At 53.5% G+C, this 139,049-nt stretch overlaps 7 protein-coding genes across 13 annotated transcripts; 5 read left to right on the forward strand and 2 right to left on the reverse strand.

The window, feature by feature from the left end:
- The first annotated feature begins 44,694 nt into the window (after positions 1 to 44,694).
- Positions 44,695 to 46,450, forward strand: LY6D (lymphocyte antigen 6 family member D). Its single transcript, XM_010385476.2, has 3 exons — positions 44,695 to 44,863; positions 45,651 to 45,749; positions 45,882 to 46,450. The coding sequence occupies exons 1-3, from the start codon at positions 44,716 to 44,718 to the stop codon at positions 46,115 to 46,117; spliced, it is 483 nt and encodes a 160-aa protein (XP_010383778.2). The 5' UTR covers positions 44,695 to 44,715; the 3' UTR covers positions 46,118 to 46,450.
- Positions 46,451 to 53,421: 6,971 nt separating this feature from the next.
- Positions 53,422 to 58,634, forward strand: LYNX1 (Ly6/neurotoxin 1). Of its 5 annotated transcripts, none has more exons than XM_030921595.1 (4): positions 53,422 to 53,452; positions 55,173 to 55,388; positions 55,600 to 55,701; positions 55,931 to 58,634. In XM_030921595.1, the coding sequence occupies exons 2-4, from the start codon at positions 55,337 to 55,339 to the stop codon at positions 56,125 to 56,127; spliced, it is 351 nt and encodes a 116-aa protein (XP_030777455.1). In that variant the 5' UTR covers positions 53,422 to 53,452; positions 55,173 to 55,336; the 3' UTR covers positions 56,128 to 58,634. The 5 variants fall into 5 exon arrangements, with proteins under 5 accessions (XP_030777455.1, XP_030777454.1, XP_010383775.1 ...); XM_030921594.1 differs by lacking the exon at positions 53,422 to 53,452 and adding an exon at positions 53,558 to 53,822; XM_010385473.2 differs by lacking the exon at positions 53,422 to 53,452 and adding an exon at positions 54,173 to 54,394.
- A 2,842-nt stretch (positions 58,635 to 61,476) lies between these two features.
- On the forward strand, positions 61,477 to 65,614 carry SLURP2 (secreted LY6/PLAUR domain containing 2). Its single transcript, XM_010385472.2, has 3 exons — positions 61,477 to 61,599; positions 64,805 to 64,909; positions 65,207 to 65,614. The coding sequence occupies exons 1-3, from the start codon at positions 61,548 to 61,550 to the stop codon at positions 65,341 to 65,343; spliced, it is 294 nt and encodes a 97-aa protein (XP_010383774.1). The 5' UTR covers positions 61,477 to 61,547; the 3' UTR covers positions 65,344 to 65,614.
- A 10,398-nt stretch (positions 65,615 to 76,012) lies between these two features.
- On the forward strand, positions 76,013 to 78,276 carry LYPD2 (LY6/PLAUR domain containing 2). Its single transcript, XM_010385471.2, has 3 exons — positions 76,013 to 76,144; positions 77,362 to 77,481; positions 77,983 to 78,276. Exons 1-3 carry the CDS (start codon positions 76,087 to 76,089, stop codon positions 78,180 to 78,182), a joined length of 378 nt encoding a protein of 125 aa, XP_010383773.2. The 5' UTR covers positions 76,013 to 76,086; the 3' UTR covers positions 78,183 to 78,276.
- Positions 78,277 to 85,527: 7,251 nt separating this feature from the next.
- On the forward strand, positions 85,528 to 87,015 carry SLURP1 (secreted LY6/PLAUR domain containing 1). Its single transcript, XM_010385470.2, has 3 exons — positions 85,528 to 85,635; positions 86,041 to 86,160; positions 86,683 to 87,015. Exons 1-3 carry the CDS (start codon positions 85,578 to 85,580, stop codon positions 86,814 to 86,816), a joined length of 312 nt encoding a protein of 103 aa, XP_010383772.1. The 5' UTR covers positions 85,528 to 85,577; the 3' UTR covers positions 86,817 to 87,015.
- Positions 87,016 to 91,167: 4,152 nt separating this feature from the next.
- THEM6 (thioesterase superfamily member 6) lies at positions 91,168 to 100,341 on the reverse strand. Of its 2 annotated transcripts, none has more exons than XM_030921429.1 (2): positions 99,678 to 100,341; positions 91,168 to 92,753 (listed from the first exon to the last, which is right to left on the reverse strand). In XM_030921429.1, exons 1-2 carry the CDS (start codon positions 100,029 to 100,031, stop codon positions 92,640 to 92,642), a joined length of 468 nt encoding a protein of 155 aa, XP_030777289.1. In that variant the 5' UTR covers positions 100,032 to 100,341; the 3' UTR covers positions 91,168 to 92,639. The 2 variants fall into 2 exon arrangements, with proteins under 2 accessions (XP_030777289.1, XP_010383771.1); XM_010385469.2 differs by having other exon boundaries at positions 99,519 to 100,341.
- Positions 100,342 to 131,448: 31,107 nt separating this feature from the next.
- LY6K (lymphocyte antigen 6 family member K) lies at positions 131,449 to 135,540 on the reverse strand. 2 transcript variants are annotated; one of them, XM_030921370.1, is made up of 4 exons: positions 135,099 to 135,540; positions 134,273 to 134,505; positions 133,230 to 133,343; positions 131,449 to 131,821 (listed from the first exon to the last, which is right to left on the reverse strand). In XM_030921370.1, exons 2-4 carry the CDS (start codon positions 134,373 to 134,375, stop codon positions 131,541 to 131,543), a joined length of 498 nt encoding a protein of 165 aa, XP_030777230.1. In that variant the 5' UTR covers positions 134,376 to 134,505; positions 135,099 to 135,540; the 3' UTR covers positions 131,449 to 131,540. The 2 variants fall into 2 exon arrangements, with proteins under 2 accessions (XP_030777230.1, XP_030777231.1); XM_030921371.1 differs by having other exon boundaries at positions 131,449 to 132,068; positions 135,099 to 135,403.
- Positions 135,541 to 139,049: the final 3,509 nt, after the last annotated feature.

Raw genomic sequence — 139,049 nt, forward strand, 5'->3', positions numbered from 1 at the left:
AGCCGTGCACATCTGCCACCATCTGGAACAATGGACCTGACTTGGTCATCATAAACCCGGCCTTGGATTCCCATAATTGGGGCATGACCAGTGATTCTGGGGTTGTTCCATTCAGTGGTGAGCAGGGTATGGTGCAGGGCCAGCCGGTGGGCCCCTTGCCTTTACTCCAGGCAATAGGCAGTCATCATGTCATCCTGAAGGGTCACTCCAAATAGTTGGCAACTGATGCCAGTGAACCCCCACATTGGGACTTAGCTTGGAAGGGTTCTTGTCTTCACCCAGGAAAGAATTCAAGAGTGAGCTGACAGTGGAAGAAAGTTTCCTAAAGCAACAGTGTACAGTGAAATGGATAGTAAAACTTATAAATTATAAATCCCTACAAAGACTGATCATGACTAAGACAGAAGACACAAATTATCAATAGCAGGAATTAAAAAGAGGACATCTCTAAATTTAAAAACATAAAAAGATAACATCTAAGGCTAGGCAAAAAGTTCTTAAAGTTACACCAAAAACCAAATCCATAAACGGAGCAATTGATAAACTGGACTTCACCAAAGTTGAAAGTTTTGCTTTGCTATTGACTGTTATTAGGATGAAAAGAACAGCTACAGACTAGGAGAAAATATTTACAAGCCACAATCTGACAAAGAAGGTTTATCTAAAACATATAAAGAACTCTTAAAACTCCACAGTAAAAAAAAAAAAAAAAAAAAAAAAAAAATCAATGAAAATATGGGCCAGCCATGTAAACAGACATTTCATCAGCAAGCAGATATGGGTGGCAAATAAGCACGTTAAAAAATATTCAACATCCTTGTCCTTCATAAAATGCAAATTTAAGCCACAATGAGATATCACCACATACCTATGAGAATGGCTAGAATAATAAATAGTGACCACACCAAATCCTGAAAAGGATGCAGAGTAACTGGATCACTCATGCACAGCTGGTGAAAGTTTAAAATGCTACAGCCACTGTGGAAAACAGTTTGAAGGTTTCTTATAAAAATGAATATGCAACTACCATACATTTCATAACCCAAGCTGCACCAGACACTTGGAGAAAGCAGAAACTAGAATCTTACCCCAAGACGCCTCAGGTGACATGGATAGTGGAGGTCTTTAAGGTTTTCAACAGTAAGGACCAGGCAGAGGAGGAAAAAAATGATGAGAGGATGAAAAAGAAGGCAAAAATTTTGGCTGCCGTAATTACAGGTCTGCCTCAAGGTGACCCTAGGCAACAGAAACACTCCAGACAAGGGATGACCAGACCTCAACTAGCAGCAATAGGACTGAGGCACAACCAATGTGCTTATTATAAGAAGGAGGGGAACCAGGAAAGGGACTGTTCATTCCATCCTGTGAAATCATGACAGAATGAATCTCCCCAACCCACTCCTCTTGATGCTAGAGTCTTGCATGAAAAGGCCACCCTCTCTGCTGGATGTAGCCCAAGTGCTCTCCCAGTTGCAGTCTTGAAGCGTTCTGTCGGCATCACCACTGCAAAGCCTCAGGTCACTCTCAATGTGGCAGGCAGGAAACTTAAATAACTATTGGATACTGGGACCATCTACTCTGTCCTAACCTAACTTGTGGGACCTCTGCAATGCCAACTGTACGGTGATGGGAATAGATGGCCAGGAGAAGGTAAAATGATTTGCCTTTCCTTTGACTTGTGAAATTGGATTTAAGGGTATTACTAATTCTTTCCTATATGTCCCTGAGTGTCCCCTTCCTTTAATAGCTCATGATTTATTATCCAACCTGGGAGCCTCAGTTTCCTTCCAGGGGAATGCAATATAAATCTCAGTATCTCTGAGAAGAGAATCCATTTACTGGCCCTTCTGGCTCCCAAAGGTCAGAAGTTGCCTCCTGTCTTGGGAGAGATATTATCTCAAGTGGCAAATTTTATATGGGATGCCAGTACTCTGAGACAAGCCATCACTGCAGAGCCTATTAAGATAAAACTTAAGCCAAGCATACCCTACCCATGCAAGCCCCAATACCCTTTGAGGACAGAAGACCTACAGGGAATACAGCTCCTCCTGGGAAAATTCCTACAGCATAGGCCTATTCAGCCCTGCCAATTACCTTGTAATATCCCAATGCTGCCTGTGGAGAAATCGAAAGGGGAGTACTGGTTTATTCAAGACCTTAGGGCAGTGAATGACTCAGTTGTCCCCAGTCATCCTATAGTTCCCAATCTATCCACACTCCTCTCTCAGATCCCTGGGCACACTCAGTTCTACATGGTGCTGGATCTACAGGACACTTTCTTTTGTATCCCATTGAATCCCAAATTCTCCTACATTTTTGCCTTTGAATGGAAGTATCCAGAGACCCAGTAAACTTCCCAATATACCTGGACAGTGCTACCCCAGGGGTTTCAGGATAGCTCCTACCTCTCTGGGCAGGCCCTGGCAAAAGACCTCAGAGATCTTACACTTACGAGTAGAACCTTACTGCAATATGTGGATGATTTGCTTATTGCTAGTGAAGGCTTCCATAGTTTTCAAGAACATACTATTAAAACCTTAAATTTCTTGGCTGAATGGGAATATAAGGTCTTCTCCTTAAAGGCCCAGATCTCCCAGACACAGGTTTGATACCCAGGGTACATACATACCCCAGAAGCCAGGATGCTTGCCCCAGACTGAAAGCAGGCCATCACTTCACTACTAGTCCCTGGTAGTAGAAGACAGCTGCATGGATTTCTGCAGATGGCTGGCTTCTGCTGGGTTTAGATCCTAAACTTTGGCCTCATACTTAAACCCACTCAAGTGCGGAGAAAACCAACCATCCCACTGGGTGGAAGCCTGTCAGCAAGCGTATGAAACCCTAAAATCTGAGTTAGGAAGGCCTCTGCCCTAGGACTCCCAGATTTGTAGAAGCCTTTCTTCCTATCTGTATATTAAACGTTCAGGCCAGCCCTGGATGTCCTAATTCAGAATCTGGAGTCCATCCAATGGCCAGTGGTTACTTTTCAAAGCAATGAGACCCAGTAGCCCAGGGAAGGCCCAGCCGACTTAAGGCAGTGGTGGCCACCAGCCTCCTGGTCAGAGAGGCCTCCCAACTCACATGAGGCCAACCCCTTCAGGCTGACACTCCTCACCAGGTCCGGAATGTGTTAGAAATAAAAGAGCCCCACTGGCTGGGGAAGCCCAACTTTATAGCAGGCCCTGCTGCTAGACACCCTCGACTGAACCTTAAAGGTGTGTTAGACCTTGAATCCTGCCGCCCCAGTTCCCTCACCCACTTCAGAGACACAAACACACTTGTGTAGACACTTTAGACCAGACCTATTCTAGCCAAATGGACCTGCAGGACTCCCCGTTAGAAAATACAGACAAAGAATTGTTTACATCTGGGAGTGGCTTTGTAGAAAATGGAGTCTGGAAGGCAAGCTATGCTGCTATTGGCCTGAACCATGTTGTAGAAGCAAAAGCCCTTGCCCCAAGCACTTCCACTCGGGAAGCAGAGCTCAGATCCCTAGTCAGGGCTCTTTAACTCAGGGAAGGAAAAAGACTTAATGTATATCTTGCCTCTGAGTATGGATTCCTAGTGTGTGGAACGAGGAGATTGTGGAGTGCTAGGAGCTCCCCCACAAAACATAAAAAAGTGATTCTGTCCCTTCTTGAGGCAGTTCAGCTCCCTGCCCCCAGCAGGCAATTCTTTAACCAGCCAAGGAGACAGCTGAGCTGGTGAAGCTGCCAAACAGGCGGCTCAGACAGAGTGGCTTGGCCCCTTGGCTCCTGTAACCCATGTTCCCACTATAGGAAGGAGGGGCACTGGGAAAGGGACTGCTCATTCCATCCTGGGAAGCCGGGACAGAACAAATCTACCCAACCCGCTCCTCTTGTTACTAGCCTCTTCCTAGCCATTTTCTTCTAGACAAAGACTTAAATCAGGCTGTAAAATACATCATTAACTTGGGACAAGTTCAGCAGGCAATCTCCCGATATGATCATAAGATGTGACCTCAGCCAGGTCATGGAGTTTCAGGTCATTTCCCTGCTAGCCCAAGTGCACAGGTCCTACTCAAGACGTGGCGAGAAGGAAGCCCAGAGGCTCAGTTCACTGAGAGATGAAAGAGTCCATACCAGGTTTCCTTGGCCACTGCAACAGCTGTACAGTTGGAAGGACTTGTCTCTAGAATAAAATCTTTTGCTTCCAATGGACAACAAGCCTGCTTGGAGAAAACAGTCTACTCCTGTAAACCTGTAGAGGACCCCAAGTATTTGTTCAAGAAGCTGCCTCTGGAAGACAGCAATGGTTAAGTAACATCCTTATATACATGATATATACCATATATAAATGATATATACCAGGGGATACGCAGACTATCATCAGGACCCTGGCTTGCTGCCCACCAACTGCACAATTCATAACCTGAACCTCACCATTCTCAATGACACCAGGGGACATTCGAATTTGTGCTCCTCTTGGAATTGTTTTCCCTTGAGGCCACCCTAATAACCTCCTGTGGTCCACTGCCTGCTTTCCCTATACTTTTCCTCTGTTGGCTCAGGCCTATTCTTGCAGAGACAATGTATGATTCACAGATGAATGTGCCTTGGGATTGATAGGGATAAATGGAGTAACCACAACTGCACTCCCCAACATCAGGCCTCTGTCTAAACAAGGCAAGGCCTTGGCATGGTGCTAGCAGGAATAGGCCTGACTATTGGCCTAGCAGCCCCTTGGAGAGACCTGACATGACAGATTGGTCATGTAGTGGACCAGGCTGGGCAGGCTCTAGAAGGCGTGAAGCCCTCCCTCAATTCTCTCAATAACGCGGTGTTGGATAACCATTGGCCCTGGGTTACCTACCGGCAGAACAAGGAGATGTATGCATAGTCACGAACACCTCCTGCTGTGCTTAGATAAATACTACAGGGTAAGCAGAGGTGAACAGCCAAGCAATCTACAATCAGACAACGGGGCCCAGCAGAGGAGTCAGTTCCAACTGCTGCCTCAGCACCTCTCTCTCTACAAGCTGGTTTCTTCCTTCCTTAGGACCATCGGCAGTTATCCTTCTTTTGATTTTTGGACCATGCTTGTTTAACTTCCTGGGAAACCTTTTGTGTTCTAGATTGCAACAACTTTACTGACCGTGCATGCTTCCAGTGTGTTCCAGAAGCCCTCAGCCCTAGCACATCAGCCCCTTAAGCTGCAGGAGAGTTCTATTCCTCTCAGATAAAGGTAAAGGTGTAGGAATGACACTTGCCTTCAGCAGGAAGTAGCTCCAGAAGAAGAGACGTTTGCCCAAAATCCCTTAAGATGAAGATGAAATGTCTCAGGGGGAATGAAGCAGGTTGGTTGACTTCCTGTGGTGACCTGGTCTAAGGGAGAAGAACAAAGCCCCTTACTCAAGCTCTAGCTTACCTGACTTTCAGTCAATCAGCCCCCTGAAGTAGGGGGCTAGGGACTTACCTGAAGCCCTGCGTATGTAGTTAGACTTAAATTCCAACCTGGAGTTACCCCTTCCTCATTTTAATGCTAAAAATCACACCCGGAGGTGGAGATTTAAATTGCTGATGCCACATGCCATGTATGAAGAAGCATGCCAGCCACTGCATCAGTGCTAGAAAAACACCCCCTCTGCACACCCTGACGCCCACCTACCTTGCTGGGAGAAAATGGAATCCAGGCCGAGAGCAAACCCCAGCCAAAGATGTGCAGCCTCCAACCAGGCACCGGCATGAGGTGGCCAGGCAGGGGCACGGAGGGTGTCTGCTGGCATGGTTTTATTAGATCTGCATGAGTATTGCCAAGGTTGGCTGCCCAGGGCCCCTGTTGTAAGGAGGATGACAGTGACCTGGACGGCAACCAAAGACCTCACACTGGGAGAGCACAGCCAGGCTTAGGAGCAGGATTCTGTTCCAGCGCTCCTCAGTAGGCCTTCTACGCTACCTGGGACTACAGGAAGCACGTTTTCTGTGCAGGAGCCATTTCCCACCATCTCAGGCCTACATTCTTATCACCCCCATGGCCCCCAAGCTGTGTGCCCTTCCTGTGAAAGCTGCTGGCCCTCTGGATGCCAGTCAAGGCTACTGTGGCGAATACCCAGCACAGTGTCCAGCATGTAGGAAGTAAATAAATACTTGCAGAACAAATGAATAAATGAATGCTTTACCTTATATGACCTCATACAGGCTGTAGTGTAGGAGCCTTACCTGCTTCCTGCTTGCAATCCCAGAGACCTGCCAGGGTCCCAGTGTTAGGACAAGCCCCAGCCCACATGCCAGCCCAGCCTCTGCAGCAGAACCAGCACGGTGGTGCTTCCCCCGGGCATTCCAGCCTCCGGAGGCAGCTGCAGGCCCCCTGGGCCCACATGGTCCCAGAGCCCTCCAAGCACCAGGCTCTGGGCGGAGTCCTGCAGGCTCAGGGAAAGTGCTTCCTTTCTGCCGAGTGGACTCAGCACATTGGGAGTGGCCTTCCACTGCGAGAGGTGGAGCAGTGGGACCCGAGGCCACCGGCGTGTGTCCACTGAAAAGCAGCCTGCCTGCTCCCTCGCTGACTGGGATGGGTACCTGAGCTCACAGATGCAGACCTCTGGAAATGGAGACCCTCAGAGCCATGCTGGTGATGCCACCTGAGGGCCTCCTCAACTCCGGCCCCTGCTGGCATCCTCCAAGCTGGGAGGATCCTTCCTCCAGGAGGAAGAGATCCAAGGGAAATCCCACACCTGCTGGACCCACTCTGTCCCCAGCCTACGCCCTCTCCCAACCTGGCAAAGGGGTGTGAACTCAAGGTCTAGGCCCAACAGAGGAGCCCCACACCGCCCGCAAGCGTGACCTTGCCTGTCCCTTTGCTCTCCCAGGTCCCAGTGAGGCTCTGCACCTGGACTGGGCAGGAACGGCCTTCTGCAGGCTGACTTTGCTCGATGGCCCCGCACCCTCCCTCTGGGCTCCTGCACCCTATGCTGCTGCCCCCACCTGGGCTGTAAGCCCCACCCCTTGTGCCTCAGCCATCCCTTCTGACTGACCTTGCTGTGGGCAGGCTTTCATGGGGTCCTTCTGCACATGCAGGATTTGGCCCAGCCCCGGCACAGAGCCCAGCCAGCCTGTCTGTGACATGGGGCCGTGGGGAGGGGAGGGAATGAATGAATGACTGAACCAAGGACCCACCATGGGCAGGACTAAGCTGTAGAGAGGCAGCACTGACCTGCTTTGAGGGATCTTAGGCTCCAGAGCCAGGTGCAGAGCCTGCAGGGCATCTTGGTTTCTGACCCTAAGGGTTGCAGGCGTGGCTTCCCTTCATGGGTGAGGTTGTATCTGGAAGATACAGCAGAGGTTTGCAGGGTGGACCCTAGGAAGGCCATTGGGGAGGCTGGGCACTGGCCCAGCTTGCACCTAAGGTCACGACAACTCCGCACCTACTTATCCTCAAAGCCAAAAGAACCCCAGGAATTCAGGGACAAGAGGGCTCTGGGTGGTGTCATGGGAGGCTTCCTGGAGGAGGCAGAGGAGAGAATCTGAGGAGAGGGTAGAATGAGGGAGACCTGCAGGCAGGGCACAGTCAGTGGCAGTGGCAGGCGCCTGAGCTTGGCCAGCATCCAGGTATGGGTGTTGTGGGACTCACTGTAATAGGAGTGTGCTCTGGCTACTACCTGTGAGCCAGGCTTTCCTGGGAGTGGGCTGTGGGAGTGCCCGGAGGGTTCCCAAGGCCCATGAGAGCTGGAGGCTGGGGTAGGCAGGCTTTGTGGCATGAGCTGGTGAAGAGGCACCCCTGCCAAGCTACTCACCGCTCCACACTACCTCCTGCCTCAGTTTCCCCAAGGTGCTCAGGACAAGAAGCACCTTGTGCAGAAGAAAGCCCTCCTGAGGGGGTCCCTCTGTGAGCAGACGTGCTGTCAGGCAGACCACCTCCTGCCCTCAGGGCCCTCAGCAGACAGGGCCGGCTCTCAGCCTGCAGACCCAGCCCAGGTACCCACTTGCCTGCCCTGGGTCACACCCTTGATCCAAGGGGTGTGCACCTGGCCTCCCCTAGATGTTTTGGCCTTGTCTACAGAAGTCATAGTCCCTTCGGGAAACTCCTGAATTTGTCTCAACTGGGTAGAGTCCATCTCCGTACTCTCCTCCCACCAGTGCGCAGCATCCCCCCTCTGCCCCTCCTGTGAGTTGTACCTCTGGCCTTCGGTGAGGTGTGGCCATGATCCAGCTGCCGGTGTGGCCAGGGACATTCATTCAGCAACGGTGACAGCTGTGTCTGAGGGTCCCACAGAAGTGCGAGGTGGGATGCCACTCCAGGGGTCCCCAACAGGCAGCAAGAGTGGGTGGCCTCACAAAGCCGGTTCAGTTTGGGGACTTCTCTCGGGAATACTCCTGGAGAGGCCACAGCCCCCACCCCATCTCTTAGCCACGTCCTCCTCCTGCCCACCTCCCCCAGGGCGTCCCCCAGCCAACCTGGAAACAAGGACTGCGACTCCTGTCTCCTGGCCCAGAAGGCAGCTGGGGTCTCTGGGGACAGCCTGCTGGGCTGCGCCTTACCCTCCCCAGGCCTGTGAGGGGCACGGCGACTGTCCTGGCCCGCCCGGGCTGTGCCTCAGGCCCCAAGCCTTTGCAGCCTCTGCGGCTGCCTGCCGCCCTCAAGGGTCTTTCTTAGCTGGGCTAGGGGGAACAGGACACTTAGCCGTTTGCTTCCCGGAAGCCCAGCAGAGGCTTTGGGGCCCAGCGCTATTGGCAGCCTCCCCCTCAGTACAACTTCCCCTTGGCACTCAGGCCCTCTCTCTTCTCCCACCCCCTCTCGCTCCCAAACTGCACAGCTCTTGGCACCCCCTTCTTACCACCCCCAGCACTTGGCAAACACATCCAGAGGAGGCCTTTGCTAAAAGGAGTCTGGGCCATGGGTCGGCACGGCCCTGTGGCGTCCACCAGAGGAACCCTGGCTGCAGGCTCCTCTCCCTCTTGCTGCAGGGTCACTGACTTCTAGGCATCTGGAGTGAGGGTCTTCAGGGAGGTCATGCAGGCCAGAAATTGGGAGCCTTATGAAGGACTCTGAGAGGGTTCAGTGGTTCGCTCAGGCCCCACATCCACAGGGGTGGACTTAGACTTGAATCCACTGCCCTGGGCTTCACCAGCCAGTTCCCCTTCCGGGAGCGAGAGCCCCACCCCGAGGCTGAACCAGTGAACTCAGGATCTGAGTGGACTTTGGGACCTGCCCTCCAGACTTGGGCCTTCAAAAGTTTCAAACACTTTCCAGCCTATGGGCTCTCATTTCACCAACAGAACCCCCCGGCTGGCCAGTAGAGCAGGCAGCATTAGCCTATTTTTCAGGCAAGGTGAGTCTGTGGAGAAGAGTGGAAGATGGGAGACTGGGGCCAGATCTGAAGCCTGTGGGCCCCAGAACCACCGAGACCGAGAACCACCAGTCAGGTCCTCAGGAGGACGGAGCATGGCCAGGTTGCAGATTACTCTCGGATGATGCTCATGGTTCCCACGGTCTGCTGGGCCCCAGCACAGCCCCCACAGCCTGCCAGGGCCCGTGAGCTGCGCTACTCTTCTAGATGTGTTTTCTGGGTGCTGGGAGTGGTACAAAGCGGGTGCCGAGAGCCGCCAGTTTGGGAACGAGAGGGAGAGACCAGCAGAGGCAGGTGGGATGGTCCCATCCTGCAGGTGAGGAAACTCGAGGTCCTGCACAGTATCGGGGAGCAGCGGGCGGGCAGCAGAGGAGGCTCTGTGGGGTGCCCAGTGAAGCCGGCCAGCCACAAACCTCCTCCTCACCATCTTCCCCGGCTCCACGGCTCCCTGGGCCCAGGTCCCTCTTGCCCCCTGTTGTCCTAGGTGACTTGGATCAGGCCCCCACAGCCAACACTTCCTCTTCACAGCACTGTTCCTCTGTTTCTCTGGGGTTTTCCTTGGTCCCAGGACTCTGCCAGACACACACATGCCCTTTTAATTCTGGGGACAACTTGGGGCTGAAGGGATCATGATCCCCACTTCATGGATGAAGAGTGCTAGGAGAGGAAGGAGACGGCCACGCAGCCCACACTGCAAAAACCTGGTCTGCCAGAGCCCAGAGCCAGGCATCTCAGCACACAGTGTGGCCATGGCAGGGGAGCCGCAGGCCCTACCCTCCTCCTGCCTGGTCCATTGAATCTGACCCCCCAAAGCCGCTGGGCCTCCCTGGCCCTGCTCTATATGAGATGCAGCGGGGTGGCTAAGCTCTGGAATGGCCCTCATCTTCCCTCTGGGGGCAGGACAGCTTCCTCCCTCCCTCCCACACTAGCCTTGGTCAGTCGTGGGGGAAGCACTCGGGGGCTGGACCAAGCCTGGTGTGCTCTGGGGTTGGTGTGTGAGTGCAGTCCGAATAGTGTGCAGGTGCGTGCACAAGTGTATATGTGCTTACAGGTGTATTCACATGCAAATGTGTGAATGTGAGTGTATGTGAGTAAATGCAAATGTGTGCGTGTGTGTGTGTAAATGTTTGAGTGTCAGTGTGTGAAAGAGGATGTGTTATGTGTGAGTGCACATGTGAGCCAGTGTGTGTCACTGTGATGTGTGAGTGTGCTTGTGTGTGTACGTGTGTGAGTAGATGTACGTGTGAATATGCTTGTGTGAGTGCTTCTCTGTGTGTGAGTGTACTGTATGAATGCATTGTGTGTGTGAGTGTGCATGTGCGGGAATGTGTGTACCTGTGTGTGTGTATGTCTGTATTGCGAATGTGTCTGTGAGTGTGCACGTGAGTGCAGTCTGTGTTTTTGTGTGAGTGCGTGCGTGTGTGTCTGTGTGTGTATTTTGTGTGAGTGCACATCTGTAAGTGTGCATATGTGTGCATGTGTATGCATATGCTTGTGAGTGCATGCCTGTGTGTGTGTGCATGTGTAGGAGTGTGTGTACATGTGCGCATGTGCTTGTGTAAGTAACGTCTATGTGTGTGAATGCGCGTCTGTGTGTGTATTTTGTGTGAATGCGTGCATGTGTGCATGTGTGGGTATATGTGTATGTGTGTGCCTGTGCTTGTGTGTGAGTACATGTCTGTGTGTCTGGATTGTGTATGTGAGTGTGTGTGTATGTATTGTATATGCGTGTGAGACAGGAAGAGGAGGAAGAGGTGCAGGGCTGAAGCCAGGGGCGTCTGCAGAGCAGATGGGGCTGTGGTGTAGAGGGGTTTTGGGTGTACTGGATGCTGTGGTTCACGCCAGATGCCAAAGCAGGATTCCATGTGCAGGAACATTTTGCCAGAAACGCCTGTGAAGGATGAGAGGGAACAGGAGTGGGAGGCGAGAGCTGTGGGACACTGCGTAGCTCTGACAGTCACAGAAGGAGGGGGGCCTCCTGGATGGCGGGGCCATTCTGAGATGTCAGCCAGCCTGAGACGTCCCAGCCAAAGCTGCCCTAAGAGGAGGCCACAGAGGAGCAGCCCCCGCCATGCCCCATCATCAGCTGGGAGCACCCTAGGGCTGGCAGGTGGGGCCAGCTCCTCCTCTCGGCTGAAGGACCCCGAGGGTGCACTGCCAGGGCTGCCCAGCGGGGGTGCTGGTGGTTCAGTTATGAGTTTGGCTCCATTCCCACCCTCTGTACTTGGTTTCAGAGGCAACTCTGCAAGCCACATTTGCACTTTGCCAGCGGGGGCTCCAAGAGGCAGCCTGAGTGATGGTGAGCTGGAGGCTGTCCCTGGGCACCACCTTAAACAGGGTAACTCATCTATCTCCCTGCCAGGCTGTGGTCAGGGGGGTGCTGAATTTTCATCCCACATCGTGGGCAGAGAACTTCAAGACAGTGTGCTCGGAGACAGAAGCCCTTGCGGATGTTCCCTGCCTGGCTGGTGAGCTCCTAATACCCTTCCGGGGCCACCTCCAGTGCCCCCAGTTGTAGGCCCTGCAGGAGCAAGCCGTGGCTCAGCCCCAGTCTGCAGGGAAGGCAAGCCGAGCTGTCCCAGGTGAGCCCTGAAGCCTGCTGGGAGCTGAGAGGGAAGCCTAGACACCCTTGTTTATCTAGTTTGCCACCTCCTTGCTCCTGGAAAATACCAGCCGCACCCCACACTGAGGAACAAACGTATCCCTGCCTCCTGGCTCCCGGCTGACTAGATCAGGTAGAAACATGTGCACCTGCCTGCCTGGGAACCCAGTGTGAATCATCTTTGTCCTCCACCTCCCCACCCCAGTCTCTGCTCCCAAAGGAGCCAGCACAGCTCAGGGAGGGGCCGGCCTGGACATGCCTGGGCAAGCATTCATGGTGCAGCTGTGTACCACACTCAGTGAGCCTGGAGCCCAGAGGCTGGGATCCTTCAAAATGGGTTTCCGAAAGCTGGTGTACTCCCTGCTCCAGGAGGCCAGAGGCAGCAGGGAGAAAGGGGTTGCAGGGACAAGGTTCTTGGTGAGAAGGAAAGAGGGGAAGAAGCAGGGTGGCCAAGAGCAGGTGCTGGGACCACCTTGCAATGCCCAACTTTTTCCTGGTGGCTCCCCGGCTCATGCCCCTTTAAGAGCCCCGTAAGCCTGAGCCCCCAGCTGCTCTCTGATCCCTTTGTGAAGTGTTCTGTGTCTCTGAGCAAACTGGCATTCCTTTGCTTCCCCCAAACTCTGTTGCTAGATCTGAATACATCCTCCAATCATGATGACCAGGGCCAGGGCTCAGAATGTGAGCAGTGGCGGCCCGAAATAATGGAAAGGATCAGAATCCAGTCTAAATTTATTCAAGTGCAAAGCTGAGAATGACCATCTAGGTAACACAGACCCCAAAAGAATGAGGCCAGTGCTCCGAAGCTGAAAAGTTAAGGTCTTGCTTTTATATACAGATAAAACAAAGGCATTTAACAGGCTTCCCATTTTTTTTTTTTTTTTTTTTTTTTGGTCCAAGGCCAGTTTATGAGATACAGCAATTTGATTACAACTTGTTTTCCTTTTCCAGTTTAAAAGTATATTTAACATTCCATCTTAGACAATGTGATAGTCATGAAGTCTTTGTCTAGGAGAAGTAAAAGAAAAGTCAGTCTATAATGAGATCAACAGTGAAGAAGGAAGTGGTCCTCTCTGGTACCCTGTTGTCTTTTACAACATACTGCAAAATGATGTAGGTAAAGGAGAGGCTAATATAATGAGAAGCACAGAGGTTACTGCTGCCTGTTTACATGATTCAGGTCCTATAGTCACACTCCTTTAAGTCTCAAAATAATTTGAAGTTTCAACAGGTTTGATTTTGAATTACTTAATGTTTACAGCAGGATCAGCATTAATGTATGTCCAGAGTCAGGCCACAGTGTGGGGTCACACTCCAGACTCAGCCTGTGACCACAGTCAGAGATCAAAGTGTGTCCAGAGTCATGCATAGTGTGAGAGCATGACCCAAAGTGTGGGAACAGGTCTCAGTATGTGATCAGAATCAGGGCTCAGTGTCAGATCAGGGCTCAGTGTGTGACCAGGATTGGGGCTCAATATGTATCCAGGATCAGGGCTCGATATGTGTCCAGAGTCAAAACAGAATGGAAGCATGATCAGGGCTCAGCGTACAGCCAGGGTCAGAGCTAAGTGTGTGTCCAGGGTCAGGGCTCAGGGTGTGACCAGGGTCTAGGTTCAAGCCATGCCTGTGAGAACATCTACTGTGGAACGATGATTGAAGGGCATGAACTGTGGCCTTAGCTTCATTATCTTGGCATTTTATCTCCTGAGACAAGCCATTCCCAGGTCTTCTTCAAGCTACCAAAGACAGAACGGTACTGCCTGCATGGCAAAACAAGACCCAAGATGTGGTCTTCTGGGGACCAGGACAACAGCTGCTCTAAGCAAGACCAGCCCATGTGGCCTCGGAAGTGTGGCGATTGCCCTGAAGAGCTCTGCCAGCCACACAAACCTCACCATCGAGCCCCTCACTTCTATAGGCATTGCCACATTTTTGATAGAAACTTACTACTTTTATAATTGTTTTAGATTTACAGAAAAGTTGTCAAAGGCATGCATCCCCATGCCTGGTTAATTTGCTGTTTTTTTTGTTTGTTTGTTTGTTTTTTTTTTTTGGTAGAGATGGGATCTCACTATGTTGCCCAGGCTTGTCTCAAACTCCCGGGCTCAAGTAATCTTCCCACCTCAGCCACCCAAAGTGCTGGGATAATGGACATGAGCTACCTCATCCAACCGAAATCTCTATTTCTTTCTTTCTTTCTTTTTTCTTTTCTGTCTTTCTTTCTTTTTCTTTTTCTTTTCTTTTTTTTTTTTTTTTTTGAGTGCCCTAAACCCTGGAATGCTGCAACTCTTACAGACTCCTAGATACAAAACTTTGGTAGATTTGGGGGAAATAAAGGAGAATTCCCTGGGTTACCAGGTAAAAAGTCTCTCTCTTCCTTCTCTTTCTGGCAGAGGAAGTCTCTGCAGCAGGTTGCCTGAGTTGGGGGAGGGATAAGGTGGTCACTCTAATGGCCATGACAGCTGGCACTGCACAGGGTCACATGTCAAGCCTTGCAGCCCAGCACAGTACTGGGGCTCACCCCACGCCTGTAGTCGCTACTGCCTGGCTGTTGCTGAAGTTTATTCCAGGCCAAAGACACTTTATTCAGCAGAACAGAGTTTGTCCCGTCAGGACAGTGGAGTCCCTGCTGGTCCAGGGTGGGTCTAGAAACACTGTCCAGAAACAAAGGCATGGAATCCGGGGGTTCAGGAGTCTCCCTGGTGCTTTATTTTAGTGTGGCTGAGCTGACACCCAAGTTACATGACAAAGCCCTCTGTATTCTTCCTTCTCCTTTCTCCAAGTAGAACGAGTCCCTGAGCTGCACTGCCTGGAATTGGGGGGGTGAGTGACACAGGCACACCCTTGGCCACCACAGCTGCTGTCACACCTGAAGTCTACACCTCTGTGTTAGTCAGGGTTCTCTGGAGGAACAGAACTAATAGGATAGATGTATATATAAAAGGGAGTCTGTTCGGAGAATTGATTGACACAATCACAAGGTAAAGTCCCACAATTAAGCCGTCTGCAAGCTGAGGAGCCAGGAAGCCAGTCCGAATCCCAAAACCTCAAAAGTAGGAAAGCCGATAGTGCAGCCTTCAGTCTGTGGCCAAAGGTCTGAGAGCCCCTGGCAAATCCCTGGTGTAGGTCCAAGAGTCCAAAAGATGAAGAACTTGGGGTCGGATGTTTGAGGGCAGGAAGCATCCAGCACGGGAGAAAGAGGGAGGCCGGAAGACGCAGCCAGTCTAGTCCTTCCATGTTCTGCCTGCTTTTATTCTGACCTTGCTGGCAGTTGATTAGATGGTGCCCATTCAGATTGAGGACGGGTCTGCCTTTCCCAGTCCATTGACTCAAATGTTAATCTCCTTTGGCAACACCCTCACAGACCACCCGGGAACAATACTTTACATCCTTCAATCCAACCAAATTGACTTTCAATATTAACTCTCACAACCTCCAAGACCAGTGTGGCACGAGGGCTTACCCGAGGACTACAGTCCGTGTGTCCTGACTGCTACCTAAATTTATTCTGAGCCCCAAGCCACACTAGTCAGCCAATGGTGAGGCTGGTTGGGACTCAGTTTCCTCTTGCTGGGGCGGAGGATTCCCCTCCAGCCCAGCACTGTCCTAAATGCTCCTTCCATGGGCACTGGCAGAATTCTGTCCCGTGCTGTGTTCCACTGTGACAGGGCAGTGCTGAGCTCCGATGCAACGTTGCACACTCATTTTGCTCTCTCTTTCCCAAGCCCACAGACTGTTTCTCTATGCTGTGCTGCCTGGGGCTGGGGGAGGGGTGATGTAGATAATGCAAGACTGTCTTTCCTAGCTTTTCTTTCTTTCTTTTTTTTTTTTAATTATTATACTTTAAGTTCTAGAGTACATGTGCACAACATGCAGATTTGTTACATGTGTATACATGTGCCATGTTGGTGTGCTGCACCCATTAATTCATCATTTACATTAGGTATATCTCCTAGTGCTATCCCTCCTCCCTCCCCCCACCCCACGACAGGCCCCGGTGTGTAATGTTACCCACCCTGTGTCCAAGGGTTCTCATTGTTCAATTCCCACCTATGAGTGAGAACATACGGTGTTTGGTTTTCTGTCTTTGCGATAGTTTGCTCAGAATGATGGTTTCCAGCTTCATCCATGTCCCTGCAAAGGACATGAACTCATCCTTTTTTATGGCTGCATAGTATTCCATGGTGTATATGTGCTACATTTTCTTAATCCAGTCTATCATTGATGGACATTTGAGTTGGTTCCAAGTCTTTGCTATTGTGAATAGTGCTGCAATAAACATATGTGTGCATGTGTCTTGATAGCAGCATGATTTATAATCCTTTGGGTATATGTCTAGTAACAGGATGGCTGGGCCAAATGGTATTTCTAGTTCTAGATCCTTGAGGAATTGCCACACTGTCTTCCACAATGATTGAACTAGTTTATAGTCCCACCAACAGTATAAAAGTGTTCCTATTTCTCCACATCCTCTCCAGCACCTGTTGTTTCCTGACTTTTTAATGATCACCATTCTAACTGGTGTGAGATGGTATCTCATTGTGGTTTTGATTTGCATTTCTCTGATGGCCAGTGATGTTGAGCATTTTTTCATGTGTCTGTTGGCTGCATAAATGTCTTCCTTTGAGAAGTGTCTGTTCATATCCTTTGCCCACTTTTTGATAGGGTTGTTTGATTTTTTTTTTTTTAATTTGTTTAAGTTCTTTGTAGATTCTGAATACTAGCCCTTTGTCAGCTGGGTAGATTGTAAAAATTTTCTCCCATTCTGTAGGTTGCGTGTTCACTCTGATGGTAGTTTCTTTTGCTATGCAGAAGCTCTTCAGTTTAATTAGATTCCATTTGTCTATTTTGGCTTTTGTTGTCATTGCTTTTGGTGTTTTAGTCATGAAGTCTTTGCCCATGCCTATGTCCTGAATGGTATTGCCTAGGTTTTCTTCTATGGTTTTTACAGTTTTAGGTCTAACATTTAAGTCTTTCATCCATCTTGAATTAATTTTTGTATAAGGGGTAAGGAAGCATTCCAGTTTCAGCTTTCTACATATGGCTAGCCAGTTTTCCCAGCACCATTTATTAAATAGGGAATCCTTTCCCCATTTCTTGTTTTTGTCAGGTTTGTCAAAGATCAGATGGTTGTAGATGTGTGATGTTATTTCTGAGGGCTCTGTTCTATTCCATTGGTCTATATCTCTGTTTTGGAACCAGTATCATGCTGTTTTGGTTACTGTAGGCTTGTAGTATAGTTTGAAGTCAGGTAGCGTGACGCCTCCAGCTTTGTCCTTTTGACTTAGGATTGTCTTGGCAATGCGGGCTCTTTTTTGGTTCCATATGAACTTTAAAGTAGTTTTTTCCAATTCTGTGAAGAAAGTCATTGGTAGCTTGATGGGGATGGCATTGAATCTATAAATTACCTTGGGCAGTATGGCCATTTTCACGATATTGATTCTTCCTATCCATGAGCATGGAATGTTCTTCCATTTGTTTGTGTCCTCTTTTATTTTGTTGAGCATTGGTTTGTAGTTCTCCTTGAAGAGGTCCTTCATATCCCTTGAAAGTTGGATTCCTAGGTATTTTATTCTCTTTGAAGCAATTGTGAATGGGAGTTCACTTATGATTTGGCTCTCTGTTTGTGTGTTATTGGTGTATAGGAATGCTTATGATTTTTGCACGTTGCAAAATCCCTATTTCAACATCTTATATTCCTGTGGTCCATTTGTCACAATTAACGAACCAATATTGACCCATTATTATGAGCTGAATCCACACTTAATTCAGATTGGCTTCATTCTCCCCTACTGTCTTTTTCTCATCCATTACACCCTCCAAGAGCCTGTGTGACACATACTCATCGTGTTTCCTGAGGCTCCTGTGGGTGGTGACAGTTTCTCAGACTTGCCTTGTTTTTCGTGACCTTGACAGTTTTCAGAGGTACTGGTTGACTATTTTATGGAGTGTCTCTCAATTTTCCTGGTGTTTTCCTCGTGGTTAGACTGGGATGGTCATTTTGAGAAGACTGAAGCAGAAATAAATCACTGTTTCTGTCACCACATCAACGGTGCGCACTGACATTGGGATTCACCACTGTTGATGCTGACCTTGACTACTTCCATGGTGTTGTATCTGCCAGGTTTCTTTCCTGGTAATGTTTCTTCCCTGATATGGTTTGACTGTGTCCCCGCCCATATCTCATCTTGAATTCCCACGTGTTGTGGGAGGGGCCTAGTGGGAGGTGATTGAATCATGAAGGCAGGTCTTTCCCATGCTGCTCTCATGATAGTGAGTTAAGTCTCATGAAATCTGGTGGTTTTAAAAATGGGAGTTTCCCTGCACAAGGTCTCTCTCTTTGTCTGCTGCCATCCACGTAAGACCTGACTTGCTCCTCCTTGCCTTCCACCTTGATTGTGAGCCCTTCCCAGCCATGTGGAATTGTAAGTCCATTAAACTTCTTTCTTTTGTAAATTTGGCAGTCTCTGGTATGCCTTTCTAGCAGCGTGAAAACAAACTCATACATCTCCCACCCCATTTCCATGCTGTCATGGTTGGAAGGAAGTCACCAAGTGCAGCCACATCTGAGGCGTGGTGATTTAAGCTCCACCTTTTCAAGCAAAGTATCTATGTAAATTATTTGGAATTCTTATGCAGAAGATGGGTGTTTTCTCTCCAATATCTTTCTTTCTTCAATCCTTTATTGATATCATTATGAGCTTTTAAACATGTATTTTATGCACAGGATTATAATCCAATACTGTTATTTATGTTGCTGCTCAAATTGTTCCAGCTCTGGCCATTAGAATGGTTTTCAGCTGCCTGATCTATTCCTTCCACAATCCACACCATTCGGGGTCTTATTTTTTTAGGATTTTCTTCTTTTCTGGCCCCACATGGTCTTCCACAACCCAAATGTCCTTCAACTGATGAACTGGTTGACAAATGTGCTCTATTCACATGAAGTACATTCCGTGGAATCAAGCACTGACATAGGTGACAACAAGGTGAACCTTGAGAACTTGGTGCTCAGGGAGAGAAGACAGACACAGAGGCCACGTAGCGTATGATCCCCATGATCCCCTTTGCATGAAAAGTGCAGAACAGACAAATTCACGTGGAGAGAAATTGGAGCAGGGGTTATCAGGGGCTGGGAGCAGGGAAGCTGGCACTGACTGCTGATGGGCACATGTTTCTTTTTGGAGTAAAAACATCCCAAAATTAGATTGTGGTGATGGTTGCACAATCCTGCAACTATGCTGTACTAAAACCACTGAACTGTTCACTTTAAATGGGTGAATTTCATGACATGAATTATATCTCAATAAAGAAGTTTGGTTTTGGTTTTGGTTTTGTTCTGTTTTGTTTTTAAAGGTACCTCGGCCGGGCGTGGTGGCTCACGCCTGTAATCCCAGCACTTTGGGAGGCTGAGGTGGGCGGATCACGAGGTCAGGAGATCAAGACCATCCTGGTTAACACGGTGAAACCCCATCTCTACTAAAAATACAAAAAATTAGCCAGGCATGTTGGCGGGCGCCTGTAGTCCCAGCTACTCAGGAGGCTGAGGCAGGAGAATGGTGTGAACCTGGGAGGCGGAGCTTGTAGTGAGTTGAGATCACACTACTGCACTCCAGCCTGGGCGACAGAGGGAGACTCTGTCTCCAAAAAAAAAAAAAAAAAAAAAAAGTACTTCAGGCTCATACTGTGTTCCCCATCCCACCCCTAGAATCAGTCCTTTCTCCAGGTAGTGCTCGTTCCTGTGAGTGGAGGAGGATGTCAGGAGTCAAGATACAGGGGCTGGGTGGGCACTGCTGGTTGCTGGCTGGGTTTTGGGCCTTCCCATCCACTGCTGAGCCCAACCCAGAGCAGCCTTCAGTGCTGGTCAGCATTGCTGTCAATCTTTTTCTTCAGACAGCCAATTGCAGGCTTGGAGAGACTGGGGGGCTGGTCCAACACCCCACAGCATGGGCATGAGTGGGCTGAGACCTGAACCGGATCTGGTGGCTGTAGATACCTTTCAAGATGTCCGTCTCTCCCTGCAGAAGGAACTGGGATTCCTTGTGTCCTCTCTCTGGTTCGAGCCCAGGCCATGAACTCCTGAGAGTGACCCTGCATTCCCCTGGCACAGGGGTCCTCCTGGAGCACATGGGCATGGGAGCCCCATGCCAGCATCCAAGTCCCCAGCACGGCTCCTTTCCTGTACTGGCTGCCGGCCGAGGGGTCTTAGCTGAAATCCTGACTCCTCCACTGGCACCCGGACCCAGTTTTCCCTGTGTGAATTGGGCAGGGAGGTGGCACTGGCTACACTCCCAGGATCCTCCTCTACTCGGACAAGCTCATGCCACTAGGGTACCACTTGGGCCTCACCCATTCTGGGCCAGGGACTGGAGGGCCCCAGAGGGTGTAATTGGCCCTGGGCAGTCTCAAGGGGGTGTTGTGGGGCTCAGCAGGCATCAGGTGGAGGAGCAGTGGCCCGAGTGGGCCTTGAGCTGTGATTTATGAAGTGCTTCCTCACTGTGAGGCCAGGACAAGGATGCCCTCCACCCACTGGCTAGAGGCTGCCATGAGGTGAATGCAGGTTTCCAACTACCAAACTGGGCGCGAAGAGAACAAGGTCCTGAGAATCTCTAGAGACTCAGTGTGGCTGGCATTTGCCCACTGCAATTCTGGGGCTTGGGTCTAATGCCCCTCCAGCCCCTGCCCCCAGCACTGGCTAGCAAGAGGCAAGGCTGAGAGAAAGGGAAGGATGGAAGGAGGGAAAAAGGGAGGGATGGAGGGAAAGAAAGAGGGAGGAAAAGAGAGAGGGATGGAGAGAGCAAAAGAGAGAGAGAAAGAGGGAGGGGTGGAGGGAGGGGTGAAGGGAGGGAAAGAAAAATGGGAGGTTGGAGGGGTGAAGGGAGGGAAATAGGGAGAGGGTGGAGGAAGGGAAGGAGGAAGGAGGTCAGAGAAAACTGGAGGGTGGGAAAGAGGGAGGGGTGGAGGGAGGGAAGGAGGGAGGGGTGAAGGGAGGGAAGGAGGAAGGGCTGGATGGAGCGAAGGGCTTTCAGAGGGAGGGAGCAGGAGCAGGACTCATCCACCGGTTCACTCAGAGATCTGGGGCTCCTCAGTGGGGTCCCAGGTCCTTTCCTGGAGGTGGGATCGAGCTTCTCTGGGCCAGCAGGTTCCTTGCTGGGATATTGCTCCTGCAGAACCTCACCCCTGCCCTTGTTCCTCACCTGCCCTGCTCATCCCTGAGTCCCCTCTCAGCCACCCTAGGGAGTTGAGTCTAATGCCAGGCTGGGGAGGCCCCATTAATTATGGCCCTGAGAGAAAGTCTGGGCTGTATTTGGAGAACACACAGCTTATAAAAGACTCGGACTCAGCTTGTAAAATGCCTGATTAGCTTAAAGAGGAATGGCCCAAGCCTTCCCGCAGGCAGAGGAAGCCAGGGCAGCTGGCAGTAGGGCAGCTGGCAGTGGGCGGCCAGGCTTCATTCCAACGCCCACCCCCAGCCCGGTCCAGGGCAGCCCCTGCCCTCAGCTCTTCCCTCAGAGCCTTGCCTAAGAGCCCAGAAGGATGTCCCCTCTCCCATACACCCACCCTGTGGGGGCTGCAGAATCTTGGCTCCTAAAAGGCCTTTTGAGAAATCATTGAGTTGAGCATTTCTCAGAGCCTTCTGCTGAAGGAAAAACAGCTTTCACAGACTCCCAAGAATATAGACGACAGTTTGAGAACTGTGGTGTGCACGGGGTAAAATCCAGCTGATGACCATACTGAGTTTCCAGGATTCACTACGCCCTGGTGCACCGTCTACACAAGCTAGTCCTCTACCCTCAAGATCCCGCCTCTCCACTCTAGTACTTCAAAATGCAGCCCAGTACACCTGGCCTTCTCCAAGAAGGGGCGGATGGCCCCGGCACAGCCAGACTGCAAACTGCTAATGCGGGTCCCACCACACACACACTCAGACTCATACACTCACACACTCTCTCACACACACTCATACACTCTCTCACACACAGTTTCTCACATTTATACACACACACTCACATACTCTCACACTTAGTCACACACTGTCACACACATACATTCAGTCTCACTCTCACATTCTCACACTTACACACACTCATACACTCACTGACACACTTTCACACTCACATTCACTCTCATAAACACTCATACGCATGAAATCAACTCACACTCATGCTATACTAACACACACATTCTTACACTCACTGTCACTTATACACACACATTCACTCACATCCACACTCATATACATGCACTCACACACTCGCATCCTCACACTCACACTTGCACACTCACACTCATACACACACTATACTAACATATACACTCATACACACACTCATATACTCATTCACACACTCATTCACAGTCTCACACTTACACACACTCATACACTCTGACACACACTTTCCCACTCACATACACTCTCACACACACTCATACACATGCACTCACACTCACACTTGCACACTCATACACTCACACTATACTAACACACTCATACACACACATTCATACACTCACATTATACTAACACACCCTCATACACTCACATTATACTAGCACACCCTCATACACTCACATTATACTAACACACTCATACACACACATTCATACACTCACATTATAGTAACACACTCACACACACACATTCATACACTCACATTATACTAACACACCCTCATACACTCACATTATACTAACACACTCACACTCATACACTCACACTATACTAACACACTCACAATTTACACTCATACACACACTATACTAACACACTCACAATTTACACTCATGCACACACTATACTAACACACATACACACACTCATACACTCACACTCATACACTCACACTATACTAACACACACTCACATGCTTATACTCATACACACACTCACACTATACTAACACACTCAAACACACAAACTTACACTCATACAGATGCTCACACTCACTGATTCACACACACACATTAGCACACATCCACACACACTTATGCACTAACACACTCACACATAGCATCATGTACACTCTTAGTCTTAAAACACTCAGTCTCACATTCACTCACATACACACACTTATACACACGCATTCACTCACATGCATACACATACACTCACACTATACTAAGATACACACTTACATTCACACTCACAAACGTTCTTACACTCACACACACACTCATACACTCACTGTCATTCACACACATACACTCACATCCCCATATATTCACACACACTCATGCTCATACACTAACACATTCTCACACGCATTCACTCACATACACTTCTACACATGCACCACACTGTACTAACACACACACATTCACACACACATTCTCACACGAACATACACTCACTGTCATTCACACACTCATACACTCATACACACACACGCTCATACAGTAACACACACAGTCTCACACTCTCATACACTCACATGTCACTCACAGTCTTACACTCACACACAGCCTCACACACAGTCACACTCACACATGCATCCATCCACCCCAGCCCCTGTCCTGCCCCTGCAGTGAGAAGGGGCCCAACTTTGTGCGGATTGGTTACTACTCAGGGCAGGGGGAGCCCAGTGCCAGGGTTCCCTCCCCAGACCACTGTTGCTGCTGTACCCTGCCCCTTCTTTGCTTTCACAGACTCAGAGCCCTGAGGCACTGGGATGGGGGGAGGAAGGGCATATCACAGTCTGCACCATCCACGGTGGCACTGGCAGCTCACCATGCCTTTCCTCCTGGGGCAGGGCCCTGCAGAGAAGCTGGAGAAATGCTCCCTGCCTCAAGGTACCCATATGGGGCCTCCTGGCAGGTGTGCGTGGAGCCCCTCTCCCACCAGAGGCTGTGTCAGGGCCTGCAACACCTAGCCGTCCTGTCACACCACGGATCTCAGTGCCTCCCAACAGCCCTGACCCTCAACCCCACTGAGGGGTGGGTGAGGAAACCTTCCCAGGGCTGGGCTGAGGACTGAGGTTGTGTCTGCAAAGGTGCCTGCCCCAGAGTCCAGTCCCTGTCCCACCGCAGCTTTGCAGCTCACACGCTGCCAAGACCCACAGCCTGGAAGCTGCTAAGCCCAGGGGTGAGCTGGAGTGAGCGGAGCAAGAGGAGCTGAAAGGAACGGATCCTTCCTTTTCACTGGGGCCAAGGCAATGGGAGCCCACATGCCATGTGTCCCCAATATGTAAGTTTTCAAAGAGCAAAAAAACAGTCAATAAAATACTGTTGACAAGTATATCATCAACACCACAGGGAAAGCCTGGTGTTCATTCAAATTCCAGACTCCTTGGCCTTCATGCTGGGAGATGGCTGCAGAGAGAGCCAGTCCTAACCCTGGAGCTTGCCTACCCACGACCACCTTCCAGCCTTGGGGTGGGTGCCCAGCAGCTTGGCCTGACTTCCGAGGGTGGATGGAGAAGAGGGCCCTTGGGCTCTCGGGTCTGTGGAGAGGTCGGGAAAGGGATTCAGGCCCTCAGGGGCACCTCTAGGGCACAGGTGTCTCGACAGACGGAGGGGATCCAGAGTGCTCCAAACAAGGTGATCTTGCTGAGGGGACGGCAGGGGAGAAGCGTGTTCAGGGTAGAAGGCAAGGCCTGGGAAAGGCTGAAGGTGAGCGTCAGTGTCTCACGCAAGGGGTGGAGAGGACTGGAGCCAATCCCAGTGTGGAGGGCAGACAAGGTGAGGAGGGGGAGGTGGAAAGAGACCAGAAGGGGAGCCATCCTGAAGCAGGGAGCCGTCGGGGGTTGGAGGAGAGACTCCCAGGGGATGTGAGCTTGTGAGCTGCTGCCCCTCAGCCTCCAGAACCCCAGAGAGACCCTAAGGATAGAAATGGGGCCAGCCTCACTGTAAACAGGCCATGTCCCGTGCCCCCAGAATATCCCTGTCACCCCACAGTCCCCCAGGCCTGGCCTGGGGTTGGATGGGTAGTGATTCAGACATGGCTGGGCTGCCCTGTGCACCCGGGCTCTGCCACTGGCCCAAGCTAAGCCTACCCTAGACAGGCAACACCATCCCCAGGAGCTTGCCAGGAATGCACCATTCCAGGCCTCACCCAGGCTACCACAGCCAGCATTTCGACCGGATCCCAGGGGATCTGTGTGCACACTAAAGCTTAAGCAGCACTGGCTCAGAGCGTCCAGCCTCCAGTGCCTCAGTTTCCCCATTAGAATGGGTTTGGTGACCCCTCCCTGCCCTGGTGCAAGGGAGAGTGCAGAGGAGAGGGGGCCATATATACTCAGAAGCAGCGGGGAGGGGCTGTGCATAATCAGAAGCGTTCTGGGCAGTCCCTCCAGGCTGCAGAGGCAGAGCCATGGCCCTCTGAGAACTCCTAGGACAGGGCCCAAGCTGCAGGGAGTAGGCGCCCAGAGACTCAGGACCAAGGGACAGCAGAGAGTGGGGCACAGGTGTCTTCTGAGAGTCCTGGAGGTGGGGCAAGTGAGGCCTAGTGGCGTGAGTCAGGCCAGCCCTGCTCTCCCCAGTACACCTTCCAGGTAAATTACCAGGTCTGGCTCACTCAGCAGCCACCATATAAAGGCACCTTCGCACTGTGGCTCCCAGTCCCTGGCGGAAAACGCCGCAATGAGGCTCCTCCTGGTGCTGCTGCTTCTGGCTGCTCTGTGTGCTGCCCTGGGTAAGATGCTGACCACACCCGGGGAAGGATGGGGACAGGCTGGGCACCGCGGGGCCAGGGACTGGCAGGGTAGGCTTTGCCAAGGATCACCAGCCTGGGTTGGGGGCTGCAGGGAGTTGGGGGAGGCCTCTTCCTATGGGCACAGCTTCTGGTATCTCTATGGCTTGTGTGGGGAAAGCCCCAATGCTGGTCCTGGGCTCCAGCCTGGGTTCCGTCCCCCTTTTCCCAAGACAGAGGGGAATTCTTGGGATGTTGGACTCTCAGTGCTAAAAAAGGGAAGTTCTAAGAAAACCAGGGCTAGTTCGTCACCGCCCTTTTAGCCCCGCTTTACCCAGACCTTAATGACCTGGCTTTGGGGCCGGAAATGGGGCCAGGAGGCAGGGGCTGTGGGTGGGAGGTGACGGAGTGTGTGATTATCAGCTGAATAATTATCTAGGGATAATTAGCCCCATCAGCTTCTCCCGAGCGTGGGGTGAGGGTAGGGGGGAAGGGGGGAGGGCTGGGGACTTAGGGGAGCAGCCCTAGCTTGAGGAGGGGCCCGCAGTGGGAAGGCTGGAAAGACAGATGGAGGGGCATCAGGAAAGTGCAGGAGTCAAGGACGGGCTGCCCAAGCTGGGGTGCCCCATTCAGATCCCTTCAGCCCTGTATGGAAGGGTACAACACCTCCATATATCAGGGCACAACCATGGGAGAGAAGGGGCCAAGGGTGCTGAGTCAGGACATGGGGACACTGGCCTGGGACACCTGTGCTCTCTGGGGCTCACTTAGGTTTTCTGGGAGGTTGGCCCATATAATGCTGATGGTCAGACAGCGCCTGCTGGGAGCTGGTCACTGCTCGCAGGATCTAATGAGGGTGACCCCTTCATTCCCACCACAGCCCGAGGGCGTAGGGACTACCAGGATCCCTGCAGAGAAGTGACGGTAATGTAAGGTCCTTGTTCAGAGGAACCTAGGAGTGTTTCCCAGCCCCACCAGCACCAGGAACCCAGCTGCAGGCAGGGAGAGCAAGGATGGTCAGGGTCGGACCCCAAGAACATGGATATCAGCTGCACAGGTACAGAAGATGCCATCACCCTATGCAGCAGGCACCTGCTCTGAGGTCAGAGCAGGTGTGCTTTGCCCAGGGAACTGCTACAGGACACCCCCATCAAGACCACCCTACAGGAAGCCTACAGGGCACACCCTACAGAAAACCCCTACAGAACATACCTAAAAGACACCCCTACAGAACACCCCCTAAACAACATCCCCTACAGAATACCCCATAAAGGACGCCTTTACAGGACATTCCCTCCAGAGCACTCCCTACAGGACACCTATACAGAATATCTCTACAGGACACCCCTACAGGACCCCTGTAAAGGGCACTGCTATGGGACACTCCCAAAGGACACCCCTTACAGGAAGGCCCTACAGGACACCCCTGCAGAACACCCCTAGAGGACACCCCTACAGAACACCCCCTACAGGAAACCCCTTCAGGACACCCCTACAGGACCCCTGCACGTGGCACGCTTCAGGACACTCCCTACAGGACACCCCTTACAGGAAGCCCCCACAGGACACCCCTTATGGGAAACCCCTAAAGGACACCCCTACGATACACGTCCTGCAGGAAACTCCTACAGGATACTCCCTACAGGACACCCCTACAGGATACTCCCTACAGGACACTCCCTACAAGACATCCCCTACAGGACACTTGTACAGGACACCACCTACAGGACACCCTACAGGACTCACCTACAGGACACCCCTACAAGATACCCCCTATAGGGCACCTTTCTCACTGCCTCCACCCCTAAGTCTTGGTACAAAAGGCTCAAAGATGCCTTTCTGGGCAGCACAGCCTCCAAACCAGGATATGGTGTTTCTGGCTTCTCCACCCACTGTCACGCCCTGTCACAGCTCCTGGGGCCTCACACCCTGAACAATCTGGCCTTCCCTCTTCCCTGCTGCACTTTCTGTTCAAGTGTCTCTCCTCTAACTACAAATAGAAATCCATCCACCCATGTCCTTACAGGGCCACCCACTTCAGGAAGCCTTCCCAGATCTCCCTGCCCTCTATCAAAACTGTTCCCTCTTGGCCAAGTGTCCCCCCAGGGCATCCATTGTACCTTGCCCTTCTTCCATTCAGGGCCCTGTGACTGTACATCTCTCAGCCTTGCCCATGGAGCCTGTGGACCCAGTCCTCAATGTCATCGGAAGCTGGGGGCAACCACACAGCACACAGGTGCCAGCCAGGAACACAGACCACCCATGTTCCTCCCACTTGCAGCCTGGACTAGGGCCTGGCTGCAGACCCCTACATGGCTGGGGTATGGGCATCACCAGCAGGCTTCAGGCAGATAACCCTCTCAACAGCCCTTAAGCACCTGTATGTGAAGTCCCCAGAGCCACACCTGCCTTAGGTAAGGCGACCCAGCTGCTTCTGGCTTCCCTGTCTGGAGCTCCCTGCAATCTTTTCCCAGCAAAGAAGTATGGGCCAGGGGCCAATGTTTTGTGCATTTCATCATTTCATCCTCCAAAAAGGCCACAGCATGGGCTGTTACTACTCCCATTTGGTAGGTGAGGACACTTTGATTCAGACAGAAGATGGGGACAGTAAGAAGTATAACACCTCTGAAGACACCCCTCCTTGTATGCATCATGATGCCCCATCCCTTCTTCTGTCCACCATTTGCCACTCTACCCATGCATCCTTCCACCCACCCACTCACCCATCCACCCACCCGCCCAACCGCCCTTCCATCCATCCATCCAACCATCCACCCTTCCTCCCACCCACCCACCCATCCAGCCTTCCATCCATCCATCCACTCTTCCATCCACCCACCGACCCACCCATCCACTCACCCACTCACCCTTCCATCCATCCACCCACCCATTCACCCTTCCAGCCATCCACTCCCACATTTATCCACCATCCACTCTTCCACTCATCCACTCACCATCTACCCACCCATCCACCCAGCCATTCACCCTTCCATCCACCCACCCCCCATCCACCATTCCACTTGTCCACCTGTCCATCCACCCACTCACCCATCCATCCACACACTCAACCACCTTCCATCCATCCATCCAACCATACACCCTTTCATCAACCCACCCATCCATCCACCCTTCCATCCATCCACCCACCCATTCATCCACCATCCACTCTTCCACTCATCCACCCACCCATCTACCCACCCATCCACCCACCTATTCACCCTTCCATCCATCCACCCACCCATACATCCTTCCATCCATCCATCCACTCTTCCATCCACCCACTCACCCACCCACCCACCCATTCACACTTCCATCCATCCACCCACCCATTCATCCACCATCCACTCTTCCACTCATCCACCAACCCGTCTACCCTCCCATCCACCCACCCACCCATTCATCCATCCATCCACCCACCCCTCCACCCTTCCACTCATCCACCTGCCCATCCACCCACTCACCCACCCACCCACCTATCCACCCTTCCATCCATCTTTTCACTCTTTCATACACCCACACACCCACCCATCCACCCATCCATTCACCCTTCCATCCATCCACCCACCCATCCACCCTTCCACTTGTTCACCTACCCATCCACCCACCCATCCACCCACCCTTTCACTCATCCACCCGCCCATCCACCCACTCTTTCACCCGTCCACCTTGCCATGCACTCACTCACCCATCCACCCTTCCATCCACTCACCCACCCATCCACCCTTCCATTCATCCACCTACCATCCACTTTTCCGCTTATCCAGCCACCCATCTACCCACACATCTGACCATCCATCCATCCACCCACCCACCCATTCACCCTTCCATCCACTCACTCACCCACTCACCCTTCCATTCATCCACCCACCATCCACTCTTCCACTTATCCACCCACCCATGCTTCCGACCATCCATCGATCCACCCACCCACCCACCTTTTTATCCACCCACCCACCCATTCACACTTCCATTCATCCACCCACCATCCACTCTTCCACTTATCCACCCCCCATGCTTCTGATCATCCATCCATCCATACATCTACCCACCCTTTTATCCACCCACCCACCCATCCACCCACCTATTCACCCTTCCATCCATCCACGCACCCATCCACCCTTCCACTCGTTCACCTACCCATCCACCCACCCATCCACCCACCCTTTCACTCATCCACCCACCTTTCCCCCTCCACCCTTCCATCCACTCACCCACTCATTCACCCTTCCATTCATCCACCCACCATCCACTCTTCCACTTATCCACCCACCTATCCACCTATGCTTCTGACCATCCATCCATCCACCCACCCATCCACCCACCCATATACTCTTCCACTCATCCACCCACTCTTCCACTCATCCACCCACTCATCCACCCATCCACCCATTCACCCACCCATCCACCCACTCATTCACCCAGTCTCCCGGCCATCCACCCTCCCTTCCACTCTTCCACTTGTCCACCTGCCCATCCGCCCACTCACCCATCCACCCACCCTTCACCCATCCACCTTTCCATCCACTCACCCACTCATTCACCCTTCCATTCATCCACTCACCATCCACTCTTCCACTTATCCACCCACACTTCTGACCATACATGCATCCACCCACCCACCAACCCATCCACCCACCCATTCAGCTTTCCATCCATCCACCCACCCATACACTCTTCCACTCATCCACCCATTCATCTACCCACTCATCCACCCACTCATCCACCCAACCACCCACCCACCCATTCACCCACCCATCCAGCCACTCATCCACCCACTCTTCCAGCCATCCACCCTTCCATCCACCACCCACCCATCCAGCCTTCCATCCATCCATCCATCCATCCATCCATCCATCCATCCACCCATCCACTCTTCCATCCACCCTTCCATCCATCCACCCACTCACCCATCCACCCATCTAACCAGCCACCCCTTCATCCATCCATCTTATCTCCTGATTTAGCTGATGTGGCTCCACTACATTCTCTAGCATCCCCAGTCCTCTTCCCAGTGGCAGCTTCAGAGGGCAGGGAGGCAGATGTGTGCATGAGTTTACAGGTGCTAAGGAAGCCATGGGAAGAAAAGGGACTGGGAAAACCCTTCGTGAGACCTGGGGCAGCCTACACCTGCCCCACACATACCCCTCCCTCATGCTGACAGCCTGACATTCACACACACAGGACAAGAAGGGACAGAGGGAGGGGTCACCATCACGAGGTCCCTAGCCCTTTGGCCCATCCCAGGGAACCGAGGCTCCCCTGGAGGGAGGGCGGAGGAGGCAGCTCTGAGGGGCAAAGCTGGGTGGGTTGGGAGCCTGGTGCTCAGCCCCAGCCCCAGGCTCACACTGATGGGTAGCACACATGGCAGCCCCAGTCCAGGCCCTGCACTGCCACGTGTGCTGCGGCCACGAGCACTACGAGTCCCTGGTGAAGTGCACCCTGACCAACAAGTACTGTGTGATCACACGGTGAGTACCTGGGCCAGGCCTACCCACCCAGCCCTGCCCCACCGGGCACCTCCCAACCTGGGTGCCCCTGCCCTGCCCTGGTCCAGACCCTGGGACACCACTGCCCTCCCAAAAGGATCCCGCAGCGTCCACACCCTGCAGGCTGTCAGTGGCAGCGGCTAATGCACCTATGTTCATCATCATATCTTTCTGCGGATGTTAGAGGAAGCCCCACAGCTCCCCAGCAGTATCGTCAGAATAGGGCCAAGAAGGGGCTTTACAGTTTAAACCAGAGGACACCCTTTAAAATACTAGGGCAGGAGAGAGCAGGTGGTGTGCATGCAGAAGCCTGGAAAATGCAGCCCTTCTGGAAGGTGCCCCTATGTCCATCTCTGCCAGCCTCTGCCTTGGGTGCCTCTAGCTGAGCCTGGAGCTCTGCCCTCCTGCCAACACACCCTTTCTTTCCTCTAGCCTCCTGTGGATGCTTCTTCATTTAGATCTGGTTCTTCTGAGCTGCAGGCTGAGCGGAGTCCCAGAGCTCACATGTAGGGCAGTAGCAGTGACAGGCAGGGTCAGCCTTCAAAGGCTGGAGGGGCTTGGGGGTCATATCTGAATCCTGAGGACCTGGGGAGGGCAGGAGGGAGGAAGCTCTCTGCAGAGGCGGTGGAGACCCTGAGAGTGTAAAGCCTGGGAAAGGGCAGTGGGGCCAGAGACGGGGGGAACCCTGAACTGAGGAAGGTCCTGCCCCTGAGAAGGAAAGAGGCCTGGGATATGGTTGGAGGGGGAAGACTGATGGGCTCACACCCAGGACGGTCACATATGACCTGTGAGACCCTGGAGACGGAGTCACCTCTGAGCCTCAGTGTCCATGTCTGGGAAGGGGATGAGGGATCTCTCTCCTGGTGGGTCTCTGTCACCATTGGGATCATGTCTGTGGGGGCCTGTAGCCCCATAAATCACAGCTGTTGTGGTTCTGGGGCAGCCCTCCCAGGCTCCCTGTTCTGTGCAGGGGCAGGGGTGTTAGGCAGCCTCCCTGTGTGGTCCTGGGGACCCATCCTCTGGCCTGGTTTCCTACAAATCCCAATGACCACAAAGTCCCCTCCAGCTTGGACACAGAGCCACCCCATTTTACGGGGAGACACAGCATCCTTCCTAGGGTGCCAAGGTGCCTGGCCCTGCCCAGAGATACCAGCTGTTGCTCTCAAGGGCTAGGGGACACTCCTACCCCACTCTGGTGCACACCTGATGCAGGGGGTGGCATGGTGAGAAGCTGCTCTTGCCTGCATCCCCCAACAGCTGCCCGCCGAGTGCATAAAATGGGCCCCACACTGCAGTGGGCACTAGGCAGGAACAGGAAGGCCCGAAGCCCTGCCCTGTGGAGGACCTGCTGCAGGTGGTGGTCAGAAAACAACCCCCCAAGCTGCAAGCAAAGCCAGTTAGAGAGGGGCCAGGGGCACTCTTCTCCCCAGGCGCCCCTTGCTGGAAGCCTTGGCGCTCCTCCCATACCCGCAAGGGCTGCTGTCCGCCCCCCGCCTCTCCTCCAGCTGGCCCCTAACTGTGCCTGCTTCTGTCTGTCCATCTGTCTGTCTGGCCAGGCAGCATTTCCTGACAGAGATCCCCAGGGCCCATCCCCCAGGCACCTCAGGCGTTACAGCCAAGCCTGACATGGGGTAATAGGGTGGCAGAACTGACACTGGGGTGGGTAGCCGAGAGGACAGAGTGGACAGAAGGCGTCCTGAGCACGCACCAGGGTCCGAAAGCCTCTGGCAGGCGCACGTCCGGGCATGGGTGGGTAGAGGAAATCTACCAGGTGCCCTTGTACCCACCGGCAGTGACTTCAGGCGGTGACTCCGGGCCCTCGATCTGCTGGAGTCACTCCATGTGGGTGGAGGAGCAGGGGCTACCCGGCCCCCTGAGGGTCCGGGGGCGAAGGGGGAAGGGCCCCTGGGTTCAACACCAACGTGTGCCAGTATCGACCCCGCAGAGCGCCAGGCCCCGAGTGGTTCTGTCTGACTTCTGATTCGCTCCCTGGCAGCCCAGCTGAATGTCCCCATTTCACAGGCGAGGAAACAAGGGCCTAGGACCCACGCTCTGACATGGCCTCACTCTCCCTGCAGCTCGGGGCCTTCTCTCTCCAAACCTTCTGGCCAGTGACTGGTGTCTGGGCCCGGCCCAGGTCTCCCCAGCGATTACTCAGAGACGGGGTCAGCTAACGCTGCCTCTACTCCATTTTACCGAAAGCTCCTTACTTAAGAACAGAGTGTAGGTTCACTAACCATGGGACTTACGTAAAAAACCGCACACTGGGCAAGAGGTAAGGGGTCCCTCCGGGGGACACCTGCTGGCTCTGATGTCTCTTCGGTCCAGGAGCAGCTTCCGTTCATCCAGACCTGGCAGCAGCTCTGTCTCTCTGCTTTGCCAGGGCCGGGAAAGGGCTGGACAGAGCATGGCGCTAAACCCTGCTAGTAACTACACGCAGCTATGACTGCTATGCATTCGGCACCGGCCGTGCAGCCCCACTGCTCTGAACGCTCATCAGGAATTCATTCCTTTAACCCAAGACAGTGGCGATGAGGAAACAGAGGCATAGAAGCCCCCAGTCCCACACCCAGCTTTCAGCAAGAGGCCCCTTGGGTCAGGGTTACAGCTTCCAGAGTGTTCTGAGCAGCGTGGGTTCAGGGAAGCAGCTCCCCTTTACCCAAGGGTACTGGGCTCTGAGTGGCCCCCACAGCGCGGGTGCAGAAGCCAGGGGAGTCTCACACAGACAGCAGTGCTGCCTGAGGCTGCAAGCCTGCTCCTTCTTACCTGCTCCCCAAGGCCCCTGGCAGACCCTGCCTCCCTTTCCCTATAGGACATGAGCTTCTGCAGCTGAGCCGCCTGCCCCATCCTCATCCCCCACCATTTCTTGACTTAGACGAGCATGGGACCTGGGCTTTTCCTCTGCTCCCTGAAACTCTGCAGTGAGACTGGGGAGGGAGGAGCCACTCAGTTGCTCCTGGCCCCAGATGTTATGGAGGAGCCTGGTCTGAGGGGAGACTGCTCCCCTTGGGCCAGAGGAAGGACCTTGCCCACAGCAGAAGGTCTCTCTGAAACCTGTTCCTCCAAGCCGCCACCCCAAGCCCCGTGGGCAGGGGCCTCCCCAGGGTCTCCCAGCACAGGCTGTGCCCACCAATGCGTCCCAGGCTTCGGGCCGGGCAGCTGGCAGATGACACAGCGTACCCACAGAGCCTCCTCCTCTCTCCACAGCCAGCCCCGGCGGCATCCTGGTCATGAAGTCCTGCTCCCCGACGTGCCCCAACAGCACTGTGTCTTCCGACGGCTGCGCCCTCTCTGTGTCCTGCTGCCAGGGTAGCCAGTGCAACCACAGCGCAGCCGCAGGCCTGGTGGGCAGCCCCGGGACCCTGTGGGCCAGCATCGCAGCCAGCCTGCTGTGGGCCCTGCTCTGGGCAGCCTGCTGAAGCCCTGTGCCTGGAGCTGTCAGCACGGGTCCCCTGCAGCCTAAGCAGCTCCCACACACCCCACCTGGGGCAGCAGGGTCCTAGTCTCAGCTGCCACGCCCCCTCCCTCCTTTGCCCAGGCCACACCCAGCCCCTCCCTGGCCCTGGAGAGAGATGAGGGACCCCACCCCCTTGGGCTCCTGCCCTGGTGAGGGAGATCTACCCCGAGTCAGGGAATCGCTGATGGGATGCCTCAGAGGTGACTCCTGCTTCAAGACCAACACCTGCAGGATCCTTTGCTGGGGTCCTGGGACCCCTGGCCAGCTGCAAGTGGGAAGAGCCCCCAGTTCTCTCCAGCAGCCTCTATCACTATTTCAGAGGCTAGGGGTTGAGGGACTTGAGCTGGGGATTTCTCCCCCTCTCCGTGCTCAGCCTGACAGAACTCCCGTGTGTGTGGCCGTCAGACCCTTTGGACTTCCTCTTCTGCCCACAGTGGCCCTGGAAGAAAGGACACAGCTCAGTGGTTCAGGCATTGCATCCCTCTGACTCTATCCTCTCTGCCAGCCACCCAGTTCTCACCCCATCCCTCCTTCCCTCCATTCCTCCCTCCCTCCATCCATCACAAACCTGCCCAGGGTACCCTTGCAGCAGATACCCTGAGGAGGGGCCTGTCCCCAGGGCTCTCACTGGGGGCTCAGTCTGCTGGTCAGTGTCCCCAGCCCAGAGACCTATCCAGGTGAACACTGGCCTTTTAAATGGTCCCCTGGCTGCGCACTGTCGGGCTTGGGCAAGTCACCTCGGGGCTCAGTGTCAGGCACTGGAACTGGGGGGTGTCCATTCTCACTGGGTGCGGGGGGGTCGTCCTGGCCCTCCAGGCAGAGACACCTGCCAGCCCACCTCAAAATAAAGCTGTGAGCTCTGCCAGTCCTCATTCTCAGAGATGCCGGGTCCAGGGGGTATTTCTTGTCCCTAGTCAACTGCGTCCTGGGAAAAGGGAAGGGCCCCTGCAATTAGAGGTGGGTGGGGTCGCTTTACAGAGGGCAGGGTGGAATTCCTGGTGTCGAGGTTCAGGTGTGGGAGAAATGCTCGTGCCTTGTTACCTGGGAATCCTGAGTCCACACTGAGCCCTGCTCGACCATTGAGGCAGAAACATACGTGCAGTCGGTCCCAAGTGGAGGGGTTACCTGGGGTCCTCTGGGAAGCCCTTCTGAGCCTTGGTGTCCCTTGTCTATGCAGTCCCACCACAGGCCCGCACCCTGTGTGCTTGGTCCTCAGCCCTGCAGGGCGCCCCCACACCCCCGCAGCCCTACATCTCTGGTGGGGGCACAGGACTCCTTCGACCACCCTGGACAGGTTTCTCAAGGCCATGTCTCCTCCCGGAAATATTCTAGGGTGGCAAGGCCAGAGCCACCCCCTGCCCAGGGCTTGGCTATGGGGACAGATGCAGGGCCCTTCCTCAGGAAGCCACCCAGGTCCCAGCACCCATAGTGTTCTCATGGTTTCTCTGCTCCCGTGGCCTGGGAGGCCCTTCCCTGGCCCAGAGGCCTCCTCTGTCTAGGTCTTGAGCCCTTGCCCTGCTGTTCTGCCCTTTCAAGCTTGGAAGCCAGGAAGAGATGTCCTTTCTCTTCCTTGACTTCTTTATCCTTTGCCTCCCTTCCCCAGGTGATGGGCACAAACTTCCAGGCCAGATGAGTGACAGCGGGCCTCCTGCCTGGCAGAGCCGGCTCCCACTGCCCAGGCGCCTGAGCCAGGAGCCATCGTGCTGGCTGGAAACCTCCCTAGGCAGGTGTTTGCCTCCTGTCTGGGAATCTGAGAGGGCAGGTGTGCAGGCCAGATGCCCAGCCTCCCCTGCGGCCCTCAGCTTCAGCTCTCCACACCTGCCAGCCTCCAGGCAGTGAGCCGGGCAGGATGTTCCCACAGCCCGGGGCGGCCGCCTGCCACTGGACTCTCGTTCCAGAAGGAGGAAGGCCTCCCAGCAGCGCCCTCGGCCTGCCCAGTGCTTCCTCTCAGCCTCCCAGGGCCGCTGCCCCATCTCGGTGCCCCCACCCAGCCTGCCACTGGTCTCCCAAGCCTGTGCCTGTGCTGAAGCAGCAACTCTGCAGGAAGCACCCAGGAGCGGGGAGCTCGGGTCAGTGGGAGAAGCTCCAGAAGCTCCTATTCCCTGAGCGGGCTTCTTCCCCGTTGTCGCACCTTGAGCTGTCTGGAGGCCAGGAGAGGGCCTAGCGGGTTGAGGGGACCTGAGCGAACCCCCTGGGAGCCAGGCTGTGAGGATTTCCACAGGCTCCCCAGCACAGCCTCCCATAGGACCCGGCCCGCTGGGCTCTAGGGATCCACGGGGAGGCTGGTGTGGGGTCAGGTGCTCTCAGCCATCCTGAGAGTAAAGTTGGAGTTTTCTTTTCTCAAGGAAGGTGGGAATCCTGGCTCTTGCCTAAGGAGCCTTCCCAGGCAGCCTGACTCAGGAGGGCTCACCCTTCAGGGCAGGCCCCACCCTTGCAAGTCCCAACAGAAACCACATCTGATGCCACCCAGCAGCCCACGGCCTCCGCCTGCAGGAGCCTCTGTGTCCGGAAGCCAGGCACAGCAAGGAGGCTGTTTCCGCAGGAAGCTGACCACACCCACTCGCCACAGGGGAAGAGCTGGGGCACAAGGAGCCCCAGTCCTGAGTTGGCGAGTGCTCAGCAGGACCCCTGGGCTCTCTGGCTTCCACATCACTAAGTCAGCAGCCTGGAGGGCACCTCCTGCACACCAGGCATCACGGCTGTCAGATGCCACAGTGACAGACTGTCCCTGCCCTCAAGTGGGCAGGTGAGAGTGGGCACAGCAGGCAAAGTGACAAGCTCACGTGGGCTGCAGCGCCTGGCCAAGGTGTGAGGGAGCCAGGAGGGCAGGAAGGACAGGCCTCAGGGGCCGTGGCTGGGGCCCTCTGGAAGGCGCCAGTGTCTCTGACAATGGGGTCAATGTGCAAAGGCCTGGAGATAGGAAAGGGCTTGATGGCCTGACAGGAGACCTGGGCACCAAGAGAGAAAGGGCTCCCCGACCCCCCGAGATGGACAGAGCACACAGCCAGCCCAGTCAGGGCCCAGAGGCAGGACAGGGAGGCTGAGAATGCAGGGAGCACTGAGGGGGTCACCAGGGGAGGGACTGCATCCAACCCCAGTGCAGGGTGAGGGGCGGGACCGCAGGGCGGGGACCGCAGGGTGGGGCGGGGCAGGCAGAGGCAGGCACAGCCCCCAGCCAGAAGAAGGCAGGGCCCAACTGGGGCCAAGGGAGGGGCAGAGGGAGGATGGAGATGCAGGCCTCTGGGGGCCCTTACATGGCTGCTGCCGGTTTGTGGAGGAGCAGTTTGGTGGAGAGCTGGGGCTGAATGGGTTGGAATGAGTTACCCCTGAAATGCCCGAGGGAGGTCTGGGTCAGGGAGGAGAGGTCACCAGGCTCAGCAGGGCTCAGGCTGAGATGTGCAGGGCAGTGGAACCCAGAGCCAGCATTGTGGTTAGATCCTGCTGTCAGCGGGGCCAGCTCTGAAATGAAGGTGGGTGCGGCTTTCTCAGGTCCCTTCAGTGCCGACCTGGCTCCTTGTGACCTGGGCAGGCAGTCAGAGCTGCTCCTCTGTCCCGGGCACAGCTGCATAGGCTCAGGGGCTCCTGGGCCTCCATGCTCCTTCCACTCAGCATCTCCTGCTCCCCAAGGATCCACCCACTTCCCTTCTTACGTAACACCCTCTTGATCCCTTAAGTCCCTGGGGTCCTGGTGAGTTCCCTGGCAGGGCCTGGCATGGGCCTCTCTTCCCTCCCCTGGAGGCCTGGCCCGGTACCCAGTGAGGACTGCAGCAACACACACACCTCCTGCAGGGACAGCACACCCCAGGCCCTGTCCAGGACCCAGCATCCAAGTGGGGTCCTCAGGGCTCCCAGGCTAAGCAGGGAGCAGCCATGCTGGGCCGCTCCAGCCTCAAAGCTCAGCTGTCACCTGATCTCAGGAGGAGCAAAGACAAGTCTCCTCCACCCAGGTCATGTGGGGACAGCTCACACGGCCCTGTGGAGGCGCTGGTGCCAGTGACAGACTGAAGACAGGGCATGCAGTGCATGGAAGATAGTTCTTTCCTTCTTAAGGCCTAGGATCCATGATGTCCCCCCAAGTGATCCCATAACCTTTAAAAAGCACTTGTCTACAGTCTGGGTGTTGCCGGCCCCAGAGCTGCCATGACCTACTGCAGACCCAAGGGTCTCAGAACCCTTGCCAGGGTGGACTCCATGGCCTTTGAGAATTACTGTTTTGTCAGGGGCAGGTGTGGGTGAATACAAAAGGAAGAGCGGGTAGAGAGACAGAGAGACATCATTGTAACTAACGCCTAGAGGACACATAAGTGGTATAAGGGCAGTGCCCACTGGTGGGAACACTGAACTAGGGACAGGCCCTGGAGGGACAAAGCCACTGCAGACCATCAAGTAACCCTTGCCTGAGAAGCACAGAAGGCTGGTCCGAGGTCTTGCTAGGACTTCCTGTGAGGGAGCTTGTCTGCACTGACTCATGGTAGGGAGTCCTTTGGTGGGATAGGAACTCCCACACGGCAAGGGAGGACCACAGGCAGGTAAGAAGAAGAATGCCTGTCCTGAGGACAGGAGAGCAGGAGTGAAACAGCCCACCTACCAGGAGACCCCCTGGAAGGATGTACTCAATATCTTGGGAATTTTCCTTATGACTAAGGGAAAGGTCACACTGCGCCATCAGCACTAAATTCATCCCATGTCTTCCTAGGTGGTCAAAATGTCTGACCCACTTGTCCAGAGAAGGCAGGATGCATGGAGGATGAATGAATGGATGGCTGAATGGAGGACGGATGGAGCATGGATGGATGAGTGGGTGAATGGATGGATGAAGGATAGATACAGGATGGATGAACAGAGAATGAATGGATGAATGGATGGATCAATGGAGGATGAATGATGGCTGGATGGATGATGGATGGATCAGTAGATGGACGGATGGATGAGGAATGGATGGAGGACAGATGGGTCAGTGGGTGAATGGATGGAGGATGGATGATGGGTGAATGGAAGATGGATGAATGAGTAGATGGATGGAAGGAAGATGGAGAATGGATAGATGAAGGATGGATGGAAGGAGGACTGATGAGTGGATGGATGGATGGATGATGGATGGATGGGTGGACAAATGGTAGATTGATGGATGACTGGATGGATGGAGAATAGAAGATGAGTGGATGGAAAATGGATGGATGGATGATGACTGGATGGAGGACTCATGGGTGATTGGGTGGATGGATGGAGGATGGATGAAGGGTGAATGGAAGATGAATGGATGAGAAGATGGATGGATGGAGGCTGGATGGATGGAAGGTGAACGGATGAGTGAATGGATGGATGGGTGGACAGATGGTAGACTGATTGCTGGATGAGGGATGAATAGATGGATGGACAATAGAAAAATGAGTGGATGGATAGATGGGTGGGTGTATGAGTGGAGAATGAGTGGGCAGATGGTAGATGGATGGATGGATGAAGGATAGAGGATGGATGAGCGGGTAGGTATTGGGAGAGAATGAAGGCAGGGGATTGAGGGAGGAAAGTGAGGTGGGTCCTGTGTTCACCCGCCTTGAACCTACCTCATGGAGCTAAGGGTTGGCAGCCACAAGTTCCAGGCCACAACAGGAAGTAGACTGAGCTGTGGCCTAGCAGAGGGGAGAATCCAGGAGTGCAGCATTAACACAAACCTTCTGACCTTCCTTAGAACCCTGGTGGGAGCACGTCCTAATGTGTGAAAATAACCGCCATCCAGAGAATCAGTGACCTGATTCTCATCCAGGTTCCTTGGGTCTTGCAATTCTAGGGTTCTGTGTTCTGCAAGCCCATGCTAAGAGCCTGCAGTCTTGGAACTCTGAGGTCCTCACAGTTGTTTGTGCTGTGGTTCCGTGGCGCCATGGCTGCACTCCTCTGCAAACTCTCTCCCCCTACCTCAGGATGGACACAGTTCACACCCTGAGGGATTCTCCCTCATTGCCCAGACTCTGGCACCTGGGCACCCTTGACTAGTCCCCTGAATGCCAGTGCCTCACAGGAACCGTGCTGGTCCTAGGTGCTGAAATGGTGCCTCTCCCAGGGAAGGCTCCAGCCCTGCCTGTGGGCACCACCAGCCAGGCCTGAGAACAGGTTTGTTTCTCTTGAGTCTTAGGAACCTGGGGCCCCAGTCCAGCCCTTGCTGGGAACAAGCCGTGCCCCAAGGTGGAAGGGTTTCTCCATCCATGAAACTATTCCCTAGATTGCCATCCTGGCAGTGCAGGAAAGAGAGACCTGGCAAGGATGAGGGGCCTGTGTGGAGGGGCAGAGCTGGCCTCCAGCCCTGGCCCCTGGCCCGGCCCGTGGACACCAGGCGTACCCTGGGAGGGGTGGCTGGTAGCCAGGGTCCCAGGGAGGGACCTAAGACTGGGGCAGGGCCAGGCATGACCCTGGGAAGCAGGTGAAAGATATCTTTGCTGGGACTGTGGCTCCATGTGTAAAGGTGACTCCAGCACTAGAGGGAGGAGTGGGGAGGCCTGGGTGTGAGGGAAGGGCCCGGGCCCAGAGGCCCAGCCGAGCTGTGGCTCCCACTTGCTGGGTGATGCCGGGCAAGGCCGGGCCCTTGCTGTCCATGTGAGGCCCCATTTGTGCAGGTGAGGGGCTGAGAGGAGCAGGGCAGCCTCTAGAAAGACACCACACACTCAGCCGCTCAGCTCGGGGAGCCACCTGCCCCTGCAGGGGAAAGAGGCAGAAAAGGGGCCTGTCACCTGGGCCCCAATGCCCTTGCCCGACACCCACCTGCTTACCAGGTGATGGCCACACACCCTTCCCTGCTTAGACAGCTCCACCCAGGTTGGTTCTCTCTTGGCCTCTCGGCCCCAGACCCTCAGCCTCTGTATCGTCACGTCCCTGCTGTGGGTCCTACAGAGCCAGCAATTGTCTGTTCCCACTCCCCACTGGTCTGCAGGCCCTGGGACCTGGGCCCTGTCTGTCTCCTCTCTTGGTCTCTGTTACACCCAAAGTGCCTTGCATATGGCTGCTCTTTATAAATTGTTGAAGAAGGAATGAATGAGTGAATGAATGAATGAATGAATGAATGAATGAATGAAGTGCCTCAAGGCAGAGGGATGCATTTTGGAACCCCTGGGGTGTGGCTGGGATTCTGGCTTGCCCAGGTAGCAGTCTGAGGGTGAAGAAGCCCCTCCCTGTGCCCTGGAGCTTCCCAGCTCCTCCAGCCCGGGCATCTCCTCCAGCCCGGGCAGCTCCTCCAGCCCGGGCATCTCCTCCAGCCCAGGCATCTCCTCCAGCCCAGGCAGCTCCTCCAGCCCGGGGCCCCGCCTTGTCCACCGGGCACCCACTCAGCCAGGACAGGGCCCAGGGCTGGGCTGGGGGAAGCCTGGGGTACCATGCTGTGCTGTCCTGAGCCAGGTGCTTCCCTCTCTGAGCCGCCACACCCTTGTGTGATCCTAGGGGCCCAGCACAAGGTAGAGGGGGCAGAAGGTTGGGGAAGGGGCATGAGCAAGGAACTTCTGCTCCAGACAGAGGCCTGAGCTTGTCCCCGTGCTGGGCTTCTCCCTGTGCCGGGTTTCCTGGTTCAGGGAGCAGCAGGCAAGACTAAGGGGCCGGGGTGGTGGTTTTCCCTGCCCCAGGCCCCTTCATCGCCTCTCCCAGGTGTTATTTCTGCTGCCAACACCCTGATGTTACCAACCAGGCCCAGGGCCCTAGCTCCAGGGGCTGAGTGGGAGGGGTGGAGTGGAGAGGGCCCAGGCTCTAGAGAATAGAGGAGGGAGGAGGGGGGAAAGGCTGGTGGTGATAGTGAGAAGTGCTTGAGACCCCACCAGGTTCTGCCCCACTCAGGGGGCATCCCGGCACCTGCCTGGCACTCTCTGACCCTCATTTCCTCACCAGTGAACAAGCACTGGGCAGGGACTGTCATGAGGGGCCACAATGGCTCCTCTCCCCATTCCATTCCCTGGCTCTGAGGCTCTAGTCAGGTCACTGCCTACAAGAAGCCCTCCCTGACTGCGCTGTCCCCATAAGCTCAGCTGTCCAAGAGCTCCTGGCGTCAGAATCACCCACTTTCTCCTGAGAGTAACCTGTGTGCAGGGCTGCTCTTCCTGCTTTTGCTGGGACCACCCGGGATGGGCGGCTCATCCTTGTGGGCAGCCCCGCCAGGTCAGAGGCCCTCCTCCCACAGAGCTGGAACCCCACTCCGGCTTCCATGCCTGGCAGGGACGCAGCCACAGTGACGTCTGAGGTGTCCCACGGGGGCGAACCAGGTGTGCAGGGCTCTCCTCCAGCCCCAGGTGTGGGGAGCCCACTCCCCCGTGGCCCCACACTCAGACCCCACTCTCAGGCCACCTGACATCCTGGACCCTCCAGCACCACCAGGCCCAACAGGAATTCCAAACCTGTTCTTCCAGCAACTCTCATGTCCCTGGCCACAGTGACTCACCCCTCCCCACCTGCCATGCCCACCGAGTCACCACCCTGTCACCAAGCCCTGAGCTCTGCTTCCCAAGGCCCCAGGAAGCACCTTCCCCAAAGCTGCCCATACCTCTCACTGTGCCCCATGGACACACGGCCTTGGAGCTGGAGGAAACCTCCTCCCTCTGGGTGGGGGCGTGGACCTCTGGGTCACCTGCCTTGTCAAGCAAGACTCCACGCGTCCCCATCAAGCCCCAGCCAGGACCAGACACCGGATGCAAATGTGGGGCTGCCCCGGGGGCTCCTGCCTGCACCCCTCCTGGTTTCCAAAGGCACCACCAGACAACCCCTCCTGTAGGTGGATCCTCCAGGCTCTAGCACTGCGTCAGGGAGAGTCCGGCCAGGAGCATTCTCAGGAGACATTTGCTGGGATCCCCAGCATCCATGACGTGGGGCTCAGCAAGGGAGAGATGCCGGGAGGAAGGGCCAGAGGGTCTGTCTCAAGCCCAGGCCTGACTGGCCCCGGTACCCATGGTGCTCCCAAGAGCCTCAGCCCAGCCCAGGACCACCCTCCCTGGAACCGGCCCTGCCCTGCCCTGGCCCTGTTGTTGCTGGTTCATCAGCCACGTGGCCGTGGCGGAGGCTGGGCCCAGGGCTGACCTCCTTCTGTGCCCCTGCTCCCACTCACCATCCGCCTGGCCAGGGCAGGGGCAAAGCACGTCTGTGGGTCCCTCCACACCACCAGGTGGGTGCTGCCCAGCACAGGCGAGTGGCAGAGCGGGCTGGGCCGAGCAGGTGGGTGGGGGCCCCGAGAGGTGGGCTCCTGCGCTAGGTGACAGGTGCTCAGGACCCCGTCTCCAGGGAAAGAAAGTCCCTCCCGTGAGAGTAAAGAGGTGAAGGTAGGGACTGGCCTCCACTCAACGGCAGCAGACCAAGAACCTGCTTCGAGGCCCTGGGTGCTGGGGCCCAGCCCCAAGGAGTTCACAGTCTTGGAGAGACTAGAGCCAGGACACCTAGAGCAATAGTTGCAAAGTAGCCAGGATGGCGCTGCCCCCAATGTAGCAGGAGGGGCCCGGAAAGTAGGGGAAGGAATCCCACAGGGAGGGGTCCTGGGGCCCTGGAGGGTGGGAGGCAGGGCTGGTGGAGACCAGGAGGGCTCGGTCTCTCCCTGCACAACGCAGGATGGAGTTGCTGCCTCCACAGCCCGGGCCTCCCACCCACAGGGCTCCCCAGGCAACTTCGAGGGCCAGGTCCTCACAGTCCTCACCCTGTCCAGTGCTTACCTCTCTGCTGCCCCAGCTGCCCTCCCTGCCTCGGGGTGGCCTCTCCCTCTGCCTCACACACCCCATCAGCCCACAGCTGCCCCGAGCCCTGGCAGCTCAAGGACCTTCCGCATCCCAGGCAGCAACCCTGAGCCCAGAGCCAGAAGGGTAGGACCAGCACCTGCTCTTCCTACCTCCCCGGCCCTGGGCACCCACAGGCACCCACAGGGCACCTGGTACAGGCTGCAATTCTATTGAGGGAACTATGGGGGGAATGCAGGGACAAAGACACAGGATGGTGATGGTGGGGAGTCGGGGGCGGGGTAGTGGGTGGCAGGTCAGAGACAAAGTGACCCAGGAACAGACAGTAGCACGAGAACAAGACCCACAGAGACAGAGAAGTGAAAGCGGGAGAGATGGAGGCACAGCAACAGCAACAGCAGGGCCAGGAAGCCACTGGGCCCCGTTGCGGAGGGCAGACCTCTGCCTAGGAGGGCAGCAGGGGCAGCGCCCAGCGACAGCCAGGCTGGTGGGCGTGGGCCAGGCAGGGTGGGGCAGGTTCCCATCCTGGGCTGACGCTTGCACAGAGCGCTGCAGAATGCCGCTGGCTGGCGGACTGCCCACCCCCGCCCAGCCCGTGCCTATAAGGCCTCCGCAGTGCAGGGGCCCCCACTGCTCCCAGATGACACCAGAGATGAGGACAGTCCTGCTGCTCCTCGCCATCCTGGCAGTGGCTACGGGGCCAGGTGAGGGGCTGGGCCAAGGGGACGGGTGGGTGGGTGGCTCTGGCCTGTGTGGTCACCAAATACTAGGAACCTGGAGCTGATGACCTCTAGGCACAGAGAACCTCGACACTGTGGGTGCTAGACTCTTCAAATTTAAAACAACATGGAGCCCCAATCTTAAGGAGTGTCAGATTTACAACGTTTCAGATTTTGAGGATCTTAGAATTGATTCCTGGAGTCATGGACCCTGAGAGAGTGGAGCAGGGGATTGTCTTGAGATGCTTCTCTCTGGGAGGGCAGCCATCTAGCCCCTGCCACCAGCCCCTCCCGGTCCCCAGGTCTGCCCCAGCACAACCCAGGACAGCCCAAAGGCCACCAAGCCCTTCCCGTTATAGGCTCAGAGCAGCCAAGCTGGCTGTCCCTGGGGCCTTAGCTCAATCAGGCCCTCGGAAACATAGCCATCTCCTCCAGGGACAGCCCCAGGGGTGGGGACAACAGCCAGTGTCCTGCAGACTGCTCTTGGCAGTCACAGAGCTCCCTGAGGCCTTGGAGGAAAGGCCTGCAACACACCCTAGACAGGGCCGGGGCAGGACGCCTCTTCCAAGCCGGCCCAGGCCGGAGCACCCGTCCCCTGAGGCTGCATTCAGGACACAAGCCCCACTAGGGCCCAGGGTCCGGAGCTGGGGGCCTAGGGCAAGGGCAGCAGGGCCTCTGTCCAGGAGGGGTCTCTGCGGGTTGGGGAGTGGGCCCTGCTGAGTCACCAGGAGGCCTCTGTTGGGCCCGCTGAGCCCGACTCCCTCCCCGCCAGCCCTTGCCCTGCGCTGCCACGTGTGCACCAACTCCAGCAACTGCAAGCAGCCTCAGGTCTGCCCGGCTGGCTCTCGCTTCTGCAAGACCACGAACACAGGTGAGTAGCATCTGTCCAGGTGTCCCTGGGACTAGGGGGACCTCCCTGGCTGTTGTGGGTGCTGGCTGGGAGGTTGGCAGGGACTGGGGGTCAGAGGCGGCTGCGGGCCTGACCACACTCACCTGTGCCCAGTGGAGCCTCTGAGGGGGAATCTGGTGAAGAAGGACTGTGCGGAGTCGTGCACACCCAGCTACACCCTGCAAGGCCAGGTCAGCAGTGGCACCGGCTCCATCCAGTGCTGTCAGGAGGACCTGTGCAATGAGAAGCTGCACAACGCTGCACCCACCCACACCACCTTCGCCCACAGTGCCCTCAGCCTGGGGCTGGCCCTGGGCCTCCTGGCCCTCGTCTTAGCCCCCAGCCTGTGACCTCCCCCCGGGGAAGGCCCCTCATGCCTTTCCTTCCCTTTCTCTGGAGATTCCACACTCCTCTTCCCCAGCCGCAATGGGTGTGCCAGGAGCCCCAGGCTGAAGGCTTCCCCGAAAGTCTGGGACCAGGTCCGGGTGGGCATGGAGTGCTGATGACTTGGAGCAGGTCCCACAATCCCACAGAGGATGTAGCCCCCCTACAGAGGATGCAGCCCCCAGCCGCATGGAGGGTGGGGACAGAAACCCTGGCGATCCCCGGATTTCACACTCCTGTTCTGTTGCCGTGTATTTTTCTACTCAAATCTCTGCATGGAGATAAATGATTGAAACCAGTGTGGTTTGTCTGCGCTATTCTGGGACGGAGGAGGTCAGGGGCGGGCATCAGGCCACACAGGTCCCCTGAGCCTCCAGCACATGTCCCCTGGGCCAGTCGTGGAGCGATGCCTGAAATGGCACCATCCGTCCCCACCCTGGGAGGGCCGGCTGCTCAGATGCCTCCCCACTGCTCCAGAGGTGGAGGGCGCTCCTGGGGTGAGGCCTGAGTAGGAGCACAGGGCAGAGGGCTCGCAGGCCCCTCCCGCACACAGCACCTAGGGGAGAAGGGGCCCCTCACCCTTTCACCCTGGGTCGTGTCCCTGAGACCGAGGTTCAGAAGCCTCCAGAGAGGCCGGCTTGGGACACCCCAGGCCCGACCCGAGCTTCGGAGTCAAGTAGGCGCTGACTACCTACAGCCATCGCCCAGGGCCAGGTCAGCTGCCCAGGGAAAGTCTAGCCACAGCCCAGGAAAAGTCCCATGGACCCCGTCCATGGGAACCCAGCCGCCCCTTGGCCAGACCTCACTCACCAGGGTGAAGTTAGACTGGGCGGGGAGCATGACGCAGGGGATATGGGCCAGGTGAGGTTGCCCAGAGGCAGGAAGGGTTCCGTGCCCACTGCCTGGGTTCTGGCTGCATTTCAGGGATGAGGTTGGGACATGGAGTGAGAAGAGGCCCCCAGCAGATGCCCCAGCAAGGAGCCCTTCTTCTGGAGAGGGCCAGAGGTTTCCGCAGGCTGACCCCACATCCCCGGCAGGTGAAGCCTCGGGCCTCACCCAGGTCAGAGCAGAGCTCTGCCTTCCCCTAGGCCAGCTCCTTTGCAGGCCTGGCCTGGAAATTCCATGGTGGCCAAGCACCCTCTGGCCGCGGCCAAGAGACGGTGGTGTAGCATGGGTGGCAGCTGGTGAGGGGTCAGTGGTGCTCCCCGGCCCTGGGTGCAGACACTCGACTGTTTGTCTAACGCACCATGAGACCAAGAGGTGAATCATGATTTCGGGAGGCCTGCTCTTAACACGTGTCCATCCTGCCTCCCCTGGGATCCAGGGCCACTGTGCAACCCCATCCTGGAGGGCTGCCTGCCCAACCAAGGCACTGCAACCCAGGACTGGGTCTGGGTGAGCTTCACTGTCTCCACCTTGGGATCCCCTTTCTCCTCACCCAAGTCCCATCTCCCCAGGGTGGCCAAGGTGGGTTACTCCTTGCCCTGAGAGACCTTAGGTAAAGCACTCCACCTCCAGGAGCCTCCATTTTCCTCCACTGGGCACCCACCTGGTGCAGCCAGCACCCCATATGCTGCCTGTGGCTGTAAATGGTGGCCCTGGCCTCCTGCAAACCCTCAGCCCTCCTCCCAGCCACTGCAGGGCTGCAGGCATTTCCTGTTTCCCCTCCTGCGCTCCCGGGGCCCCAGACCCCACCTAGTTCTCCTGCCCTCTGCTAGAACTGGAGTGGTGATGGTGCTGGTCTCATGGTGTGTTGGACAAAGAGCTGAGTGCCTGCACCCAGGGCTGGGGAGCACCACTGACCCCTCACCAGCTGCCACTCACGCCACCATCTGCTGGCTGGGGCCAGAGGGGGCTCGGTCACCGGGGAATTTCCAGGCCAGGCCTGCAAGGGAGCTGGCCTGGGGGAAGGCAGAGCTCTGCTCTGACTGGGTGAGACCTGAGACTTCACCTGCCGGGGACGTGGGGTCAGTCTGCGGGAACCTCTGGCCCTCTCCAGAAGGAGAAGGGCTCCTTGCTGGGGCATCTGCTGGGGCCTCTTCTCACCCCACGTCACAGCCTCATCCCCGAAATACAGCCAGAACCCAGGCAGTGGGCACGGAACCCTCCCTGCCTCTGGGCGACCTCACCTGGCCAAATTCCCTGAGTCATGCTCCCCGCCCCCTCCAGTCTAACCTCACCCTGGTGAGGTCTGGCCAAGGGGGCTGCTGGGTTCCCATGGATGGGGGTCAGCCCAGGCAGTTGGACTTGCACTGGGCGGTGGCTGTGGGTAGTCAGCTCCCACATGGCTCCAAGGCTGGGGTTGGGCCTGGGGTGTCCCAAGCCAGCCTCTCTGGAGGCTCTTGAACCCCAGTCTCAGGGACATGACCCAGGTGAAGGGGTGAGGGGGACCCTTCTCCTCTGAGTGCTGGCGTCCGGGAGGTGCCTGCAAGCGCTCCCCGAGGTCTGCGTAGGAGCGCCCCCTGGTGGCCACCAGAGAGCCAGGTGCTGGGGCTCCTGCACAGGGAAAATCCGCCCTTGCCCAGGCCAGTGCCACTCATGGCCACATGTGTGCCCTTTTCCACACCACTCTGGGCAGGTGGCCTAAGTCCTGCCAAGCGCCCAAGACAGGGTGTGCGAAGGCACCTGGGCATGGGAGTCTGGCACAGAGCAGAGGAGTAAGAGTGCCCAGGGCACAGACCACCCATCCCCACTTCCGTGTGGGAAAACTAAGGCTGGGCAAGGGAAAGTGACTCCTGCCACTTCACGACAGGCTGGCTGCAGGAATCCTCATCCAGGGCCCAGGGAATGGGAGTGCTCTGTGCCCAGTGCAGCCTGGAGGCAGGAGGGAATGCCACCTCCCCCATCACTCCCACCCCTGAAAGTCAGGAAACCAGGGCTGCAGCCACCAAACTCCAGGATGGAAGGAGGAGGCAGTTCTGCTGGGGGGTCAGGGAAGACTTCGCAAAGCAGTGGCGGGTATAGGGACAATGAAGGCAGCATGGGTGAGGCTGTGTGCGGGCCCTGGGCAAAGGCCCAGAAGTGAAAACCAACCTGCGGGATCCAGAGAGGGCCAGGCTGCCCGTGTGGCTGCCTGTGTGGCTGCAGTGGGGCTGCCTGTGTGGCTGCCTGTGTGGCTGCAGTGGGGCTGCCTGTGTGGCTGCCTGTGTGGCTGCCTGTGTGGCTGCAGTGGGGCCTGGGAGCTGGCAGGACTCCAGACCAAGCCCAAGGACAGTCACAGCTCCTAGCCCATCACTGCCCTCTGCCCTGCTCCTCCAAGGGTCCCTAGCTCAGTCTCCCAGCCTCCAGGCTACTTCTCTGTGACCCTGCTGGACAACTTCTCAACGGTCCTGGACACAACTTGACCCCAGCCCCACCCAAGACCCTGTCAGACATCATCAGCCCCACATAGGGCCTACAACTCTGTAGGTGTGGACAGCACAGACGGCTAGATGGGGCCGGCAGCCCTGCCTCGTGTCCCTAGTGCCCCTGAAGGAGGAGCTCCCTCTGCCAGAGCCCAAGCTCAGAACCTGCAGGGAGATGTCTTAGGCACAGGATTGAGGGATGGGGCCCCAAGGCACAGATGTTGAGGTTCAGCCAGCACCCAGGAGTGGGGCACTGACCCTGTCATGGGGTGCATGGCTGACTCTCCTGGCCCATCACCAGGATGCAATTTTCTCTATGCCTTAAAAATGGAAATGCTAAAAGCAATCAAACCACAAAGTCCAGACAGAGGGCAGCTCTCAGGGAGACTACAAAAGCAACTGATGGGGTCCTCTGACAAGGGATCCTTCCTCCACCTGTTCTGAACATCTACTCTCCTCACCATCCAGTCGGGCCTGAGCTCCCACCAGAAAGGAAGGAGCATTATTCGGTCGGGTCAGGGGGGCCTAAGAGCCTCCCTTAATGCCCAGTTTGGGCAGCCAGATCCCACAGAGAGCTTGAGGGGCAGCCCCAGCCGCCCACCCCACTGGCTGGCCCCCATCTCAGGAGCAGCTAGCTTTGGTTTGCAAGAGTCCTCTCTCTGGTCCTGCTGTGGACAAGCCAGACTGGGAAGGGTTGCTGAGGTCTTCCTCCTGGAAGCACATTCTCAAACACTGGTCTCATTGATTTTTCTCTATTTTCTTTTTCTACCTCACTTTTTATTTATTTATTTATTTATTTATTTATTTATTTATTTATTTTTGCTTTTATTTTTGCTATTTTCTTTATTTTGCTTACCTTGGGTTTGATTTGCTCTTTTTGTTCTAGTTTCTGAGGGTGAACGTTTAGGTGGTTTTTTTGGAGAACTTCCTTCTCTTCTAAAAGAAGTTTTACTTCTTGTTTTCTTCTAAAAGAAGCATTAGTGCAGTACTTCCCTCCAGGGCCCACTTCAGCTGCATCCTTTGACTTTGATGAATTGTGTTTGCATTTTCATTCAGTTGGAAATATTTTCTGATTTCCTTTTTGGTTTCTCCTTTGACCTATACGTTGTCTAGAAATATGTTATTACTCAGTTTCTAAATATTTGATGATCTTCTAGATATACTTCTGTTATTGATTTCTAATTTAGCTCCATTGTAGTCCACGCAAATAATTTGTATGATTTTAATCCTTATAAATTTACTGAGATGTGTTCTATGGCCCAGAATACAGTCTGCCTTGGAGAACATTATTGGTAAATAAAGGTGTGTTTCCCTTCTGTGAGGTGGAGTGTCCTATAAACATCAAGTTGGCCATATTGACTGGTAATGTGGTCCACATCTTCTTCCTTACAGACTTTTTGTCTATTTTTATCATTTCTTGAAAGAGGAGTGTTGAAATCTCTGTTATTGTGGATTTTCTTTTTCTCCTTTCAGTTCTATCAGATGTTGTTGGTGTTTTGCTTTGTGTATTTTGAAGCTTAATTGTTAGATGCATACATATTCAGAATTGCTAAGTCCTCTTCATGAGCTGATCAATTTATCATTTGGTAATGTCCCTCTTTTTAAAATTTTTTCTTTCTTTCCGGTAGAGATAGTGTTTTGCTGTTTTGCCCAAGCTGGTCTCAAACTCCTGGCCTCAAGCAATCCTCCCACCTTAGCCTCCCAAAGTGCTGGGATTACAGGTGAGAGCCACTACACCTGGCCAGTAATGTTCCCTCTTTTTTTTTGATTATAGTCTTTGCTTTAAACCTACTTTGATATTGATGTAGTCATGCCTGCTTTCTTTTAATTGGTGATAGCATAGTATAACTTTCTCCATCTTTTTATTTGTATCTTATTTGTGTTTTTATATGTCTGGCGAGTTTCTTGCTGACAGCATATACGTGGCTGTTTCTCTTTTTATCCAATCTGACAACCTCTGTTTTTAACTGAGATGTTTTTGTTTGTTTTTGAGGCAGAGTCTTGCTCACTCTGTCACCCAGCTGGAGTGCCGTGGCACCATCTCAGCTTACTGCAACCTCCACCTCCCACGTTCACGCGATTCTCCTGCCTCAGCCTCCCAAGTAGGTGGGATTACAGGCACCCACCACCATGCCCAGCTAATTTTTGTATTTTTTAGTAGAGAGGGAGTTTCACCGTGTTGGCCAGGCTGGTCTGGAACTCCTGACTTCAAGTGATCCACCTGCCTCAGCCTTTCAAAGTGTTGGGATGACAGGTTAGGATTACAGGTGTGGGCCACTGTGCTCAGTCTAATTGAAGTGTTTAGATGACATAGTGTCATTATTGCTGTGGCTGGGTTTAAATATATATCATCTTGCTATTTGTTTCCTATTTGTCTCGTTTTTTCCTTTCTCCTTTTCTGCAGTCTCTGTAACATGTGTTTTTATAAATAATTCTGTATCATCACCTTTGTTGATTCATTAACTAGAGCGCTTCGACTTTTGCTTTTTTTTTGGTCTTTTTTTAGCGACACTTTAGTGTCTTAGTATGTAACTTTGACTTACTAGTCTGACTTCAAGAAATAGGAGGCCACTTCACATGCAGTAGAACAGATCTACAACAGCGAACTTCCATTGTCCCTCTCCTGGTCTACTTGTATTCCTTTTTTTTTTTTTTTTAATTTGACACAGGGTCTTGCTCTATCACCCAGGCTTCAGTGCAGTAGTGTGATCACAGCTCACTGCAACCTGTACCTCCTGGGTTCAAGTGATTCTCCCACCTCAGCCTCCTGGGTGCAACCACAGGTGTGCACCACCACGCCCAGCTAATTTTTTGTATGTTTTTAGAGACGAGATCTCTCTACGTTGCCCAGCCACGCCTGGTCTAGAACTCCTGGGCTCAAGCAATCCACTTGCCTCAGCTCCCAAAGTGCTGGGATTACAGGCGTGAGCCGCGGTGCCCAGGCTGTACTACTATTATCATACAATTTACTTCTACATTTGCTGCAAATTCCTTAATACATTGTTATTATTTTTGCTTTAGGAAATCAACTATCTTTTAATTCAAAATAAGAAAAAAAAATTACCTTCTACTTCCTATTTCTGGCGTCCTTTATTCCTTTGTGTAGATCAGTATTTCTGCCTGAAGAACTTCCTTTAACACAAAGGTCCCCAACCCCCGGGTCACAGACCGGTTAGGAACCATGAAACAAAGCAGGAGACGAGCGGCTGGCAGGCGGACAAGGGAAGTTTCATCCGTATTAATTCCTTGTGGTCTGAGGCTGAAGCCCGCGACACACTCCAGTTCTGACCTATGCGTTCCTTTCACGCCTCTTATCCCACCGGAGTGTGAGCTCCATGGGGTGGGAATATTCTGGAACGTCTGCCCTCTCCCCAGCTCCTGGCACAGGAGGGCGCACATCACCTGTCGGCAAACAGAACAACCAACTGGCCTAGTTTGTTGGGGACCGAAGGATTTCCTGGAACCAGAGCCCGCTTGTCCAAAAGGCACGGGGTATTCTGTACCTCAGGCCCACAAAAATGTTTTAAAGAAAAAAATGAGCTTTAGGGTCGAAGAAAAGGTTTTATTTTTCTTTCTTACATTGGAAAAAAATGAAAACTTTGGCCGGGCGCGGTGGCTCAAGCCTGTAATCCCAGCACTTTGGGAGGCCGAGATGGGCGGATCACGGGGTCAGGAGATCGAGACCATCCTGGCTAACACGGTGAAACCCCGTCTCTACTAAAAAATACAAAAAAAACTAGCCGGGCGTGGTGGCGGGCGCCTGTAGTCCCAGCTACTCCGGAGGCTGAGGCAGGAGAATGGCGTGAACCCGGGAGGCGGAGCTTGCCGTGAGCTGAGATCCGGCCACTGCACTCCAGCCTGGGCGACAGAGCGAGACTCCGTCTCAAAAAAAAAAAAAAAGAAAACTTTTGGACCCATGAAATTTTATTACATTTTGCCAAAAACAGAACCAATAATGTAAGTATTTAAAGTTATGTAAAGACAATTATTTAATGTTAACATTATGATGGTGAGAGGGACCACGGAGCAAGGGGCTGCCTTGCAGGCCTGCCTTCCAGCTTTGCTCGGGGGGACCAGAAACCGGGGCTGAGCGCGGGGGAGGCGGGCGGAGGCCATGGGCAGCGAAGCGGGCGCGCCAAAGGGCACCGAAGGGCGCCAGTTCCGGAACTGCTGGGACTGGGCTGGAGGAGCGCGGAGCTGGGGCGGCACGGCTGGTGCCAGCCCACGAACGACGAGGTGCGTGCGAGTGGGCGGAGGCGGCTGCGGAGAAGGCTGGGCTGCCGCCGGACCCGGTGAAGACAGCCTGCGGAGTGCCCGGCCGGAACACGTGGGTCTGAGGGTCGCTAGGGAGTCACTGCGTGGCTGCCTCTGCGTCGGCCAGATGCCTGGACTGGCCTCGGGGTCCCAGCGCTTGCCAGACGGGCCGACGGGCCGGGGGGCGGGGCGGGGCGGGGCCTGCGGTGAGCTCGGCTCGGCGGGTGCCCGGAAGGCGGGGCCGGGCCGGGGTGGGGCCTGTTGTGAGCTCGGCTCGGCGGGTGCCCAGGAGGCGGGGCCGGGGCGGGGCGGGGCGGGGCCTGCGGTGAGCTCGGCTCGGCGGGTGCCCGGAAGGCGGGGCCGGGCCGGGGTGGGGCCTGTTGTGAGCTCGGCTCGGCGGGTGCCCAGGAGGCGGGGCCGGGCCGGGCCGGGGCGGGGCGGGGCGGGGCCTGCGGTGAACTCGCGCTGGGCGGGCCGTTCCGGGGGCGGGACTGGGCTGGGCCTGCGGCCAGCATCCAGCGATGCGGCACGGGTGCTGCGGGACACACAGACACGCGTACAGTTAGACCGAGGCAGGCACCTACCGGCGAGCGGCCGCGGGTGACTCCCAGTCGCGGCGGTACCTCAAGGTGGTGAAGGTCACAGGTGAGGTCACCCTGAGAGTCCCGCTCGCGCCAAGAGCCCTCCCCTCCACCCGGGACCGCAGTGTTTGGGGCGGGGCTCTCCGAGAGGGGGCGGGAAGCTCGCAGCCGCAGGCCTGGCCTCACCCAGGCCTTTGGCATCCTAGGGTTGGCTTGGGCAAATGTGTCCGGAGAAACGGATTTGTTATTCTCAGGAAGGCGTAAGTTTAATTTAGCTCATTCCTGCTGGGGAGCTTCTGCAGTGGCCGAGGACTCAGAAAACCCTAACCAGGGCTCTGGAGGTTTTCCTGGAAGAGGGGACCCCAAATAGGGACACCCCAGAGCAGAGGGGAGGGGAACAGCGAGAAGAGACCCAGTCCTTGGGCCCAGTTCTGCCGTGGCCAGCCATCCGGCCCCCAGGGCCCTGCGTGGGATGAGGCTGCAGACCACCTCCTACAGGACCTCTGTACCAACCATCCCCTGGTAAAATCCTTGTTTAGGCCTGGTATTTAAGGCCCCTCTGCCCACCCCCACTCCTCTAGCACTGCCTCTCATCCTCCCCCCATCTCTCCTCCGTCTAGCGCTACAGGCTGTTTTGAGCTTTTGCAGGTGCTGGTCTCTGATTGAAATGTCCCGATCTCTTCTCCCTTCTTGTCCCCTCCCAAGTGTCTCCTCCTCCAGGAAACCTTCCCTGACACCCACTGAGTTGGGTGGCTCCTCTGCCCACTGTCATCCCTGCCCAGGCTCCCCATGGGTCCTTCAGGCCCAGCACTGACCACCTGTCTTTGCCACCTGCTGTGCAGGGCTGCAGCACTCCCAGTAGACCAGGAGCTCCAGGAGGCAGGGCCGGCCCCACGTCCTCTGTGCACCACCCTGAGTTGGATCCTCTGTGCGCCACCCCTGAGTTGGATCCAGGGCTAGCTGCTGTTCTCCTCCCCACTCCCACGCTGCCCTCCTGCCTGCAGCCATGACGCCCCTGCTCACCCTGTTCCTGGTGGTCCTCATGGGCTTACCTCTGGGTAAGATGGACAAAGGACAGAGGGATGGACAGACCCACGTTGAGGGAAGGTGGGCTGAAAGCAGGGAAGGAGACCAGAATTCCCCGCGACCACCCCTCCTTCTAGCCCCCCGCCCTGGGGAAGGTGATGGGCTGGGGGCCTGATGGGCTGGAGGAGGGGCCTCTCATGTTCTGTGACCCCCATTCCCTTCCCGCCCATCTGCCGGCCCCAGTCCAGGCCTTGGATTGCCATGTGTGTGCCTACAACGGAGACAACTGCTTCAACCCCATGCGCTGCCCGGCTATGGTTGCCTACTGCATGACTACGCGCACCTGTGAGTCTGGGGGCCCTGCGTGGCCCTGCCTGGGGAGGACGAGTGGGAGGTTCTGCCCTGCCCCTGAGCATGTGGAGGTCCTGAGGAAGGAGGCTCTCCTGTCCCAGGATGCTGTCTGGGAGCTCCAAGCTGAGGGGCCCTGCTCTGATTGCCTTGGATGCTGGGGTGGGGCTGACTGGGCCCCCTGCCCCTCTTAGCGGAGCTGGCTCACCGCCCTGCCCCTCTGCAGACTACACTCCCACCAGGATGAAGGTCAGTAAGTCCTGCGTGCCCAGCTGCTTCGAGACTGTGTACGATGGCTACTCCAAGCACGCGTCCACCACCTCCTGTTGCCAGTATGATCTCTGCAACGGCGCCGGCCTTGCCACCCCGGCCACCCTCGTCCTGTCCCCCATCCTCCTGGCCACCCTCTGGGGTCTGCTCTAAAGCCCCTGAGGCAGACCCACTCAAGAACAAAGCTCTCGAGACACACTGCTGCACCCTTGCACCCAGCTCACCCTGCCTCACTCTCCGCCCTCCCTGCGACCTCCTCAGCCATGCCCAAGGCTGGGACTGTGGGCAAGAAGACACCTGATCTCCCCCAACCACCACGTGACCTCACTTCGAGGCCTTGACCTTCCGATGCTGTGTGGGATCCCAAAAGGGCTGGGGGCACTGGCACAGTGCTGTTTATGGGGAGGGGCCCAGTCAGGAAGGGAGCGCTGATCAGATGGGAGCTGTGGCCAAGTCCACCTTCTGGGAAGCCCTAGGAGGGGCCCCTGCCTCAGCCTGCCCTGGGTGTGCTGGGGCCCGGGGAAATGAGGAACTCCCCCAGGTGGGGTGGTTGGGGGGACTCTTAGGAGGAAAGGCTCTTCCAGGCCTAGGAAGGCTGTCACGCTTCCTACTGAGGCCAGGAGCTGCCAGGGCTGGTGCGGGATCAGGGCTGTGGGAGGAAGGCCTTTGGCACCGGCGCCTGTGCTAGGACGGCTGCCAGGCCTGCATTGGAGCCACCCCCTGCAAGGGAGGGGCGGCCTTGCCTCAGCAGGCCCCAGTGCCCCCGAAGCCGTAGAAGCTTTTCCGGGTCCAGCAAAGGGTCTGTGTCCTCTCAGTCAAACCCCTTGACCTTTCCCACCCGCCTCATGGGGAGGGTGCTGGGCCTGAGGCTGGCAGGACCTAGGGCCTTGCTATATTTGGTGGGTCCTGGTTGCTGACCTGGCCAGCGCTATTCCGGGCAGGGAGAGAAAGGGGCAGGGCAGGTGGCCCGCTGAGGCCTGGTCCCCAACCACAGCGGGACCTGGCCGAGCAAGGCAAAGAACGCGGGATTGGGGGATGCGCCCACAGGCTGGAAGTTGGGAGCAGCCTGGGGCAGTGCCGGGGCGGGGGTGGGGAGGGCGGGGTGGGGAGGACGAGACCCAGCCCTTCCCCACCAGCGGGATGCACACAGTGAGTGGGTGCCTCCATCACCTTCCACCTGGGACTGCGCCCGCGGGGAGGGCAGGGTGGAAGCTCCAGCTGGGTAGGAGGACTCCCAGGGCCCCCACCCCAGGCCTGCGAAGCAGGGTGCAGCCCAACAGCCACCAATTCGTCCCCGATGCAGGTAGCCCTGGGAGCATCTGCCCCCGCTGCAAACGGAGCCGTTGGGGGCATGAGCCCTTTTGGTGCCAGCGGTCACGCTGCGCCTGAGGCCCCACCTGACCAGCGCTCCCAGCTCTGGTGTCCTTGGAGGATCCCTTCAAGCTGTCCCACATGGGCAGGATAGTGACACGTCCATGTGGGGGGACTGCCCCGGCCCCAAAGTGTGGCCCTGGTCAGGGGAGCTCCTGCTGGGAACTGCATCTCCAGAGCTTTGATGCAGGACCCCTGGGGGCTTGGGGAATGAGAGGCTCCACCCCAGGGGTCTCCTTGCAGTGAGTCTATGTGCAGGCCTGCGTTCTGCTCCTGGGGCTGGGGCTGATGGTCCAGCCTCAGTCTCCTGAGGACAGGAGGGGATCAGAATCTTGCTTAGGGCACACCCAGCTCCTGTTGGAGGAGGGAAGTGCCGGTCTCCTGCGAAGGGGCCTTGGGTGGGAATGGGCCCGGAGTGGGAGGAACGTGACTCCCCAGAGGGAAGATAGGCGTCATACTGGGCCAACAGCTGGAAAGGAGTTGCTGCAGCACAGAGTGGGCCTGCACTCCCCTTGTCCCTACCCCCAGTGGTTGTGGCTGTAGCACTGAGCCTGGAGAGTGGTCCTGGCCTAGGGTGGCTGGGAGGCTGCCAGGTGCCTCCCAGAGCTCCCAAGGGCCCGCACCTACAAGTGCCAGCCTCAGGGCAGTGCCCAGATGAGGCTCTCTCAACTGCAGCCAGCGAGGCCTTGGGATGCTCCCTGGGAGGGAGGCGACTTTGGGCTCCTAAGTCTGTGGGAGAGGCTGGGAGCAGTCACTGCGCGCCTTGCGCAAGCCCGTCGTCGGTCGGATGGCTTCCTCAGCTGGGCTGGGAGGGGCTCCAGGATCAGGTCCTTCCTGTCTTGCTTCTCAGTGGGGTGATGGGGAGGAGACCTGGCCACCCGTGGCTCAGGGGCAGCTCAGAACAAGGACCTGCTGGAGCTGGAAGTGCCGTGGTGTTGAGGGGTGGGGTGGGCAGCTTCTCACACCTGCCTCCTGCCTCCACCTGTCTACCTTTCCCCCACCCTGACTTGTCCCAGCCCAATGCTGACAGCACTGCCCCCAGCCCCACGCATGGTTCTGCCTGGCCGGCCTGCCCTTGGTACCTGGCACAGAACACACAGAAGGCACTCGGCTAGTGCTGGCCAGGCCCGCTCATGGGGAGTGCATGGCTGCGCAGCACCAGGGAACCGGGACAGCAGCGCCGGCAGAAATCACAGCGGTAACTTGTCCCGGTTGTATGCATCAAGGTGGCAATGGACATGGGTCCCCCCACTGCACTGTGGCCCTGAGCACCATATAGCAGCCCTGCAATGGGAGCCATTATCTTGTCCCTTTGACAGAGGAGGAAACTGAGGCACAGGGAGGTGAAGTAGCTGCCCCCAGTAGTGCCTCCTCGCTTACTCACCACCCCCTGCACCACAGTGCAGCCGCTTCTCCCACCAGCTGGGGTTCCTTGGACCCCCAAGCCTGGGAAGGGGGAGGTGAGTTTACAAAGTGGAGAACTTCAAAGGAAAAAAGTGGAACCAGAGGTTTGAGAAGCCCTGAGTGGTAGAGTAAGGCCTCCAGCGCTGCCTCTGGGTGCAGGGCAGAGTGGCAAAGTGGAGGGGGAGAGGCACGGGGCACCATGGGGGCCCAATTCCTACTTCGGGGATCTCTGACAGAGCCGAGGGTCCTCTTCTTGGGGGTAGATGCCCAGGGCTAGCCATTCCCACTGTGTGGATCTGAGTCCTGGACATGCCCGAGTGACTCAGGAGTGGCTGCTTGGGCGGGCTCTGGCACCCCAGGATGTTATACATTCTGGGAACTGGACAGGAGCGGCTGCTTGGGCGGGCTCTGGCACCCCAGGATGTTATACATTCTGGGAACTGGACAGGAGCGGCTGCTTGGGCGGGCTCTGGCACCCCAGGATGTTATACATTCTGGGAACTGGACAGGAGCGGCTGCTTGGGCGGGCTCGGGCACCCCAGGAGCATTCTGGGAATTGGAATCAGCCACTAAAGAAATTGTAGCTGCAGGCGGTGACCCTGGGGTGGCACCTGGGGACATGGCCAGGTCAGCATGGGGACACCTGGCTCCAGCAGGGGCTCTGGTCTGTCCTGGGGTCTTGGGGGCCAGGGCTGCGGCCCTGGGCAGGCTTCCTCCAGGCGGAGGTCCTGGGGAAGTGGGGGACCAGGCCGGCTGCCGCCTCCCCCACTGTGCAGCGTCTAATTTGTCATCTCCCATGAAGGCGATTTGGTTCATAATTCTGAAACTCTGAAAAAGGTCGAAAGAAGCAGAGAGGCGCTCGGTGGATATGCCGAGCTTTTCTGCCGGTGCTTTGTCCCACTACTGTGGGTGGCCTGTGCTCCTCTTCAAGCCTCAGTTCACGGGGAGGGCCTGAATCTGCCGGCTCCTCTCAGGATCTCCTCTCTGGGCCCTCCCCAGCCTTAAGGAGCCTCCCAGACAGAAGGGTGGACAGAGCCACCTGGGCAGCCCGAGAGACACGCGGGAGTCCTCCTGTGGACAGCCCTGCCAGCTTCCATCCAGCCCCAAGCTTCATTTGCATCTTGAGGAGTAAGGGGTGGTGAAATGGGAATGCTGGTCTGGCTCAGCTGGTCGTGGGCATAAGTGCCGGCTGGATGGATGGCATCTCTTCCTCCTGTCTTATGTCCTGGGGTCCAGGTGCTTCCCAGGGCCATGCCCCTGCTGCTATTGCTTGCCCTAACCCTCACCCTAACTAGGACATGGACTTCCACCCCCAGGCCGCTCTCTCCCTGGCCCACCATGTACCCAGCACCCAGGAGAGCTCCAGTGTTGTCTCACCAAGCCATGAATAAATCAACAGATTCACGTTGTCTGTGCTTCTCTCCAGCCCCACTGCCTTGGCCTGAGCTCAGGCCTCGCCTTTCCAGCCTGGCTGGGCTGGCACTCTGGTCTACATGCAGCCACGCTCCTGTCTACCCTGCCTGGTCCAGGCCCTGGGCTTTTCTTGCCTCCAGGCCTGACCTGTCCTTGGAGCCAGGCACAGGGAGGGAGACAGGCCGGGCTCCTGAGGCTTGCTGAGAATTGTCCCCAGTTCCGTGGGAGAGAGGCCAGCACCCCCAAGGGGCAGACAAGCCCCTGGGGAAGGCTGAGGGTGCAGAGTAAGGGAGGCGGGAACCCCCCAAGACCCCATCCCACCATCTCTGATTTGTCAGGCTACCTGGTTCCTGACCCCAGCTTCTCGACTGCCCCAGGAAGGAGGACCTGCATCTGCCAGCCCCTCTCTCAGGATCTCCCTCCTCCTGGGCCCACCTCCCAGCCATAAAGAGCCCCCTAGACAGAGGGGTGGACAGAAGCCATGTGGGCAGCCCAAGAGACACACAGGGGTCCCCGGGTTGGCAGGGCTAACTGGTTACGGACAGGTCCTTTGGGGCCCCAGCCCCTTGCCAGTCTTTGGAGGAATAGCCGGTGGCTCCCGCTCTCCAAGGTGTCCCTTCTGGGCTCTTACCTTATCCTTGGGGCCCCTTTTAGTACCAAGGGGCTTTCTGTCCCCCTACTCCTGTGCACAGATCCTGGAGCATCAGTCACAGCGTGACAATGGCTGTGGTTCCTTGTTCGGATGACAGACCACAGAGAGGCAGCTCACAGCTTTGCTCCCTCTGCACTTTCCCAGCCCTGGGGGGGTCAGGATGGGAAAGTTCTGACTTCTTTGGAGGAGGTCTTGTCATCGAACTCATTCTAGGGTGGGAGTACGGGTGAAGACCTCTGGCTTACACCCAGCCTTGAGCTTCATGTGCATTTTGAGGTGTAAGGGGTGGGCTGGGTGCTAGTGCCTGAGGCCCTCCCTCCTTCCCACCAGACCTTCCTTCCCAGCCACTGAGGGAGACCGGCCTGTGGCTGTTGCCTGCCTGGTGCCAGGCCTTCCTTCCCAGCTGCTGAGGGAGAGTGGCCTGTGGCCGTCGCCTGCCTGTTGCCAGGCCATTTTATGGGATCCTCAGTCCTGTCAACCAGGACTGTCCTGCTTTACAGACAAGAAGAGATGGCTCATGAGATTACACAAGCCCGCCTGGAGGCCTAACCAGCAAGCTTTGGGGCCAGATTGGCCCCTATCGCCTGGACCCCAGCCCGGCTCCTTGGCTGAGCCCAGCTGCCCGGTGACTCAGACCCACAGAGTCTGCTGCGCGGGCGAGGGCCAGGGCGGGGTGCCAGCAGGTATAAGGCAGCCGGCCAGGGCGCTGAAAGCCCGACCTCACCAGGAGAACATGCAGTTCCACACTGGGCTCCTGCTGGCCGCCGTCCTGAGCCTACAGCTGGGTGAGTCCAGGGGCTGGGGCTACTTCCTGCTCAGGGCCCCCATCGCTCTAGCCCAACCACTGTCCCTCCAGCCCTGGGCCGTGACTGCCCACCTCAGGAGAACCCATTCCTGTCCCCCCACCATCTGCCGGGTGCAGCTTTCCTCCGAAAGCCTCCTGCGATCCTGCAGGTCCATCCAGCTCAGCCCCAGCCTGCGCACTGACCCCCACACTGACCCCCCAACTTCTCAGGGCGCACAGCCCTTGGCTCAAACCCCCTCTTCCTCTCCCCAACCCCCAGACCTCCCCAGTCCATAGTGACACTCCTCACACACGCACCTTTGTGCGCGCGCATACACACACTTTGAATTTGCCCCCCTCCAGCCCTCTTGGGCCTGGCCTCCCAGCTAGCTTGTCTCCTGAGACCACCCTCCCCGGACTCCTTCCTCCCGAGCATCTTCTCTTGGCAGGGCATCTCCACTCCCATCCTGAGACCTGAACAAAACCAACTGGCCCCTTGATCTGCCGGCTACCCCCACCTCCAAGCCCAAGCAGCCCAACCCCCCCAGGGGGCAAGCCTCTGCGTCCCTGGCTATGGGTTGGATGACCTGGGTATCCCCTGCCTCGCAGGCCCTGAATGAGCAGGTGGTGGAGCATCGATGAGTCCCTGGTGCTGGCTCAGGTGTCGCTTACACCTCTCCAGCCTCCATCCCCAGGGGCACCCTCCTGGCCTATAAGCGGCTGAGCCGCTGACCCTGAGGACTGCCCCAGGGTCATGAGGGCAGACCAGCTCTGTGATGAAGATCTGAGACACACAGGGGCTTGGGAGGGTGGGCATGTGTAGGCGGCAGGCAGGAGCTAGTTCTCTCCATGGCACCCTTGGGCACCTATATCCTCACCTCTTCCTTCTGGTGCCCCAGACTCCTGCCCATCTTCCCTGCTACAACCCACCCCAGCCAGCTGTGACAGCCAAGGGGAGTTTCAAGCCACTTTGGTGGGAAGGGGCAGAGAGAGGCTTGGAGGCAGCTGTCACCACCTTTCTTTTTTGAAGGTGGGGTCTCAGCTTGCTCTCCGGGGATGGTAGAGGAGCCAAATCTGATGGTAGGGGCCTGTCCTGGCCAGAACTTCCCGTCTGTGTTACCTTCTCTGTGGTGCCTCGATGGAGGATTCCACCCACAGGACCTAGCGGTGACCAGAGGACTCTGGCCAGTGGCAGGGGCCTGGTGTGCACTGAGGTCTGAGGTCAGCTCAGTGCTGGTGCGTGCAGAGCCATGCTGTCAGGAACCCGGGCTTGCAGCTGGTGCTGACCGGGGCTGACTCCAGCCCTTCTCCACCTTTGGCAACAGTGAGTCAGGGGCAGCCCAGCAAACACAGGATAAGGCAGGCGTGGCTTCCAGTGTCCTGAGGTTGGCTGCCTGGGGCACAGCTCAAGAGGAAGCCAGGGCCTGTGCCTGGTGCCTGTGACAGAGCAGCCCTCACGTCCTCGTGGTCACACCATTGGCCCTGTCACCCTGCAGGCTCCTATGCAGAGAGAGCAGGCCTGGGGCCAGTAGGTGTTAGGGTCTCTGTTTACAAAGTCTTGGGTGTGTGAACCTCAAGTGAGGACAGGGAGGGAGGGAGTTTGAGGCTGAGAAATGGACGGAGGTGGTCAGGGAGGAGAGGACAGAGTCAGGGATGAAGAGGGGCAGAGAGCAGGCAGGGAAGCCCTTGGGGAGTGCCCAGGAGGGCTAGTGGGCCTTGGGAGTGGGGCAGTGCCCAAAGCAGAGAGCAGGACTGCTGGGCAGAGCCACAGCAGCACTGGCGGAAGAACACAGTGCCTCCGGAGCGCAGGCCATCCTCCCGGATAAAGCAAGGCAGAGCTCACTGCTCCCTGCTGCTGCTCCCTGCTGCTGCTCCCTGCTGCTGCTCCCTGCTGCTGCCACTGTAGTGGGATATTTTAAGGAATTAGAGAGACCGAGGGGTTGAGGAGGATATTTATTATTTAGGTGCAATGGCCCAGTTGGATTAATAGCCAAAGGACTGAGCCCTGAACAAAGAGTTAAGTTACCTTTTAAGCATTTCATGGGGCGGAGAGAGATCTCTGCAGGGTGAAGCATGTTACAGAAGCGAGAAACAAAGACAGTTATTCAATTAATTGAGATATGCATTACATAATTTCTTCCTTTTCAAGGAAAAACATGTTTTACAACTTGAGTTTATCTGTCTGTGACCTTGCAACTGCACAGCTAGAGAAACAGGGTCTTCCCAATGCCTGGGAAAGGGAGAGATAAGGCTCACTAGCCACAGAAAAATAGGCAGTTAAGTTTTAAAGGACTCCAGTTCTTTCTTTTCCTCAGGGGGAATTGGGTTTTCTTACATACAACTGAGTTTCTGTTTACACGTTCTTTTTTTTTTTTTTTTTTTTTTGAGATGGAATCTTTCTCTGTCGCCCAGGCTGGAGTGCAGTGGTGCGATCTCGGCTCACTGCAACCTCTGCCTTCCAGGTTCAAGCAATTCTCCTGCCTCAGTCTCCTGAGTAGCTGGGATTACAGGCACACGCCACAATGCCCAACTAATTTTTTTGTATTTTTAGTAGAGATGGGGTTTCACCATATTGGCCAGGCTGGTCTTGAACTTCTGACCTCAAGTGATCCACCCACCTTGGCCTCCCAAAGTGCTGGGATTACAGGCGTAAGCCACCATGCCTGGCCTACACATTCTTTAATTTCTTTTAATTCCTGTTCTACCACGTCCTGGTCGCCCTTGCCCTGGGCTACCTGTCGATGCAGGAACAGCCCCATCATCTCAGCCACCAGAATCCGGTCCCAGGGGTCTAAAGGGTACCACTCAGTACACAGAGGCAAAAGGGGGCATGGCCAGAAAGAGCATCTCAGGGCCCCTCCACCTTCCCCACAACCCCCACCCAGGGACCCCTAACAGCCAGGCTGCTGTACCCTCACTCCCCTGGGACATCACACCGCAAGCCAGGGCTGCCCAGCCCCACCCTTGCCCAAGGCTCCTTCCTGGGCAAGGATGCAACCAGCTGGCTCCAGCTGCAGGGCTGCCAGGCACCCCAAGATGAGGGACAGGGGCCCAGTTCCTGGGAGGACTGGATCACAGGGTTGGGAGACTGGCCACTGAGAAGGGTCATGGGCTGCTGGGTGGAGTTGAGTGGGCACCATCACTGCAGAAGGTGGCCCACACCTGCCTCCCGTCCATCTGTGTCCTGTCTGTCCCCATGCCGGCAGCTGCAGCCCAAGCCTTGTGGTGTCATCAGTGCACGGGCTTCGGAGGGTGCTCCCGTGGATCCAGATGCCTGAGGGACTCCACCCACTGCGTCACTACTGCCACCCGTGAGTGAGGGGGCAGCAGTGGGCTGGCCATGCCCTTCTTGCCCAGGTGGGAAGATGTGGGCTCAGAGGGGGACAGAGCCTGATCCAGGCACCCAGTAAATCAGAAGCATAGGGGAGAGTGTCCACCAGCGATGCCCAGGGAAGGGTATGAGCAAAGGGCCACGTCTGCCCCCGGGAGTGCCCGCATGCTTCATGTACCTGGGGTGTCTGACCCTCAGCTCAGTGGCAGATGGGGCAGCACAGTCTGGGCAAACCAGAGGCTCAGGGAGCTCCATGGTTTCTCTCCTGCCCACTCAGGGGTCCTCAGCAACATCGAGAACTTGCCTCTGGTCACCAAGATGTGCCACACGGGCTGCCCCGATATCCCCAGCCTGGGCCTGGGCCCCTACGTATCCGTTGCTTGCTGCCAGACCAGCCTCTGCAACCATGACTGACGACTGCCCTCCTCCAGGCCTCCGGACACTCAGCCCCCACAGCCCTCACAGCCTGGCGCCAGGGCTCACGGCCGCCCCTCCCTCAAGCCTGGCCGGCCCACATCTCCTGGCCTCTGCAGCCACCATCCAGCACCACTTGTCCTCGGGAAGTCCTGTGTGGAGTCTTGCCTAAATCTGCTGCTGTCCAAGTCTGGGGCCCGTCGTGCCTGCCACCCCTTCAGTTCCCAACCTCCCCCAAATAAAATATGATTGGATCATGTGGCACAAGCTATCCAGTGAGAGTGGAGCCCCGCCATCCTGGGCTTGGGGGTAGAGTGAAGTAGGTTTGGGAGTGCTTCGCTACCTCACCCCAGGCTAAACCCTACTACCCCACCCCCACCTGCCCTTATCACGGAAAGGCCCTCCCACCTCCAGCCAACTGTCAGGCCTGAAGGGCACAGGGGCCCAGGCCCCCCGGGCAGTTGCTGTTCCTGAAGCAACCAGAGTGGGAGTTGGGGCTGGGGCACACGAGGAGACCCCCACCCCAGAGCGGGAGTTGGGAAGCCTCAGAGAAAGGACATCCCGGCTGAGACATGGAGGCTGTGCGGGGTGGAGGAAGGGGGGAGGGGCCCTTGGCAAAGACAGCTGCCACAGGCCTTCTGGAATAGGGAGAGGGGTGAGGCAGGCTGTGGCTTCCTCACCCTCGCCCTCACACACACCCCTGGTCCAGTGGCCCGGCCTGCCCCTCCCTAGGAAACCCCCAGTTCTGGTAGGGAACACTACCTCCAGCTCCTCTGGGCCACTGGGTGCCCAGCATGCAGGTCAGGGCGCTGGGGGGAGATGCTGGGAGTGGGATGAATCAGACTGAGGTGATGAGCAGCTGTGGCCGCCCTTCTCGGGGTGGACGTGGGAAACGAGGTGAACGATGTTTGTGGAAGTCGATCACTCGCTAGCCAAACATTGCGTCATGGCTGAGCTTCGGGCTGCAAGGTTGAATGGGACCCCCACATAAGCCTGGCACTCCCCTCGGAGAGGCTGAGGCGAGTCAACATCTGCAGGTCCCCCCCCCCCCCAACTGAGTTAGCACCTGCCAAGAAACACACCGCCAGGCCCTTTCCTCGGCCTCTCTTGTTCTCACCTTGGCAAAGTTCTTGTGAAGAATCAGCACAGGAGAAAGCTGATGGAATTGTCAAGCTGCTCCACAAGGAGGAGGTGTCCCAGGCAGGGCCTCCGGACATTCAGGTGCCAGGACAACTTTCAGAGCCCCAGGCACAGAAGGAGATGCAAACAGGGTGCGCTGGAGATACCCAGATAAGCTCAAGAACTGAGGTAACAATGGAGTGTTTCTCAGATCTGTGGGGGAGGGACAGGGTGCCCCTCAGCCACCGTGGAGCACTGCAGTGTGGAGCACTGCTGCGAGAACAGGATAAGGCTGGATCCTCACCTCTCGTTATAGCAAAGGCATTCCAACTGAATCAGAGGTTTCAATGTAAAAAGAAGAGGTTTTTAAATGCTAGACAATTCAGAATAGAAAAGCAAGACATATTCCTGAAGGGACTGGACACAGAGTTGCTGTAAACACAGCAATTCCACTCCTGGGCCAAATTCCACCCCCAGACATGGCCCAAGAGGAGTAAACAGGCGTCCACACAAAAGCCTGTGCACAAACATTCGCAGCAGCGTTATTCACAGCAGGCAAAAGGCAGGAAAAACCCAAATGCCCATCAACTGATGGACGAATCAACAGAGATGACAGACCCACACCACGGGATGTCATTCAGCCACATAAAGGAATGAAGCTCTGACCCACATCAAAACACGGGGAGCCTTGAAAATACGGGGGAGCCTTGAAAACAAACACGACGCTGAGTGAGACAGCAGCCGCGCACAACAGGCCAAGCAGTGTACGATTCTATTTCTCAGAAGTAGCCGGAATAGGGAGCTCTATAGAGAGGGAAAGGAGATGAGTGGTTGCCAAAGGGTGGCAGGGATTATTAAGAAATAGGGAAAGGCCGGGCACAGTGGCTCACGCCTGTTATCCCAACACTTTGGGAGGCCAAGGAGGGTGGATCACCTGAGGTCAGGAGTTCGAGACCAGCCTGGGCAATATGGTGAAACCCCGTTTCTACTAAAAATACAAAAATTAGCCAGGTGTGATGGCACATCCCTGTAATCCCAGCTACTTGGGAGGCTGAGGCACAAGAATCAATTGAACCAGGGAGGCGGAGGTTGCAGTGAGCTAAGATCGTGCCACTGCACTCCAGCCTGGGCAACAGAGCGAGACTCCATCTTAAAAAACAAACAAACAAGCAAAAAGAAATAGGGAAGAGCCAGAGTACTTTTCCTGCTCTCACACAATACAGTACTTCACCCCCTCACCAAAGTGTGTGTGTATTTCTCTCCACCAGCAACCAAGCCACACTGCAGTGGATACCGTCTGGGTGTCCTCAATTCAATTCCGACGCCATTCCCATGGAGGTCACGTCAGATCCCGCAGGTGGAGAGCTCAGTCCCACGTGATGAGCCCCGCTTCCGATGCCAGTCACAAGCCCCAGGTGTGGCCTGTGCTTCTGACCGACCTGCCATGAATCAGGGTTCCCACGACCCCCTCCTCGGGTTTGATGACTTGCTGGAGCAGCTCACAGGACTCAGGGATGCACTGTCCAGCGTTTACCCATTTATGACACAGGCTGTGACGAAGGTGCGGATGTACAGCAGGTGGAAGAGACGCACGGGGCAGGCACGGGGAGGGGCGTGGAGCTCTCAGGCCCTTCCAGCGGCACCCTCAGTCACCTGCGCATGCTCCGTTATCAGAAGCTCCCTGAACCCTGTCCTTTTGGGAAATTACGGAGGCTTCATTACGTAGGCATGATGGATTAAACTACTGGCCACTGATGAACCCAACCTGCTGCCCCCTCCTCTCCCCTGAAGGCTGGGGGTGGGGCTGAAGTCCCAGCTCTCTAATCCTGTGGGTCCCCATCCTGAAGCTCCCTGGGGACCCCCAGTCACCAGTCCTCTCATTAGCGTACAAAAGATGCCCTTGCCACTCCAGGGATTCCAAGGGTTTTAAGAGCTGTATGTCAGGAAACCAAAATATCCATCTCACAATCTCACAAAATAAGCACCTCATGTTCTCACAGGAATGAAGCAACGAGAGTGCTAAAGCGTTCAGGGTTTATTTTCAAGATGATGAAAATGTGCTAAAACTGTGAATACACTGAAAACCACTGAATTACACACTTTAAATGGGTGGATTGTGTGGTATGTGAAGTATACTCAATAAAGCTGCGAAAAAAATTTTTTAAAGAAAAGACACAAAACCAGAATTGGGATTCATAAATACTATCTAAAAATCTAAAATAAAATAAAATAAAACAAAATAAACAAACTGAAAGACAAAACAAACAAGGAAATATTTGCCACACATGTAACACGTAATGATTCCCTCCACACACAATGTCCACGAAAAGAGTCAAACTGTAAAATACGTGAAGACATTTATTCTGAGCCAAATATGAAGGGCCGTAGCCCATGACACAACCCTCAGGAGACCTGAGAACATGTGCTCAAGGTGGCCGGGGCACAGTCTAGTTTTAGGGAGACTGAAGATAACAATAAAATCCATGGAAGAGGTACATTGGCTGCATCCGGACAGGCAGGACAACTCTGGGGGATGAGGCTGGGGCGGGGTGTGGGGGGTGCAGGAGGCGTGATTCCAGGATTTAGGCAGATTTAAAATTTTTCTGATTGGCAATTGGTTGAAAGAGTTAAGATTATCTAAAGACCTGGAATCAATAGAAAGGAATGTGTGGATTATAAGAGGTGTGGAGACCAGGGTTTTATCATCAGATGAAACCTCCAGGTAGCAGGCTTCCGAGCCAATAGACGGTAAATGTTTCTCATCAGACTGAAGGTCTGTGTGGATGTTAACGCTGGTCAGCTTTCCCTGAATTCCAAGAGGGAGGAGGGATGATGAGGCTGTCCAACCCTTTCCCATCATGGTCCGAACCAGTTTTTCAGGTTCACTTCGGAATACCCTAGCCGAGAAGAGGGTCCATTCAGATGGTTGGGGGCGGGGGCTTAGAATTTTATTTTTGGTTTACGGTAAATAATCCTTCCAGATCCCCAAAGAGCAACAGATATGAACAGCCTGTTCAGAGAAAAAGCCATTCAAGTGGCCAAGCCAAGGAGAAGAAATTCAACCGTACTTGGAATCAGAGAGGTGCCAAGCAGTACTGTAAACCCCCGAGCAGGAGAGCAACCCGGCCACGTGGTGAGAAAGGACATGGGCCAACCTCTGTGCTGTCACAGACGCAGCCCTTGCAGGACAAATCAGCCCTGTCCAGGAAACTCCAAAATGCCACTAGCATTTTGTTGACTGCTGGCTCCCTAAAATGTCACCAAAAACCCAAGGACAGGTCACCCCAGCTCCCTCCAGCACTCCTGGGATTTGAGTCTGATTTGAGGTAGGTCTTCCAAGGTGGGGGTTCAGTTAGGGTTGGGCCAGGACTCGGAAAAAGTAGTTTAGAATTTTGAGGCCATGGGTTCTGAGTCTGGAGGTGTCCCCTAACGGTTTCTATTGAAGAGTCAATAGACCTTTTGGGAAGATCCTCAAGAAATGATAGCTATTTGCTGCTTTATCTTCCTAGAAGCGTGAAGCTCAGGAATGAAGACGCAGGGTGGAAAGTCGTGGTCTAGGCCAGGCGTGGTGTCTCACTCCTGTAATCCCAGCACTTTGGGAGGCCAAGGTGGGCAGATCACTTGAGGTCAGGAGTTCAAGACCAGCCTGACCAACATGGTGAAACTCCATCTCTACTAAAAACATGAAAATTATATAGCATGCGCCTATGATCCCAGCTGCTCAGGAGGCTGAGGCAGGAGAATCACTTGAACCCAGGAGGGGGAGGTTGCAATGAGCCGAGATAGCACCATTGTACTCCAGCCTGAGTGACAGAAGGAGACTCTGTCAAAAAAAAGGGAAGGGGAGGGGAGGAGAAGGGAGGGGGTCGTGGTCCCATGAACAGTGAGCCCTGTGGGTGGAGTTGGCTCCGGTTCTCAGTGTGAACAAGCCCCACTGCTCCCCGCTGCTCCTAACAGGGTAGGGGGCAAAGAACGTGCACAGACAGATGTTCCCTGCAGTTTTCCCATCATGAAGCTGCAGGTGAGCTAACCTGCATGCGTGCAGAGGGTGGCACTGGAGGGCACATCCCTTCTGGAAGGACACAGGATACCTCTTTCCAACGTACAACCCTTGGTGCTATTTGTGCCTCCACTTCCTTTCCAACATAGTAACATTGGTTTAGGAGCCATTGGTCTGCCCTGCTGGAGCCCCTCAGGGGGGATGCCCGGGAGAGCCAGAGCCCAGGTGGGGCAGCCCTTGAGACTCCCGGGAGGAGACCACCCTGAGGGCAGGCTGCACATGAAGGCTCACTGGGCCCTGGAGCTGCAGTGGCAGAGAGAGCTCTTCTGGGTTCTGGGTGAGGGTGGGTGTTGCCAACATAAATTGGGAGGGACCGTGCAGGGGACAAGGCCACAGAGGGGTACAGTGCCAGCTCCTACAGGGCTCTGCATATCAGACTCAGGATTGTGTCTCCTCCCCACTCAGCACCTCTAAACCTGACTCCTTCCAGCCAGCCCCCAGGCCTCGCTGGAGGCTGCCAGCCCTCCCTGAGCCTTGCTGGCATCTGGCCTGGAAGGGTGCCCCAGACCTGAACTTTTGACACTTCCTTTTCCTGGTCCACCCAGGGAGCTGCTCAAATAGAAGAATTCCTCTTTTGGAGGCAAAAAAAGAAATGAGGCTGTCCCATACGAGTGTGATCAGAAACTGCCCTGCCCCAGGCTTGGCCACAGCCTCCCACATGGGGCCTGGGGACTCCTGCCCCGAAGCAGAGGACGGGGCAGGGGTGAGAGGATGGAGGAGAAGCCACCAGGAGCAGAGCAGGTGGGGCTGTGTACAGGCAGGGCGTCCCTGGGTGCAGGGGAGAGGCCCCCAGTGCTGCCCCTGTGGCACCTCACTGTGGCTTGGGGCCAGCGGGGAGCCTAGCCTGTGTTGGTAGAAGGCCCTGGCTTCCACCCACAACCATGCCAGGGCACCGCCTGGCGCTGCAGGGGCTGGAAAACCACGGCTCCCTTTCCCAGGGGCCCTGGAGCCTAGGGGCGACCTCTATTTCCTGAATGTGGAAGGCAGGAATCCAGGCAAGGCACCTACTTCTCTGCTGGCCACACGGGGTCCTGGCTCATGAGGCTTCCTGGCCACAGGCCACCTGGCAAAGGTATACACATGCACAGGCCCCGCCCACTGCCTCCCTGATGAGCAGTGGCTCCGCCCACTGCCTCCCTGATGAGCAGTGGGCATGAGGTCTCATTCCAGGAGTCTTTCTTCAAGACCCACTGAGAGCCATCAGAAGGCATTACTTGCAAGTGACCCTTGAGGGTCAGATTCTGGAGCTGGTCATCCAACCTCTGAGGGTCCCATCAGCCGAGAAGATGGGCAACAACAAATCAGCTTCCAAATCCCTCCCCTGGGATGAGGTGGCCATGGAAGGTGAGGCTTTGAGGACAGCTGCACTTCATCATAAAGGTGAGAAGGGGGAAGGCAAAAGCAGAGGCCAGAAGCCACCTCCAATGAACCTCAGCACTTGCAGAGAGAATGACAAAGTTGGGGGTTTTACTGTTTGGTGCAAGATGCAGCCAGGGACGGAACATGTCTGCTAGTGGCAGAAAAGGAAGACAGAGACTGAAGCCGGAGGAGGATGCAGTGTGCGTGGCTGACTGGCAGGCAGAGGGGTCACCTAAGGAGGACTGGAGGCCCTAGGGCAGAGAGTAGCCTCCGCAGATGCCAGCAAGGAAACAGGGACATCAGCCCTGTGACCTCAAGGACGTGGATTCTGCCAGTGCCTGAGTGAGCCTGGACGAAGATTCCTTCTGGAACCTCCAGGTTGGAATCCAGCCCCACCACACCTTGACTGTGGCCTGTGGGACCCTGAGCAGAGAGCCTAGCTGAACCCACATGGCAAGAAAGACCGTAGCTAAAAATGAGTGTTGTTTTAAGCCACTAAGTGTAGGGTGATTTGGTACCCAGCAATAGACGCTAGTGCAGCTTGAGGCTCTGACGAAACTGGTGACAACGTTGAATGGGCCCACACGGCCGGGAGCTGAGGGCGGCCTCCACAAACAGACAGTGAAGAACAGAATTTGGCCAACTCCACACCAGTTTAGAAGCAGGTCCTCCCCAAGCTGAGCCTTGAGATGATTATGGCTCAGCCAAAGCCTGCACTGAAGCCTGGGAGTGACCCAGCAGCAACATGAAGCCATGCCCAGACTCCGAAACAGAAACAGTGATGCAGTAAGTGTGGGCAGCCACAGGACACTGACTGACCGCAGGGCCTGAGCAGACAGAGAACACTGGGTAATGATGGGACACCAGATGACCATGGACAGACCCTGGGTAGCACGGGACATGGCAGACCATGGAACCTGAGCTCCCATCCCACCCTGGGTACCATCCGACCCACTGACCTGTCAGCAGAAACTGCCAGGGACCAGAGTGTGTCCTCTCTTCACTGCTGCCCTCCCCCACCAGAGTGCCTCTAGGAGACAGACTTGAATCTTCACCCCGGCCCATGGAGAGGGATCTGGGGAAGGTCCTGAAGAAAGGCCTCACAGCAGGGATCCAGTGTGCCCAGAAAAGAGGCAGTGGTGTGGGAGCAGGTGCAAGGGCCCCATCTGATCCCTGGATCACAGTTCAGGGGTAATTTCTTGAAGTCAGCAGCTCCAGTGGCAGCCTGACAATTCCTCAGTTTAGTGGCAGCATTACTGTAGGTGGAAGTCATCCCTGGAGGCTGTCTCTCGTCACACACTGAGCCCTGATCCTAGTTACACAATGATCCTAATCCAAGTCACAAGCTGAACTCTGACATTTGTTACATGCTGAGCCCTGCTCCCAATCACACACTAAGCCTTGATCCTGGTCACAAGCTGAGCCCTGACATTTGTTACATGCTGAGCCCTGCTCCTAATCACACACTGAGCCCTGATCCTAGTCACAAGCTGAGCTCTGACATTTGTTACATGCTGAGCCCTGCTCCTGATCACACACTGAGTCTTGATCCTCACAAGCTGAGCCCTGACATTTGTTACATGCTAAGCCCTGCTCCTGATCACACACTGAGCCTTGATCTTAGTCACAAGCTGAGCCCTGACATTTGTTACATGCTGAGCCCTGCTCCTGATCCTGACTACAAGCTCAGCCCTGGCATTTGTTATGTGCTGAGCCCTGTTCCTGATCACACATTGAGCCCTGATCCTGAATAAAAGCTGAGCTCTGACATTTGTTACATGCTGAGCCCTGCTCCTGATCACACACTGAGCCCTGATCCTCACAAGTTGAGCCCTGACATTTGTTACATGCCAAGCCCTGCTCCTGACCACACACTGAGCCCTGATCCTAGCCACAAGCTGAGCTCTGACATTTGTTACATGCTGAGCCCTGCTCCTGATCACATATTGAGCCCTGATCTTAGTCACAAGGTGAGCCTTCCTCCTGATCACACATTGACTCTGATCCTGGTCATGTGCTGAGCTCTGACATTTGTAATATGCTGAGCCCTGATCTTAATAATACACAGATCCTGGATTCTGGTCACACACTGAGCCCTGACCCAGAAGTTCCTAGTGGAACTGAGGAGGGAAGGGTGTGGTCTTCTTGAAACACAGTCCTCCCAAACAAAGCCAGCCCAGACCCTGGCTAGGCCACATTTTTCCACACCCCAATCAGGCAGCTGCAACTTTGCAGAAAGGCTTAGCCTGGATCTCTCCATTGGGGGTCAGGCAGAAATTCTAGGAGGAGCTGGATGCCTGGGGGCCAGGCGTGTGTTCTAGGTAGAAGGCACAGGTGGGGTCCCTGGGTCTGAGGACAGGAAGGAGCTGGGCCATGCCATGTCAGAGGAATTGGGTCAGGCCTCAAGAGGAACCCAGGGTGTGTAGGGTGGGGTGTCTAATCCAGTTAGCTGCACCCAGCATCAACGGCCAATTGCAGCGTGGCTGAGTGGCACCATGCAAAACCAGACAGGCTTGCTGCTGTTCGGCCTTCACCCAGCCCTGGCTAGGCGGCCTTGCCTAAGTCAATTACTTCTCAGAGCCACAGTTCCCTTATGCAAAATAAATGCATTAGCACTGTGCACTTCTGGAGCTGCAGTGAGGAAAAGTGAGATCCACTAGGCTAAGTCTCTGACACAAGTGGGACGCTGGGGAATCCTGGGTGCCTCACTCACCACCCCTGCACGCTCCGCCCCCACCTAGTGCTCAGGGAGACACAGGCTCTCTCAGTCGCTGGGGCGAAGACCAGATCCCAAACAGAGCTGATCCAGCAGGAAAACCCAGGGACCCCTAAAGGGCCATGACAAGGAGGGGGTGTGGGCAGGAGAGTGCAGTCTACCAAAGACAGAATTTCAACCAATGGGGCAGGAGAGGGAAAGGCATTCCTGGCAGTGGGAACAGCAGGAGCAAAGACCAGGAGGGGGTGGGATTTAGGCACTCGGGCTGAAGAGCTCCAGTGTGAGTCTGGGCATAGCTGACATCATGGCCTTGATGGCCAGGGCCCAGGAAGATGCAGGCTGCTTGTCATGCATCCGTCCCCCCACCCCCACACCCTACACACTGGCAGCAGCAGGACTGGGAGCAGGAGGTGGCAGGATCACAGACCAGACACAATCTGGGAAGGCTGGTGCAGGCACTCTGGGGGGATGTCCGTAGGGGGAGAGGGAGCTGAGCTGGAGATGGCCTGAGTCATCCCAACCCAAAGTCACTGTCCTCTGTCTGAGCCCGGGGCAAGGAACTTTCCCTCAGTTTCCTTACCTGCAAGCAGGAGGTAAGCCCTGCCTGAGGGCAGCCTTATCGGAAGGTTAGGGATGAAGGTGCCCAGCTGGCAGGTGGCTGGGGGCATGGGATTAGCGCCCCAAGGGACCCCAGCTCCTCCCCACCCCACTCTCCATCCAGGACCTTCTCTGCTGACCCAGTAGTTTTTGGCGTTTGTCTCCTTAAGCCTCTGAGCAAACCGTGTAGCTGACTGTCCGGGTGGCAGTTCAGTCCCAGGCCCCCAACACCCAGCCTGACCACCCAAAGGAGCTGGGAGGTGGGACCAAGGTCCTCCTGGGAAGATTCCAGCCCAGAATCTGGGAAGATCCAGCACACGGATCTGTCCTGGAACACAGATGACCTGAGGCAGGAAGGATCCCTGAGGAGCCGGCAGCAGAGAGTGGCCCACCACCCTTCCCTGTCCCCTTCCAGGCCGTCTGGGGGGTGTCCCTGGGCTGCCTGGGGTGAGTCAGTGGGGGCTGTCCTGGATGGAGGGGAGTGGGGAGAAGAGTCGAGGCATAGAGTGTGTAGGAGTCAAGGAGGGTCCCCACAAAGGGAAAGGGGTCAGCCCCAGGCCACGGTGGCGGAGGCAGGGAGGTGGAGGGGTCAGGAAGGGGCAGGGAGGGGACCCGCCTGTTACTGGAGGAATGAGGAAGAGACAGGGAGGGTCCCAGGCGGGTGGGGTGGGCCTAGAGGGCCAGGCTGGGAGTGGGAGGAGCAGCCTGGAAGGATGGGGAGCCCCTGGAGGCGGGCCTGGGGCGGGGTCTTCACACCTCCACCCTCGGGAAACTTGATCCCACTAATCCGCTCAGCCAACCGGTCTGTCGGCCACCTCACTTGGTGTCCGCTGTACCCCGCAGGGCAAGAGCACTCCCGCTAGGGTGAGAGCACAGAGGAGTGGGCCAGACCATGAGGGGGACACGGCTGGTGCTCCTGGCGCTGGTGCTGGCTGCCTGCGGAGAGCTCGGTGAGGCGTGGGACCCACAGGGGAGCTGCGGCAGAGGGAGATGCCACCCACTGACATTCGCACACTGTTCCTGGGGAGGGCACCCCAGGAAGCGGCCTCAGAGGCAGGAGAAGCCAGAGGTGCAGGGCCAGTGTGTGGACCACCCCTGGCCATAAGGAGAGGAGGGTGGAGATGCAGAGAGGGGTGGGCAGTAAGGGGGGCGGGAGCCTAATGAGGGTGAGCAGAGGGTGGCCTTCGAGGTGGGCGGGGGGCAGCCAGCCACATCCCTGGACACCAGCCTGGGTGTCGCACTTTATGGGGGGCTATGGGCACCCGAAGGGCCTTAAGCAGGGGAAGGAAGGGGACCCCAGGGAGGCTGTGAGGCTGGGGTGGCAGTAGGGATGGAGACGAGTGGGGAAACCAGACACACGGGGTGGGGTGACTCCCTCACACGGGGCCTGAAACAACCATCGGGGCAATGTCTGGACTCAACCAGAAGCAGCTGGGCCCAGAGACCCCTGGCGGATGGCTCTGCCCATTTCCCAGAAACAGGTGCACCAGAGCGGGCAGAGGCCCCGCTGGGTCCCCAAAATGGGGACGGAGGAGTCAGGCCTAGCTGTGCAGCTGGCTGCCCCAGCCAGCATGGGGGCCAGTCAGACCCACCTGGGGTGCTGCCGTTGGGGCTGGGGTCACTGGAGTAGGAGGGAATTGAAGCCTCTCCGACCCCTGCCGGCCTGTAAGTCCCTGTGGGAGAAGAGTGGGCACCCAGACACAGCCCGGCCGTAGCCTGGTCCACCCTGCATTCCATGGGCCTCCTGGCCTGATCCTTTAACCCCCACAGCAGCACTTCCCTGATGGGGAAACTGAGGGGGTAATCTGCTCCCAGCCACGCCCCCACCCGAGGCTTCCTGCCTGAGGTGCCTCTTGCTATGGAGATGCCAGGGCTTCAGTCCCGGAGTCTCCCAAATGTTTCCAAAAGGACTTGGCTTGGCCCCGCCCAGGCCTTGCCGGCTGGATCCCCACCCCCAGCAGCTGACTCTGTTGGATGCAGGGTCCCAAGGCGGAGCCCGGCCTGTCCCCAACCCCAGGCTCCTGGTATTGTTCCTGAGTTTTGGCTGGTGGGCATCTTGGCCCTGGCCAGTGTCACTGTCCCATTCAGACCTGGGCTTCCAGGACAGACTGTCTCTGGGCTTGGGAGGGGTGAAGCCTGCCTGACAGCCCTTGTCTCTTCTCCCCAGCACCGGCCCTGCACTGCTACGTCTGTCTGGAGCCCACGGGAGTGTCCGACTGCAACACCATCGCCACCTGTACCATGAATGAAAACATGTGCAAGACAACACTCTACCCCCGGGAGATAGGTCAGTGGGCACGGAAGGTGGGCAGAGCTGGGTTCCTGGTCAGAGCCACCTCCAGCCCAGTCACCACCAGCCAGCTTGGCCCCAGTGCACAGCCACCACCTCACCCATCTCCAAAAATGGCTTTCTGCCTGAGCTAGGCCTCCCTCTGCCCTCCCCTTTCTTCCTCTCTCCCTCCTGTCCTTCAGTGGGAACACATCTGCAACCTCGTTTTGGGGGGACTGGGGAAGGTGGGCACACTTACAGGCTTTGGTTTCACAGTCACCTCAGGGTGGGAAGTGCCCCATCAGGTCAGGTGCAGAATGCCAGAATGCCAGGCGGCACACGGTAGACACCTGGACAACACCAGTGGGAGGAAAGAGGAAGAGGAGGGCACTGGGCCAGGAGGGACGGAAACCCGGGTGGGTGACCCCAGAGTGAGGCCTGTATGAGGTGGTGCCAGCAGGGACCAGGGCTTGGAGGCAGTAACCAGTCCTGATGGCTGACTCTTCCCGCACCCCACAGTGTACCCCTTCCAGGGGGACTCCACGGTGACCAAGTCCTGCGCCAGCAAGTGTGAGCCCTCGGATGTGGATGGCATCGGCCAGACCCGGCCCGTGTCCTGCTGCAACACTGAGCTGTGCAATGTAGATGGGGCACCTGCTCTGAACAGCCCTCACTGCCTGGCCGGGGCCCTCACGCTTCTCCCACTCCTGAACCTCTGACTCTAGAGTCCCCGCCAACCCCCGTGGCCCTGCGCCAGCCGGCCCTGTGCGGCCCAGCCCCACATGCCTTGAAGAAGTGCCCCCTGCACCAGGACTTCTGAGTCTCCTTTCTGGGCACAGACCTGCGTTCCAGGGCAGAGAAAGGGGCCCCGAGCTACATCTCTAACCCCGTCTGTGTCCCCGTTTCTGTTTGTCTGTCTCTCTTCCTGCCTTCCTGTGATGTTAGGCTCTATCCCATCGCGAGAACAGCCACTGGGCCTGGGACCCCCACACAAACAATGCAGATCTCTGCTCTCAGGGGATGTGGGGGCCTGACCAGGGTGGGGCAGGAGCTGAGACCCATGGGCAAGGGAGCACCACATCTACCAGGGTAAAGTCAGGGCCGGCTCCTTGGAGGAGGGGGCATTAGGGCCAGGCCTTGAATGACGGAGAGATCTGGCAGGCCTTGAGGAGGGCAAGGCATTGTCAGGTGGCAGGAAGGTCAAGGCAGTGACCAGGATCTGGGGTTGTCCCCTGGAGCACCCCACTCCCACCTCCCCAGCCTAAGCAGGGCCTTGCCCCAAGGCTGATGGTGGAGGCTGCTTTGAGGAGGAGGCCATGGGCCAGATCCCAGTGAGTCCACTGCCTGCCTCTCCAGGCTCACCCCACATGTCCACTTCATATCCCTGCCCTCATTTAGCTCTGCTCCCAGGGGTCGGGTGCCCAGGGGGTCAGATGCCCAGGGCAGCACAAGTTCTGGTGCAGAAGGGGCCTTCGTTTCACCTGGGCCCTAGGTCAGTGCCCCAGTCCTCCAGGCCACTCTCCAGGGAGTCCTCTGCTCCAGAGGCCTCCAGGCTGAGACTCCCCATGATCACAGGCAGGGACATGCATGCACACACATGCACGTGGTCCTAGAAACACACAAGGAACTCAAGGACGTGAGGAAGGACAGGACGCAGTGGCCCTGCTACCCAGCACCAGCCCCTCCCAAGGGCTGCCCAAGGGAGGTGGTGGCAAGAGATGGGCCCCAGCCTGGACAGAAGAGAAGAATGTTCACCCTGGAACCTGCCCCTCCCCCTGGACCCTGCAGACCCCCACTGAGCCTACCCACCTCACCCTCCCTGCTCCTGTAGCTGTTTCTGGGCCCCTGGGTGTCACCCTCCTGGGACTAGACCTGTAGTCCACAGTGGGCGCTATGGTCCAGGGCCTGCTCCCAGGGGCCGGGCCCCCACAGCCCAATGAGTCCCACCACCTGGAGCACAGTGACCATCTGTCAGAGACGCCTTGGTGCTAGAATGAGGGCAGCCTCCTGGAAAGGAAGGGGCCTGGGAGGCTAGGAATATTCTAGTGCTGTCTTGGATACCCCATCCGGGCTGTGACCCTGAGCTCTGATTTTGTCAAGAGGGAGACATGCTCTCAGCCATCAGACATGTCACAGCTCTCAGCTGGCTTTTCTCAAGACTCTCACAAAGTGGCCTCAAAGCCTAGTCTGGGACTCTATTTACACACACACACACACATACACACACCCTACAGAGACTGCGAACGAGGCCTATCTGTGATCAGAGATCAGGACTCAGCCTGGAATCAGGATCGGGGCTTAGTCTTTGGCAGTGATCAGGGCTCAGTCTGTAACCAGTGCCAAGCCTTGATCTATGATTGATGTCCTGGCTCCGTGTGTGAGCCTGTGGCACAGCCACCGAGTATGACCCAGTCAAGGGCCAAGGATCGGGATTCGATCTCTAACCAGGATCCAGGCTGTGTGTGATTGTGTGATCAGGAAATGGCTTCAGTCAATGATAGGGGAAGAGGCTCAGTTAAGGCCCAAGCACAGGCTGTGAGTGAGGCCCATGCCAAGCCTTAGATCCCTATCTTTGACCTTAACCTCACCGTCCATGATGCCACCTTTAGGGTACCTGTCCCTGAGATTCCCCATGACCCAAGTCCTTCAACCAGGCTTACTCCTCAGCTTGCCAGTGGGGTAGGAGGGGCTTATAGTGAGGTGCCAGGGCAGGGACCCAGGGCCCCACCAGTGCAGTGCCCTGGGCAGTTTCACAGCCTGTAGGAATGAGCAGGGCAGGGCATGGTTTGATGGGAAAAGGAAGAGCCAGTGGTTCCAGATTTTGGTTAGGAGCCAGGAGCAGGCAGGGGAGGGGAGGAGTTGAACTCAGTGTCTGGTGGCGCAGGCCACTCCCACCCGTGGCAGGCTGATGGAGTGGGCTCTGCTCCTCTCTAGGACCTGCCAGTTCCAGCACCCTCTGCCCCGGCCCCATCACATCTGGCCCTGAAATCAGAGGAATGATGAGACCACCTTGCCAGCTGTCCTTTTTTCTCTCCTACTCCTGACCTTCCCCAGGCCACCTGCTGTGACCTTCCAGAACAGGATGAACACCTGCCACACTTCCTCAGGGAGCAGGGCTCAGCCCACCCCAGGGCAGGTATGTCTGGCTCTCAAATGCAGACAAGAGAATCAGGACAAAGCTGGAACCCAGCACTAACCTTCAAGAGGACAGAGCACCCTCAGGACCTCAGTCATCACCTCCCATATCTCGGCATTAGCAATCCCCCCACCCCACTGCCAGGACATCTTCCTCAGCCTCAGCCCTGTGCCCACTGTCATCATGCCATCTAAGTCACCAGCCAGTGTCCCTGGGTAGCTACTGCAGCCACCTCCAGCTCCTTGCCTCCCCCTTTCTATTCTAACCATTGTTAAATCAGCAGCCAAAGCTGAGAGCTCACTCAGTGCCTGTCTATGCAAAAAACCCCAATCCTGGCCAGGCGCGGTGTCTCATGCCTGTGGTCTCAGCACTTCGGAGGTCGAGGAGGTGGGCGGATCACGAGGTCAGGAGATCGAGACCATCCTGGCTAACGTGGTGAAACCCCATCTCTACTAAAAATACAAAGTGGTGGCGGGCGCCTGTAGTCTCAGCTACTCAGGAGGCTGAGGCAGGAGAATGGCGTGAACCCGGGAGGCGGAGCTTGCAGTGAGCCAAGATCGTGCCACTGCACTCCAGCCTGGGCGACAGAGCCAGACTCCGTCTCAAAAAAAAAAAAAAAAAACTTAACCCTCCAAGGAACTTGACTAGCTATCAGACTCACCTGTGAGATGTGACTGGCTCTGCAGCCTGGACACAGGGTCAGAACCAAGGCTGAGGGTGTCAGACTGGCAAGTCTGAGCTCACATGGAAGAAGGCCTGAAACAGGTCTGTCCCAATGGGGCAGGTTCTGCCCTGAGAAGAAGTAAGATTCCCATTCCCAGGGGTGTCCAAACCTGTGCTGAGTTCTGTTAGAGAGGTTACAAAGCATTTGTAACCTGGGGAGAGGTCATCCTGAATGCCCACAAATACCCATCCTGGGTCACCTTGGAAGAAACAACATTAAGCCTGTCTTTAACTACCCATCCACCCATTCATTCCATTCATCCACTCATCCATTCATCCACCCATCCATCCATCCACCCATTCATTCCATTCATCCACCCATTCATTCCACTCATCCACCCATCCATCCATCCACCCATCCATCCATCCTCCACCCACCCATCTCCCCTTTTAGCCATACATTATTCACCCATCCATCCTTCTACCCATATGCCCACCCACCCATCCATCACTCTCTTCATCCATCCACCCATCCCCTATCCGTTTATCTATCCATACATCCATTCATCCATCCATCCATCCATCCACTCATCCATCCACCCATCCATTCATCTTCTGTCCAGTCTCCATTCATTCACTCATCCATCCATCCCCCCATCCATCTACCCATCCACCCACCCCTGCATCTATCCCTCTTCTGTCTCCCATCCATCCACCCACCCATCCATCCACTCACCCATCCATCCACCCATCCACCCACCCATTCATTCAGCCATCCCCCATCCATCCACCAATGCACCTACCTATTCATCCATCTATCCCCCTTCCATCTACCCATCCATCCATCTTCCATCCATCCCCCATCTATCCATCCACCCACACATCCATCCATCCACCCATCCATCCATCCATCCATCCATCCATCCATCCATCCATCCATCCATCCTCCAGCAAATGCTGCTCAACAGTCAGCATGGTCAGACCCAGGCTGTGGGAGAAGGATTCTTAGAGGAATGGAAACATGTTCTGCTTGAGGAGATGACAGTCCAGTAGTCCCTCAGGCCAGTCCAGACAGGGCAAGCATCAAACACCAACGGTGGTGGTGGGGCTTTTTGACTGCATGCTGAAGGCAGTGGAGAGCCAGGGAGCGTTTCTGGGAAGAGCAGTGCCATGGGCCAGTTTGCATTTTAGCTGGTCTCTCTGAGAGGAGGGTGAAGAGTGTAGCCAAGGAGAAAGGGCCAGGCCCCTGGGAAAGAGACTGGGCTGACATGGCAGATAGCTGGGGCTTGGTGTGAACTGGCTCAGTGCTGCAGGCCTACCATGGATGAGAACTCTGGGGTTTGGGAAATGGAGCTGCCCTCAGAAAACCTGGTCTCCCGGTTCCACATGTCGGGAAAAGGTGTGGATTCATGGAGAGGCAGGAGGAGGGGAGGGCAGTCACCTAACTAGGGCATAAATTCTCCCTGCTTGAGTCGTGTCTGACACAGTGCTGCTTTTCCACCTGCCAATAGGGTGCTGGGCTCAGGGATGGGCCAAGTTAGTGCCCACGCTTCCCACATAGCAGAAAGGCTGCCTGTGCCCCTCTGCTGGCTAATACTCCCATCCAGAGCACCCTCTGAGGACTTCCCTCCCTTTGAAAGCCAATGCAAGCAGCGGCTGAGAGCAGTACCCCTGTCCTCAGCATCTGCCCACCTCTACCCCAAGTACACCTGCACTGTGATCAGCACAGAGCTGAGGCGAAAGCGTGATGGAGACCCATCCTTTGCCAGATACTTGCTAGTTTTCACAACCACCCTCTGGCAGATGTTCCCCTGACCAGCTTATAGATGAAAGAAAGTGGGGTGAGAGTGTCTTGTGAGTAGACATGGGCCACACGGAAGGCTGGGTGGAGCACAGGTGCCAGAACTGGACAGTCTCTGACTCCTCTCGAAACATCTGGGTGTATCTGTGGACCAAGCCCTGGGGAGAGGCTGCTCTTGGCTGCCATCTGTGCACCAACCCATGTCAGCCCCTTTGTTTGATTTGCAGTAACTACGCCCTCCCTTGGCTTTCTTGCAACCATCCCATAGCCTCACACAACTCACCTCAGCCCACAAGGCCAGGTCACTTTAGCTTTCACAACTACTAACAGAAAACCAAAGACTGGAAGGAAAAAGGGACCACATCAAGGCCACAGATGGAGAGAGCAGTAGGCCAAGACCAGAACCCAGGACTCCTGGTGCCAGTCCAGAGCTCCTTCTGGCATCGAATTCTGCCTCAGAAGGGCCCACTCACTCACTACACATTTGTCTGCCACCACGTTTATAGCCACCCATCCCTCCATCCCTGAATTCTCCCATCCATTCATTCATTTTTTCACCCATCAACTATCTCAAGTGTCATTCATTCAATAATCCATCCACTCATCTTTCCCCCATTCATTCCTCCATCCTCCACCCACCTATCCACCCATCCTCCATCCATCCATCCTTCTGAAATCCACCTATCCACACATCTATCTAACATCCATCCATGCATCCACCCACCCCTCCTCCACCCATCCTCTGCCCATCCACCCATCCATCCCCCATCCATCCACTCATCCTCCCCTCATCCCCACACATCCACCCATCCATCCTCCACCCATTTCCCATCCATCCTGCACCCATCCACCCATCCATCCCCCATCCATCCCATATTCATCCCCCACTCATCCATCTACCCATCTAGCCATCTATCCATCCATCCATCCACCCACTCATCCATCCATCCATCCACCTATCCATTCATCTATCCATCCCCCACTCATCTCCACTCATCTCCCACCCATCCACCCATACATCCTCCACCCATTTCCCATCCACCTCCCATCCATCCACCCATCCATCCATCCCCACCCATCCAAACATACGTCCTCCACCCATTTCCTATCCATCCCCCACCCATCCACCCATCCATCCTCTACCCATTTCCCATCCATCTCCCATCCATCCATCCATCCATCCATCCCCCACCCATCCACCCATATGTCCTCCACCCATGCCCCATCTATCCCCCACATATCCACCCATCCATCCACCCACCCACCCATCCATCCATCCATCCCCCATCCATCCTCTATTAATTCCCGACCCATTCACCCATACATCCTCCACCCATTTCCCATCCATCTCCCACCATCCACCCATCCATCCCATATTCATCCTCCACCCATCCACCCACTCATTCATCCACCCATCCACCCATTCATCAACCCATCCATCCCCCATTCATTCACCCATCCATCCCCCACCCATGTATCCATCCATCCCCTATCCATCCCCTAATCATCCCCCATTCATCCATCCCCCATCCATCCATCCATCAACTCATCCATCTATGCAACCACCCATTAGGACATCACAGGACAGAGAAACCAGAGAGGCTAGTATACCTAGAAGGACTGTGGAGAGGAGCACCTTAGTGGGCCTCACAGCATGGGGAAGATGTTGGACATCAGATGGGAGACCAGGTAATGTGGTCACTGAGTGGCATGGCATAGGCAGGCATGGATATGGAACAGGGTGTGGTGGGGGGCATGCAGTAAAGAGCAGACAACACAGTCAGGCCAGGAGGCTGGAGGGTGAGCAGAATCCTATTGTCAGGAACCTAAAACCAAGAAACTTAGGCTTGGTATAAAGGTCATTAGTGGGAAGGGGCTGGCAGTGATGAGGGGCCACTCCTGGGCCCAACCTTGTCAGCCTGAGAGAGGTCTAGCTGGCCCACGCTACCGTCACCTGACACCTGCTTCCTACCTCTGGCCTCTACTTTGCAGGTGTGTATCAGGTGTACACAGACGAGGTAGAGGTCTGTGGAGAGGGCTGCAGGCCAGGCTGCAGGGAGGGGGTGCCAGGCAGGGCTAGAGCAACAAGGGCAGAGGCCACACTGACCCGGGTCTTAAGGGTCCCCCAGGTTGGGGCTGGGTGGCCTATGTGAACCCCAGAGGCACAGCCAGGACATGGGGGCTCATTCGAGGGGCAGTCTGAGCTCAGTGGGAAAGGCCTGCTCTGTCACAGCTGTCCCAGGACCACTGGACATGGCTGGGGAAGAGTGAGTTCCCCAGTGTTGGAGGTGTGCAAGCAGAGGGCAGGGTCACTGTCCTCAGAGCTCCCAGATCCAGCTCCCTGCCTGCCTGCCATGTTCCTGCCAGCTGCCTCCCCACTGGGCCCTGTACCGCCTTCGCCTTCCTGACTCACACGGCCGGTTCTGCCACCGCCCAGGAGCCAGTGCCCAAGGGGCTGAGTATAAATCCTTGATGTGAGGCTGGCTGCCTCTCGTTGCTCCTGACCACGGAGCAATGGCCTCTCGCTGGGCTGTGCAGCTGCTGCTTGTGGCAGCCTGGAGCATGGGCTGCGGTGAGTAGGCCGCAGGTTGGTGGGGACCCTGCCCCTGAGCTTATCTGCCCACCTCCTAGGGGGATGGGGCCGTTAGGGGTGCTTTGGAGCCAAGAGCCTCCTTAGGCCCCCATGAGGCTCATACTCCTCATTCTCAGTGACCCTCCTGGGTCCCAGAGCCCAGCTTCACCCTGGGACAGGGGTCATGGCTCCATTCTGCAGGAAGGGAGACAGAGGCTTGGTGGAGGGATGCAGCATTCAAGTCTGTGGCTCAGCTCAGTTAGAGAAAGCTGCCAGAGAGGCCCCTTGAAGGGCTCCCCAGGGCCTTGAAAGATGTCAGCGAGACTCCTTCAGCCCCTGCCTCCTGGTTCCAGGATGAGGCCCCCGAGGCCAGGTGATGAGGTTCTGCCCCCATCCCTCACCTAGGTAAGGCCCTCAAGTGCTACACCTGCGAGCAGCCCATGGTCAGTGCTTCCTGCAAGACCATTACCTACTGCAAGCCGGAGGACACAGCCTGCATGACCACACTGGTGACGGTGGAGGCAGGTGAGTCCAGGCCCCACGGCAGTGCTGGGTGCACTGGAGTCAGGGCCACCTCCCCCAAGTGCCTCCCTCCTTTGCTGGTGCTCCCCTCAGCCCAAAAGGCAGCAGGTGGGATGGGCAGAACAGGCTGCCACACCTTGGCTGGGGTGCCTTCGAGGGTGGCACAGCCCCCTCAGAGATCCAGTCCTTGGGCACCGGGCGCTGGAGGTGGGTGGGGCTTAATTGTCGGGGTCCCCTGGGGGCTCAAACACCAGCTCTGACACAGACCCACTGGGTGGTGTTGCCACAGCCTCTGGGCTCGGGCTCCCATCTCAGGGCAGGCACTTCAGAGGTCCGACAAGTCCTAATAATTCATGAACAGGTCACAGTCGGAGGAGGGCTGGGCCCCGGGCAGCTTCACAGATGTGGGCTATTGGGAACGGGGATTGCAGGGAGGGCGAGGTCAGTGGACAGCGGTTGGGAGCAGTGCAGCAGCAGGGAGGCGCTGCAGGGGAGTGTGGGTTCTGACACTGGCCCACCCTGCAGAGTTCCCCTTCAACCAGAGCCCCGTGGTGACCCGCTCCTGCTCCCGCTCCTGTATGGCCACCGACCCCGACAGCATCGGGGCCGCCCACCTGGTCTACTGCTGCTTCCGAGACCTCTGCAACTCGGACCTCTGAACCGAGGGCGGCAGGCTGGAAGGTGCTCCTCAGGCACCTCCTCTCTGACGGGGCCTGGCTCCATCTGCGGTCACTGCCCCCTGCTTCCTGCTGCCGGGGCACAGCTCACTCAAGGGGTCTGAGGGGAGAGAACCATACCAGGGGCACCCTCTGCCTTCCATACCCCACACGTATAAAACATAAATAAGCAAAGAGTGGAGATGACTTTTGTCCTTCCTGGGCACTGACACCATGTGGAGCTGGCCTTCAGGAGAGCCAGGCTGAATGACAGCACATTCTAGGCACCTGCTCCTCCCTATCACCCAGAGCCTCTGTGACCCATTTCACAGACAGGAAAAGAGAGACTTAGGGGAAGAAATGCCTCCTGGGCCCCTTTCCTGATGCAAACTAGCCTGGCGTCCCAGACCAAGACCTGTTCCTTAGCCCAGGGAACATCTCCTCCCGCTAAGAATCTCCCCTGCAGACCCTGGAGGCGTCACTCCCACCCTAGAGTGGAAAGGAAGCTCAGAGTGGGAATCCACTTTCCTCCCAGGGTGGATACATCTGGTGCTGCCTGCGCGGCCCAGGGGGTCTTCCTGGATGTGTGCACCTGGGCCTGCTGGTACCACACAGCTCCACGGTTTCAGTCACCTCCTCTGACAACTGCCCGCTATCCCCTTGGGACGGCTGAGGAGAATAGAGGAGGAGGAGCCCAGGGTCCTCAGGACCCAGGAGACCTGACTTTCAGGCTTGCTTCCCCCTCTGCCTGGCCCTGGCTGTCCCATCACAGTCACAGTGCTCTGTGCCACTGTCGCCACTGTCAGGAGGTGGGCAGAGCCAGTGGGGAGCACGGGCTGCTGTGGGCCTGAGCCACCCCCAGACATTGCCCCTCTTCAGGCCCCAGTCCCCTGGTGTCCCCTGGGCTGCACACCTTCTAAGCGCTGCCCAGCTAGGTCTTGGGTTCTAAGGCCCCACACGTCAGCTGGGCCATGCCCATGGGGTCGTGCGGGCACCTGTGGCTGCTGGGGTGGGAGCAGTATGCAACAGGCAGCGGTCTGACCAGCTGGGCATACCCCAGGCGCACGCGGGAGTAGCCAGGGCAGTGGCGGGGGTCGCCCAGGACCCCTGTGAGAGCTCACCTCTATGAAGGGCCCAGATGTCCGAACCTACCCCTACCTCTACGCCCTCCCAGAAATACCAGGAATTAAATGCTCTCCCTGGGGAGCAGCCCCGACCAGAGAAAGCTGCCAGAGAGGCCCCCTTGAAAGGCTCCCCGGGGCCTCCCCGCTACCAGCACCGGGCCTGCGGTGTGGCTTCCCGTTAGGGCACGTCCCCTGGGTCATGGCCGGACCTCCAAGGGCCTCACCAGGGCCTGGATTGGAGCCAAGGGGCAAGGGCCTTGACCTCACCAGGTGCACCAAGCAAAAAGTCGCCGCATCTCTGGCGGCGTCCCCAGCGGCGCAATGGGGTGAGGCCTCCAGGCTCTTTCGGAGCGCAGTGGGAGGGCTCAGCGGGGGCCCCCATGCCTGGGAAGGCACCTGCAGGGGTCCCCCGGCGCTGACCCCGCGCAGCCAGCAGAGGGCGCGCGCCCGAGCCCGGGAACCCGCGCCGCGAAGACCCCTCCCAGAGCTCTCTCCGCGAGCACGCAGCGACCCTGTGCACTCTGCCAGGAACCTGCACTGCGAGCGCGGCTGCGCCGCCTGGACCCCGGGGTCCCGCAGCACAGAGTTCAGAGAGCCCTGGCCCTCTCGGCCGGCCTGGAGGACCGGTCATGGCTCCATTCTGCAGGAAGGGAGACTGAGGCTTGGTGGAGGAATGCAGCATTCAAGTCTGTGGCTCAACTCAGTTAGAGAAAGCTGCCAGAGAGGCCCCCTTGAAGGACTCTCCGGGGCCTTGAAAGATGTCAGCGAGACTCCTTCAGCGAGACTCCCGCCCTGCCTGTCGCCGCGACCCTCCCAGGAAATGCGTGGGGAGTCCACGGTCCACCAGCGACCTCGGGAGGGCGCGCCCACGGGGTGGGCTCGCGGGGGCCAGGCGCTCACCACTGGGGCGCGCGGGGTCTAGGGAAGGGAGTGGGCGCCGCATCCGTGACCGCCGCAGGACGTGGGAAAAGCTGGCGGGGAAGCAGCCAGCTGCAAGAGGTGGCGGTGGAGGGGAGGGAGAAGGGCGCCCAACCGGGCCACTAGACCCTACTGCGCGGAGGGGAAGCGGAGGCCCTTCTGAACCCCACTACCGCGGAGAGGTCAAAGGAGCCAGTGCTACTCTTCCGCAGCTTTGAGAAATCTCTAAGATAAAGGAGAGGGGTGTGCAGACCGTAGGGCGTCCCTCCCTGCCCTCAGGAGCAAGACCCTCCACCTCCCCAAGAGTGCCCTCAACTCGCAGGTGTCCAGAGGGGAAGTCATGCGGGAAGCGGCGGCCTGGGCCGCTTCAGCCCCTTTGGCCTGCCTCGTTGAGCCCTTGGGGGCCACACTGGGAATTCCCTGCCTTAGTCTGTTTCCCTGTCCATGAGGTGGGCGATGGTCCTGCTGTCCCAGAATTCCGGACACCAGGCACAGCCGAACTCCACTCAGCAAGGCCTCAGATGTGGGGATCTGTGTCCCTGGGCCCTGAGGGGACACAACAGTGGCCACTTAGCAGACTGAGCCTAGAGGCAGTGGCTGGGTGCTGAGACTGAGTAGGTAACTGGCCCAGGGTGAGCCCCGGGGACACCCACCAAGGCACTGTCCACCTGGCCATCAGAGGGCACAGTGCCCACTCCCCCAGGATGACGGACCCGTGCACAGCCACCACCCTAGGACCTCTGGACACACTCCCATACCCTGTACCTGTCCCTTCTTCACTAGCATCCACCAAGGGCCTCCTGGGCCCAGCACCTGGACACTGTGCAGACACCTCCGGGGGTGGGGGCGGCTGGGGCAGAAAATCTGCAGCTGTTGGCCTTGGGGGAAGGACGCGGGCTGAAGCAGTCGCTGCCCTCTAACTCCTCTGAGGTGGTAGGCCCACAGGAGCAGAGTGGGCTCCAGTGGCCCTGCCAGGACAAGGCACTGGCTCGCTTCCAATCCCAGTCGCCCATTCACTGACCCAGGCCGGTCCTGCTGGCAGGAATCAGCACCATCACAGCCAACAAGGGCTCTCCTCCACCCTGTGGTCCGCCCATCCTCCAAAAACAAGACCAAGAGAGGGCCCTGCTGGCTCAAACCTTCAGCCTCCGTATGGAGAGAGAAGTCCCAGAGGCCTGCGGGTGTTGCCCATTCAACCACCTTGAAGCTCTGTTGCTTGTGCACGCCCGTACAAATGCACACACACACGAATGCACACAGGCACGCACATGCATATGTACATTGGATACACTCATCCCTAGTCCAGTCACTGAGCCCCACTCCCCATCCAGGCCAATGTGCCTTCCACGACCCGGGGACAGCTGCTGAGCCAGGGACCGCAATGGCATCATCACATAGTGGCCCCCCAACTCCCCAGGCACCCCGTCCTGTCGCCCACGCCCTGCACCAGGGCTCAGGCAGCTGCTCATGACCACTGGCTGGACAGCATCCCCACAGCCTCGTCTGCAGCCCCACTGGGAAGCTTGTCTTGTAACACTCAGCTCAGACACCCATGGTGACCCCACGAGCCACCTCCCCCAAGGACCCCCAAGAAAGAACAGAGGCTTCTGGGCAACCGCCCTGGCTGCAGACCCCCGACTTGCCGCACAAGTTTGCTTCCCCTCTCCAGCCCTACTGCCCCATCAGTAAACGCTGGGTTCATAGCTGCTTCCAAGTACCCACTCCTTCCCTGGCCCTCAGAGCCTTCTGGACCCTCCCGGGAAGGTGGTCAGAGCATGGACGTGGCCACACCCCACCTCATTCACCTTTATGTCCGGGAGGGTCCCACTCCCCCCCACCCCTTTTGAAGGGCCTGCAGATCAGCCCCTATGCTCTGCCTCCCGCCCACCACCCACCAAAATCCATTGACCTCTGCCCCCAGGGGCTGCCCGCACCCTGCCAGAGGCTCTGGGAGGCTGGAGGCCCAGACCCAGAGTCTGGGGCATGACCTCCAGGGTAATCCCTGAAGGAGGGAGACCAGCAACCTGGAGCCGGCATCTGCAGATGGCGCTGCAAGCCTCAGAGCTGGGAACCAGGGGGGCCACAGCAGGAAGGGCTCCCCAGGGGGCTTTGAGCAGCACCTTCTTGGCCTCAGTCCTATGCCCCACGGGATGAGGACAAGTGCTGCCCTGCCAGCCTGATCCCTAAGTTCATGGGAGCCCAAGAAGCCTGGATAGCCCCCCTTGCCAGAAAACCCATCCTGGGAATGGGCCCCACCTCAGCCCGTCTGGATGGTGGTGGTGGTAGGAGCTCAGAAACAAGGACCTCCCCAGCACGCTTGCAATGAAAACCCTTTAATGTTGGGCTTTCTTTAAATAAAACAGAAAGATTGCAGCTTTCCAGTGGTGGCTATAAGTCAAGAACAGCAGTGGGGGCGGGCATGTTCTGTCGGGGCAGCGCTGTAGCTCCTGGCTCTGGCTCGAGGCGGGCTTCCTGGAGGCAGCGGCAAAGAGGCAGTTCTGGATGTGCAGGCACAGATGCAGGGGCACAGGCAAGTGGGCACAGGGCCCTGAGCTGACAAGAATGACCCCCGCACCCAGCTAGACAGGGCACCCCCTCTCTGGGAGCTGAGGGCATCAGCTGGAGCCTGAGGCTGGGACTTTGCCTCGGTGACTCTGGGCATTCCAGTCCTCAGTTTCCCCAGCTGTAAGGTGAGGTATTAGGCAGGAGGGGGTGGCCCCGGCCAGTGTCCTGGTAGCCTGGTGTCTCCATTAGGGAGGCCTGAGAAGCTGCCAGGAGAGGCTCTGCTAGTGCAAGGCAGGGCCAGCCCAGCAGCTGACAAGGAACACGCTAAATACAGAGGGCAGAGTTGTTAAGAAGATGCCTGCTGGCCGGGCCAGCGACTGGGACAGAGGCCTGCGGTACTACAGGCCCAGAGAGGGCAGGGATCAGCCCCAGTCACAGAGCATGGCCCTGGTGGGCACTGAGGGGTGGGAGTGGGCAAGCACACCCCTGCAGAGACCCACGCCTGCTCTGTTCCCTCCCACAAGGGACCCCCAGCAGGAAGCCTGCTGCCTCTCCAGGAGCCCCTGTGCCACCCCGTCACCTAGTCTGGCCCCTCTCAGCCACAAGGCTACCCTCCCATCCAGCCTGACTGGAGGAGGAGGAGGAGGCAAGGCCGACTGCAGCGGGGAGCCCGGGTGCCCTGTCCTCTGTCGGCAAATGCCTCCCTTCCATCTGCCTCCAGCCCCAGCCTCTGACCACCCAGGCTCTGCCCCAGGCCTCCATCCACCTCAGTGGAAGCCAGAGGAGACTGCCTGGCAGATGCTGCTCTGACCCTTCAGGAGTGCCCACTGCACCTGAATCAGGCCCAGGCCCTGGAGAGCCCAGGCCTGTACCCAGGATGCTCTGGCTTGGCCCTGCCTCAGCCCTTGCAGTGGTCAGAGCCAGAATCTAGACTCAGGAGGCACCTGTGGGTCCCTCTGCTCCAGGCACCGTCCTCCCCTACCTAGGCCCACACGAGTGGCCTCATTGTAGGGCGAGACAGGACTCCCCTTTGCTCATCCATCCTCACCTTGAGGGCAGAGCTAGGTGAGGATGCCGATGCCACCCCCTCCCTCTGCCTAGTGTGGAGCCCAGCACAGAGGGCTATCAATAACTGGGGGGGCCCAGTGGTTGAAGAGGGGTGGGCCAGCTGGTCAGGAGGCCACTCCAGCTGGAAGAGAGTGCAGCCCAGCCTGCCCATCTTCAGGCAGCCCCCAGGCCCAGGATGGTGGCCGGAGCAGGCAGGGTGTGAAGGTGGTGGTCACTGGTCCTTGGTGACATCACTGAGCCCACTCTCCATGCGGAGCAGCTGGCTGCTGGCCTCGTTGTAGGAGATCCAGTGCTGCAGGTCAGCGGGCAGCTCAGGGGGCTCCACCTGCAGTGGACAGAAAGGGGACACCCAGCCAAGCTGCAGCCTTCTCACCTCTGGGCCACTGCCCACACTGCTCCCCAGCCCATGACCTTCTAGGAGACCCTGCCTCGCGGCCTGCCATGCTTTGCCCATGCCTCCCCAGGCCCTGCATACTTGTGTGGCGCCTACATACCCACCTTGACACGGCCCTGCTTGTGCCAGGCCCATCTCCCCTAGGGACCATCCCCAGAACCCAGCCAGACGCCCATGAAGTTGGCAGGTTGGGAAAGGCAGACAAGAAATCCAGAGGCCTCAGGGTGACAGGGGATGTCAGGCCTCTGAGCCCGAGCCCATCGCATCCCCTGTGACTTGCACGTATATGCCCAGATGGCCTGAAGAAACTGAAGAATCACAAAAGAAGTGCAAATGCGGCCGGGGCGGTGGTTCAAGCCTGTCATCCCAGCACTTTGGGAGGCCGAGGCGGGCGGATCACGAGGTCAGGAGATCGAGACCATCCTGGCTAACACGGTGAAACCCCATCTCTACTAAAAAATACAAAAAACTAGCCGGGTGAGTTGGCGGGCGCCTGTAGTCCCAGCTACTCGGGAGGCTGAGGCAGGAGAATGGCGTAAACCCGGGAGGTGGAGCTTGCAGTGAGCTGAGATCCGGCCACTGCACTCCAGCCCGGGCGACAGAGCGAGACTCTGTCTCAAAAAAAAAAAAAAAAAAAAAAGAAGTGCAAATGCCCTGCCTCGCCTTAACTGATGACATTCCAACACAAAAGAAGTGAAAATGGCCGGTCCTTGCCTTAAGCGATGACATTATCTTGTGAAATTCCTTTTCCTGGCTCATCCTGGCTCAAAAAGCTCCCCCACTGAGCACCTTGTGACCCCCACTCCTGTGCGCCAGAGAACAACACCCCTTTGACTGTAATTTTCCTTTACCTACCCAAATCCTATAAAACCGCTCCACCCTTATCTCCCTTCGCTGACTCTCTTTTCGGACTCAGCCCGCCTGCACCCAGGTGATCAAAAAGCTTTATTGCTCACACAAAGCCTGTTTGGTGGTCTCTTCACACCGACGCGCATGGCAGGGGACAGAGGGCCAGGATGGGAGCCCTCCTCCGAGAAGGTACCAGACAGGGCTCACTGAGTCCTCTTCTTTCTCCAGGGCACCCAGAGGACGGCACTTCATCCCCCAGGGCAGCCTGGGCCTGACCACTCTACTATCAACCCTCTCCACACACACAGCCACCATGTGGCAATGGGAGCCAGGCTCCAGGCCACTCCTGAGGGGTCCACAGCCTTGCAGATGGGCATTGGGAACGCCCAGAATGAGGGGACAGGCCAGGCACAGGCCCACCCCCACTGCAGAGAAGAGCAGCATACAGATATGCTCAGAGATATAGAGCCCAGACCTTACCTACAGATGGGCCAGGACCCCCATGGCAAGTCCCAGCAGAGCTAGGCCTGGACTCTTCCCTGGACGACTCCCCTCCCTCCCTAACTAGTTTCAACCATGTGACCAACACTTGCTCCAGCCCAGCTCTTCCCCTTTGGTCACATCACCGCAGGCCAGCCTCTCAACATGCAAGACCCCACCCTGGCTCAGCCTGCCCAAACTGCACCCGTCTTTCCACGTCACCAACAGGGTCTCTGCTGTTCTGGGTCCCAGCCTTCCCTCCCACAGGGACCTCACCAACCAGCCCATGCCTGATTTTATCACGTCCTCTTTCCCGGAAAAGCAAGCCTGGTTCCCCATCTCCTCGGCCTCCGTGCCCGGCTCTCAGCCTTAGTGGCTTCCCCTCTGGACTCTAGATGCATGAAAGACATACAGAGCCCAGCACCTGGGGGCAAAGAGAGATCTAGGCCCTTCAGGGGTTCCCAACTGTAAACCAAAAATAACATCCGAAGGTACCCCCAACCATCTGAATGAACTTCTTCCAATAGGCCAGGGCCCTCCACATTTAACCTGAAAGACTAGCCGAGGCCGTAAAGAGGGTGTGAGACAGGCCTCATTATGCCCTCCAGCATTAACAACACAGACCTTAAGTCTAACAAGAAACTTTTACAATCTAATCCCTCTGAAGCCTGAAGCCTGGAGGCTTCATCTGCATAATAAAACCTAGGTCTCCACAGCCCTTATCTTAATCCAGACATGCCTTTCTACTGATAATAGCTCTTTCAACCAACTGCCAATCAGAAAACTTTTAAATCTACCTATGACCCGGAAGCCCCCCTTCCAGAGGGCATCAATGTGAAACCTTCATATAGTGCTTGACGTACTGTGCCTCCTGGAAATGTATAAAAGCAAGCTGTGCCCCAACCCCCTTGGGCACGTGTCCACGTGTCCTCAGGACTGGTGTGTCCTTATCCTTGGCAAAATAAACTTTCTAAATTGACTGAGACCCATCTTGGATACTTTTTGGTTCACATGACTCAACAGAAACAGAAGACCAGGGAGCTGTGCCCTGTGGCCTGCTGTGCAGCTTTGTGCAGTGCCGTCGCTCCTGAGCCTCAGTTTCCCCACCCCTGACATGACCTCTCAGTGTCAGAGGCGTTGGAACCAGTGACTCCATTTTGAGCGAGGGCTGGGAAATGAAGCTGGGGCCTGCTGGGCTGCATCCTCAGAAAGTGCGACATTCCAAGCCTCTAGGTGTCCACAGTTGTAAAAAGTAAAGTAGACTTTCCAAAGACTTTCCTCCTGATGTAATGAGGAATAGTAACCTCTCTTAAAAGCAAAACTTATTCAAAGACCTGTGCTAACATTCTTAAATATCTGCTAGCCGTGATAAAGAAATCAATGTACTTTATGTTCTTAGCTCCCACAATTTAGCCTAAATATTTGCCCTGGCACGCTTATACTGCTCCAAGCAAGCATTGGGTCATAGCCTGTTCCTCTTCCTTATTTGAAGGTGTTTTTACCTTTTTCGGCATCCCACAAATTACTTCCTTCCTTTGCTCTCCTACGCCTTTGCCTCTTTTACAAAGTTCTAAGCTGTTAGCCAGTCAGGACAAACACAGAGTGTGAGGTCCCGTTCCAGCCAATGGAAACCGGACACAGCCACAGGGTGGGTGCGTCAGGTTATAAATGACCCTGTCTCCTTTGTTCGGTGTACTCTCCTGGCAAAGCTGCTGGCGAGTGTACCCTTTCTGCAGGAAGTAAAAATGGCCTTGCTGAGTAAATTAAATTTATGTTCAAGTGCTATTTCTGTACGGCACCGGGGAACAAGCATTTCAAACGATTTGGCAGCAATCCGTACGGGACATGGGATGATGATGAGAGAGAGAGAGAGACAGAGAGAGAGAGAGAGAGAGAGAGAGAGAGAGAGAAAGAGAAATTAAAATATAGAGGGAAAGAATAAGAGAGAAACTGGAAGAGACAGAAATCAAAGGAAGACACAGAGGGTGAAACTAGGAAAAATAAACAGTGTAAAAGGCAGGCATAAAGTTAAGACATGTTCAAGATTGTGAAAGTCTTAAGAAAAGCTATAAAAGGGAATTTATGCAAGAAATAGTGTATAATTTAAAAGTAATTAGGCCTCCTGAATGTAAAATTATTTTTTTAAAAAACAGTTTATACACAAGGTATGTAAGAAAAATAAAATACACTTTTAATAACAGGACTATAAGGAGGCATAAGAATATGGATTTTTACCTACATTAAAAAGTTAAAAAACATATTTTGTTTTAAAGGTTTAAGCAAGTTTTAAAGTGTTAACTGTAAAGGAAATTCTGTATGTAAACATATTGGCTAAAGTTAAAGGGGTATCATGCAGTTTTTCTGTGAACTGGCCATTAAAAGCACAACAGACTTTTCTTAAAGCACTAACCTGCTCTTTAACAGAAATCATAAAAGCTTAAAAAGAGTCTATAGAAATCTTATCTTCTAGTCAGACATTAAAATTGAATAAATAATGTCTACAAGATTTTATTAAGTTTAACATTAATAGCACATTAATATAAAGGTAAGATTTAACTTATCTGGTATAAAATCACACAAAAAGCACTGTCAAATATAAAATGGTGCTTAGCTTTCTTAAGGCCCAAAGGCGGCCGGGTAAGTCACAAGGCCCCTCATGTCCAAGGCCACAGTGCACAGGGGCAGTGAAGGCCTCAAGAGGCCAAGACGTTAAGAGGAAGCAGGGCCGCAGCGTCCCCTGGGCTGCGCTGAGCAGGAACGGAGCAGGAGGCATTACCGTGGGGCCTCAAGCCCCGGATATGCAGCAAAAGTTATATACTTAATTTATCTTCCACTTTCCCTTCCCTGGGAACTCAAAGTCTTTTAGCACAGCTACCGCCCCTAGAATTGCCAGTATACCAGCACCAGCCTGAAAACCACGTCCTCATCAAAAGACAGAAAGAAAACACTTGAGCCAGCCTGGGAAGAACGCTATTTCATGCTGTTAACCACTGAGACAGGCATCCGCAGAGCCAAGAAAAAATGGTCCCACCATTTTTCTTGAAAGATGTTTCAAGAAAACATCTTTCTCTCAGAATCATGGGTTACTGTACTAGGATCAAGCCCTACTAAATTAAAGAAAGCTTAATTTTCACATACCTTCTATATTGCTTCCTTTCCTTATTTTGTTACTAGCTCCTTTGTTATTACTGTAAGTAACTCACCTCAGACCACTGCCTTTAATGCTTGCTTTGTCATACCTTGGGGAAATGTAAAAGATCAACAGCAGCTAGCCTTTTCACAGATACTTATGTCCCAGCCCTCTGACAGTTACCCTAGCACTCCCTGTTGCAATGACCTGCAGCCAAGATGCTAATTTTCTGCTCCTACCACCTGGCAACCTTATAGTAAGTGGGACTACTACGCCCTTTACACTACTCAGGAACAAAGCTGGACTTCCATATAAAAGGTCTGTGCAGTTCTAAAATCCCTCATTTATTTCACTGAAAGGACTACCCCTTCTAACTGTCAGCCTTATGAATGTAACCCTATCCTTCTCTCTATCACCACCTCCACCTTAACTAACTCTAGGCCTGCCCTTAGTCACTTCTGTGGTATGGGGATTGACATAAATGGAAAAGACCCCCTAGGTATTTTTAAAATACGCATTATTCCCCCATCTCTCCCTTCTTCAGTAGCCTCAGTTCTAGATCTCACACTAGTTGCTTCTACATCTAATAAAACTAGGGTGTCTATTGTAAAAATAAGAGATCTAAGACAGACCTTAGCCATGAAAACAGACTATCAAGATGCAAATGCCTGGCTGAAATGCGTTAAATATTCCGTTCGCACTTTAAATAAAAGCGATTGTTACGCATCAGGTTATAAACGACCCTGTCTCCTTTGTTCAGTGTACTCTCATGGCAAAGCTGCTGGCCAGTGTACCCTTTCTGCAGAAGTAAAAATGGCCTTGCTGAGTAAATTAAATTTATGTTCAAGTGCTATTTCTTTATGGCACCGGGGAACAAGCATTTCAAACACAGTTAAGGGAACAAATTAATAATGTTTACTAAACAGACCCAGACTTGGAAGTGTCCAGATACCCCCGATATCTGGAGAACAAAGGCATTCCTAATTTTGAAACCCTGTCTCTACTAAACATACAAAGAAGTAGCCGAGCGTGGTGGCGGGCGCCTGTAGTCCCAGGTAGTGGGGAGGCTGAGGCAGGAGAATGGCATGAACCCGGGAGGTGGAGCTTGCAGTGAGCCCAGACCACGCCACTGCACTACAGCCTGGGCGACAGAGCGAGACTCCATCTCAAAAAAAAAAAAAAAAAATTGTAATTAAGAAAATTAATCCTTTATCACAAACCCTTGTAGCAGAACACACCTCCCCATATATACAAGCATTGCACCTAGGGTGGACGCGTTCCTCCTGTTACAGGAACGTCCTACTCAGTCTTTGGAGCAGCTATTCTTTCACCACTTTACTTTCTTAATAAACTTGCTTTCACTTTGCACTGCAGACTCGCCCTGAATTTCTTCTTACACAAGATCCAAGAACCCTCTCTTGAGGTCCGGATCTGAATCCCTTTCCTGTAACATTAGGACTGACGTGAGACATTGACCCTCCTCTGCTCAGGAGGCACCTGTCCGAGACCGGAGACGGCAGTGCCCTAACGCACACCAGGGGTGGTTAAGCCCTGGCTTCCTGCATGGACGCTCCAGGCAACTTTTCAGGCATCTGCTCTGGCCACATCGGCCTGGTGGCCGTCCCCAGGGCCCCAGTTGTCATGCTGCTGGGGAGGTTCCGCCCTGCTGGAAGGAACGAGTCCTGGGGAGATGCATGGCCCTCCTCTCTCCAACTGCAGAAAGGCCAAAATGCTTGCAGCTCCTCGGCTCGGTACTTCAACCCCAAACCCAGGTGTCCAGGACCCAGGCCTTCAGCTCTAAGCTGTGCGAAAGGGGGGTTCAGGTCCTTGGGAACTCCTAGGAACCTCTTCTAACTGATCACCCCTCCAGCCTATATTCAGGACCAAGAACCAGAGAGAGAGCTCAGCACTCTAGCCACAGAACAGAACCCCAGGCGAGAGGGGAGGAGTGAACATGAAACCGTGAGGCGCCAGGTTAAGAAATGGCAGGAGGGAAGCACGCTAAGCCAAACTATGGAGTTGATTCCAGGACCCTAGGAACCCCCATGAACAAAGGCATCAGTGAGGAATGCCCGGTAGAGAGGGAGGGGCAGGAGCGGCAGGAGGCAGGACTCCAGCAGTACCCGAAAGAGGTGCAGGCAGCTGGCCTTCCCTAGGGGAGGTGGCCGGGGACTAGGAGAAGCCCCTGGAGGTCCCGCAAAGGCCGTGCTCCGGGGCCAGGGGCGGGGGCCGCTCACCCTGCGCTGGCACAGGTGCTGCACGACACGCTCGGGTGAAGTGCCCAGCAGGTGCTGCCGGAAGCGCAGCAGCGCGCACACGAAGCCGTCCCGCAGGCTGACAAAGCGCGCCTCCAGGTAGAACGCGCGGTCGTCCCAGCCCAGCAGGCGGGTGCGCACCTCGAAGGGCTCCAGCAGGCGCAGCGAGCGGCGGTGGCGCGCACACGAGGCCGCCAGCACTGAGTGTGCCCGCAACTCCCTCAGCGCCCCGAGCACCCCGCAGCGGGTCAGGTGCGCGGTGCGCGCAAAGTCGGCCTCGCGCAGGTAGCGCGCGTTGTTCATGTGCAGCAGCAGGTCCAAGTCCGAGGGCAGCACGCGGCCCGGGAAGCGCTGCTCGGCTAGCAGGTCACGGACGCGCGGCTGCAGCAGGCGCGCGCGCAGCACGGCGCACGGGAAGCGCACCAGGTACCAGCCGTCCAGCAGCGCAAAGACGGCGAGCCCCAGGGCCAGCAACGCCACCAGCAGCCCCAGCATCGCGGCGGCGGCGGCAGGCGCGGGGTGCTGCGAAGCCGGTGGCGCTGGTGCCAGTGTCCGCGGCGCTGGCGACGGTGCCCGCCAGGCCTCTTGGGAACTCGCGAGCGCAGCGCGGCCAGAGCGAACCACAGCGCGAGGCCGGCCGAGGGGGAGGTGCCCGGAGCCCCGCCCACGGTTGCGTGATACCCTCAGCGCCCTACGAGGTCAGTCCCGCCGCCCAGACCCGCGCCACTTTCGCGTTCCCCGGGGCGGGGCGGGGCGGGCGGCGCGCTGAGCGCCACAGCGGCACCTGGCGGCCATGAGCGTCGCTGCAGGCGCGAGGGTGCCCGCGCGCCCCGGCGTCTCCGCGTCCCCAGCAGCGCGGGCCCCTCGCCAGGCTCTGAAGACGCGGTCTGGCCCTGGCCATTCGGCCCTTCGACTGAGCACAGTCAAAGGCTCCAGCAGCTCCGCGGCCGAAGCCGCGGGACTTTTCGTGGAAAATGGGACCCAGCCCGGTCGCCAGGGGCGCTGCAGCGGACTCTGCGGTAGCCTAGCTTCTGCTCCAGGACCTCCAGCCGCAGGGCGTGCTCAGCGGCTCAGGGCGAATCATGCTCTGGTCCCCATGCGCATTTTCAGCCCCAGCCGGTACCTCCTTAGTCGCCCTCACGACATTCATTCTACTCCCTAAAGGTCCTGGCAATCCTAGGCCCCTCCTAAGCATTCCCGCCCTTCCTCCCTTTTGAAACCGGAGCAAATCAGGGCTGGGCGGAAGTGGGGGAGCCCGGGTGAGAGTCAGTGACTCAGCTGCGGACTTTAAGTGTCGCCGGAGGCCCTGGGGCACAGGCCGAGCAGGCTGTGGCACAGCTCGGCTGTCCTGTGCCCCTTCCCTACGAGGCTGGGGAGGAAAGGCGGCCCAGGGAAGGCCGGACCAGCTCTCCCCGCCTGCCCCAGGCTCTCAAATGACAGCGGATGCCGGCGACCCGGGATGGGGTCCCAGAATTGCTGGGTTAAACAAGCTCCGGATTCAGGCCTGGGCCTGGGCTCGGGTTCCAGGGTTCTGGACCTCCCTTAAAGGAGAAGCTACCCGGGGCGGCATCTGGCTCTGCTTGATAGCCGGAGGGACAGGGAGCTCACTACCTCTCAGGGCAGCTCCCCCAGTGCCCGAGACCAGCTCAGCTGGGGAGACCCTAACCCAGCGGCGCTAGAGGAATTAAAGACACACACACAGAAATGTAGAGGTGTGGAGTGAGAAATCAGGGGTCCCACAGCCTTCAGAGCTGAGAGCCTGCAACAGAGATTTACCCACGTATTTATTCACAGCAAGCCAGTGATAAGCACTGTTTTTATAGATTATAGGTTAAAAGTATCCTTTATGGGAAACAAAGGATGGGCCAAAATAAAGGGTTGAGTTTGACTAGTTATCTGCAGCAGGAGCATGTCCTTAAGGCACAGATAGCTCATGCTGGTTTTTGTGGTTTAAGAACACCTTTAAGCGGTTTCCTGCCCTGGGTGGGCCAGGTGTTCCTTGCCCTCATTCCGGTAAACCCACAACCTTCCAGTGTGGGCGTCATGGCCATCAGGAACATGTCACAGTGCTGCAGAGATTTTGTTTATGGCCAGTTTTGAGGTCAGTTTATGGCCAGATTTTGGGGGCCTATTCCCAACACCCCAGCATTGCTCACACTTGTCCCTGAAGTGTCACCTTGTGGCTTGGCTCTGAGCCCTCTGCCCCGGGGAAGGGTGGCCGCTTGAGTTGAAAGGACTGAGGACATAGCCGTTGAGCCTGTTGGCCATTGCTCAAAGAATGCAGCCTCCTGGTCACCCACATTGTCCCCCTGCCAACAAAAAGAGTGAAACACGTGCAATGTTTGAAGAGATTTATTCTGAGCCAAATCTAAGTGACTGTGGCCCATGACATGGACTCAGAAGATCCTGAGAACTTGTACCCAAAGTGGTCAGGTTACAACTGGGTTTTACAAATTTTAGGGAGACATAAGACATCAATCAATACTTGCAGGATGGACATTGGTTTGGTCCAGAAAGGTGGGGATAACTGGAAGTGACAGAGGGACTTCTAGGTCATAGGCAGATTCAAACATTTTCTGATTGGTCGAAAGAGTTAAGTTGGCCAGGCATGGTGGCCCATTTCTGTAATCCTTGCCATGGGGAGGCCGAGGACCGTTTAAGCCCAGGAGTTAGAGACCAGCTTGGGCAACATAGAGAGACCTCACCTCTACAAAAAAATAAATAAATAATAAATAAAAAGAGTTATAAAGTCTTAGCATTAATAGAAAGGAGTGTCTGGTTAAGATAGGAGGTGTGGGCCGGGCATGGTGGCTCAAGCCTGTAATCCCAGCACTTTGGGAGGCCGAGACGGGTGGATCACGAGGTCAGGAGATCGAGACCATCCTGGCTAACACGGTGAAACCCCGTCTCTACTAAAAATGCAAAAAACTAGCCGGGCGAGGTGGCGGGCGCCTGTAGTCCCAGCTCCTCGGGAGGCTGAGGCAGGAGAATGGCGTAAACCCGGGAGGCGGAGCTTGCAGTGAGCTGAGATCCGGCCACTGCACTCCAGCCTGGGCGACTGAGCGAGACTCCGTCTCAAAAACAAAAACAAAACAAAACAAAAAGATAAGAGGTGTGGAGACCAATGTTTCGTCTTCAGATGAAGCCTGTAGGTAGCAGGCTGCAGAGAAGAGGTTGTAGATGTTTCTCATCAGACGGAAAGGGTCTGTTCTCTCAGTCTTAAGGACTGTGTTGATGTTACTGCTGGTCAGCTGGGCCTGAATTCCAAAGGAAGGAGGGTACGGTGAGGCATATCTAATACCCATTTCCCATCATGGTCTGAACTAGGGTTTCAGGTTAACTCTGGAATGCCCTTGGTCGAGAGGAGGGTCCATTCAGATGATAGGAGGGCTTAGAATTTCATTTTTGGTTGACACGGCTATGTCCTATCCTACCAGGGGAAGGACCCACAGCTGGAGGCTTAGCCCTGGAGATACCAGCGAAGATTGTTGAATGAGAAACCAGTTGGAGCTTCCAAGGTCTCTACCCACCCTCCAGGCTTCCTCAGCTCCTGCCCCCACCCATTCATTCCCAGTTTCTGCTCTCACAGCTCCCCTCCCACCCACACGCCGTTCCCTTCTCTCCCATCTTCCCCTTCCTGGGCCCAGAGACTGGGAGAGATCCCCAGGGCTCTCCTTGCACAGGGAACTTCTCCCAGGGTGCAATGGCCTTGCTACAATCTTACACAGGGAATACATAAGCAAGAAATACTTTCGTCCCTCTTGGACCCGGAAGCCAGGAGGCCAGGGCCAGGTTGGCCTCCTAACTGCTGTGTCCCAGGGCCACAGTGGTGCCAGAAACCCAGCAGTCTCAGCACCCACGAAAGCTGGAGGTACCCACACCTTTCCCATCACTTGGTTGCATCAGTCTAATGCAATGGATTTGGGCAGCTTGGGGTGGGTCACTGGCAGTTTACTGGGGGACTTGAAGGAGTCAAGGTCAGGTGAGGGACTTCTGGGTGCTGGATCTGGCCCTTCCTTGGCCTGGGCTTGGGGTGTCCAAGCCCACAGAGCCGTGCAGGGGGAAGGGGCTGGGCAAGCAGGGGTAGTGGTGCTCCTGGCTCCCTTGGCTCCTCAAGGATCCCCTGGATGCAGTAGTGCTGGACGTCACCTCCAGAGATAGGCCTACAGCGTAAGTTCTGGTAGCCATTGCCTGGGTTCCGGACTCCAGGGTGCCTAGACCAGCTCAGTCAGGGAGACCCTAACCCAGCAGCGCTAGAGGAATTAAAGACACACACACAGAAATATAGAGGTGTGAAATGGGAAATCAGGGGTCTCACAGCCTTCAGAGCTGAGAGCTCCAAACAGAGGTTTACCCATGTATTTATTAACAGCAAGCCAGTCATTAGCATTGTTTCTATAGATGTTAGATTAACTAAAAGTATCCCTTATGGGAAACAAAGGGATGGGCCAAAATAAAGGGATGGGTCTGGCTAGTTATCTGCAGCAGGAGCATGTCCTTAAGGCACAGATCGCTCATGCTACTGTTTGTGGTTTAAGAATGCCTTTACGAGGTTTTTCTGCCCTGGGTGGGTCAGGTGTTCCTTGCCCTCATTCTGGTAAACCCACAACCTTCCAGTGTGGGCATTGTGGCCATCATGAGTATGTCACAGTGCTGCAGAGATTTTGTTTATGGCCAGTTTGTGGCCAGAGTTTGGGGGGGCTGTTCCCAACATGTCCCCCTTCTTTGATTTGCAAAGCAATAAAAGCCAGGGCAGCTTTGTCACAGTGAGCTACTTCTTGCAGGAGTCAGGATCCGCATCTGCAGACTGCACAAAGACAACACAGATTAAAAGCACAATCGTCATTGAAATCACAGAGCTTCCAAGTGTTTTTATCCATTTTAATGGGTTACTAGCTGCTAATCTGTCTGCAGCTCCTTCAAGCACTCCGGTTCCTAGCATTAAGGTCAGGTGTGCCTGGGATGCTTTAAATATTTGTTCTTTTAATTTTACAATATCCAGAAACAAGTTTGTAGAGTGTCCTTCCAGATGCTTTTTTATTCTTTCCCAAATTGTGATCTTATTAAGCCACAAATCCTTATGTTTAGCTCCTACAATGGGCCATATCATTTGAGGCTGAGGTGCTACTATACCACCACGGTTCAAGATAATAGGAACTCTTGTCATACTTCTTATCATTTCTACCGTCTGACATTTTGTTCAGATCAGCTGAACATAGTGTGACCGTGGCACGCAGACTGAGAGGTTCAATTCAAGCTAAACATCCCCTTAGGGGACCAATTAATAATGATTCCATAGGAGTCGTTGTGCAGCACTTCTGCCTGTTCTGCAAAGCAATCTTCCTAAACAAGTAAGTTCATTTTTTCTAACTGGGTCCAATTCTTTTTACAAATAGGTTTTTGAGAGCGGTATGCCTCAATTATAGGAGCAGATTTATTATGGTAACTACTGAGATCAGAAAGCATGTGTAACTGTGTCATAGAGTGATTACATCCAGGCATTATTGCCAGCCAAGATTGATAAATATGCCCAATAAGTATAATTGTTCTCTGTGTCAGCCCTTGTTGAAGGAATACTCATGGCAGTGGTGATCATCACTATCATAGCTACCATTAAATTACTCATTGGGACTGGCTGTCCTGCTTTCCTCAGGTTTTCTTCTGCCATCGGTGACAGCTTCTTCATCTGTCCCCAGGCGGGTGACTGTATTCGACGGGTGTTGCTCGTGACAGTCAGTGTCAGTCTCAACATGGCTGCAACCGGGGGGTCCTCAGGATCCTCCTGGAATCGCTTCCTTGGCATCTGGCTCATGATAAGGTTTCAGGTGTCTTGATGGTATCCAAATCGGCTGCTGATTTTGGCCTGGAGAAATATAAGCATAACCTCTACCCCAAGTTATTATTTTACCTGTTTCCCAACTTTTTGTTATTGGATCTCTCCACCAAACCAGTTGTTCTGCTTCTGTCTTTGCAGCTGGTTTCTGTAGATGCTGTTCAGCTGCTGATAACATCTGGCCTTTGGGCAGGCTCAAAAAATTTGAAGTTAATAATGCTAGATTCAGTTGCATCTATGGTGTTCCATATTCTCTATTCCACCCCCCCCCCCACCCCCCGCCACTCTGCTTTTGCAACTGCTGTTTTAGGGAGAGATTCATTCTTTCCACTATGGCTTGTCCTTGAGAATTGTATGGGATACCAGTAATGTGTTTAATATTCCCCATAGATAAAAATGTAGTTAGAGCTTGGCTAGTGTAGCCTGCGGCATTATCTGTTTTAATAGAAGCTGGAATGCCCGTCACCACAGAACACTGCAAAAGATGACGTTTTACGCAGGCAGAAGACCCTCCTGATTGGCATGTAGCCCACACAAAGTGAGAAAAGGTGTCCACGCACACACGTACATAAGCTAGTCTCCCAAACGAGGGACCATGTGTGACATCCATTTGCCAAAGAGAGTTAGGTTCCAATCCTTGAGGATTAACTCCCTGTAGAAGTTGAGGAATGTACCATTTGGCAAGTTGGGCATCGCTGGGTAATATTTTTAGCTTCCTTCCAGGTAATGCTGTATCTGCGTTTGAGACCAGAGGCATTAACATGGGTTAAATTGTGAAAGTGTCTAGCATTAGATATTGCATTAGCAACTAGGCGATCAGCCATTTGATTCCCTTCAGTCAAAGGTCCTGGAAGAGGTGTATGAGCCCTAATGTGAGTGATGAAAGGGTGCATTCTATGCCCAACTGCAGTTTACAATTGGGTAAATAAAGTCATCAGTTGTTCATCTGTATGAAATCGTAACTGAGCATTTTCAATTAACTGTGTGGAATGAACCATGTAGGAAGAATCAGAAATCACATTAATGGGCATATCAAAAGCAGTCAATACCTCAATTACAGCTCCAAGCTCCACTTTTTGAGCTGAAGTATAGGGCATCTGAAAAACTTTACCTTTTGATCCAGAATAGAAGCTTTACAATATCTAGACCCATCTGTGAAACAATGAAAACGCTTAGCAGGCTGCAGGGTGTTTACCGCAGGAATTGTAAATGCAAACCGTTCACAGTCTTGCTTAGCTAAGAGGATAGTAAAGAAACAAGTCTTTTAAATCTATGACTATTAAAGGCCAATTTTTTGGAATTATAGCAGGAGAAGGCAATCCTGGCTGTAATGCTCCCATAGGTTGTATAATGGAATTGATGGCTCTTAAGTCAGTTAAGAGTCTCCATTTACCTGATTTTTTCTTAATTACGAAAACTGGAGAATTCCAAGGGGAACATGTTGGAGCTCTGTGCCCATTTCCTAATTGTTCAGTAACTAATTCCTCTAACGCCTCTAGTTTCTCTTTACTTAGCAGCCATTGTTCATCCAAATTGGCTTATCTGTTAACCATTTTAAAAGTACAGGTTCTGGGCCGGGCGCGGTGGCTCAAGCCTGTAATCCCAGCACTTTGGGAGGCCGAGACGGGCGGATCACGAGGTCAGGAGATCGAGACCATCCTGGCTAACACGGTGAAACCCCGTCTCTACTAAAAAATACAAAAAACTAGCCAGGCAAGGGGCGGGCACCTGTAGTCCCAGCTACTCGGGAGGCTGAGGCAGGAGAATGGCATAAACCCGGGAGGCGGAGCTTGCAGTGAGCTGAGATCGCGCCACTGCACTCCAGCCTGGGCGACAGAGCAAGACTCTGTCTCAAAAAAAAAAAAAAAAAGTACAGGTTCTGGAGGCTTAACAATGTCCGCCATCAAAAATGATATCCTAATCTTTGGCGGGAACTTTGTCTTTCTGCTTGAAGCGGTTCTTTTAAACCTTGCAAATCTTTTTCTAGTCCCATATGAGGGACATACCCCATTTCATGCATCGTATGTTAACTTTGAGGAATACATAATTGTTCTGCAATTAGAACTTGCGCTCCCCATTGTTGTAATAAATCTCTCCCCATAAATTTATAGGTACAGAAGTCATAATTGGTTGAATAGTCCCAGGTTGTCCATCGGGCCCTTCACAGTGCAAAATATAACTACTTTGATATACTTCAGGGGCTTTACCAACTCCAACTATGTTAAATTGAGCAGGTTGAATTGGCCATGCAGATGGCCAGTGCTGTAGAGAAATGATTGAAATATCTGCTCCTGTATCTACCAAACCTTTAAATTTCTTCCCCTGAGTAGTTATTTCACAGGTAGAACTTTTTTTTTTTTTTTTTTTTTGAGACGGAGTCTTGCTCTGTTGCCCAGGCTGGACTGCAGTGGCCGGATCTCAGCTCACTGCAAGCTTTGTCTCCTAGGTTTATGCCATTCTCCTGCCTCAGCCTCCCGAGGAGCTGGGACTACAGGTGCCCAACACCTCACCCAGCTAATTTTTTGTATTTTTTAGTAGAGACGGGGTTTCACCGTGTTAGCCAGGATGGTCTCAATCTCCTGACCTCGTGATCTGCCCGTCTCGGCCTCCCAAAGTGCTGGGATTACAGGCTTGAGCCACCGCACCCAGCCTCACAGGTAGAACATTTATCAGTGATTTGATGTACCCAATAAGCTGCTTTGCCTTGTTTATTTGTGCTGCCAAATCCTCCTTTAATTTAATTTCACTTTTTCCCATTCCCACATAGGGCACAATCAGGAGCTGTGCTATGTGCTCCCTGGCTCTGCTTTCCAGGAAGCAGAAGTAGATATAACAATGTGAATTTCCCCATTGTAATCCGAATCAATGACTCCTATATGTATTTGTATCTCTTTTAAATTTGAACTAGACCTTCCTAAAAGTAATCCTATCATCCCTGCTGGGAAGGGTTCACAGACTCCTGCTGGGACCTTTTGTGGGGGTTCCCCAGGCAGAAGACTCACAGCTTTTGTGCAGCATAAATCTACTGCGGCACTACTGGCTGTGGCAGGGGACATTGTACAGGGCTGAGGGAATGGTCTGAGCTAGAAATGCCCCGGTTTGGAATGGGGCCGGGATGGGCCCCTCATGGCATTTCCCAAAATCGGGTTCCCATCTTTATCAAACTTAGAGTGACACTGATTAGCCCAGTGTTTTCCTTTTTCACATTTTGTACATATTTCAGGCTCAGCAGTTTTCTTTTTTCCTGTCTGGCAGCCTGACTCGCTGATTTTTTCTGCGTTCTTTTTTAGTATGACCATGCTTCCCACAGTTAAAACAAGCTCCAGGAAATGGAGTATTTCCTTTATCCACTCTCAGTCCTGCCATTGCCTGTGCCAACAAAGTAGCCTTATGCAGAATACTTCTGATACCATCACAGGCCTTGATATAATCAACTAAATGTGCTTTCCCTCTGATAGGTCACAGAGCAGCCTGGCAATCGGGATTAGCATTGTCGAAAGCTAATAACTGCAATCATATATCCTGAGCAGCCGAATCTGCAATCACCCTTTTAAGAGACTCCTGTAACCGAGCTATAAAATCCACATATGGTTCTTTTGGTCCCTGTTTTATAGCAGTAAAGGAAGGGTATTTTTCCCCACCTGAAGTGATTTTTTCCTAAGCTCTAATGCACACTCCTCTAAGCTATCCTTTGGCATCATCCTGCATGACCAGTTGTGCATCTAAACCAGCCCAGCTGCCAACCCCCAAAAGTTGGTTTGCAGTTATATTAACTTGCGTTTGGGCCTGGGCATTGCGAGCAGCCTGAATGGAAACTTCATCTGCCCACCAAGCTTTAAATTGTAAGAACTGAGCAGGAGTTAGACAAACTCGAGTAAGAGCGTCCCAGTCAGTAGGAATCACCCGACTGGAAACAGTAACATTCTTTAACAGTCCCATTACAGAAGGAGAACCTGGTCCATACTGATTAATAGCTTGTTTAAATTCTTTGAGTAAATTAAAAGGAAAAGGCTCAAATGTAGCTATAATATTTCCCTGTTGATCTGGGGGGTGTATTCTAACAGGGAACTGCCAAGCCTCTAAATCACCCTCTCCTCTAGCTTGCTAAATTCCTGCCTGAATAGAACTAAGAGCAGTCGCTTGAGGCACTGCTCGAATAGTCACTGGGGCAACTACTTTTCTCCCAGTGTCCTCCAGAAAAGAAAGATCTCGTGGGTCAGGTCACTCTTTTTCTTCAAAATAATAATGAAGGGGTGCAGAAGGGTAGGGATGAACCTCTTCCTCCTTTGCTGCTTTAACTTTAGCTGGCAAATAAACCTGCTCTGTACCCTCTTCTGTTACTTCGTTATACTCTCCTTCCTCCTCATCAGTGTGAAAAAGTTCCCAGGCGAATGAACCAGACCCCACGCTTGTCCCATTGTTACCCTGATGCTTCCAAGCTGCCCTTCTTACTCACCATGGGCATTGCTTTAAGAGTACTCGGGTGTCCTCCAGCTTAGTTCTATGTTCTCCAGCCGTCGCTCCAGCAACCCTTTGACCTGGATTTGAGCCCGCACAATGGACGCCACTTGCCAAGACCAACTCAATCAGGGAGATCCTAACCCAGTGGCACTAGAGGAATTATTAAAGACACACACACAGAAATATAGAGGTATGAAGTGGGAAATCAGTGGTCTCACAACCTTCAGAGCTGAGAGTGCCAAACAGAGGTTTACCCATATATTTATTAATAGCAAGCCAGTTATTAGCATTGTTTCTATAGATATTAGATTAACTAAAAGTATCCCTTATGGGAAAGGAAGGGATGGGCCGAAATAAAGGGATGGGTCTGGCTAGTTATCTGCAGCAGGAGCATGTCCTTAAGGCACAGGTCCCTCATGCTACTGTTTGTGGTTTAAGAATGCCTTTAAGCGGTTTTTCTGCCCTGGGTGGGCCAGGTGTTCCTTGCCCTCATTCTGGTAAACCCACAACCTTCCAGCATGGGTGTTACAGCCGTCATGAACATGTCACAGTGCTGCAGAGATTTTGTTTATGGCCAGTTTTGAGGCCAGTTTATGGCCAGATTTTGGAGGGCCTGTTCCCCACACCAGGGTGAGGAGGAGCAAAGGCTCAGGGCACTGCCCAGGGGAACTCTGCAAGAGAACAGCAAGTGTGGACCCGCCCCAGCCCTCAGCCTCACTTCCCTCCCAGCAGAGTGAGTCACACAGGTCTTCCTGGCAGCAGCTCCTCTGAAATGCTCGCAGATATTACTCTAGGGTTTGGGGATATGAGCGCTGGACTTTTCTTTTTGTTTTTTGCTTTTCTCTCATTTCTAAAGCGGAGGCGAAGTGGGAAGACAGGGAGGTGTGGGTTCCAGACCAGATGGAGCTGTGGGGCCCTGAGCGAATAGGTGATCTCTGGAGCCCAAGTGCACCAGGGCTGTAGCCTGCACTGTTGGTATAGGTGGCCCTCCCTGGCTGATCCTCTCCCTTGGAGAGAATGCAGTGAGACCTCCCACGTCGTTACCTTTCCTCCATTCACCTGGCCCAAAGCATTTCAACATGAGGAAACCCAGGGAACAGGGTGTGAGTGTACTGTACCTACTGTGTCCTGGACACCCCCAGCCTGCCTGATACCGATGGGCCCCAGCCCCGGAGCATGCTGCCTTGTGTCTCTGAACCTAAGCCCCAGGGAGAAAGACCCCCTTCCACCAGGGGGTAGGGGCTGCTGTGTGGGCACCTGGGTGGGCTGAGTCCTGCTCAGTGAGGACAGCCACTCTTATCACTGAGGCATCTGCCTCTGCACTGCAGGCCTCCGGAGCCCCTCCCTGGTCATCCCAGCATTTTGGATCCTCTTTCCTTGCTTTGCCTTTTTTTCTCCCAGTTTTTATCACCAGTGTGACCAGGAGCAACTGGAACAGCACGTGGAACATACCATACCAAGGGTTAGATAACTGTGTGCTAAGTGGATGGAGCCAGGCAGGGCACCAGCCTCCCTCACCCATTGTCCTTGATGCTCCCCAGAGCAGGTCGGCAAACCCAGGCCGGAAGCTTCAGGAGACACAGTGTGACCAGCAGCACTTGCCTGAGCCTTGGGCCCCAGTTACTTCACCTGAGCCCATAGAGGTGCAGAGTTCTGTGTGGGGTTGCCAGGTCTGCAGGGCCCTCCTAAGAAACAAAAGCCTAGCCCTGGACTCTGGACCTGAGCCCTGGGCCAAGGCAGATCTGTGTGCTGAGTGTGCTTGGGCATCAGATGTGCTTGGGTACCAGGGTGGGTGTGCATCAGGAGGCTGAGTCCAGAGCTCCCCGTGGAAGCTGGGCAGGCTGGGGTTTAGAGGAGCTGCAGAAGAAGCACCTGAAGAAGCTGCCATGTTGGCAGCAGGTCCAGCAGTCAGAAAGGGATGCCCAGCTACAGATGGTGTTGGATAAGTTGACCAGGTTATTGCAACTCCAGGGGCTCTGAGCCCAGACAAAAGGAAGAGGGTGCAATAAGATATAGGAAAAATAGGGTATAATGGGAGTGTAATTAGTATTAAAGGCAAGATGCAAGTTTGGTTAATAACTATGCTCTGGCAGGTGACCTGCTCCCAGCCAATATGGAGCAGACAGAGTAATGCCAACTTGTTGGGAACAGGCCCCCAAATCTGGCCATAAACTGGCCCCAAAACTGGCCATAAACAAAATGTCTGCAGCACTGTGACATGTTCGTGATGGCCATGATGCCCATGCTGAAGGTTGTTGGTTTACCGGAATGGGGGCAAGGAACACCTGGCCCACGCAGGGCGGAAAACTGCTTAAAGGCGTTCTTAAATCACAAACTATAGCATGAGCGATCTGTCTGGCCCATCCCTTTGTTTCCCATTTTAGTTAATCTGTAATCTATAGAAACAATGCTTATCACTGGCTTGCTGTCAATAAATATGTGGGTCAAACTCTGTCCAGGGCTCTCAGCTCTGAAGGCTGTGAGTACCCTGATTTCCCACTCCACACTATATTTCTGTGTGTGTGTCTTTAATTCCTCTAGCGCCAGTGGGTTAGGGTCTCCACGACCAAGCTGGTCTTGGCACCAACCAATAGATTATTAAGAAACTCCTAACGATTTAACAGGAATAGAAGAGTGAGTGCATCCGATCAGTCATTTTATAAGAGGGTATTACTTACATACTGCTGTCTTCCCGAGGCAGCTTCTTGAACCAATAGTTGAGATCCTCTATAGGTTTACAGGAGTAGACTGTTTTCTCTAAGCAGGCCTGTTGTCCATCAGGAGAAGCAAAAGTTTTTATTCTAGAGACGTGGATGCCACTGGGAAGTCCTTCCAGCTGTACAGCTGTTGCAGTGGCCAAGGAAACCTGGTTTGAACTCTTTCATTTCTCAGTAAACTGAGCCTCTGGGCTTCCTTCTTGCCATGTCTAGAGCAGGACCTGGGCTAACAGGGAAATGATTTGAAACTCCATTACCTGGCTGAGGTCACATCTTATTATCATATTGGAAGATTGCCTGCTGAACTTGTCCCAAGTGAATGATATATTTTTGAGCCTGATTTAAATCTTCATGTAGAAGAAAGTGGCTAGGAAGAGGCTAGCAACAAGAGGAGCGGGTTGGGCAGATTCATTCTGTCCTGGCTTCCCAGGATGGAGTGAGCAGTCCCTTTCCCAGTGCCCCTCCTTCCTATAGTGGGAACATGGGTTACAGGAGCCAAGGGGCCAAGCTGCCCTCTCTGACTGCCTGTTTGGCAGCTTCACCAGCCTGGCTGTCTCCTCAGCTGGTTAAAGAATTGCCTGCTGGGGCCCTTCACAGTGCATGACAGCTACCTGGGCAGGGAGCTGAACTGCCTCAAGAAGGCACAGAATCACTTTGTTATGTTTCATAGGGGAACCCCTAGCAGTCAACAATCTCCTCTTTCCAGACAGCTGCGTGAGCATGGAGCACTAGGAATCCATACTCAGAGGCAAGATATACATTAAGTCTTTTTCCTTCCCTGAGTTAAAGAGCCCTGACTAGGGCTCTGAGCTCTGCTTCCTGAGTGGAAGTGCTTGGGGCAAGGGCTTTTGCTTCTACAATGTGGTTCAGGCCAACAGCAGCATAGCTTGCCTTCCGGACTCCATTTTCTACAAAGCTGCTCTCAGATATAAACAGTTCTTTGTCTGGATTTTCTAAGGGGGAGTCCTGCAGGTCCATTCGGCTGGAATAGGTCTGCTCTAGTCTCCACACAAGTGTGGTCCAGTGTCTCCAAAGGGGGCGAGGGAACCGGCATGGCAGGATTCAACATCTAACACACCTTTAAGGTTCAGTTGAGGGTGTCTAGCAGCAGGGCCTGCTGTTAAGTCAGGCTTCCCCAGCCAGTGGTGCTCTTTTATTTCTAACACATTCAGGACTGGTGAGGAGTGTCAGCCTGAAGGGGTTGACCTTGTGTGAGTTAAGAGGTCTCTTTGACCAGCAGCCTGGTGGCCACCACTGCCCTAAGTCAGCTGGGCCTCCTCTGGGCTACTCAGTCCCATTGTTTGAAAAGTAACCACTGGCCATTGGATGGACTCCAGTTGGAATTAGAATATCCAGGACTTGCCTGAACCTCTCATATACAGATAGGAAGAAAGGCTTCTACAAATCTGGGAGTCCTAGGGCAGAGGCCTTCCTAACTCAGATTTTAGGGTTTCATACGCTTGCTGACAGGCTTCTACCCAGTGGGATGGTAGGTTTTCTCCACACTTGAGTGGGTTTAAGTATGAGGCCAAAGTTTAGGATCTAAACCCAGCAGAAACCAGTCATCTGCAGAAATCCATGCAGCTGTCTTCTACTACCAGAGACTAGTAGTGAAGTGATGGCCTGCTTTCAGTCTGGGGCAAGCATCCTGGCTTCTGGGGTAAGTATGTACCCTGGGTATCAAACCTGTGTCTGGGAGATCTGGGCCTTTAAGGGGAGCCAAAAGGGTCAGTAAATGGATTCCCTTCTCTAGAGGTACTAAGACTTATATTGCATTCCCCTGGAAGGAAACTGAGGCTCCCAGGTTGGATAATAAATCATGACCTATTAAAGGAAGGGAACTCTCAGGAACAGAGGAAATAATGAGTAATAGCCTTAAATCCGATTTCACAAGTCAAAAGAAAGGCAAATCATTTTAACTTCTCCTGGCCATCTATTTCCATCACCATACAGTTGGCATTGCAGAGGTCCCACAGGTTGGGTCAGAACAAAGTAGGTGGTCCCAGTATCCAATAGTTATTTAAGTTTCCTACCTGCCACGTTGAGAGTGACCTGAGGCTTTGCAGTGGCGATGCTGACAGAACTCGTCAGGACTGCAGCTGGGTGAGCACTTGGGCTCTAACCAACAGAGAAAGTGGCCTTTTCATCCAAGAGTCTAGCATCAAGAGGAGTGGGTTGGGGAGATTCATTCTGTCATGACTTCCCAGGATGGAGTGAACAGTCCCTTTCCTGGTGCCCCTCCTTCTTATAATAAGAACATTGATTGTGCCTCAGTCCTATTGCTGCTGGTTGAGGTCTGGTCGCTCCTTGTCTGGAGTGTTTCTGTTGCCTAGGGTCACCTTGAGGCAGACCTGTAATTACGGCAGCCAAAATTTTTGCCTTCTTTTTCATTCTCTCATCCTTTTTTTCCTCGTCTGCCTGGTCCTTATTGTTAAAAACCTTAAAGGCCTCCACTATCCATGTCACCTGAGGTGTCTTGGGGTAAGATTCCAGTTTCTGAAGCTTTCTCCAAATGTCTGGTGGAGCTTGAGTTATTAAATGCATGGTAGTTGTATGTTCATTTTTATAAGAAACTGTCAAACTGTCTTCGGTAGTGGCTGTAGCATTTTAAATTTTCACCAGCTGTGCATGAGTGATCCAGTTACTCTGCATCCTTTTCAGGATTTGGTGTGGTCACTATTTATTATTCTAGCCATTCTCATAGGTATGTGGTGATATCTCATTGTGGCTTAAATTTGCATTTTATAAAGATACGGATGTTGATTAATTTTTAATCTGCTTATTTGCCACCCATATCTGCTTGCTGACAAAATGTCTGTTTATATGTCTCATCCATGTTCTCATTGATTTTTTTTTTTTAACTGTTGAGTTTTAAGAGTTCTTTATATATTTTAGATAAAACTCTTCTTTGTCAGATTGTGGCTTGTAAATATTTTCTCCTAGTCTATGGCTTGTCTTTTCATCCTAATAACAGAGTCAATAGCAAAGCAAAGGTCTTAATGTTGGTGAGGTCCAGTTTATCAATTGCTCCTTCTATGGATTCAGCTTTTGGTGTCAACTTTAAGAACTTTTTACCTAGCCCTAGATGGTATCTTTTTATGTTTTTAGTCTAGATATGTCATCTTTTTATTCATGATATTGATAATTTGTGCCTTCTTAGTCATGATCAGTCTTTCTAAGGATTTATAAGTTTTATTAGTTTTTCTCAAATAAGCAACATTTTATTTTGATTTTTGGTGAATTTTCTATTAGTTTGAATTTCTTTCTTTCTGTGGATATATTTGCTATTCTTTTTCTAATTTCTTGAAGTAGATATTCAGATCTCTGTCTTTCAGACTTTTTCCCATTAATAGATGATTTTAGATCACAAGTTTCTCTTAAGCATGTCTTTGTCACTATATCACAAGTAATAATAGGTCATACAATAGTATAATTCTTTTTTTGAGAAACAGTGTAATTTTTTTGAACACTGTGTCATGCAGGTTGGAGTGCAGTGGCATGACCATGGCTCACTGCAGCCTTGACCTTCCGGGCTCAGGTGATCCTCCCACCTCCACCTCCATAGCAGCTGGGACTACAGGTGTGCACTACCACACCTCACCAGTTTTTAAAATTTTTGGTAGAGATGGGTTCTCACTATGTTGCCCAGGCTGCTAACTCATGGGCTCAAGCAACCTTCCCACTTTACCCTCCCAAAGTGCTGGAATTACTGGCATGAGTCACTCACTGTACCTTGCTTCAGTATAATGTAATACAAATATTTTCCAACTTCCTTTGTGACTGTCTTCTGAGACTTAGAATATTCATAAATTTATTTCTTATCTTCCAAAGCTTTGGGGATATTTTATTTTTTGATATCAGTTTTTTATTTAATTGCATTATGGCCAGAAACATGCCACATGATTTCAAGTCATTGATGTTGTTGAGATTTGCTTCATCCCTGGCATATGGACAAAAATTTGATGAACATTCCACGTACACTTGAAAAAACTGTGACTTTTCAGTTGTTTGGTGCAGTGCCCTGTATATGTTAGTGGGCCAAGGTTGTTAATGATGTTCAAATATTGCATATCTTTATTAATTTGCTGGATTATTCTGTCACACACTGAAATAAGTATGTTGAAATTTACCATTTCATCTTTTATTTCTGTTAATGTTTGGTTTATATATTTGGAGGCTATGTTAATAGATGCATACACATTGAGAATTACCTAGCTCCGCAAACCCATTTCTACTGGGCCCGCTGGTGCTGTGCTAAATTCTCCCACTAGGGGCACCAGAGAAAGCGCGCAAGGCTTGGGGAAGATGGGGGATGTGCTCCTTTCAGTTTGCTTCCGGTTTCTTTCCCAGGCTTCCAGTCTATGTGCCACTGGGGCCACTTGTCTTCTGGACGTTGCTGGTTCACCTGACAAGGGCACTTCCCCACCTAGCTGCTAAAACTGGACTGCAGGTTCCCGACTCTGCAGAACCAGCTTCATCTCCCAGCTAGATACCTCAGACCACCGCCAGGGATGCCTCATCTCGGGGGTCTGGGTTTCAGGCCACAGGCCCTTCCGGCTCAGACCCTGGTAGCAGCTGCCCTCCCTCTTCAGAGGCCAGATCCCAGTGTGGCAGCTGCCCTGGGGTGCCTGGGGAGTGCCTCAGTTTCATGAATTCCAGCTTATCAGTTTTATTAATTCTCCCCTTTGTACCCTAGACTGAGTGGTGGTAGCTGCCTTGTGTGGTTGCTGTTTCCCTGATACGTGGGCTGGCAAACCAAAACCTGAGACCACGGCCAGCTGCAGTCCTGTGTTTGTACAACCTGTGAGCTAAGAATGTTATTTATTAAGTAGAATATTAATAAATAAATAATAAACAATACTATCTGAGTGTGATTTTTTTTTTTACTTAAAGCATCTTCCATAGGTATATATGAAATTCAAATACATTTTATTGGGACACAACTGTTTTAATTCATTTTCATATTTATTGCCTCTTAGCACAATGCTTGAGCCTTGGAATACTTTTAACTCCTTTCATTCCTCTGTCACCTGTGTTACTGTGGTCGCATACAATTATTCACACTACTTATATTCATTATATTAAATCTGCTGTATAATTTTTTACTTCTATATATTATATCCCTAAAGGCCTCATTATTATTGTCTTATCCAGTAGATTTTCATTTGTATTAACTAATATTCTTTCCATTGCTTATGTTTGAGATAATTTTTCATACACTGTTTGGATTCCTTTAGTGTGGTCTGATTGGTGATAAATTATATGAGGGTGTGTTTCTTTTACTTTGTCTTTACTTTTGCATTTTGAAGGGTATTTTGTTTTGTAGAACACTCTAGAATTAGCAGTGATTTTCTTCCAGCAGTTTCACAATGTCCTTCCATTGTCTTCTCTCATTGCTTACTTTACCTTTTTGGAATTCAGGTATTGGTCTTATTGTTGCTCCTTTAAGTATTATGGCTGTTTGCTCTGGCTACTTTTAAGACTTTCTCTTTATTCTTGGGTTTCAGAAGTTTTGCAATGATGTATCCAGGTATGATTTTTCCTTGTATCAATTCAGCTTCAGTTTCTTTGAGTTTCTCAAATCTGTGGCTATTTTCTATCAGTTTTCAAAAATGATCTCCTATATCTTCAAATATTGTGTCTGTCCCTTTCTCTTAGTGGATCCATGGTCTATCAGTTAGCTACTGCTGCATAATTAGCCGCCCCAAAGCCCACTGATGTGAAACATCCATTTTCATATCATCACTCATGGATCTATGGGTAGGCCCAGCTCAGCTGGGTAGCTCTGCTTCTCACTGCAGATCGTGAGTCTACTGGGATGGTTCTACAATACACGTCTCCCATCCTCCTGGTACAGGTGGTCTAGCTGAAGCATTTTCTTCTCAGGATGATGGTGGGGGCATGAGAGAAATCCCAATCACACAAGCTCATCTCATGTCTTTGCTTGTGTCACTTCTGCTAATTATCATTGCTTGAAGCAAGTCACGTGACAACGTCCAACGTGAATATCAGGGAACTAAACCGAGTCTTTGGCTGGAGGAACTACAAAGTTACATGGCAGCGGGTACTGTATAGCAGAGGTCCCCAACTCCACAGTCCGTAGCCTATGAGGAGCCGGGCCCATAGCAGGAGGTGAGTGGCAGGTGAATAAGGATTCCAGCCTGAAGTCCGCCTCCTGTCAGATGAGCAGTGGCATCAGATTCTCATAGGAGCACAAACCCTATTGTAAACTGTGCATGTGAGGGATCTGGGTTGCATGCTCCTTATGAGATTCTGATGATCTGAGGTGGAACAGTTTCATCCCGAAACCGTCCTTCTGCCTCATCCATGGAAAAATTGTCTTCCGTGAAACTGGCCCCTGGTACCAAAAAGGTTGGAGACTGCTGTTGTATAGCGTAGGGTGAAGAAACAGAGTCAATAATTACATCGACTTATATACAACTATGCCAGACCTTTTCTCCACGTCCCAGGTATCAAGGCTTTTTCTGTATTCTCCATTCTTTTTAAATTTTGTGATCTTCAGTCTGATGGTTCCTACCCACCATTCTAGTTTACTCTTCCTTTCTCTGATTGTCTAATATGCTATTAAATTGACCTCTTGGGCCTTTCTATCATACTCTTGATTTCTATTTCATTAACTTCTACCACTTTGTTATTTTCTTAATACCTACTTTCTGACTTTTAAAATGGAATTTTTTTGTTGTTTGCTTTTGAAGTAGGGTCTCACTTTGTTGCCCAGCTGGAGTGCAGTGGCATGATCATGGCTTGCTGCAGCCTTGACCTCCTGGACTCATAGCATCCTCCCATTTCAGCCTCCTGAATAGTTGGGACTACAGGTGTGCACCGTCATGCCCATCTACGTTTTGTATTTTTTGTAGAGATGGGGTCTCACTTCGTTGCCTGGATTGGTCTCAAACTCCTGGGCTCAAGCGATTTGCCAGACTTGGCCTCCCAAAGTGCTAGGATTACAGGGGTGAGCTCACACGCTTGGCAAAATCGAATGTTTAATGTATTAATTTTCAATTTTCTTCTCTCCTATTATAAACATTTAAATTTCTAACTGCTTTATAAATTTATCCTTGAGTACTGCTGTAGCTTTAGCCTGAAGGGTTTTTTTTTTTTTTTTTCATTTCTGTATAGATTTTTAACTGTTCAATTTAAAGTATTTTAAAATTTTCTGTTTGGTTCCCCCCTCCAATTGTTTTAGAGACAGGGTCTTGCTCTGTTGCCCAGGCTGGAGTGCAGCGGCCCAGTCATACCTCACTGTAACTCGAACTCCTGGGCTCAATCAGCCCTTCTGCCTCAGCCTCCCAAATAGCTATTGCCATAGGCATGCAACACCACACCCAGCTACCTTAAAATTTTTGTAGGGATGGGGTATTGTCATCTTGCCCTTGCTGGTCTCAAACTCCTTGGCTCAAGCAGTACTCCTAACTCAGCCCCTCAAAGCTCTGGGTGGTTTTCCATCTTTGAGAAGAAGGCCTGATCTGTAATTTTTGAGTGCAAGGTCCCACATATGTATATTCAATCAGTCTTGTCAATTATCTTGTTCAATGTTTTCACTATACTTTGCATTCTAGATCTATCAATTATTGGGCAATGTGTGTTAAAATATTTCATTATATTGTCGATTTTGTCAAATTTTCCCCTTATTTACAACATCTTTTACTTCCTTATATTGAAGCACCTCTGGAAGACATATAATTTTAAATTGTTAACATATTTTTATAGTGACTTGAATATTTTGTCATTTATGTCTATTAATATTTTTGCCTTGAGGTCTGTTTATCTCATATGAATAGTATAAGTCCACTGTATCTTCTATCATTTTTTGTATGATTAACTTTTCTGTGGTCTTATGTTTTGGGTGTATCTTTTTATGGATTAAAACAAAAAATCAGTATAATAATTAGCTTTGAACTGGTGATTTTTTTGTTTTCTTTTTTGAGACGAGATCTGACTGTTGCCCAGGCTTGAATGCAGTGGTGTGACTGTGGCTCCCTGCAGCCTAAAATTCCCAGGCTCAACCCGTCCTCCCACGTCAGCCTCCCAAGTAGCTGGGACTACAGGTACACACCACCATGCCTGGTTAACTTTTGTTTTTTGTTTTTTTTTTTATTGTAGGGACGAGGCTTTGCCATGTTGCCCAGGCTAGAACTGGTGATTTTATTTGTTGTCATTACTAAGGCATAAGGATATATTTCTATCATCTTGTTTAGTTCTTTTTATTTCTTTTATGCTTTTCACCATTCAATATTGATCTCTTATTTTTCTATACATACATAATAGAAGTTTAAAACTTGATTTCTATCATTTTGCATTTTGGAATTTACTCTTTATGTTTAATTTTTTCTTTTTTTTCTTTTCTTTTTTTCCTTTTGAGACAAAGTCTCGCTCTGTCACCCAGGCTGGAGTGCAGTGGCGCGATCTTAGCTCATGGCAACCTGTGCCTCCTGGGTTCAAGCGATTCTCCTGCCTCAGCCTCTCGAGTAGCTGGCACTACAGGCATATGCCACCATGCCTGGCTAGTTTTTTTGTATTTTTAGTAGAGACAGGGTTTCATTGTGTTAGCCAGGATGGTCTCGATCTCCTGACCTCGTGATCTGCCCGCCTCAGCCTCCCAAAGTGCTGGGATTACAGGCGTGAGCCACCGTGCCTGTCCAAATTTTTTCCACATATCTGAACCTCTTTGTGAACTCTGCAAAAACTGCAGAACAGCTCACCTCCCTCTTTCCTTTTATGCCACGTGTGTCTAGTGTTATCATTCTTATTTTCTTTAAGCCGCTGTAAATTGGAAATTCTTATTGTGCTATGTATTCAATGATAGTTTTGATTTTTCCATATGTCTTAGTCCTCTCTAGCTGCCATAATAAATTACCACAAACTGGGAGGCTTAAACAACAGACGTTTATTTCTCACAGTTCTGGGGGCTGGGAAGTCCAAGATCTAGGTGCAGGCAGATTCAGTATCTGGTGAGGGCTCACTCTCTGGTTCATAGATGGCAACTTGTCATTGTGTCCTCACATGGTGGAGAGAGATGGAGCTCTCTGGTGGCTCTTCATATTAGGAGACTAATTTTACCAGATCGGAGGCTAACACCTATGACCTCATTTAACCTTACTTACTTACTCCAAATGCAACCATTTTGGAGGTTAGGGCTTCAATATGTGAATTTGTGGGGTAGGTAGGAAAAACAACACAATTCAACCCATAGCACCACACATTAATATATCTTTTTCTATGATTCCTTCTTTCATTGCATTTGCCTGAGATTTTTTTCACTCATTTTAAAGAATATTTTGGGAGTTCATTTAGTAATGGCTGAACAGTGGTAAACAATTTCAGTTTTGTATTTATCAGAAAATGCCTTTATTCCAATATTCAATTCTACCTTAATTTCTTGTCATTTCTTTCAACACTTTGGAGACACTAGCACACCATCTTCTAACTTCCATGTTCAAACTGAGAAGTTAGTGCGAATGCAATTGTTGTTATTTTTAGATGTGTGTCTTTTCTCTCTGGCAGATTTTAAATTTTCCTCTTGGCTTTGGAATCCTGAAGCAATACCCTGAATGTGCCTCAATATGATTACTTTATCTGAGTATTAATGTCTTTAATCAATTTTGGAAAAACCACTCATTGTTAATTCTTTGAATATTGTCTGTACTCTCTTCTTCTGAAATTCTGCTTATTTCTATATCAGACTGTCTAATTCTATTATCTCTGTCTTCTAGTTTATTCTTTGTATTTTCCAACTCTTATTATCTCTGGGTCACATGTGAGTAGTTTCTTCAGCTCATGTTCCATTTTCTTATTCTCTCTTCGTCTGTGTCTAATCTGTCAATTCAGTTTATCCCTTGAGTTTTAACTAATGGTGGTTATATATTTTTTTACTTCTAGATGTTCTCTTTAGATTTTTTTTTTTATTTTGGGGGGGTCAAGGCTGCCCAGTATTTTTTTGATGGTATTATATTCTTTCCTGATGCTTTCTATGATTTTTTCTTTCTTTAAAGTTATTTTAGTTTTATAAAACAGAGATGGGGTCTTCCTATGTTGCCCAGGCTGGTGTCTAACTTCTGGGCTCAAGCGATCTTCCCACTTTGGCCTCCCAAAGTGCCGGGATTACAGGTATGAGCCACTATGCCCAGCTGATCTTTTATTTCTTTAAGGAAACTTATTTTGTATTTGATATCTATTTTTTCCAATGTTTAAAACCTTTTATGCTCTAATTCTACTCACTCATTGCTTCTTGTTTTTATTTTTCTTTTGTAAATTTTGATTTATAGCAGATTTATGGAGAGAGTATCTATGAGAATTCTATGATTTCTGGACTCAGAGTCTATTCCTTCAGAGAGAATTTTCCTTTGATTTCCAGGCATCTATAGAGTGAAACCAATCCATTATTACCTTACATTTATTTCTTGGTTCAGAGTGTAGTGTATTTAACTAGTAATATAAACACAAACTCTGTACTCTGGATGTTTCTGGATTCTGAGGTGAAACTTCTCTTCCTACTTGTACCTTCATGCAGAGCCAAGAGTGAGGCAGACAGGGTTGTGCAGAGCATGTCTTTCTTCCTAGTTTAGTTTTTAATTTAAGGTATATCCCTTCCTAAGCTCCTAATTTATGTGTTTTTTTAATTTTAACTTCCTATCTTACGGACATCCGGTGCCTTGTCTCCTATTCCCTACATGTGGCACAAGATAATTACAGAAAAGCAAACATTCTCAAGGCAGCTTCCAGCCTCCTGACTTAACTACCATGTTGAATCATGATCCAGTTCCCATTTTATTTTTGGCCTCTGAAATGTTTGTGTTAACTTGGCATAGAGTTGAAAAGGATTTAAGATATTTTTTCATTCAGGATTTAAAAGTTGTTTTTTTTTATTTTTTTTATTTTTTTAAATCTGAGCAGCCAGAGAATCAGATGAAGTGTTTTATAATAGCAGAGTTTTAAGCTATTGCAAATAGTCTGAATATCATGTCCCTCCAAAATGTTGCAGTCTAATCTCCATTGCATTGGTATTAACAGGTGGGGTCCTTTGGGAAGTAATTAGATCATGAAAGTTCCATCCTCCTAAATGGGATTAATGCTGTTATAAAAGAGATTGAAAGGAGCATTCTAGCTCCCTCTGCCACATGAGGACACATAGAAGGTGTCATCTATGAGGAACAGGCTCTAATCAAACACTGGCTATTCTGGTGAGGGCTCAAAAGAAGAGAAGAGCTATAGAGAACATCTTCAGTCTTCTTGGAGATTATCCAAGTGGTCATGATCAAAATCTGGGTAGAAACATGGACAGTAAAGGCCATTCTTATGAAGTACCAGACAGAAATGAGGGACAGATTATCAGAAACTGAAGGAAAGGCAATCCTTGTTACTAAGTGACAAATAACTTGGCTGAATTGTGTTCGTGTTCTAGCCTTTTGTAGAAGGAAGAACTTATCAGCAACAAGGTAGAATATTTGACAGAAGAAATCTCTAAGCAGTGTTCAGGGTGTGGCACAGCTTCTCTTGACCGCTTATAGTGAAATGCAGGAAGAGAGTTACGAATTAAAGACAGAATTTATCATCAAAAGGGAAGCAAAACTTGAATATCTGGAAAATTCTCAGCCTGACAATATTGTAAAGAATGTGAAAGTGTGTCCAGGAGAGAAACCAAAACTGTGGTCAAGCAAATGTTTGATAAAGAGACTAGTATGGATAGAAGGAAACTCTATGTTATTCATCAAGACAGTGGAGGAATGATCTTGAGGGCATTTCTGAGACTTTCATGGATGTCTCATCCATCACAGGTCCAGAACACTAGGGTCTTGGGAGCAAAATGATTTCAAGGCTTTGCTCTCTGCATTCCAGTTCTGGGCCTGCATTGGCTGTTACAGTTGTGGCTCAAGTAGGCCCAGGACCAGTTCAGAGTGCCCCCCGGGAAGGCAGCGTATGCGGTAAACCTTGGCAGCATCTGTATAGTACCATTTCCACACGGGCTTTGGAGGAATGGTTGCCTCCACCTATATTTCAAAGGATGCCTCAGACAGACTTAGGGCACAGGCAGAGAACAGCAACAGATGTGGCAGGGGTCACTGGAGAGAGCAATACCCAGTGGCATCATAAAAGCAGGGCTGCCCTGAAGACCCCAGACCAGTAGAGCCACCAGCATGCAACTCCAGCCTGTGAGAGGTGCACCTAGCAAAACCAAGAGGGCAGGCTGCAGGGCTGCCAAAAACCTTGGGGGTTCAAGTCCTACTCCAGTGTGTCCAGAATGTGTGGCATGGATTAAAAAATATTTTGGAGACTTAGATTTAATGTTTGCCCTGTTGGGTTTTGTACTTGATCAGGGCCTGTCACTCCTTCCTTCCTATTTCTCTATGTTGAAATAAGCATGTTTATCCTATACCTGTCCCACCATTGTATTTTGGAAGCATGTCACTTGTTTGATTTTGCACGTTCATGGCTGGAGACAAATTTGCCCCAGAATAAATCTTACCTTGAGTCTCATCCATATCTGTTTTAGGTGATACTTAGGTAAGACTTTGGATTTCAGACTTTTGAGTTGATGCTGGAACTACATTAAGACTTAACTGAAGTTAAGAGTTTTGAGATGGAATAAATTTATTTTAAATGTCAGAAAGGCATGAGTTTGGGGGCGGGCAGGGGCAGAATGGTATGGTACAAATGTTTGTGTCCCTCCAAAATTCATATTGAAACCTAATCACCATTGTGTTGGTTTAAGAGGTGCAACCCAGCCCAGCGCGATGGCTCACACCTATCATCCCAACACTTTGGGAGGGTGAGGCGGGTGGATCACCTGAAGTCAGGAGTTTGAGACCAGCCTGGCCAACATGGCAAAACCTCGTCTATACTAAAAGTACAAAAATTAGCCGGGTGTGGTGGCAGGTGCCTGTAATTCTGGCTGCTCAGGAGGCTGAGGCAGGAGAATAACTTGAACCCAGGAGGAGGTGGAGGTTGCAGTGGGCCAAAATCTCGCCACTGCACTCCAGTCTGGGTGACAAGAGCGAGACTCCATGTCAAAAAAAAAAAAAAAAAAAAAGTGGTGCATCCCTTTTGGAGGCACCCCTCAAGAATGTGATTCATGCCTTTATAAAAGAGACCGAAGGGAATGTCTTTGCCTCTTTAGGTCTTTCCAGAGACACATAGAAGGTGCCATCTATGAGAAACAGGCCTTCACCAGACATCAAATCTGTTGGCATCTTGATCTTTGACTTCCCCACCTCCAGAACTGTGAGCAATAAATTTCTGTTCTTTACAAATTAATTAATCTAAGGTCTTCTGTTATAGGTGACTATCTAATGTGGCAGATTGTTGGGAACAAGTTTCTATACTCTTTATTTTTCTTATACTACATGGCTAAACTCTCCACTTTAATGTTTTATTGCAATGGTAACAATGTATATAGGCTTATCATGTTTTTCCATTTAGACAGAACACTACTAATGCTTCACCACTAAGTATGGTGTTTGCTTTAGGTTTCTGGTAAGTAACTTTTTTCAAAATATTGAAATTGCCTTCTATTCTTAGGTATTCAAGATTTTTAAAATGTTATAACTGAATATAGATTATCATTTGGTTATTATTCCGCATTCTCTTGCTACGGTAAGTGATATCTTTTCCTAAGATTTTATTATTCTCACATTTTGGGGATTAAATTGTACTTATCATACTGTATTAGTATTTTACTACACTTGGATTTGATTAGCCAATATTTTATTTATTTTTTGTTCACAATTATGATGGCTTCTAATTTCCTTTCTTGTGCTGTTTCTGTTTTATAGTATCAGCTTTGTGTTTGCCCATAAAAGAATTTAGTCAGTAATAGTTTTTTAGTGCTTAAGGTAGAAAGGCATTTCAGAGACCTGGACACGTTTGTTTGACGAAGCAGAGCCTTCAGAAAGTCTAGCTGTTTGGAGATTTATGAATTACTTCATGTGTATTACAGGAGGGTCATTTTCTGTTTTCAGAGATCAAGACATGAAATCCATGTTCTAGATACTTTCTAGTGTGTCTTCGTGTATCCTCTGAGTCCAGCCATCAGGCTACCAGCAGCTCTTGGAAACCCTGACATACTTATTCTTAGAAGACTCTTTCTGGACTCAAAGTGGAACCTCAAATTTTCAATTTGGTTTTTAAAGCCTACACATAGGTGATGATCTATACATGCATATATATTTTGGAGAATTTATAATTCTGAAAACCATGCTGGTCTTACGGAACCCATACATTACCCTTTCCCCGTGTGTGCTCCAAGCTGTGGTGGCACATGAAAAGGGGTCCTTCCAGCAGTGGCCCACAGCCCTGTGCTGCTTACTTGCTCACTTCATTTACAAGAGCAAGAAATACACATTCTTGTGTTAAGTCATTATGATTTGGGGATTTCCATTACTCACACACCTGATCTAGTAGTAACACAGTAGCCTATTTTAACAATATCATTTATTCAATAATCCATTCTTTCCCCATTAGTTTTGAGCCTTCATTTACTGTGTACTAAGTTCTGGTTATTTTTAGTGGTTGTAATCTCCTTCTTTCCTACTCTCTTAATCATGAGATTGCCAACATCTGCTCTGTGTTTCTGTGCTGTCTACAGCCTCCGGCCTTGGTACTGTTCTTCAAAACCAGTATTTCTAACCTTACTTTGACTTCTCCACTTAGTTAATCTCCCACAGTTCATCATTCAACTGCTCTCTTTCCATCTTGACCTTCTGAACCGGCTCACACCCAGATATACTTTTGTCATCTGCCTTTCCCCCTCATAAACATGGACTGCTGCTGGGGAAAATCCACCATTGAATTCTTGCAGGTCTCTGCAAATGTTTAATGCCCTGTCTTAGCCATGACCTCCACAATGCTGGGCTATCCTATGTTATGTCCCCTAAGATATCCCTTCTCTCTTGCCTTTAGGGACAGTCCTAAGCTTCCATCATGGCACTCAAAGTCCAACCTTATTTGTACCCTCATTCTCTGAGCAGACACCACTGTATTCTGTTTCACAGAGAAAATGTGAGTGCTGGGGATGAATTCTTTCAACTTCCTGGTCCCTTCCCATACATGATCTTTCTCTGTATTCTTGCCTATTGCTTTTCCACGTTGATAGAAGTGTCTGCTCTCCTTGTCAGTGTCTCAGCCTTGGATCTGTCCCCTGTTCTATTCTGCCTGTGTAAGGACCTTCCCTGACCAGCTGGGCCACCATCTCCTGCTTCTCCAATCCCTCACTCTAGACTGACTCTTAACCTTTTGTCAACAAATACTCAAGCTTTTACATTCATAATGGAGCATATATGTTGAACCTTATTCTTTTCTTTTTTTTTTTTTTTTTTTTTTTTTTTTTTTTTTTTTTTTTTTTTTTTTTTGAGACGGAGTCTCGCTCTGTCGCCCAGGCTGGAGTGCAGTGGCCGGATCTCAGCTCACTGCAAGCTCCGCCTCCCGGGTTTACGCCATTCTCCTGCCTCAGCCTCCCAAGTAGCTGGGACTACAGGCACCCGCCAACTCGCCCGGCTAGTTTTTTGTATTTTTTAGTAGAGACGGGGTTTCGCCGTGTTAGCCAGGATGGTCTCGATCTCCTGACCTCGCGATCCACCCATCTCGGCCTCCCAAAGTGCTGGGATTACAGGCTTGAGCCACCGCGCCCGGCCGAACCTTATTCTTTTCTAGACACTACCCTCCATTCTGTCTTCCATCCATGGTGACTTTTCTGGAAAGAGCATCTATTACACTGGAGACAGCAAACTCCTTGATCCATTACAATTCCTAACCCTGCAATAATTTTCTACGTCCCTTACTCAAGTAATTGGGAGTGCTCCTAGTATTACCAGAGACCCAGCAGTTCCCTATTTCGGACCTTTCCATATTCGCATTTCTTGACTTGCTATTATTTTACATCATAGATTACATCCTTCATTTGAAGAGACTTTAATGGAAGGTTGCCATGGAAACTCTCATGTGGCTGACCTCCTACCTCACTTGCTCTTTCTGAGTGAAGTTCCCACTTTTGCCTGCCTTAACAAAAGTAATGCTCCCCAAACTCAAGTCCAGGGCTGTGAACTGGAAGCAGCTGGGGCTGTTGTTTCTGGGTGCTGGTATGAATGGCAGGATGTGAACACAAGCCTGTGATGGGTAAAAAGATGTACACACAGGCAGAGCCCGACAGGTGCTGGTGGTCCTATATGGTCCTGAGTTGCTGGGACCCTCCCTGCCCACTGCCCCCAGAATGGACTTTGGCCTCAGGTTTGAAGTGTTCAGATGTGACTGAGATGAGCCTGTTTCCCATGCCTCAGGAATAGCGAAGAAACTCTATCTGGAAGGTTCCCCAGGGTTCCCCACCCAGCAGCCTCTGGTATTAGACCAAGCAGTGGCTGGCCAGGATGGTGGGGACAGAAGGGAGACAAAAGTGGGCAGTGGGTAGGGTCACATCCTCCCTGACACTGAATAGGCAACATGGGGAGGAAGGATGAGTGATCTTTAGAACGTTCATGGAAAATGCATACTGGGAAAAAGAATGCATGGATTTCAATTTTTTTTGCAACAAAATAAACTTATACTAACTTGTGAAAACATGTCTGAATAGGATCTAGTTTGAGGCCCTAAGAAGTATAAGGCAATAGTTTGAAAAGAGCTCGTATCAGACACATGAATTCTGCTAAAACTGAAACCAGAACAAATATGCAATTGATGGTGAAGCTTGGCTGGAAAATGGTGAAATCATTGATTTCTTGAAAGTTTATAGGGACGATGCCTCAAAGAAATCAGCAGTTTAAGTAAGTGGATTACTCATTGGAAGAAGGGAAGAGATGATGTTGGAGACGAAGTCCATAGCAGCAGACCAGCCACATCGGTCTGTGAGGAAACAATTCATCTTGTTTGTGCCCTAATTTAAGAGTACTGATTAATAACAGCAGAAACAATAGACAATGCTGTAGGCATCCCAAGGTGCTCAGCTTACACAATTCTGACTGAAATTAAAGTTAAGTAAACTCTCCACTCAGTGGGTACCAAAACTTTCTCCCAGCTTAGCTGCAGATAAGAGAAAAGCATTCTACGGCAATTTAAAACAAGTGGAATCAAGATCCTAAAGCATTTCTTCAAATAATTATAGCCGGAGATGAAACATGGCTTAACCAGTACACTCCTGAAGGCAAAGCACAAGCGAAGGAATGACTACTGAGAGGTGGGAGTGGTCCCATCAGAGCAAAAGCAGACATGTCAAGGGCAAAGATCATGGCAACCGTTTTGTGGATGCTCAAGGCATCTTGCTTATTGACTTTCTGGAGAGCCAAAGAACAGTAACATCTTATTATGAGAGTGTATAGAGAAAGTCAATGATTTAGCAGGAAAACACCCAGGAAATCATCACTCTGGAGAGCTTCACCAGAGAGCCCTTCTCCATCATGACAATGTTGCTGCTCATTCCTGTCATCAAACAAGGCCAGTTTTGTGAGAGTTTCAATGAGAAATCACTAGGCATACACCTTCCAGGCCTGATTTGGTTACTTCTGTTTTATAACTTTAAAAAATCTTTAAAGTCCACCCACTTTTCTTCAGTTAATAACGTAAGACTGAAGTGGCATGGTTAAATTCCCAGGGTGCCCAGTTCTTTAGGGATGAACTGAATGGCTGCTACCATCACTTACAAAACCATCTCAACCTTGATGGAGCGCATGCTGAGAAATAAAACCTATTTTTTAATTGTTATCTTTTAGTTCGATTTTTCTGTGAACTTTTTGTCCCGACCTGCAGGACAGTCGAACAGACCCTGGAAGGGGGAGTGGGAATGGAGGAGACAAGAAAACACGAGAAATGGAGACAAGACAAATAGCCTGATCAAGTCTCGTTTATTGAGTGTAGGGTCATGCCTTATATAGGCTGGCAGGGGAAGAGGTTGGGCCAGGGCGGTGACGGGGGGCCGGGTCTTCTCAAATTACAATCGCGCATGCGCCGTGGGTTTGTACTTTTCCCAGGCGCGGGATCGCGCCTGCGCCCTGGGCTGCGTATCTTCCTGGGCGGGAAAATGTTTGCGCGTGCGCGGAAAAGGTTGGCGCAAGCGCGAGAGAAACTTAGGCGCGCACGGGAAAAGCTTTGGGCGCGCGCGGGAAGGGTTTGTAAATAAAGAACCCGGGAATGTGCCCTCTTGTCTCCGCTTTGTGGAGATCAAGCAACAGAGGTCAGCTAATTCCAGGCCTCATGGCTCCGGACAACTTTTGAAGTCCCCTTGTATTTGTTTTGGGTGGAACTCTGAGTCTGATTTCTCAGCTCTCTGTGGATGGCTGCATCTTGATAGAGAAATGAAGGCCATTTACCCTGATGCTCTCTACTGGGCCCAAGTTTCAGATGTTGAACACACACGTGTGGAAATTTATGAATCCATGCATCTGTGCCAGCTGGTGGGTGAAGTCTAAGTTTCTTCAACAGAATTAATTATCTTCTGCCTCCTGGAATCTGGTAGGAAAGGTTGAGGAAAAGCAGCCATCCATAGTGCCTCCACCACTGGAATGGGGGCAGCCCTAACGTGTGCCCCACTGTCCCCCATGCTGAGGAGTCCTTCACTCCAGGGATGTCTTCACCCCAGTCATTCAGACTCCCCCAGTGTTTCTGCATCACCTGAAAGGTCAGAAGCATCTGGGCACATACTCTCCATGAGTGGTGCTTTGGCCTCCCTCCCCATCAATACTGAAGCCCTCAGAGGCAGAGGGGAGTCAAGGAAAAGAGTGGCCGTCAGCAATAAATGAGTTACAACGTTTGATTTCAAACAGAAAACCTTGTCACCAAAATCACTACTCAGGAGATCTGGACTTCCTCTCAATGTGAGCTGAAGAACCCTTGAGGGTTAAGAGCCAACTTCACCTGATCCCCACTCTCCCATCCCAAGACCCTGGGAAGTCAAACCAAGAGGTAATCAACAGAAAACAAGTTTAATGCAACAGGGGACAATAGTCTGGAGCGAGTCCATGCTTCAGAAGGCTCAGTCCGTGGCAGTCCCGTGACTCAAGGCCGGCTAAGGCCGGCTGCAATGGAGACCAGCAGCGGGAGGACGGCCGGCCCCAGCCCACCACAGCTCTCACCCACACTCCCAGCATATTCTTTGAACAATGATGTGTTGATAGATGGCCCCTGTAAATTGCAGTAGCGAGTTTTACAACACTTGAGGTAAAAGAAGGGCAGGGGCTCTTCCAGGAGAAACCGCTTCTCCTCTGGCTTGGGTATCTCAATCGCTGCACAACTAGCGGAGCACTGCTTCGAAATCATGAAAAACCGTGGAAATATTTCTAATAGGAAATAAAGATCGAGAGAAGGCAATCACGCATTTCCAACGCCTGACACCGAGGCCTTTCTGTCTGGGTCAAAGCCTTACCCCTGGTGGCCCTGCTCAAAGGTGCACACTCAATTGAGGCACCAAGTGGGGTTCGGGAGGACGAGGGCCAGGCCTGTGTGTTGAATGCTGCTTCGGGGAAGGGCTGGCTTCTGCGTGGTATGGCCTGTCCACAGGCACTGGGAATGCGGGTCTAGGGGTCGCTGTTTGGGAACACACAGGTCTCAACTTCTCAAACACAGGGTTGGCTCAGGCCTTTGTGACCACAGACAGACACAGGACTGCCAGCCATTCTGGCCATCACCCAGGGCATGGAGCCGGCCTCTCGGTGGGCCTGGCTCGGCTCTGAGCTGGGGGTCTTGTCGCATGACCACACTTCATCTTATACTTCACTGTACAAATCATTTTGCCATATTAAGTTAAAAAGTCAATGTTGGCTACACTGATTCTGAAGCATCACCTCGGCGCCCCACCAACTTCGTGGATACCGAAGGGCTGGAGAGCAACTGCTGGCTGGAATCAGAATTCACCAGCCCTGAAGATCGCCCTGTGGGCAGAATGTACTGGGTGTCCAGATTCCCCTCGGGGAGGGCTTCATGTACCCAAAGGTTTTCAGGGGAATCACAGATGACACAGCAGCGGTCTCCAGTTTTTAAGGCATGCACCCTTCTTTGAGAACACACTTGAAGGCTGTACACCTTGGTTTTGTGCATCTCTTGTAAGAGTGACACAGACACTGTTCTCAGTGGCGCATTTAACATTATTAAAGCTTAATTTTTCATTTAAAAATGGATGACATGAAACCCAGATTTTCTTCCTACCTTCCAATATTTTATCTGGACCCACTGTAGCAGGCACTGCCTTACACTGGCACAGTTCTTACGGACTGAACCCCACCCCACTCCCCCTTCACCTCTCCCTGGCCCCTCAGGACTTTGCTCTTCACATTTTAAAGGACAAAAAGAGGCAGGGTGCAGTGGCTCACACCTGTAATCCCAGCACTTTAGGGGGCCGAGGGTGGGTGGATCACCTGAGGTCAGGAGTTTGAGACCAGCCTGACCAACATGATGAAACCCAGCCTCTACTAAAAATAAAACATTAGCCGGTGTGGTGGCGCGCGTCCATAATCCCAGCTACTCAGGAGGCTGAGGCAGGAGAATCGCTTGAACCAGGGAGGCGAGGTTGCAGAGGGCCGAGATCACACCACTGCCCTCCAGCCTGACTCCATCTCAAAAAAAAAAAAAAAAAAAAAAAAAGCTACTTTCTATTAGTTATTCCCTATTGAGGAAAACTAGACAGCCCTGATTCCTGAAAGCCCTCTGTTCACCTGCCTGTTGGTCTCCAACAAGACTGAAGATACTCACTCACGGCCGCTATGACGCAGTACGGCTCTGTCCATTGGCACCTCCTCGGGTTCTGGCACTCAAAAGTGTTTTCTCTCTCACACACGTGACACCACACTCTATCGTCACCCTCGTCTGAAAGGAGGAATAAAAAAGAAAGTAGAATGTTCCAGTTATCCGTGCCTATCTGAGGAACACAGCCAGCACCCGAGCCAGCACAACCTCGGCGGGTCCCCATCTTTCTGCCCCTGAGCAGTGGCTGGGGCCACATGACTCTGAGTGAGCCGCATGGGGAGAAAGCAGGAAGGGTCTCAGGCCACGGAAGAGCTGCCCGCTTCCCCTTCGCCTCCCCCATGATTTTTAGTGTCCTGAGGCCTCCCCAGAAGCCAGCACCATGCTTCCTGGACAGCCTGTGGTAGTGTGAGCCAGTTACACCTGTCTTCTTTATCAACTGCCCCGCCCTCGGCCTTCTCTACAGCCTGAGCGATGTGTCTTCTCTCCTGGGGGCTCCCCCATCCTCCCACATCCAAGCACACAGGAGCGCACAGCGCACCCCACTCGGCCGCGGCACCCTGACCCCTGGCACGGCCACGCTGCACCCACGGGCCCTGGCATCTTCCGGCCGACGGCTGCGGAAGCGACCCCGGGGCTTGGGTCTGCTGCCCGTGCCCTCCCGCCCACCTTCCAGGTCCGCCCACTCCCAGGCCCTGCACCCTGGCTGCCTCAAAGGAGTCCTCCCTTGGGTCTGGGTTAGGCCTGGCCCAGCTCTGCAGGAGGAGCCCGCCCTCCGCCCGCGGTTCCAACCGCTCCCAGCCCGCGAAGCCCGCCGGGGCCTCCAGCCTGAGGGTTCCCAGGGACGCGGCGGAGCAGGGCCACGGCTGGGGAAGGGCCGGGCTCAGGCTGCCCCGCCGCCCTGGGGAAGCCGCACGAGGCGAGGCTCCCCAGAGGCTTCCAGGCGCCGCGGGCCCCCTGAACGCCCCGTTCTCGCGGCGGCCACGCGGTGCTGGGCAGACGCCGCCGGCCCCGGCTCTCGGCCCGTGGCTGTCGGGGCCAGCCCGGCTCACCCGTCTGCGGGGTGTCCTCCGGATCTTGTTGTCTCGCAGTCAGGTTGAAGTCTGTCCACACCCGCGGTAGGGCCACGACCAGGAGCAAGGCGAGCAGCGCCATCGTCCCAGCGGTGCCCTGTGAGAGGCAGCGCGCGACGCCCCTCCCGGCCCTTCCGGAACCTTCGCAGCCTCCGCGCGCCGCTCCCAGGGTCTGGCCGGTAGGGGGAGCCCCGCCGACCCGGGGCGCCCGCCTCCCTCCCGCCGACCCCGGGGCGCCCGCCTCCCTCCCGCCGACCCCGGGGGGCCCGCCTCCCTCCCGCCGACCCCGGGGGGCCCGCCTCCCTCCCGCCGACCCCGGGGGGCCCGCCTCCCACCCGCCGACCCCGGGGGGCCCGCCTCCCTCCCGCCGACCCCGGGGGGCCCGCCTCCCACCCGCCGACCCCGGGGGGCCCGCCTCCCTCCCGCCGACCCCGGGGGGCCCGCCTCCCACCCGCCGACCCCGGGCGCCCGCCTCCCACCCGCCGACCCCGGGGCGCCCGCCTCCCTCCCGCCGACCCCGGGGCGCCCGCCCTCCCTCCCGCCGACCCCGGGGCGCCCGCCTCCCTCCCGCCGACCCCGGGGGGCCCGCCTCCCTCCCGCCGACCCCGGGGCGCCCGCCTCCCTCCCGCCGACCCCGGGGCGCCCGCCTCCCTCCCGCCGACCCCGGGGCGCCCGCCTCCCTCCCGCCGACCCCGGGGCGCCCGCCTCCCTCCCGCCGACCCGGGGCGCCCGCCTCCCTCCCGCCGACCCCGGGGCGCCCGCCTCCCTCCCGCCGACCCGGGGCGCCCGCCTCCCTCCCGCCGACCCCGGGGCGCCCGCCTCCCTCCCGCCGGGGCCTGTCGGGGTTCTTGGAGCCCCCTCTCAGCTCCTCGCGGCCCCGTCTCAGCGCCTCGCGGCCACTGGCGGCCCTGAGTGCCTGTTCTGAGTCCCGCCTCGTGCTGGTGTTGGAGCGGCCAGCAGTCAGGCAGGCGGGGGCGCGGGAGCCCTGGGAAACGCAGCACCGGAGCCCCAGGGCCGTCTCCTTGGGGACCCCACACTCCACAGAAAGTGGCCAGTGGCCGGGTAGGGGATTTTCTCCGCTGAAGAGCACGGGCGCACCTCTAATAACTCGCCCCTGAATAGCTTTTAGCGCATTATAATACCAAAGAGACACATCCCTGGGGAGAGATTTTGGATTCTAATGAAACACACCGGTGCACTCGTGTGTGAGGTCACGGTGCATGCGTGCCCAGAGGACTTCGCAAAACCCGGGCCCTTCATGAATAATCCTGTAAAACTCTCATCAAGAGGGTCTCCCCAGCATGAGTAGGGACGGACTCATTCTTTTGAGCAGCCCACCCTGTTCCTCTTTCAGGCTGTACTGTTTTCCTTCACTAAAAGCTCCAATAAGAATTCCTCCTGGCACCTGTAGTCCCAGCTACTCAGGAGGCTGAGGCAGGAGAATGGCGTGAACCCAGAAGACACAGCTTGCGGCGAGCTGAGATTGCACCACTGCACTTCAGCCTGGGTGACAGAGAGAGACTCCGTCTCAAAAAAATAAAAAAGAAAAAAAAAAGAAAGAAAGAAAAGAATTCCTCCTAAGTCACTAGCTTTTGGCTCTATCTCCTGAGTGGCAGATTCTGTCTTGTCTCTCTGAGCTCCTGACTCTTTAAATAAAGGTTACTTAACCCTTTACCTCTTGCTGTGCATCTCTTGTCTGAATTCTTTCCTCCAAGAAGACCAAGAACTGGAGGATTTCCATGTCTCTCACGGTAACAGTGCTACCCAAACATCAGGGTTGTCATCCAGGTCTGCTACCCTGCACAGAAAGCCAATCACCAAGAGCAGTGCCAGAGAAGAAGGCCTCATTCAGGTCCTACAGCCTGGAGACGGGTGCTCAGTCACAAATCCCTCTCCTCAGCCCACTAAAACTAGGAGTTTCTAGAGCAGGGAAGAAATGTCACCCTGTGTGGGAAAACAGAAATTAGGGAGAGTGAGGAGGCAGCTAGGCTTCATGACTGGTGAGGGGTCTGGCCTCAAGAACCTGCTGAGTTTCAGTGTCTTGATGCTGTCTGGAAGGCCCGACGGTTGGTTTCCTGAGAAAGGAACTCAGATAAGACAAGTGTAACTTTCCCAAGTTTTAAGCTAGGGTGGGTCAATTTCTATGTTTATTCAAAAGAAAACCTAAATACTAGTTTTATGGGAAATTGGGCGGATCTGAGTAGACCCCAAAGGGCAATCCACAGGTGTTGTTCTCCACCCTCCTTTTTCCCTTCAACCCTCTGTGTAGAGGCCCTCTGTTAACACAGGAAGGAGCAGGACTTTCATACTCTTTCTTTTCTTTCTTCTTCTTCTTTTTTATTTTTTAATTTTATTTATTTTTTTTTTACAGTTGTGATATGGTTTAGATCTGTGTCCCCACTAAAATCTCATGTTGAATTGTAATCCTCAGTGTTGGGGGTGAGTCCTGGTGGGAGGTGATTGGATCATGGGGTGGTCCTTCGTGAATGGTTTAGCACCAACCCTTTGGTGCTGTTCTTGTGGTAGAGTTCTCATGAGATCTGTGTTTTTCAAAGTGTGTGGGCAACTCTCTCTTCCTCCTGCTCAGGCCACGTAAGAGGTGCCTGCTTCCCCTTTGCCTTCCGTCATGATTGTAAGTTTCCTGAGGCCTCCTCAGAAGCCAGGACCATGCTTCCTGCACAGCCTGTGGAACTGTGAGACAATTCAACCTCTTTTCTTTATAAATTGCCCAGCCTCAGGTATTTCTTTATAGCAATGGGATAAAGGACTAATACAAGTTGCATCATATTCCATGGCCTTGATGTACCATAGCTAATTTAAATAGCCTTCTTGAATGAACATTTGTGTTGTTCGCAGTGTTTTTACATCTCACATGTCAAAGTCAAACACATTATAGGATGAATCTCTAAACATGTTATTCGGGAATCACAGAATTGTAATTCCGGGCATACGCAGACCAGAAATGTGTTTGGTGTGTCTGATGAACAAAGAGAAGGTTGAAAGTTTTATTTTAAAAATGTTACCTATTGTTTAGAAAGAAAACTTGTGGGCACTGGTAGAGGTTTGGGGAGCTGGCAGGCTCTGATGGGTGAGTGACACAGTAGGTAGACCTTGTCTTTGAGTCACAGCAGGTCGTTCCAGCAGCTGCGAGGTACACCTGATTGTAAAGTTGCAGCAGGCATTTCAGCACATGGGCTTGCAGATGGTTCTTGGAGCAGGTGCTGTCTGCCTGAGTGGTTTTCCTCTGGCCCTCAGCCTTGACTTAGTTGGGTATGACCAGAATAACTCAATATATGAAGTCAACTTTCATATACACAACACTGCAATTGTCCCTAATGTCATTCCTTACATATATCATTATACCACAACTTCCCAGAAATGAGACCAAAGGACAAAAGTTAAATATATTTGCAGTTTATATGAGTATTGCCCAGTTGCTCTATCTGGTCTTTGGAGAATTTTATCATTAAGGAGTGAGTGCTTATTTTCATGGCAGTATCAGAAAGAATATCCTCTTATTCACTCTTTGGATTTTCACCAGTCTAACAGATGAAAGTGAAAATAGTATCCAGGTGTATTTTTAATTTGCAAATTTAAATTATGAGTGAAGTTGAGCACTTGATATGGTTTGACATGTTTGATATGGCTAGTGGATATTTGTATTTTCCTGTGATTTCTCTATTTATGTCTCTCATTCATTTTCCTGTTTAACAGACATTGCTTAACAGAAGGCAATATTTGAGTTACTGACCAATCCCAAAATAGTTGTGAGGTACGATATCAGCAGGACTTGTTTTCCGAGCCCTGGTCATGACCCTGTGATCAAAACAGGATGTAACAAAGAAACTGGCCCAAATCAGCTAGGACCAAGATGATGACAAAAGTGACTTCTAGTTGCCCTCATTGCTTGTTATATGCTAATTATAATACATTGTCATAAGATACTCACACAAGCACCATGACAATTTACAAATGCCATGGCAATGACCCAGAAGTTATATGGTTCATATATGATGCCATAAAGGCTCATTACACTGGATCCTGGGGGTAGTTTTTCAAGGAATATCAACAAAGTATTTCCTGTGTGGTTAATTCATGAATGCTACTTTGGAATGTTCTGGATGGTCCAGACTTTCCTCTGTAATCAACACTGAGCTCTGCAGAACTTTAGGAGGGGCCACCAGACCTCGCTACTCTTAAAGAAAAGGCTGAAGTGGAGGAATTGATTCCCACTGATATTTTTTTTTTTTTTTTTTTTTTTTTTTAGACAGAGTCTTGTTCTTTCACCAAAGCTGGAGGACAGTGGCATGATCTCCGCTCACTGCAACCTCTGCCTCCCAGGTCCAAGTGGTTTTCCTGCCTCAGCTTCCCAAGTAGCTGGGATTACAGGTACAAACCACCACGCCTGGCTAATTTTAGTATTTTTAGTAGAGATAGGGTTTCACCATGTTGGCCAGGCTGGTCTTGAACTCCTGACCTCAAATGATCCATCTGCCTTAGCCTCCCAAAGTGTAGAGATTACAGACATGAGCCATTCCACCTGACCTTGATTTTATTTTTAACCGCCCTGTCTGAGAGATTATTTGTGGAGGCTGACAACAGATGTGCAGGGTTCAGCAGTGCAGTCTGCCATATTTCTTCAGCTATACCTGATATTGTAAAGACTGTCCAGGTAATGCAACAAGCTGGAGGTAAGGGTTGCAGGTGGGATGCCCTAATACACTCCATTGGTCTAAAGGCACATTTCCTTCTTTTC

The sequence above is a fragment of the Rhinopithecus roxellana genome, chromosome 17 (assembly GCF_007565055.1).
Source record: "Rhinopithecus roxellana isolate Shanxi Qingling chromosome 17, ASM756505v1, whole genome shotgun sequence".
Lineage (NCBI taxonomy): Eukaryota > Metazoa > Chordata > Mammalia > Primates > Cercopithecidae > Rhinopithecus > Rhinopithecus roxellana.

Coding starts and splice junctions, on each gene's coding strand:
- SLURP2 (XM_010385472.2), top strand. CDS start 61,548: ATGCAGTTCCACACTGGGCTCCTGCTGGCCGCCGTCCTGAGCCTACAG. Junction 61,600..64,804: donor CGTCCTGAGCCTACAGCTGG/GTGAGTCCAGGG, acceptor CCATGCCGGCAG/CTGCAGCCCAAGCCTTGTGG. Junction 64,910..65,206: donor CTGCGTCACTACTGCCACCC/GTGAGTGAGGGG, acceptor CTGCCCACTCAG/GGGTCCTCAGCAACATCGAG.
- LY6K (XM_030921370.1), bottom strand. CDS start 134,375: ATGGCGCTGCTCGCCTTGCTCCTGGTCGTGGCCCTACCGCGGGTGTGG. Junction 133,344..134,272: donor GGAGGACACCCCGCAGACGG/GTGAGCCGGGCT, acceptor TCCTCCTTTCAG/ACGAGGGTGACGATAGAGTG. Junction 131,822..133,229: donor CTGCGTCATAGCGGCCGTGA/GTGAGTATCTTC, acceptor ATTTCCTATTAG/AAATATTTCCACGGTTTTTC.
- THEM6 (XM_010385469.2), bottom strand. CDS start 100,031: ATGCTGGGGCTGCTGGTGGCGTTGCTGGCCCTGGGGCTCGCCGTCTTT. Junction 92,754..99,518: donor AGCACCTGTGCCAGCGCAGG/GTGAGCGGCCCC, acceptor TGTCCACTGCAG/GTGGAGCCCCCTGAGCTGCC.
- LYPD2 (XM_010385471.2), top strand. CDS start 76,087: ATGAGGGGGACACGGCTGGTGCTCCTGGCGCTGGTGCTGGCTGCCTGC. Junction 76,145..77,361: donor GGCTGCCTGCGGAGAGCTCG/GTGAGGCGTGGG, acceptor TCTTCTCCCCAG/CACCGGCCCTGCACTGCTAC. Junction 77,482..77,982: donor ACTCTACCCCCGGGAGATAG/GTCAGTGGGCAC, acceptor CGCACCCCACAG/TGTACCCCTTCCAGGGGGAC.
- LYNX1 (XM_030921595.1), top strand. CDS start 55,337: ATGACGCCCCTGCTCACCCTGTTCCTGGTGGTCCTCATGGGCTTACCT. Junction 55,389..55,599: donor CCTCATGGGCTTACCTCTGG/GTAAGATGGACA, acceptor TGCCGGCCCCAG/TCCAGGCCTTGGATTGCCAT. Junction 55,702..55,930: donor CTGCATGACTACGCGCACCT/GTGAGTCTGGGG, acceptor GCCCCTCTGCAG/ACTACACTCCCACCAGGATG.
- SLURP1 (XM_010385470.2), top strand. CDS start 85,578: ATGGCCTCTCGCTGGGCTGTGCAGCTGCTGCTTGTGGCAGCCTGGAGC. Junction 85,636..86,040: donor AGCCTGGAGCATGGGCTGCG/GTGAGTAGGCCG, acceptor TCCCTCACCTAG/GTAAGGCCCTCAAGTGCTAC. Junction 86,161..86,682: donor ACTGGTGACGGTGGAGGCAG/GTGAGTCCAGGC, acceptor CCCACCCTGCAG/AGTTCCCCTTCAACCAGAGC.
- LY6D (XM_010385476.2), top strand. CDS start 44,716: ATGCCGCTGGCTGGCGGACTGCCCACCCCCGCCCAGCCCGTGCCTATA. Junction 44,864..45,650: donor GGCAGTGGCTACGGGGCCAG/GTGAGGGGCTGG, acceptor CCTCCCCGCCAG/CCCTTGCCCTGCGCTGCCAC. Junction 45,750..45,881: donor CTGCAAGACCACGAACACAG/GTGAGTAGCATC, acceptor ACCTGTGCCCAG/TGGAGCCTCTGAGGGGGAAT.